General features: G+C 31.9%; 1 protein-coding gene across 1 annotated transcript; it reads right to left on the reverse strand.

The window, feature by feature from the left end:
* Positions 1-17,742: 17,742 nt before the first annotated feature.
* LOC123693316 (lachesin-like) lies at positions 17,743-78,324 on the reverse strand. Its single transcript, XM_045638356.1, has 10 exons — positions 78,048-78,324; positions 41,786-41,883; positions 39,887-40,091; positions 37,815-37,973; positions 30,774-30,902; positions 27,381-27,518; positions 22,914-23,069; positions 22,111-22,200; positions 19,354-19,455; positions 17,743-18,564 (listed from the first exon to the last, which is right to left on the reverse strand). The coding sequence occupies exons 1-10, from the start codon at positions 78,118-78,120 to the stop codon at positions 18,545-18,547; spliced, it is 1,170 nt and encodes a 389-aa protein (XP_045494312.1). The 5' UTR covers positions 78,121-78,324; the 3' UTR covers positions 17,743-18,544.
* Positions 78,325-144,179: the final 65,855 nt, after the last annotated feature.

The raw sequence follows: 144,179 nt of genomic DNA on the forward strand, positions 1-144,179 counted from the left end.
AATCAAACAAACAAACAAACTCTTCAGCTTTATATTATTATAGTATAGATATATTGAAAACTATGTTGGTAGGTACTACAAATTTTACTAACATCGTATCGTTGTATACGTAGTATATTATTATTAGTCTGTGCTAATATTCTCTATTAGTGTATTCGCAATGGGCCGTTTTCTCGCATGCTGAAAGTTAATGGGAAGAGGCAATAATCAAAATTATATTTTTAAAAACGACAAAGTAAAATAATATTAAATAAATAACAAATTAAAAGTAATGAGCAACATTACTGTAACAGTATTATTTAACAGGCTCTACAAAAAACAACTACCTAGGTCCTAGTTGATAAGTTAATTTATTTCAATTATTAATTATATTTTTAAGATAATAATAATTATAATAAGTCAATTATTGTCAATCAACTTCAACTGCAAAAGGGAAAAGTGTCAAACTTACCTAAGTGAAATTAATTTAACGATTGAAGGATTTCTTGATAATTAAAATTAATAATAGGTATCCTAGGCAACTTTTGGTTACTCCTTTGGGATAAAAATTCATTAAATAAATAATAATCTTCTTCATCTGAAATCTTAATGGTTTCAGATCATTTATTTTTTTTAAGCTATTGCATAGCTTCTATCGCGGGCCTTGAGCGCGGGGACTGAATCGAGAAATTTCGTAACGAAAAAACCTCACGCCTCCCACTCCGACGGGTGGAGGTGTGGTTTGAAGGCATAGCATGCAATAGCATTACCGTGGCAGTCCCTGAGTGCCACACGTCGTTTTTTTTTTATAAAACAAACTTATCTTCAGTTATAGATATAAAAATTGATGTCCAAAAAATATTTAATACAAATTATTATTAGCAGTCTACAAGACCACGAACAATATGATTTAATATAATATGTTTGATAATATTTCTGGTTTATTTATTTACACCACTAGCTTACCGCCCGCGGCTTCGCCCGCTTTGTCTAAAGCCTAATAAATTATATTATATACTAAAACCTTCCTCTTGAATCACTCAATCTATTAAAAAAAAACCGCATCAAAATCCGTTGCGTAGTTTTAAGGATTTAAGCATACAAAGGGACATAGGGACAGAGAAAACGACTTTATTTTATACTATACAGTAGTGATGACTTTTTACTTAAAAACTTTACAGTAAATTTGAACATATTAAAAACACCACTCAAGACGTATATCAGTTTGCATGACTATAATTAAAGTCAAAACGTCGGTTAAAATAAACTCTATTCTTTCACACAAAGAGAAATTCACGCTCAATAAATACAGAAGCCCATTTAGAAAATCAAGCCATTTGTATTTATCTCCTAAATTTTATTCCAGCGTAGCACCAACACCAATAAATTAATTCATATGCACAAACGGGGACACTATTCCCTGAAGCACACATTAAACTGACTTTAAAATCTTCCTGAGCGTCATACGTGAGGGTAAATGACGGTCTTTCCGTCCCTTTTGTGATTTGGGAAACGCGCCCCGACCCCGTACCAAGGCATCTTGTCGTTAGCGATCGTATCGCTGTAATTTCATTGTATGTAGAGTCCATTTCATTTGTGGTGCAGATTATTATGCAGGGGGGCATTTTTAAGCGACACACCTAGCTATTTATAAACAGGAGTCAAATCATATTTTTACCCCGATCATGGCAGTGGCATACACACATTTATAATAATTATGGCAAAAAATTGCTGGCAGATTTTTAATAACTGCTGATTATAAAAAAAATAGTTATATATTATTTACCTTGATGATGGCGGCGAAAAATTGGTGGCTTATAATACGTGTGATATTATAGTAATACAGTTATAAATTGTGACAATGATTTCCACAGAGGGTTTGCAAATTTTAAAATTAACAAAAAACATGCCTACGCGGTTGGGCGAACAAGTAGTGAAATAAAACTGTTAGAATTAAACGGAACGACTAACAGAGTAATGTTGTGGTAATGTATAACAAACTATCTATATTTTCACATACTTTTCACCTAACAAGGTATTCTCATTAAATAAAGGTTCTATTCGCACTTAAGTGATGACGAACTAAACGACCTTGACAAATGGTGCTACTTATTTCATTTCCTCGTGTTTCTCGTGTAATTTATATAGTTTAATATCATACTAGATGCCTGCGGGTTTTCCTTAAATCAATGAGAAATACAAATTATTATTTTAAATATAAGTAGCCATGAAAATAAGTTATCTAATTTTTGTAATTTCATGTCTGTTCATACTCGTGAATAATTGGTTTAGCCGTTTTGTAGATAAGCGGAATAATACAAAAAAAAAATACTGACAACAAAGAAAGCAATGTGTAATGATTAATTATTTAAATCTGATTGTTTAATCCACAGTAGACATTACAAAAATTAAAAGAAAAATTTAAAATGTCATCTCCATTATAATATTATATTTCATAAATATTAAGAATTACTAAATGAGATTTGTATTTAAATGATAAATTATTCTTTGATCACAAACAGTTTTTTTTTTTACAATTTTGCACAAAATATTTCGTTTAAAATACCTATAGGGTTACTGAACGATGTTTTAATTAATGTTTAAAGGACATATTAAAATAAGCTTTATGAATATTAAAATTTACAGAATATTATAGTCTAGTATAATATGTTCGTGGTTGTATTGTTACCAGAGATTCAGTGAATAAAACGACTCGATAGAACACAGTGGACTTAAATCTGTAGACATGGACAAAACTCAAACATTTATTTTTATTCTATTAGACTTCTAGAAGCACTTTTAATCGTCATAACATAGTTTTACCATTAACCATCGCTGTGGGAAATGAAATATCACCTTTTTAATGCATTTACGAATGTTAAAATAATCTCTGTTTTGATATAGAATTGTAGATAAGTAATTTTGAATTTGATATGGATTCGTGTAGAAAATTATTTAGTAAAGCAATTGATTTTGCGCAAACTAACAATAAAAGGATCTGTTTTTATAGTGCTTGAATTAAAGTACTTTTACTGATCGATATCATTAATTGTAATGCTTAAATTTGATAACTGTATGATAGTAAATATCTTATTTAAAATAATATTATGCTTAAGCAGTTGATCGATGTTAATTTCATTTCTTATTTCTTTATCCTTAATCTGATGTTAGTAACATATTTTGTAAGCAACTTAAAATATAATTCTATTAAGTTTTTAACTAAAATTATTTTACAAAGTTGGCCAATGAATAGTTTTAAATTATAAATCAAGTTCTCTGATAATAATCATAAATTCTCGATGTTTCACAATAATTTAAACTAACGAAGTCGCGTAAAATTGAGTTTAGTTTATATTACCTTCTACTAATTAACCATTTAATATCTGCAGACTGTCTACTCAAAAGAAAAATCATGCTCATTTTGAAAGATTTTAAAATAAAATAAATTATATTTTTAATTACTTAATATTATGTATATGAAAATCCACTTAGGATCCATTAACTGTCACGACTTTTTTTCTCAAACGAAAGGAAAAAATATCGTTACTAGTGTAAAGCGAAAAAAATATAAAAATAACTCACTAAAAGGTATTCACGAACGGCCCTCTCCCTAATTTAATTCCGAGGCCCATTTAGATAACATTTAAAAATCACGAAAAGATAACATGAAATATATTTCTAAGGGAACATAGAACGTTTCACAATTAAATGTATTTTCGAGAGCTCCGTGATAATCAAAAACAAAGGCACATTTGGAATATTGGGGGCAGAATTAATTTATTTAGAGTTGAGGCCTTGAGCTGAAGTACATTGAAGGCGGGAAACAAAAACTGTCGGTTGCAAAGAGAATGGGGACACTCGTCGTGTAACTGACTACAGGCACGTTTGCTTCAAGTGTGACTTTATTGTTATCTCGACCTTTTCTATTGTTTTCTATGTAACTTTTTGTGTTCGACGCCTAGTAGTGTGTAAACGCCTTTTAGGCTTTATCTCGTATGCAACGTGTGAATAGTTTTAACTGTTTGTTTTAAGTGTACCTAATGATTGAATACTTTCTTAAATCTTAATGTACGCAATAACTATTTTAATTAATGTAAAGAAGCTCTTTAAATGATATATAACACAAGTATTGGCTTTTTGTAAACTTCTCTTTAATTACTTTATATACCTACTAAAGAAAATATTTATTTCATATTCGTTTTACAGAATTTTTACAAAACTGTAACTAAGTCTAAGATTTATGTACGCAAGTATGACAGAGGACAGAGTGGTAGAGTAAAAAATGACCTTTCATAGATACTTATTAAAGTTGTACATTTGTGAATTCATCGATATATTATGTATATTTTATAAGTAGGCATAGCAATTATTTCTTTATCGCTCGTGGGATACAAAAACCATGAACATTTGCAGAAACCTTAGCGTTAGCAAATAGATTGCCAGCTTTACAGGATAGGAAAGGATTGATGATGGGGATAAAGAAAGGATGATTAGGAAGGGTGAACAAAATTATTCGAAACTCTGACTTTTTTTCATTTATTATGTATAATTAAATTAGTTCTCAGAATTTCCAATGTTAGGTGATTAATTTTGGAGACATCAAATCGTATCTAATCAGGCGGTTTTTTCCAATTACAATTCCGTACATTCCAAGAAGGCGATCGCAATCTCGGTCCAAATCTAATTCAATACCGAGGACCGTGCATAATACAGTTCATGGTAAAGTGTAATTCTACTGTAAGGGGACTGTTGATTATTAGATGTCTATGGTTATTTATGCGCAAATAAAGTAATAATAATAATAATAATAAATTCTTTATTTCAGAGTAACAAAGACCCAAAATTAAATAGAAATAACAATTAAAATAATTAAAATACGCAATAAAATTAAATCTAGAAATACAAATTATAAAATTGACATGTCACAAATAATCAGAAGCATACATAAAGTCACAGAAAAATTAAGCAAAAATTAAAATTAGAGTACGCACAAAAATAATTAATCTAAAAATACAAATAGTTATTAGGTATACAATTTAAAAAACTTCACGTCTCACCAACACATTAATAAAATGTTCTAGTATTGGTGAGTCTACTTTTTGTGATAATGTGTTTAGGATTCCGTTGGGACTTGCACGTAACCGCTGGAGTAATGAAGCTGTCTTTTTTCGCAAAATGGCATGAAAATCATTTGCATGAGCCTGCGCAAACATTTCAGACGCTGAACAATGCCTCGGCAAGCCCATCAGCATCCTAAACCCATTATTATATTGCACCCGTAATGCATTCATACTCTTTTTGGAGTACTTGAACCACAGGTTTCCCGTGTAGAAGTTTTGGAATATATATAAATAACATAATATTCTAATTTTACCGGGATGTTTGTTGATTGCATTAGCGTTATCTTTCAATTCTTTTAATAAATCATAATTAATTATTAAGTGAAATATCATTTAGCATTTTTCACACATACTAGGTACATTTTTGTATCTAGTAGCATAACGTCCGATGCTAAATCATGTTAAAAAAAGATGTAATCAGTGTAAGTATATTTTTATATACATGCGAATAATGATCGCACAAACAATATTAATAGAAAGTATTATGCATGTACCAAAAATCGAATCACAAACAAAGACACAAAAACAACTACAGTACGTAAAAATTCAATTTTATTTACATTTATCCAAAATATATTATAAAATTGGAAGCATTCTCGTCTCTCATTCAAGCGGTATCCAGTTGAGACTAAATCATCGATTCGGCCCCTTTATTTACATTAATTATTGGAGAGGACAGTTGACCGACATAGCCGTCTTTCAATAAGTCATTATTTATACTTAAATACTCAATGGAAATAATTCATCTATTTGTATTTCGTTTCAGTGATTTTGTTGAAATGTTGAGCGATATATTTATTTAATAGGTTGTCGTTGAAAATGTTTAACTCCTTTGTGTTTTGTGCTTGGAGATTTATTTTTTTATTATTATTATTATGAGCCATGGCTGTCCCACTGCTGAGCAAAGGCCTCTCTTCCCTCAATCCATTTCTCCCTATTTTGAGCAATTTTGCTCCAATCTGCTAAATGGGAATCAAGCTCGTCCCGCCATCTTGTCCTGGGCCTGCCGCGCAGCCTTTTGTCCTTGTTGGGGATCCACAAAGTGGTAATTTTTGCCCACAACTCCTCCGACATTCGGCAAACATGGCCAGCCCAGTTCCATTTCAGCTCAGCAGCTTTATGAGCAACATCGATTATCTGTGTTTTTGAGCGCAGTATCTCATTTTGGACGCGATCCGTAAGTTTTACGCCCAAAATACTGCGCTCCATCGATCTTTGGCAAACCCCAAGTGCGAACTTTTGGCGATCAGTCAATGACCAAGTCTGTGCACCGTAGGTGAGGATGGGTAAGATGCACATGTCCATGAGTCTTCGCTTTAGTGAAAGAGGCATCTTTCCTTTCATCAGCTCTTTCATCGACCAAAAGCTTCTCCAAGCGTTCTCAATACGTTTACCAATTTTTTTATCCTATCTTGCTTGGAAAGAAACTATTTGGCCAAGATAGGTATACTCATCGACATATGCAACTGACCCACCCTCGAAAATGATGGTGGTTTTGGTGCTATTAGTCATTATCTTTGTTTTGGTCATGTTCATCGTAAGTCCAACCCTAAGGCTTGCATCGCTCAGGTCTTCGAGCATCGTTTGTAACTCTGAGGATGTAGAGGAAAAGAGGACAATATCATCAGCAAAGCGAAGATTTGTTAACCGATGCTCACCAATTTTAAAGCCTCTTTCCTGCCAGCGAGGTACTAAGCTTCTAAATACTTCTTCCAAGGTAGCGTTGAAGAGTTTCGGAGATAACGGGTCGCCTTGTTTAACTCCTTTTTATATTTTGGAAGGATGGGCCGTTGCTATTAATTTTTTAATAGCTGTACTGGTGCGATAGATATTTTGTATGAGTTGGATGTATGTTGGGTCTATATTTTGTTGTTTTAGAGCTGTGAATATGGCGTTATGTTTGAGGCTATCAAAAGCTTTTGAATAATCAACGAAGGCTAAGTAAAGTGGGAGGTTGAATTCATGGCTTTTTTCTATAATTTGATTAAGGGAATGAAGATGGTCAGTTGTAGAGAGACCGCCACGAAATCCTGCTTGTTCAGGAGGCTGTTGCTTATCGAGATCTCGTGTTATGCGACGTTCAATTATTTTTATAAAGGCTTTGTATAGATGCGATATAAGACTTATAGGACGATAGTTCTGAATGTCTGTTCTATTTCCCTTCTTATGGAGTAGGATTATATTAGAACGGCAAAAGTTTTTAGGAAATATACCCGTTTGTAGTATGTTATTAAATAGTTTAGTTATGTAGGGAATAAGTATCGGTTCGCCAATTTTGATGCATTCGGTTGTAATACCATCTTCGCCTGGACTTTTATTGTACTTCATACTCTTTATGGCCATATGAACTTCTTCGATGGTGATTGGATTTACTACTTCTGAAAGTAGATAGTTTGTATCGTTTGAACAACAACATGATTCATCAGAGTACAATTTCTTGTAATATTCGGTACTAACGTGCATAATTTTATCCCGGGCGGTTTGATTTATTCCATTTGCATCCATTAATGCTAAAATTAATGGCTTACTTGGTTGTGTATTTAGCATAGCTTGTTTAAGGGATGTGTTATTCACGAGTGCCTTTTGAACGAAATTCGTGTTATATGCCCGTATATCTTTTCTTATATGTCTCTTTACTTTTTTATCTATTTCTTTATATTCTGTAGTATATGGTGTTATAGTTTGTCTCTTGTCTATTAAATCTAAAGTTGTTTTTGTCAATTTGTTATTTTTGTTTTTTGCGGTTTTTATCTTTCTACTGGCCATATTGATACTATTTATGATGTTTTTGTAGGTGATTTCCGTATCTTCTGTGTCGTTTGTTTCTAATAAGCTAAAATAATTACATAATTCCAAGTTAAACTGTTCTGTATTTGCTATTAAACTATTTTTGTCAATCTTTTTTATCGTAAGTTTCATCCTATTGTATTTAAGAATTTTCATATTGAAGCTAATTGTTGTGCGTACTGCCCGATGATCAGAACTAAATTTTAAGTTATTAAGAATTTCTGTGTTTTTTATGATGTATTTATTTGAAGAAAGACAAAAATCAATTTCATTTTTGTGAATCCATTAGGAGAAAGCCATGTCCATCGGCGATTCAGTTTTTTATAAAAGAAGCTATTCATAATACTTAATTGTTGTCCGAAAGCAAATTGTAATAGACGTTCTCCGCGTTCGTTTCGAATGCCCAACCCATGTGGTCCTAAGATGTTACGATCATCCGTGGAATTTCGAATTCCTAATTTTGCATTAAAATCGCCTAACACTACTGTCCAGGTCCCTCTGTGATCATCGCAAGCCTTATTAAGTAGATCGTAAAAATCTTCAACCTCGTCATTAGAATGCGTAGATGTAGGTGCATATATTTGTGCAATTCTATTAGAGTATCCGATAAATTCTATTATGTTATTTTTCCACTTTTTTGAAACAAAAAAACCAACTCCATATTGACTATTTTGTTCTCCGTTGTGATAAAAAATATTCTTATTTCTTTCAATTGTATGTTCACCTTCTCGTCGCACTTCCGCTAAACCTAAAATATCGCAATTGATGGTTTCTATTGCATTTTCTAATTCAACTAGCCTTTCTTCTGTTCTTAAAGTTCTAACGTTATAAGTCAAAATATTAAGTTTCTGCATATCCTTTTTGCAAGCCTTAGTCGTCGGACAGTTAAGATTACCCACCTGGAGATTCTTACCACTCCTTGGACCGGGGCGTGCCTGCCTACTGTCATCAGCAGTACGCCCACGAGTACCGCCAGGGACTTGGGGCGTTTTTTTAGGTTTACTTGTCATATTTTTTGAATTAAGTATATGTTTATATGAGGGAAGAGGTTCGGACAGATAATAACCCATCACGCTGGTCCAGTGCGTGTTGATGGGTGCGCAATAAGCCTGCTGACTCGGCCTGTGAACCCTACCCTAAAGGCACTCCTCCGCTGCCGCTCTAAGTAAACATCTCGCGCTGATGTCACTTTACCCACTAGACCTTAGCGAGATACTACCTCGCAGCTCTAGTGAGCCTTTACACTTGAAAAGTGTACGACAGTTTAATGTCTTATCGAGGACAATTGGAGATGATTGTCGTTTAATTGATTGGAGATGATTGTCGTTTAATTATATTATCAGCTTTTTAGAATAAATAATGTTGGCTAAACAAATTAATGATAGAATTGTTAGTAGCTCGGCTATAAACATCATCAAGATTTGTAGAAGTATTTTTACTTTATTATATTTACTTGGTATAATGTCTCTTAAAAAAATCAACAGCCTTTTCAAATCGATAGTCTGCTCTGATTTATTACTACATTCTACATTTCTTCTTTGCGACTTGTGCTCTATCCCCTTTATTTTATACAGCTTAGAAATTCCCCAACAACGATTATGTAATATAAATTATAAAATACAAGTAAAGCTTAACAAAAAGCATTCAATCGATCAAGATCTCGATCGAAGTTGCCAGCAGCAAATCGTCTCCGATAAAGTTTTTCCAGCGAAGTTTAGAACATTGTCAATAAAAATAAGTTAACTTCCAGTGTTACATTCGAGCTATATATCATGCTCATACCCTTGAGAGCGTTGCAAGCTTACACGGGGCAATGTAAGTTTTTGTGAGAACTTTTATAATTTTGTAGGTGTTAAGCGTGGAAGTTTTATTTGTTATGTTTCAGGGGTCCGTGCTTTCAATAACAACGTTCTAGTTGTTATCTATCATTAACTGCCCCAGCTTCGACCGTAGTACATAATTATATCGTATAGGTTATGTAGTAATCAGGGATGACATGTAAATGCGACGGTGAATGAATTTTTGAAATTGCTCTATAGTTTCTGAGATAAGTGCGTCCAAACAAACAAACTATTTAGCTTTATACTATTTAATTAGTAAAGATTTCATTTTTGGTAACAACAATATACCTCCTCCTTGTTACACTGGTTAGCGCGTGAACTATAACCGAGGGGTCTTACAAAGCACTTACTTGTTCCGAAAGACAAATCGAGTAGTGAAACAGATTATTTATAACGCATCTGTCCCACACCAAAATAAAATAATAAAAAAAGACGTGTGGCACTCGGGGACTGCCGCGGTAAAGCTATTGCATAGCATGCCTTCAAGCGTGAGGTTTTTTCGTTACGGAATTTCTCGATTCGGTCCCCGCGCTCAAGGCCCGCGATAGAAGCTATGCAATAGCTTAAAAATAGACTATTATCCATATTCATCGCTGACGCTGTCAAACTGCAACGACCTCCGCAGCTATCGATGACTCGGTACCAATCAGGCTCGGTTATTATCCTCTCGGGACCACTTGATGGGATTTTTCCGATGTATGCACAACGCTTAGCCACTATTTTATTGCCGTGGAATGGAAATACATCGATTATTTGATTGGCCTGAATGATTTTTTTTTGCTAGTAAAATAAGTTAAAAAAACATGTTGTATGTGTTGAATATAGAGTTTTTGAAGCTTTTTTTATTTATATTAATATTGGGAATTTTCTAATGATTTTAATAAATTATTATTCAATAATTAAAACACTATATATTCTTCATATCACTAATTCAATTCTAAATTAATGAGAAGCAAGTCATACCACCAAAGGATCAATCATTATTAATGGTAATTGAGTAAATGGTTCCGCATCTTCCGTATCTTGTTACCCAGCACTGATCCCTAATAGGTCATTACTAATTACGCTGCAGTTTTTAATCCACAAAAAGTATTCTTATGAACCAATGAAATAATTCATGCCAATTAAACGAAGATAAACAATTCATTATCTGAAAGTAGGTCACCATTAATAAAAATCACCTTAGGCAACTCTTGCCTGAGGCTTTGTTAAATCACAATTTCGTATAAATTCCAAATTATTCCACGAAACAGTTTTATTAACCCTTAAATTGATTTCGTCCGTTTTAAAGGACATAGTATTTACACACATGCTGGCGCTGTTATGGCAGACCTAAGCTTCGCTAATTGGTATATTGGGAAGGGACTAGCTATGTCCTTCGCGTACATGCAGGTTTTTTTACCAAAACCATGTACAGTCGCGGATGGTGACCATTTGAAAATTGCAAAAAACGGATCTCTTGACTCTTCTGATAAAATTGATAATAACTGTAAGTATTTTGGCTATTTTGCTTATAATGTTATATTATTAGTTAGAATACGATTGTAAGTACAGTATTTTGACATAATTTTTACATATTTTACAATATTTGGTATAAAAATATTAGTTTATATACGATGTCCCATAAAACGGACGTTGACAACTTGGAGTATATACTAGGGTATTCTTCACATGTCCTATGTAACGGACGTTGCCAATAAGGCCCTCCATTTGCAACGGAATCATTTTGATATATTTTTCTCTATTTTTATTATATTTTACAGGAGCATGACTTGGCAATCAATAAAAAATCCCCTAACTACATCTGGCGGAAGTTGAAGAGTCTGGCGTTGAGTTGAGATGTCGATTTCGAAGGAAATGTAGACCTACAGGATATGATAATAGTGTCAATCATTTACCCCCAGCAACATACCTTCGGAATTATACGACATATTGATTTGAGACACAATGAAGACCCAAAAAGTCAGAATTTTTACCACCAACAAAATATTATTGATGCAGAATTACAGCCTAACATGAGGTGCGAGATGAATCTTCCCTACTTCTCAGTAGTTCTTCAGTCACAGCATCATTTTACTTACCAGAAATACCACCCAATGTTTGAAAATTTAAATAATAATACCTTACAAATTAAAAAAAAACTGACAGAAAATGGATATATTATATGCCAAAGAATCCAAAAAAAGCGATTTAAATTTCCTGTTCGTTTTGGTACTTCAGGCATGGTATACCACTCCTTTGCATACGATGAAGCAAACACATTTCAATCTGTACAATATAAGAAATGGGAAGAGGGCTATCTTGGTGTATTAGATGAGTTCGCAGGATATGTAATACTATTTCTATTCTAATTCTTAGCATATTCTTAGGCTGTGATTTTTGGTAGTGTCGTTTTTTAAAATCCATTATTTTTAACGATATCGTTAAAGTTTTAACCAACATTTTAAGACAGATGTTTGAAAAGCTTATTCTAGATCGTCCATAATTATAATTTGATAATAATTTTGAATTACAGAGTTGAAAATGTCCATTGTATTCATGTACCACGGTTGCAGGAATAATGTGCAATGTCCGTTATATGTGACGGTTCGAACATGTACATATAATTGGCAATGTCCGTTTTATGTGACATAGCGAAAACAATAGAAAAAAATTAAAATTTTTAATTTTTTTTTCATTTTCCTCTTTTCTATCCTAATTCCAATACATCCTCCAAATTTGGACATTATAAACACAAGTTATCTAGGGGTGACAATTTAAGGGTTAAGTGTCGATTATTGTATACATTTAAAATATTTTATGAAATGTTCCATGCATTTTTATCTGATTACAACGTCAATGCAAATAAAATTTTACTTTGAATAGCTGTTTAATATTTAACATTTCATTAATGTTCGCTTTTATTTTTTATATAATGAAGGTTTTCAACTTTTCTGATCAATTATAGCGAGGGAAATATTTATTAGTTAGAGAACAAAACAAAACTTTTTTCATTTTGTGTGCTCTAGGTTTTTCTTATAATTTCTTTTTTCGTGAATGTGTTGAGAATAGTAATAGAGAATAGTGTGTATGCTACATGATGTAAAAATAGTTCATAGATACTATAATTAATCACTTTTTTCAATTATTTCAAACCTGTTTATTAGATAATAATTAATCTCGCTAAGGCAATATCTTAAACGTATGCATTTTTTTATAAGTGTATCCAGCGTAGAACGAAACACTCCTTAAGTATAAACTTATGTGATAATAGAGTTGCCATATGTGAACTATTCCAGCGAGGAAACGATTGCCGCAAACATACCTTATATGTATTATCAAATCTTAGACCACAATTTCATAAGTCGCTTAGGTCGTAAAACGGAATACAATATGTATTTAAGCCCTGGAGCTTCATATTATGATGCGGATACGATTTTTTATTTAGATTAGAAAGTCGTGTTGGCTTTAATATTAAATTGAGTCATCTTTTATGGATCGTTAAGCCATTGAATGTATGGGGTCGAAAGGTAGTGGGATAAAAGGGTATATTTAGATAAAAATGATTAAGGAAAATAGGAAGTATACGAACTGGTATACTTTTATAATAACGTAAGAGCGGAGCGTAAGAACATTAAAATAATATTATGATACGTGTATCATACCTTCATATTCTACCTTCTGTTTTCGCTTCATCGTCTATTGAGAATTGCTTGAATTATGAATAATATTAATTTTATGAATAGGTACATTATACAATTTGATTTACAATATTTAGGTTATCATTTGCCAAAGAATCTTTTATAAATTTTTATAAAAGACGTATCAATAGTAAAACTATGAGAAAGTTTGAAACCGTACATTCAGACTTTCTAAAACATAATGAAATTGTTGAAAACGACTGAAAACTGGATGCTGTGCTTCGCAGCAAATGGAATACTTCATAGCATTATAGAGTAAGCCAAATTAACTAGTTTCCCAACTTTCCTGTTATATCGAAACCTTTTGCTAATTTTACATACTTCATTCCTATTATATGCCTTGTGACGGATATGAGAATAGTTGACGAAATTTGCTGCCGAAATATGTTCAAAGTAGTAATAATATGCTCCTGTTTGGTGAATATTTTAATAAATACGTTATCATTACTACTGATGATCAAATGAAACAGTATTTCATTGTAATTTTGTTTTTGCATATGAACAATTGTAATTCTGTACTAACTTTTGTGTGATCTCCCTTTTGCAGAAAATTTTGTTAGTAATAAATCACTTATTGAAGTTTAAACTTTTCCGCCAATTTACTCTGGAATAGACCTAGAGAGCTTTGTTAAAATAGTTTATAACATTGTAATCACTATGCGTTCGTGGCTGGTTGCAATCAGCGCTCGGTAAACGATCTCGAGGTTAAGCAGCTTATAGTGCGGTCAGTGTATTGATGGCTGGTCACTTAGCGGTTTTCTAGAGCGAGGGACAAAAATGGTGTCTCAGGTGTAAAATTCGTATATTCACTTCATGAAACTTCTTTCAGAAACTATTAATGCTTTGCCTTATAACTTTAAAAATATTTTAAAACATTTTAAACTTGTTTGTTTATATTAAAAAATATTCTGTATTTTTATGTTTGCGTATAGCCTTCCTCGACAAATATACTATCTCACATATCTTTTCAATTCAAACGAAAAGAATTTCCATAGAATTAACCGTTCTCTTTCAAACAAACAATCAATAATAAACTTTTATATTAGATTATGATAACATTGATATACAATAAATTATTACGCATGTATCATGACCATCAACCATAGTTTACTACCAGTTTCATAGCTGTATGAAGGCTGTATGTTTACAGTAGCAGTAAACTAAACTAAAAGATAATGCAAAAACACTGGCATCTTAATTTTTCGCAAGCACGCCTCATTAGGACGCAGCTTGTACCTGCTAGATTTATCTCGCAGATGCAATAAATAAGCACCTCCAGACATTAGCCGAAGATAATTCTAGTTTATTGTAATTTTATGCGCAACATTACAGCAAGCGCCCGCAAAATGCAGGCGTGGATTAATTAGTCTAGTGATGTTCCTCCATCGAGGGCCTTTCTTTGGGGCTTCTTAGTGCCTCGTTATGAAGTTCTTTGTCCTTAGAATTCGAAACGTCTTACTAATTAGGTTTAGTGCAAAGCGTGGTATCTTGTTCGCGGCCTGTTTTGTTAACTTGATATTAATTTTGCCACTGTACACGAATTCGATGCTGCGAAAATTATTTTGTAAATTTATTATCTCTGTATCAAAATCGTTTATAATAAAGATCAAATTATCTTGCAAAGAAGTTAATTTACAACTGCTATGTTCTACGAAAATCTATCACAAAAGCGTATCATTAGGCCCCAGACGGTCCAGTATTGAAACCAATTTAGTTTCCAACATCAGATATTGTCTCAAGATGTTGCCTTTTGGTTGCAAATGCTTCATTAGGTCAAGGAAGCGAGCTCGTTCTATAGTTATGGAGCATATTGTTCCTTGTTCCGGACATCACTACGAGACGTTCAACAATCGATGCAAATTGTATCACAGTTCTGAAATTCAATTGTTATCTTAAATACGTCGCTACAGTTTTTATAACACTGATTCAGTGTCCGTTCTGTCGCTTTTAATTTGCTTTTAAATTTTGAATGTTTCTATTTGTAATTAGGAAATGTCTATTATCGACTAAAACGAGAGAAGTTATTTGAAATAATGCAAATTTTATACAACAGCTGGATTTGTGAAAAAGGAAGTATGATGTAAATTTTAAACTAGTTGACGTTGCTCTACCAATGAACAAAATATGTTTTCGTCAGATGAAGTACCCATAATCTCTATAGATCTCTCTATAGAGAAATATTAGAATACTAGCTTTCCACCCGTGGCTTCGCCCACGCAGTCAAAGAAAAACCCGTATAGTTCCCGTTCCCGTGGGATTTCCGGGATAAAACCTATCCTATGTCCCGGGGAAAAATGTCCTTTCTCGGGTATCAAAATATCTCTATACCAAATTTCATGCAAATTGTTTCAGTAGTTAAGGCATGATTGAGTAACAGACAGACAGAGTTACTTTCGCATTTATAATATTAGTAAGTAAGTAAGAATACATATTGTGTATCGTGTAACCATTTTATTGATGTGTGCCGATCAAAAGTGAATGTCGATAAAATTTAGTATTTTACGAAAAGATGGTGCATTTATAAGCCAATAGAAATAAGCATCTAATATTTTATTAACAGTAAGAACTTCTTGAGGTACACTAGAAGCCCTCTGTGATCTAGTTGTAAGTTGAATTTCAAGGAAACGTAGTGTTAACCAGGCTATTATTCCTAGAATTCTCGAAATGAAGGCATAAAATAATATTATAAGAATAGTGAAATTTTAGAAGAAAGTTGGAATTTATTATTTGAGGAAATTTTTCTCATTAAAAAATATCGTTGTAATGTGTAAATTATATTATTCTTAATAGTGGATCAAATTTTACGTCATATAATTTGTAAGTTGGAATATCTTTTTAAAAAATTTTGTGTACCTAGCTAACTAGCTACCTACTTACGACCTAAGAGTGAGTGGTAAATATTTTTATTTGTCTACTTTTACATTAATACACGTTCAAATTGAATATTAATTTATCGGAGAGCTTACGTTTTACCGTCGTTAAAATAACAAAGCGTTTTGCAAAAAGTCATATATGTATTATAATAATAACATTTTAAACGTAACTTCTACTGAGGAGAGTTACATAACCAGCAATTTAATTCAGTTGCCAAAATTCTGCCAGAAAACCTTTCAATAACGATAAAAACCTTACATTATTAAAGTAAAACCACAAAGAAAATATTTTGGAAATCTTTTCGAGCTAGAAGTATCAATATTTTAAGAACACTGTCTTGTAATTTTATGTATTCCGGTCGTATCGGACACGAGTGAAAGAAGAGTCGTGTCTTAGCCTTAGATTCTATGAGACAGTTGTTAGTATTATATTTCTTCTAGGAATATGAGATAGTTGAAAAATAAATTGTCCCGTTTTAGGTATAAAGTATACTTCTTTTTTGTATCTACATAGATTTTAAGTATGAACTGTTTGTGGTACTACGTAGTTTTACATTTTCTTCAGTGATTTTAGAATGCAGAGTTGTGTATAGGTGTATTCATGTCAATATAGAATTTATACGTTACCTACTAATATAATAAAATAAAAGCAGGTGTCACAATCACTTACTAATATGACAATCGCAACCAATAAAGTTAATATGATTTGATTTTGTAAGCAATCAAATATGACATAATATTTCAAACATTTTGCAAATATTACAATACTGTAGCTGATAGTATGCATGAAGGATATAAAATAAAAAAAGTAAATTTTTCAAAACTCTTTATTTTGTACAACATAACAATTAGTACATAGTTATACGCACGTGAGTATAAAATCATAGCCGTAACTAAATTAGCATGAAAATAATTAATACAGTAATCGTATTATGTTTAATTACTATTCGGTGGTACTTATGCCCCTTTTAAATTACAAACAAGCTATAAAATTACAAGCGAAACGAAATGATAATTATTTTTGTATTTATGTTCCCTTTAATTTGTACAAATATTATATTTTTTTAAAGTAAATAACCGTATTCACTTGAATGTATGGGGCTGATGTATCATTTGTTTACTTGAGAATTTTCTTCGAAATAAGGGAACATTATTTACAAGGCTTTTTGAGTCTATATAGTGACAATAACTATGTAGCTTCTCCTGGTTATCATACTTATGATAATAGTATAATAAGTAAGTACATCATACATTCTTTGGTGTAATTTTAAACAAAATTAATTATTACCAGATTCTGTACTTTTTTAGTAGTTAACTCAAACATACTTCATTGTCTAATATTGTAAAATGCAAATATACAATGAAATAAAAATAATATAATATATACGGGAGTTTTGCGGTTTTTTACATAGGCCAATAAAAATACAATATATTATTTTGATATGAATGTTGTGCAAAATTATTTACAGCTTTAGATTATAGTTTATTCTAAATTATATTATTATAGTAATTACGTTACGTTTTATAGTAAGTTTTAAATTAAAACATTGATATAGGTTAAATGAATGTAAAGTATTGAAAATGAATCTGAATCTATTTATTATACACGAGAGCTTAATTATTATCAATGTGTTTATTTAAATTAAGACAACTGAGAGGAAGTATTTATATTTTATAGTTTTTAATGCAGGTGGCCAAATCATCAGACACAAACTTATAGCAAGTAAGTAAAAAGTTTCCTACACTATTAGCTTTTAAAAATCATTAAAATAACTATTCAAACTCAATATGTACTGAAATAAATGAATGTAGCAGATAATAATTTGGCCACCTACTAAATAATAACATAAAAAACAAAAAAGATTCACATAATTATTATGTCCAATATTGTATCATTAACGATTACAATTTATTCATAGTCTTATTCACTTCAGTTCAAATTCACTTCACTAACACAGTTCACTGTATCAACCAGCATGGCCAAGGTTGGCGCAATGGTAGCAATGTCCTTAATATCACCAACCATATTGACGGTAGAAATGGCCAATGTTGATACAAATATTGGCCATACAATTGGCGCAAACGTTGGCCCAACTATTGGCGCAAGTATTATCACATCTCGCTTAGCATCACGCCAACGCGGCGAGCGCGGCGGCTACGATGGCGAGTGTTGGCGCCAAGGCGTGGGCCAGTGCTGGCGCACGGTCGCGCAGTGGCGGCCAGCCGTCCGACCAGGGGGACTCCGCGCGCCCCCCGCTCCCCGGTCACATCGTCGTTATCATTTCTGTAACAAATATTTAGTTTTAGTGAATATAACAAAGAATAAAAACGCCACAGCATTCGGGGACTGCCGCGGTAAAGCTATTGCATGCTATGCTTTCAAGCCACACCTCCGCCCGTCGGAGTGGGGAGCGTGAGGTTTTTTCGTTACGGAATTTCTCGTCGGTCCCCGCGCTCAAGGCCCGCGATAGAAGCTATGCAATAGCTTAAAAATTAAAAAAAAAAAGTTATTATTATTGCTATTTTAATTTACTGGGTTAATGTTAAAAATATCTAAGTGAATACTTTTTGGAAATTACGCTTTCTTATGAAATAGATCAAGTAATTTTTGAGTTAAATGGTAAATCGTAACATACAAACAAATAACATCTCGCTCTATAGATTTAAAACATTTAGCCGAGATCATATAAAAATATTATACTAAGATATGTTTGTACTATGTTTTTACTCAATCTTGAGTAGGTACCCAATAATGAAGTGAGTAGCGAATTCTGAATTTGGTTTCCTCCCTAACTTTATGCTAACATCTATAATTGCAAATTGTTTGAGATTATTATTATACTTCGGTTCAATTCTCAAACTTCGCAGTTACTTTGAGACGCTCGCAATTTGTACACAATATTATATTGAAAATCCAATAGTTTTGAAGAATTTTCATTGTAGATTTTTGTACATAAATGAATTATTCCGAAAAAAAAATAGATTACTACTCTATTATTATTATAACTTAACCTATATACTATATTCTTAATTGCAAACTTAGTTTATTTCATTAATTAAAATAATATATTACCAAGGTTCTGCATTTGGTGTTGGCTGAGCACCACGTATGTGTCCTCTAGCGCGGGGTCCTCGATCACCCCGCGGTGCAGCTCCTCTAAGTGACTGTCGTCATCTGGAACAATATTATTTATATAAGTTCAAACTCAAACATTTATTCTGTTCTTTAAGCACTTTTGAATCGTCATTACATATATTTTACATTTACCACCGATTCGTAAAGCAGTATCTATGGAGAAGAACCGACAAGAAACTCCATAGTTGCTCTTTGCAATCATGTCAATATACAATTTGGTTTACATAATATGTAACTACATAATATATCATAATATGCCAAAAAACTGTCTGAACTGTAAAGTTAATATCTATTGTCCACGTGGTCAAAGTAAATAGAGAGACAGTAGAAGGGCTATTAAAATGTAGAGTGACACAAACATAATGGATCTTAATCTAATGCAAATAACTTCAAAAGTATTAAAAGAGAGCCTTTTTCACTAGCTAACTCCTCAATATGAATCCTACTGAACGTACAGAAACTTTTCACTTAAAAGCTGCGACAGCGTTAAAAAATAAGCCATAAAAACTTTAAGGCTTAGTTAATTAATACTTTTAACTCATATTTTTCATATAATTATGATTTAATATTATTGAATAAGTGTCGTCATAATCATGGTACGATAACGACATTTCAAAAGTTAGAATCCATTGAATTCTTTACGCTACACAGAGTTCAAAATAATATAATACACATTATACAATATAGATATCAAAATAAAAATATGGTTTTTAGATACACATTAATTCTAAACACACACAACTCTTTCTCTGTCAAAAGGGCTGAATCTAAAACGTTGAAAGCGCATAAATATCAAATAGAGAATAAAAGAGAACAGTTTTAGCATAATAAAGTGTTTTATATAACTGTAAAGCATAAAGTATTCACGTATTAAGCAATTAGCGGCACAAAGAAAGCGGACATTCGTATAAAACGTGCATAAATAGTAAACGTGTCACGTTAAATATGGTTCGTGGAACGTGTCTCTCGGATTTTAAATTTATATTTATAAATAAATGTGTGTCGTGCGCTAAATGAAACAAATCGGACGTTTTTACGGCCATGAACTAGAATTAAGTAATGTGCGCGACTCTCGTATGTTTTGACGTTATAAGTTATGATGTAAAACTGCTGAACTAATTGAGATGAAATTTGATAAACATATAGATGAAATATTGGTAAAATACATGAATAACTCCTTTGTTACCCGTCTAATAATATATTTTATTTTCTTCTACTAACAGTTAAGGCAAAAGTCATGTGTAAGATCCCTAGAGGTGAATAGAAATCCCTGACTTGGCGCGAAGCCTGCCTACTTGCAGGATAAAATTGCTTTTTGGGATTAAGCAATTTCATAAATTTATTCTTAAAAATAGATCAGTTATCTTTAACAATTATTCCTTTAATAATCTTCAATTACGTTGTCTTTAGTAACAAGTACGTATGTTTTAAAACATGAATAAATTACCACGATTGAGTAATATAATAAAAAATGGAATTTTGATATTGGTAGCCGAAGAACTGATAGTAAATTGCATTATACAAGTACATAATATCATAGTTAGAATATAGAGATACGTTATAACTCTACTTTCAATAATTAACACATACACAAAATAAACCCGCCCATATTAAATGAAACGCCCGTTTCAAATGTAGAATGTTATACACATTTTAAACTGATTACAAACATTTTAAATCTAGATTTAAGTGATAAAAATTATACTTCATATTTAAATAAACGCTGTCTTAAAATAATAAACATAATATTAATCTAGACTGAGTCTTGAGGGAGTGTCATTGACCTTATAGTATTAAAGTATGACATTATTAGCACTTATTAGCGACCTAATTAATAACTATGTAAGAGTAGCCGAGTGCTCGTAAATGTTTGAGTTTTATGACGTTATCGTGACGTTAAAATTATTTTTAATATTACGAATTACCTAATATATTATAGGTGATAACTAATATTTTTTTAGTATAATTTTGATAATGTTAAAGTACATAAAATTAATTGTGAAAACATTAACTTACGACTTAGTATAATAATTATTAATAAACCAAAAAATAACATAGTTGTAAAATGTGTTAATCCTACCTTAAAACTTATATCTCTATCAATTAGGTAAGCGAGGGCTTATTTCAGTTAATTTAGTGTATTCTAAGCTTTTTTTTTTAAATACTTATATAAAATAATATCTATATTTAAAAATACTTTTCCTATCGTACCTCAAACTTCAATATTATAAAATGTTGCGACACGCTGCGTCAAAAGAAATCGCATTTCCAACTCATGTTAAGTCCCCAACAAATAAGGATTCGCTTATAAAACGCGTGTTTATCGTAAAAAGGTTCACAATTTACGTTTCCAATATGTTAAAATATTTCCTCTTTGGAGAGCCGATACTTGTAAAGCTTTCATCTGGTACTATCTTTAGAATTCAATTGGCTGGGGAGGTTTAATCATTTATGTTATACTGATAAAATAATGTCTCGGCTAAAATTGTTACGGTTCCGCAAAATGATAACTGAGTTCAAATTCATTTTTTAGAACTATACTTGGAATAACCTTTTTTTTTGTAAAATGGTGTCTCTAATCATATTTTTAGCGATGGAATTGAACTTGACATCATCTTCTATTCTAAAATTTTCAGGCATCTAAGAGACTCAATAGCAAACAAATATTCTATACAATTTTTTTTATTTACTCACATGGCAGCACTGTTGTTGTTGTTGGCGGCGGGGTTGTAGTTGTTGTGGTTGTTGTTGTTGTTGTTGTAGTAGTTGTTGTTGTTGTGAGCACTGTGGGTAAAAAATATATATTTAGTAAATAATCAAACTTTTATTTCTTTTGACTTTTAATTTTCCGCCATTTATTGCTCGTACGTCGTAATAAATATCATAAATATCGTCGTCGTAAATATGAAGCACTGACTTCGATTGTATGTTAAAATTTCTATCAATACAATATATCAATATAACTTTCAACCAGGAATTTAAAGGTTACATCTCCCGCGAATTATTATATTCCATTTATATATTTTAAGACTTTAACTTTCTCTATGACAGCTAGCATTGTAACTACCCTGACTGTACAGGAACACGTCCGCGTTCGTCTTTTTTTTAACAAATAGGAACGGAATTGATCAATCTCATCTCCCACAAATTACAATTATACATTATTATCGTATCATATTCGACCGACCGGTTGGCTTGGTTGGTAGTAGCCCTGCCTTCCAAGCCAGAGGTCGTGAGTTCGATTCCCACCCGGGGCAAATATTTGTGTGATGAACATAGATGTTTGCTGTGTCTGGGTGTTAATTATCTATATATATAAGTATTTATTTAAAAATTATATATGTATGTTTATCAGCCATATGGTTTCCATAACACAAGCGAAAGCTTAGTATGGAATCAGATTGTGCCGTGTGTGAAAATTGTCCTGAAATATTTATTATGACTATGACTATCATTATGACAGCTAATGATTACACTGTGACTGTAACTATACTGACTGTGCAAGAAAACTTCAGCATGCGCCTTGCCAGCGCTGTTCTCAGCGTGGCAGCGGTACGCGCCCGCGTCGCCGCGCGCCACGCCGCCGCCGCCCACCGACAGCGACAGCGTGTGCCGGTAGCCGCGGGATGTGCGGCTTATTGTGTACTTTGAACCTGTTGAAACGATTGAATAAGATACAGATTCTTTTCTAACAGTTATATTTTAGGAAGAAGACGAGGATGAGGATGGGAATGAGGACCGTGAGATGCTCGACTTATTGTATTGTAATGTGTACTTCCGACCTGTGTAAAAATTTAATAAGATACACATTATTTTCTAGCAGTAATTTTAGTATGAAGATGAGGATGAGACTGGTAATGAAGATGAGGATGGGATGGAGGAGGTGAATGAGATAGGGAATGACAATTTATTTGTCTGCCAGGCTCAGTATTAGCGTGAAGAGTTGTCATAAATTTGAAATTTACACTTTAAAAAAAATTACAACAGGTTAAAATAGTACGTTGTAAAAGTGTTCGTAAAATGTTTTTACATTTGATTAAAACGTAAACTTTTATATCTTCTTTACTTTTTATCGTTAAAAATAACAGCTTAATCTTAATAAAGTGGAATACGAAGACCTACTAATTTCTAAAAGTTAAAGCCCATATTTTATTTTTAAACCAAATCAGTGCAACAAACGAACTTCACCATTTTCCTTCAAAATTATACTCCTTAAATAATACATAAGTTTGTCTTTAAATCATTCATCTAGTTCGCAGATAGCAGAGTGAGTTAAAACTATCTCCACTGAACTGAGTTGGGATTCTGAAGTTTTATCTTGTTTCACAATTCAGTTATGCTTAATTGTTTTCGGCGTAGTTTTTGTTCCGTGGACTTTATAATTTATGCAATTAACGTGTCCCGTATTCGTTATAGAATTATTACAAATATATTTTGTTAGATGCTTTTTGTTTATAGTTTTATATTATTCTATGACTCCATCTATGAATAAATTATATGTTTAATTGTTTAATTATTATTAATACATTAAATTAATCTCATCAATATAATTCTAATTTCTACCTATAGTACCTAGTTTATAGTTGTAATTTCAATAATTTTTGTTTAAATACCACGAATATTTCCAAAGATTAACGAAAAAGTATAGCGTACCTATATGTATATTATTATGTATTCAGCTCATCTTTTGGAACTTTTAATTTACTTTATTTATTCGTTAATACATTAACCTATTTCCTTCTCATAATTGGATATGTCAAGAACAATATGATTGTGGGAGTAAAAAAAGATTTTACACTTATCTTGCCGTAAAATCTGCTGAACAAAAATATTAACATGAGACGTTAGCAAAATTTAATATTAACGCTACCTAAATAACATTCTCATAAGATAGGACTAATCGTAAACTTTAATATCAGCTGTCATAATTAAAATATTTCATGCTGCGCAGATCTTGTCATGAAAATGCAAGAAGCTATTTAGCGGTTAATGAGTTTTGTGGAAGTTAAAGGGTTATTCTTTAGTTCACTTCAGACCGTCATTATGTTTTCATTTACATGTTCTATAAAGCTCTTCGTCTTGTCCGCAGAGCGCTCACCACTAAATAAATACTGAAGAGATTGTATTCCCTGGATAGAGCGTACGTACGTTGTTTCTAGCAAAATAACGATACCAAATCTATTTTCTATCTTTATACTGAAATATATTGTATGCAATCCACTTTTATGCTATAACAGAGTTAAGTATGTTCATCTTTAAGTTTCAGCTAAGAAATATAAGTGCTTAATACTGTATTTACTGCTATTTTTAACCTTGCACGAGCGTGCGGCACACGTGCTACGCTCGAGCGTAGCACGTGTGCCGTAGACACGAAGCTACGAATACACTTTAAAAAACTATAAATAAAAAATTTAGAAATACGTACATATGAAAATATGGACGGATAAACTATTATGTGTAAGATATTTTGTATTTTGAGTCTATATATTTTTAGATCTTAAAAGTATTTGCATCTACATAAATGTTGTTCATTTTTAACTTCACAAACAAGGCCTTATATTTTATAGGCCGTTTGCAGTCGAGGTCGCGTTACGGTTCATGAACGTATATATTTAGCATTAAATATTAAACGTTGAAGATATTTTGCTTGCAAAGTTTTGTAGATATTTTTAAATTTGTGGGATCTTAGTATTCATAATATGAAGATGTGGTAGAAGTCAGGGCGGATAATTTGTATAGAAATTTTGCAACAAACATTGCTTTAAAACATATAACCAAATACTGTATCGATTGACATGCCAGACAGTAATGCAATTAAAATGAGCTCAAAAACTCTTATTAGTATTTCACATTATCAATTATTATATTATAATCATAATATGATTTTCAAAACAATTTCCAAATACATATAATATTTAAATACCTAATTGAAACATATTGTGATATATTGTTTCACAACTTTTCATGTATCAATGTTTTCTACAAGCTTAAATAAATATATATTCTGTTCGATAGTAAATAATCATGAAGTTTATAATTTATACTTGTTATTTTAGTTGTTATTATTCATAAATCTGTCAACTTTATACAATGTTTCAGCTTGGTTTCAGCACATACCATGTTATGCAAAATTAACAAGTCATAACCAAACAGTGTAAACGTGTTAAAACAAGTAATAAATTTCCGTTCCAGGCCTGCCCCCGGATATTTAGAGGACTATAGTTGAGGCAGTCACAAAGGCTTCACAAATAATAGCTTGTTGGAAACAGTCACAATGTACAGAACGGACGGAATTTTCTAGCTTTGATATCTATGCAATTTGCGTCTGTTTGGTGCAGTTGTTTGAGTATTTTTATATAAATTTGTTTGTAAAAATTCAAGGGTTTTATACGTAATCTAAATAGAATGTAATAGTAAATAATTTTAACTTGATTTGTCTGCGATAACTTCTATAGAAAGAGCGTAGCCTCGTAGATTATGTATTGTAACTTTTAGCCACTATTTTGCATAATATGAGTTTATTTATCGTTAAAAATTGCAAGATTACTGCAGTTCTTTATTAAATGCTACATAACAAACCTGAGACCTAACATTAAAACCAGATTACAATTACAAAGTTAGTCCATTTAGTCCAACAAAATCCACGAAACTCCATACCCAAAGTAACATGTTATCTAAAATTTGGCCACGTTTCAGTGAAAGGCAGTGCATTCGATATTGATATTCAAAACGAGTATATAACGAGGTGGCTAGATATCAATCATCTGTGATTGGCGCGGAGCCAGCTTAGATGACAAATGGACAGAGCCTCGTGACTTTGGTATCTTTTATATTTAAATTATTATTATGAGAGAAAAAAGGGAAAGAATTTATAGTGAAAATAGTTGTTGGCTTACCAGACTCATAATTATTAGCACAAAGGAAGAAGGACTTGGTTTCTAGCTTAGACATTAATATTTTTTAAACAACAACAGCTATAATAAGTTATAAGTTACCTACTAATAACTAACATTTGATTCGTAAAATATGTTTTTGACATACTACCGAAACTTAAGTTTTTCAGGAAAAATCACTCGCGCTTCGCGCTCGTGATTTTTTAGCCTTGACTAAAAACTTGACTCCTTCATTTGTTTGCAACGAACCTATCGGAAAATACCCGATAATTTTGAAGCTCTTGTGGTATTATAAGTGAATAAACCGCGTTAAAAATCTGTTTAAATTAATAAATATTTATTTCTATATTTATGCTTTTATGTCTGGTCTCTACATTTGTACTTTATAATATTTTCAAATTGAGTATTTGAATAAAAATTTTTGTTTGTGCTAAATGGAAAGATTATATATTAGTTTTATACCAAAACTATATTTTTAATTTTTTTTTTCAATAATTCAAAAGGTATTTCAAAATAAAAATTAGTCTTTGAATCCAGTACCGAAAACACACCGACAACTCCCGAAGCGTCACCCGGACGCGTGTGACGTCATAATGTTAGTTTTCACACATTGCAGTTGATACAAAAACGAATACAACTAAAACATTTTGACGTCACATCTATGGTGACCAGTCATGGCGCGTTTATAGTCACGTGATTTTAATTTAAATTTCATCAATTTTTAATTGCTTATAATTAATAGAAACATTTTTTTTGAGTTTTTTTGCATTAAATATCAATATTATTAATAATAAGGTTTTAAAATACATTTAAAAAAATCAATATTTTTTTTTATTCAAATACTCAATTATGTAACGTAGGTAAGTGTTTTCTATATATTTTTTTGTTAAAAATATGTGCGTTTTGATTCACGTAGGTATTATTATAAAATTTAATCTTTTTCATTTTTTACTTTTCCGTTTTTAAAGTCGGTTGTTTTTAACGCAGTTATTTTCATATAATCCACGCTCGAGAAACCTGGAGCTTCAATAATATTATGTAAATATTGTTTATTACAAACAAAACACATACCATTTACCAGCCTCTGTTCTCCATTAAGCACCCAATAGGTGACAGGTATAGGATAGGCCTCCGCAGTGCATTGCAGCGTCACCGACGTCCCTGACAGGGCTCGAATCGCTACTTTGCTCGTCCATACTGAGGGAGCGACTGTGGGAAATAAATATTTATTGATTATTATTAATTCTTAATGAGTAATAATATGGATTTGATATTCTCTAAATTTCTGAATTAGTTATATTAACTATATATTATATTACATAATATACGTTACAAATTTCTGAGAATTGTCGTAAATAGACATTAACTAGTTAACATAGAATTAGCTTCGCTCGCGTTGTCCAAAATCTAATAAATTATATTACACAACCTTCCTTGATAACTACGCTATCCATTTGTGAAAATATAATTAAAATCGGTACTGCAGTTTTTGAGTTTATCGTAAATAGAAAAACAGACATGTAGGATGACTGTTTTCTAATATAATATGTAGTATTGTATTGTAAAGTAGCGATAAAAATGCATGTAAACACAATTTAAAGACTACAACTTTAATAATATATAAAAAATGAAAATATTTATGAAACGATAAAATGTAATTAATATAGTAACAATTAAAATTAACGATAATTTCCAACTAACAGCATTAAATACGATAAACGACGTACATTTAACATCAAAGCTAGTAAACATAAAACCCTGGTTTCGTTTCAATACAGACACATGTAATAAGCTCCAACTTGACCCCAACCTGGCACAAATCTAGATTCGCAAACACTGAGATTATTTTTCAAACAGAGTAATGTGGCTTTATATTACTGCTGTGCTTTATTCCGTTTTTAATTATAATGCCATCACAAATACGAATGAAAGAAGTTTCCTCTCATTAACACGGCTTGAAAAAACTTTGCGGCGAATTATTAATATATTTGGCATTAGATGTTAGATGTCATTTTTCGCTTAATTAATAATTAAGATTCAGGAACTTTTGTATCAATCTTCTAAATTTAGATGAAGGTTATACGAGTTAGTTGGCTCGTGTGACACGTATGAAAAATATTTTATTAGGGAAAATTTTATTTTTTCAAAAATTACCTAGTTACCTAGATACTGTTTGCAATTTTTGCTATCTATATGTGAAATACTCGTAAAAATCAATACCAATCTCATAGAGACCCGCTAGATCAAACAAGAAGACACAGCAACAAATAAATTTATGAAATTATAAAGAAAAGTTGTTAATAATCGACATTTAAAGAAATCTGGATCTGTAACGTTTATAATTTATATTTTTAGATAAAAAAGAGCCCCAATTTTCACATTACAATAATTCAATTAATTAATATATTAATTTAAAACACATTAATTCCATATTCAGAGATTAATATATTGCACGTTTTTCATACCCTTGAAAGCTAGCAATCCCATTGTTGATGAGATGAATTGTATCGGCTGAGATAATTTATATATAATTTTACTATAGATACACAGACAAATTAGCAGATTGAAAACAAAATGTTGTTCATTTTAAAAAGCTCTACACACAATTTCCTGAAAATTTATATGAATGCATCTCAAAAGTATAACGTAACAAAAAACAAAAGAATCATGGAAATAATTGCACAAAAAATACAGAACCGTCCCTTTGAAGACGGTCGAGCAGGCAGACACATGCGAGTTTGATTTTTAACGTCCGAAAACGTTGACAAACATAAATCTTCAGTCGATTTCATAGCGAATAATTGTGAAGAACCGCAGAGATAAGTTTGTCGGACGTACACGTTCCGGGCCGCTGATCCGAACGATTAATGAATGAGTAACTAATGTGGTTAACGAAACATGAAATACGAGGATTAATTAGACCCTTGTCAATTACGTCGGGGATTTACATTTTTATCCGACTGTCGGCGGAGGGTTATTATGACGTTGTGCCGACCTGATGGTTAATATAAACGTAGGGCTTGCCTTTATTAGTTTTTGTGGATACGTATTAGCATTGGAAACGGTTGTGGTTTCTTTCTAATAGTCTGCTTTGTGTCTACGATAGACGTTATGATCCATGTTTACTTTAAGTTACAGGATTTATGTTAATTTAAAATGTGTATTGAGTCCAAAATTTTGTTTAAAAGAGTTGTTAACTAAAGTAAAATTATTGTTTTAGCAGTTTTTTTAAAGACAGAAATATCACACTTTTTATATTATTATGTATCTTTGTAATAGTCACATTATAAAAGTAAACTCTCTTTCATATATGATATAATCACTTATATAATCTTAGCTTGCTCGGTAATAAAATCCGTCGACGCTCTTACGAGAACATTATAGCGTCACAGATCTCAGTGCCTCCATTTAATTAGCTCGTATTGATTTCGCTATGCTATAAACTTTATTGTATGACGTTATTTCTAGGGTTATTTTATTGAATGCGTCATTAAACATAATATATGCGCTAGGTTTTTTCATATACCTACTTAAAGACTTTTATTGTTAAGGGGCTATAAACAACACTTTTATAAGTTAACAAGCGGTCCACCCCGGCTTCACTCGTGGTACATATTTACGTTTTCTCTACAAAAGAACCATTCTCGTACTTCAAGGAATATAATAAAAAAATAATTATCGAAATCGGTCCACCCGTTCACGCGTGATGCCGTGACCAAGGAAAACGGGTTTCATTTTTATATATTATATAGATATAGATAAGCTCTACATATTAAATCTAATCAGATGACTTTGTGTGAAATTTAGAATATATTTCTATTAAATTCTTCTATTACAGTATTCCACAAGGCTTTTCAGTAAGTTGGATTTAAATCTTACATTCCAAACCTAATGATTTCCTTTTTACCCTGCAACCCATGTCAAACCCCTTTCGGTCAAGAAAACACAATTATTTTATTTAAAAGCGTAGATAAGGACTGTCTGTTTACTTTGTGGACTAAAAAAACACGGAATTCCTAAAACGTAGTTGGATCTCGTAGCATTGTAAACATTCATTTTAATAGTTTTACATTAAAATAACAAAGATTGAAACTTTAAATTAAAGCTTGAAATCCATACTAATATTATAAATGCGAAAGCAACTCTGTCTGTCTGTTACTCAATCACGCCTAAACTACTGAACCAACTTTCATGAAATTTGGTATAGAGATATTTTGATACCCGAGAAAGAACATAGGCTTTTTATCCCGGGAAAATGACGCAATCCCGGAAATCCCACGGGAACGGGAACTATGCGGGTTTTACTTTGACTGCGCGGGCGAAGCCGCGGGCGGAAACCTATTATGTAATAAAGCATATGAGACGACTTATGGCCACTTAAAAGAATTACTGATTCTAATGTGTAATTCACACTTTTTGATTGATGGATAAATTATCCACAAATTATAAAATAAACATACTTACATATAACATTTAGTAGTATTCTCTTGCTTACTGACGGCGGGACTCCATTCGTTGCTATACAGAGGTAAGCGCCTGACGTCGTCCGTTCTACGGCAGTTAGATTTAGCCATTCGCCGCTTGATTTTGACACTAGAATAAAGGAAATATTGAGTATTTTGTTTTATTAAAACCCACAAAGTTCACATTCCTATAGGATAAAACTTATCTTATGCCCTTTCTCAAACTGTCTCTGTACCAAATTTAACATAATTTATATTTACAGATAGGTTCAGTAGTTTTTGCTTGAAAGCGTAACAAACTTACATTCACATTTATAATAGTAGGTATTTGTGGTAATTGACAAAAAATATCGTTACGTCAAGTTTGGGAATTTTTAGTATGTGCCTTTCTATTGACGAATAATCTTTAATATAATATATAAATCTCATGTCACAATGTTTGTCCTCAATGGACTCCTAAACCACTTAACCGATTATAATAAAATTCGCACACCATGTGCAGTTCGATCCAACTTGAGAGATAGGATAGGTTAAACATGTAGGTACCACGGGCGAAGCCGGGGCGGACCGCTAGTATATTATATAATTTAGAATGATAAAAGATCGTTACAATATATTATAATTACTTCGAATATAAAATCTCTAAACTCTATAGAACTGTTGACCTTAGAGTGATCAATTAAAAAGTGCACTTATAGATAGGGAGGCGAGGTAGCTAAATGACGTAATTCAACGGCGTCGTCGAGACTTATCAAAATCGAAAGAGAAAATAATTTCGAAAAGAAAAGCTTCTATGGTAAAAACCATTTTAGCGGTGGGTTTGGCGTGTACGGATTTTCAAAAATGTAAAAAAAAACAGTTACTTGGGCATTCTCGAGCGCGTCAGATATTCATACTACGTATGCCCCAAGTCCCTCTGATAACAACGGTATACTAATCTGCCGGTTTGCGTGGTGGGGCTAGGCGTATAAATTCGTCAAAAATGCACAAAAAAAAAATTTACTCGAGCGCGTCAGATTTTCGGAAGGGGTGTTAAGTAGGCCCCAAGGAAGCTACCCTTAAAAAAACTGACGATTACGACATGACGATAAGTTATGATGAATTTTTAAAAATTCAGAAAAAAAGAATCCTTTTGAAATACTCGAGCGCGTCAGATTTTCATAGGGGAGGTTTATCTCGGTATCCTGAAAGCATATTTTCTTAATCTGACAAAAATGTTGGTGGGTTCTTTTAATCTGACCGAAAAAGGTTTGTGGGTTTCTTTTTTTTAATCATCGTTATTTCATATCAATTTTTCTTAACTCCCTCAGTTTTCGAAATATACACAAAAAACCGGGAGTTTGACTTTTTACGATGCTTCAAGTAAAAAAAGTTTTAACTTTGGACAAAAATGAAAAGAGACCTTTTTTTGTAAAATAAAATTACCTTTTTTGTTTATTTAAACTTTTTTTTTTGGAAAAAGTAAAGTTCGCGACTTATATGCTGCAACGCGTTTTTCGGAAGATGAAATGGCTCCTCCAGACTTCCGGTCATGCGGAAACTGGCAGATTTTGTATTTTTAGTAAGTTTTAGATTATATTCTTCAAAATAAAAATAAAAACAATCGCGCTCGAGAATGCCGGATTAACGTTTTTTTTTTACAAGTTCGCGACCCTATAACTCGGCGGCGTCAAGGACTTATGGTCAGATTAGTTAAATTTAGTCTTAAAACACTAAAATCAACCCCCAATATCTTAATCTGACGCGCTCGAGTATTTCAGACTATCGATTTTTTTTTACTAATCCGATCGTCTATCCTAGGCGCGCGTCACTACATATAGAGCTAAATAGTTAACAAGGTTGTTCTATTAGGTCTAAGGTATCTCTCATATCTTAAACTGCCACGCTCGAGTATTACAGAAAATTCCCCTCTTCGCCTCCCTATCTATTAGATTAACTAGAATAACCAATTACATGGCATTTTGACACTCTAATCGGTTATTCTAGATTAGGATAAACGTCGTGGCTTTTTCTTCATACAATTCTATTAATGTGTACATAAAGTTATCCAATACTATAAAATTTGTCGCCGATCGTGAATCCAATTTGTTTTTCAATCATGCTATAAAACTACACAGCAAAATATCATAAAACTTTATAGTAACATAATAAAATACTACATTACAAGCTAACATGTTACTATTACCGAAGCAACATTCCCAAATGGTATCTTAATGTAGGAGCATTATGAGAGAATATTTTCAGAGATGTGACGTCATTTACGTATCTTGTTCAAATGTCTAGGAGATGAATTGCTAAAGCGGGTTTAATATGTACAAAAGGAATAAAGTTTCTTAAAGGATGCACGAGATATGGTGGAATGTTTAAGTAAAGTTCTTATATGGTATACACTCTTTCTATTTTGTATGCATGAGATGATGATCTCATATCTGTCGTGTATTTTAAAAGGTATTTTTGGTTCTACTATATAAAGAGTTATAAGGAGCATTCATGAAAAGTTTTGTTCAATATTTTGTTTTGTAACAATTGTTTATACGTAGTCTTAAATAAATAAGGTGATTGACTATAGGTATAAACAATTGATGAATTGAGTATCGATGGTTCTCGCTTAATTAAATTTTATTTGTCACACACGCATACACGAATCCTCCTTCGTACATATACCTACTTGTTTAAAGTACCTATGGTTGATACCCTAAATACGAGTGTATGTAATAATGTTATGCAAAACATAATTTTCCGGTAATAATGCAGATCGAAACCAACGCTTCCGTTGTTATTATCGAGGTCCAACAAAAACTACAATTTCGTATAACAAACCACTCCAGATGCCTCAACTCTTCAAACACAGACCCGAAAAGAACAAAAAAACCCACGAAAACAATGTAAAAATGCACTATAATTAAATCTTAAAGGTAAACGCAGACGCCTATACAGTATACACAATTTAAAGTACTGCAGCATAAATAAACAAAGGAAAAAGTGTTTTTTGTATACTATTCGACGGCTCGTCTGGTCTAGTGTTTTTCATTCCGCACTCAACAATTCTTGCATTTACATACCAAGAACCTTACTATAGTTTTTTTGCGCTTGAATTGAATCGCTTTGCAAATGGAAGTCTTTATGCGTTTGCGGTTTATGTATTATTTATATTATATGGTAACGTGAAACAATTCGTATATAAATTGCAAAGTTCTCTTTTATTCTTATCGCCAATCGTATGAGCAAGTTGAAATGTCAAAGATCAAATAGCAGAACATACCTAATATGATAGAGCTGAAGTTTTAAAAGACAGTGCTGCATAGCGAAGCATAGAACAACGTCGCAAGAGGTGAATAGTAAATATATGACTAATTAATTAAGGTGGTAAATCGCTAGATGTACGGGATAGGTCCCTACCTATCCCGTACATCTAGCGGAGCAGGACCTATTGAGTAATTACTTACGGGTACTTATTCTTATTTCTAAGTTAAAAGTTAATGATTAGCAAAGGTTGAATCGACCACGTATAATTTGGCCAGTGGTCACCCATCTATTTTATACTAGGAATAAAGACGGTTAAAGATGGTAAGATTTAAATATATCATATTATAGTCACTATTAATATTAATTACCTACTCGACGTGTTCGTAATACTGTGACACATATGGTTTTCAATTACATATTAATGTTAGAATTCCTGAATTAATAATGACGTCATTGTATCAATACAATAAATAGATATCAATTTAAACACATACACCAGCAAGTCCATTTCAAAACGTGTTTAAAGATTGCACATAAATTTTTCGAATTACCTGATGCGCAAACCTTGTTTACGCTTGAAGACTGAACTAAATCAGCTTGATAGGATTACCGATCCAAACATCGTTGCTTTCAGTTCCGAGTGCACGAATTCTAAGAAGATTGAAGCTATCTCAAATCTTTGGTCTTATTTTCCGATTCAAGCGACGCTGACTTGAAGATTGTATGGATCCACTAATGATGACGTATTTTATCCGTTTTCAATTCTGTTTTGTTGTTCGAGTGCGTTAACGTAATTGGTTGAGGAGGTTTTTTATTATTAGCTGAAAATCTTTAATTCGTATCTATACATATAATAAATCTGTAGAAGGGTCAATTCTGTACATTGAAAATATTGAAAAAATAAATAGCAGGGGGTGTTACTGGATCGATACCAAGCCCAAATATGTGAAAATGTGTTAAAAAAATTTTTGTCTGTCTGTCTGTCTGTCTGTCTGTCTGTATGTTCAAGCATCACGTGAAAACTAACGGTTCGATTTCGATGAAACTTGGTATAATTATACCTTATTATCCTGGGCATAAAATAGGATACTTTTTATCCCGGAAAAATACGTAGAAAAAAATAAATCTTAATTTTTCTGCGCGGACGGGGTCGCGGGCGGAAGCTAGTATTATAATACGAAGTGTGCCTAAATTTCAACATTATTATACGATTAGTATGTTTTTAAAATGACAAAATAAATTGTTATACAATTCAAACACAATAAAATACATGACATTCATATATTATAATGCAAGTATCAATCCTTCTTAAATATCTACAATCTACATCGATACAAAAAGCAGCAAAGAATGAAGACATCAAGACACACTCAACTTTCCAAATAAATGTATATATGCACCAAAATTAGCATAGAACTAGCAGTCCCTCTCAGTCGCGGATCTACAAGCCCGGGTTCATTTAGAGCAAATACAGTACAATCAATTTACGCTCTGCTTCAGTTCGCCGTTGTTTGTAGTTTGCGACACTTTTTGTTGCAGTACTAGAGAATCATCGCTGAAATTTATATCACTAGCGCTACTGAAATAGTTTAGGGAAATGAGTTTTGCCAATTGGATTTAGGACCTTTTTTGTCCCTTTGTTTTGTTCGATTCGAAATTTAATATGTATGGCACCTGGATTGTATAATTTAAGTTACATAAATCAGTTGTAAATCTGATAAATTTCATAGTATAGGTATTGGTTATAGCAGACTAATTTAACATGCATCGAACTTGAGTACTCTACTCCTCTACAGAGATGTTCTATAAAGTTACCATTGAAAAATAAATCCATTGAGAACAGAAACGTGAAAGTATCAATAAATTCGAGCGCTTTCGAAGGCTTTTCGGTTATTTTCCGCAAAAAATCACTCGAGGCGAGCCGCAGAAAAAAGTTATACTGCACCTAAGTAAAACAGAACTCACTTGCCATCCAGCATCACATTGTAAAGGATGAAATACGTCCTCATTAAAAAGACCTGATTTTATTCCTGTTTCTGCACCGAATTTATTTTCGCTTTCAGAGCCGAGTTACGAAATATGCTTTCGGATTGTTTACTTTTTCTTTTTACTTTGGTACATTTTGGATGTGGTTTGAATAATATGTAATATTTTGAATGTATTTTTTGCCACATAATACGTAATTTTTAGTAACCCTTAATCAGGTTTCGAGAAATAGAGCAGATAATAAAAAGTAATTACAAAATACGTTTTTGATGTCATTTTATTAACTTTTTAGTAATTAGACGATTTACTTTGTTCACCTGACATATTGTATTCGGTAACATTGTTATCTAAGTAACAATAAAATATAAGTAAATATTTCCTGTAAAAATAACAATAGCTTTGAAAGCTCTTTGATGTTGATATAAAGTCCTCCGGCTAAACAAACCCAGATATAAATAAAATTACTTCACTAAGAGCTTACTTACTCCTATGTGGGTTGTATTTCTTTTATATAATTTAAGCTCCAAAGAGACTTTTCATTTTCTTAATCAAAATATTAAGTGTTCATAAAATTTAAAGAACGTTTCTTAAATAAAAAAATAAATTCTATCTCAAGCTATTATAATTAGGTATTTCTATTGAAATTCACAGACGTTTGATATTTTTAATAAAATAATTATATTTATATAGATATTGATTCTAGATTCTTGATGATGCTCCTGGTAAATGAAGAGGTGTACTTTGTTTACTCTACATAAGTGTTATAGCTAACTTTCCGCCCGCGGCTTTGTTCGAATGCACTTCATGTTTCATCAAGTACATATTGTTTTAACAAAGGTAAGTTTTCTTAAAACGTTTTCCTTTCCTATTCTATCGCTGTTCTAAATTTTATAATGTTTTGTTCCGTGAAACATTTTAACACGATAGTATAACTGACAAAGGTAATGCGTACTTTTTTGGTGACAAATAACGACTTATGAGTATTTATAGTATACTAGCTTTCCACCCGCATCTTCGTCCGCGCAGTCAAAGAAAAACCCGTATAGTTCCTGTTCCCGTGGTATTTCCGGAATATAAGCTATTCTATGTCCAGGGGTAAAAAGTAGCCTATGTCCTTCTCGGGTATCAAAATATCTCTATACCAAATTTCATGCAAATTGGTGCAGTAGTTAAGGCGTGATTGAGTAACAGACAGACAGACAGAGTTACTTTCGCATTTATGAGGTAATATTAGTATGGATGAATAAGCTCTAATAACTTTCCTTGATAAAATGGATGCAAGTGAATTAAGTAATGTATTGACAGCCTTCTTATAAATACCGTACAAGAATATATGGCAGGAAAAATGGCTGGGAAATTAAATTGTTTCATAGCTGTATATTATCCTAGAAACTCGCCCGGCTTCGTTATATTGAGCACGGCAAAAAGTTTCCTATTTTTAGCACAGAAACCGTTTAATAGGATGGAGTATCAAAAATCTAGATAGCCCATATCTTCGCGGTATATTTAATTAAAGATAAACACATGCAAAATTAACTGTGAAAATTACTAAAAAAATCCTTTATATTTCATTGTTATGTTTTCCATTCCCATAATGGCATAAATCATCATGATACATACCTACTAATTACTAAATATATTATTTTTATTGATATTGTTTCATCGTTTGCAATCGGAAAAACATGCGTGTTGTGTGAAATAATGCAATCGTTACTGCCTTTCGCTTGAAATGGATATCAAGCTAAAATACCTACTGCCTTTCATTCACTGATTCTGGAAGCTTTAAGTACTAGAAGCTATAATATATTACCTGATGTTTGATTATTAATCTTGAAGTGTCGGGAATCTTCTCTCCTCCAAGTGATAGTGGGGGGTGGAGTACCAGATGCCACGCAGCGTAGTGCTGCCGCTCCCCCCTCGGGGATCACCAGCTCGCTGCTGCTGGCTTCGTCATCTATGTCTGGGGGCACTGTGGTAAGATAGTGTATGAGATTCTGGTTTTAATAGGGTATGTAGGCAGTAGGATGTGTTGTATGTAAAAGTTAAAGTCGCCTGATGATAAGCGACCTTACGATTCTACAGATGGATTGCCAGCTTTATATTATAAGAAAAAAAATTGTTTTGAGAGGGAAGAAAATTTAAGTATCTTTATATTCCATGAACAGTGGCATTTCGACAATAAATACTATGTTTTTTTTATAATTTATATTCAAAGAGTAAAAGAATATCATAGATACGTAAGCAATATATTTGTAAACTTTACATTCTGAGTATATTGTCTTTAACTTATATCGGATACGATCAACTAAGACATTGTTTTACTTCCCCACGAGAAAATAAACTTTTGTATAGTTACGGTTGTGTGTATTTTCACACGTTATTTATCTGTCCCTGTAGTATAAGTAGAAATATACATTGGTCTGTCTTGTTCAAAGTCCATAGATAAAATTGCGTTATTTATATTTTCTTTGTAGAATTAATAATCGGCGTAATTTTTTCATGTTTCTGTTTTACGAATTCGATTGGTATTATCTTTCTCTGGATAATTAATTCTTAACTAATTAGGAATAATAGTATGTAAAACAATACAATTCATCTGCCTCTCTGACTATAGAGTTTTCATAACTTACCTATACAGATTTATAATATATGTACACAAACAGTGCTTATATTTTTCTTAACTTTGATATTATTGAATAAATATAATGTTGCTTTACTGTTTGTAACTGACCATACCTAACCAAAAGCGATTTTTCTCAATAAAGTATTCAGAATCGATAATGCGTAAACATAATATCAAAGCGCATATTGTTAGACCAAAGTTGCGAACTAACGAGTAATATATTCGGAATTTGAGTTCGAAAGAAAATCTAGAATTCTCTAAGAGCCTAGGTTCAACGAGTTTACTCTAGACTTGCTATTCCTTGAGTAACTTAGGTTTCTAAATGTTTGCGTTACCGTACTGCTCCCGAATTTTAAATATTCTAAAGTTTAACTTGACAATGTTTAGATTTTAGGTAATATATATTAAATTAATAATATATTTTAAATTTTCTTTTCAATTGACGATTTCAATAAAATATTGGAAATTTTTATTCAAATTGATGAATTTTATATGTTCGATATAAAACCTTTTATGTCATAAGAATTTTATATCAAAAAGAGATTAAAATGGTTTTATCTATAACACTAGGATTTTTGTTCGAATGTAAAACGAATTATGTGGGTGGGGTGTATTTTTGTATGATATTTAATAGGTATATCTGTGCTTCATTTGAATTAAATAAATCACAATCGTACATTTTTTTCTTAGTCAGCAACATTTCTGAGCGTACCTACTTGTACGCTCTCAAGTCTCATCGCTTATATTGATAGAAGTATATAAGTCTATATAAACATAAATATTCATTACTAATAGCCTTATGCTACAAACCTTAGTTTCCTTTGCTATTTAGTCATGAGCTCTTATAGATCCAACTCTAACAACTACTAGATAACTTTATTCACAACGTAAAAATCACAAACTCACACATTTACTTATTAATTAATTAGACTTCTTCTAGAAGCACTGTTGAATCATCTTAACATATTAGACTTATCATTTCTATGTCATGATGGTTCCAAAAGCAATACCTACAGAGAAGAGTCGTCAAGAAACTCGGTATTTGCTCTTTTAAAATCTTAATATTAATATTTTTGGTTTGTCAAAAATAAATAAATAAATAATGTCGTCATGCCAATAAATAAATAATGTCATAAGAGTAAAATTTCAAGGCGTCGTAATACCAATATCGTCAAGTCATGAAGTAAGGCGACGATTTTAGTATCTTTTAATTTTGCCAATTAAGTTTCACTTCTTACCTACTCGGCAAAAAAACTTACCTACGACCTGCAGTAGGTGCGTCTGGCTCATCATGGGCTCCGTGTTCACCTGGCACATGTACCGCCCCCCGTCCCCCGGGCTCACGTCCCGCAGGATGAGCGACCACGTGCCGTCCCCGTGTGTCACGCTGACACGGTGGTTCTTCGTGATCACGTGACCCGCTATGGTCAGGATCGTTTGCGTGTCGACGCGCAGCCAGGCCACCTGCGAATGAATTAAAATAAATATCTGTTTATAAACGAGGGAAGATAAATAATTATATGCGTGAGTTTTTGTATGAGCATAATATAAAATCGAGTAATAGAGAATTTAATCCATAGGTATAGAACATTGAATTCAAAACAAATTGTAAAGCTGAACATTGAAACGGTCCGTGAATAGTTAATAGAATAGATTCTTATTAATAACATTTGCTTTCATTTAACTTTTACTAGAAATTCAAAGCGGCATAATCTATACTTAATATTATAAAGCTGAAGAGTTTGTTTGTTTGAACGCGCTAATCTCAAGAACTGCTGGTCCGATTTGAAAAATTCTTTCGGTGTTGGATAGCCCATTTATCATCACGCTGACCAACAGAAGCGGAACCACGCGGGTGAAAAGGCGGGACGCAGCTAGTGATAATATACAAATAGTAAAAGTTTTAGTAGTAGTAAAAATACTTCATATATACCTAATAAAATGACACAAGCAATCAAAACGCAATATCAACGCATGTGTCCATATTCCTAAATGAACAATGACGTAATAAAATCGACATGTGCTCCAAATCCCAAGCGCAATTAAACACAGCGATGTAAACCCTAAGCTTATAAAAACAGATCATTGAAGGAGCCGTACAGAGGTCAATTTCCGTAATAAATTAAGGACCCACTGTTTTGCCTGCAAATGATTAATGCGAAGTTTTTTTCCCTTTCACGGTTTCCACTAATCATGTTTTATTCAGTCACTTCATAGCTGATAAATGCGTTGTCCCCCTCGTCTTTTATGTTGATGAGTTTTTTTTTTTGTCAGTTAATATGGAATTATTGTCCCTTTTGAATTGTGCCAAATTGTGTCCGTCACTTTCCTTTTATTTTAAAGCATTGATCAAGTAATTAGATGTAAGAAATAGTAAAAGTCAGTTAATATAAACAGACCATTTAATAAAGAAAACATCTTAGCACAAGTATCTATATGGATCGTTCATTTACATAACATCCACATAATATTATCACATAAATTCTTAAATACTACCCAAGCTTGCTAAGTGTCAACATCGTGATTATTTACATTAGGTACATATTTAACGCAAGAAATAAAACACGATGAAAATAAAAAAAAAAATTAAATAAAATGTAACGAAATATCTTTAACAGTGATGTTTTCTAGCGATATTACATTATACAGAAAAACAAAAAGCCACGGTATATCGATAAGGAAACCGAGTCAAAACCCATATACGTTACCCTTACTTGTCGTAAAATCTTATCTCTCTAACCCCAATTATTGAGATTGGCGACATATTCGCTTGCAATTCTATTGCTTGTAATATAAAAGTAGGAAAAACTGTAGCAGTTTATAGCAATAAAAAAGGTACGGAAAAATCCTTAAATTATTAAAACGAATATTATGAAATGGATTTAGAGCAATGGATATAATATTTATTTGCGCTTGCCAACGTAATAACATCACGCAATTCTGTTTATTAATTTACTGTTTTTCTTTATGCGTGAACAATATCTAAATGGTTATATAGATTTATAATACTATATCTATCACGTCTTTTTTGCAGTATTGGCTTAAATACTTACAACAATTCCTGTTCAATGAAACACACGTATGCCCGAAAAGTCCCTCTCTGTGACACATATAAAAAACATAAATAAAAGGTTGATAAAAAGATCATAATGTCTTACCTTAAAAGCCTGCAGGTTGTCAACCCGGCACGTTAGGGCTGCGTCCCGGCCTACGGTGACCGTGACGTTTGAACCCGGCCCTACGAACCGCGGAAGGTCTGTAACAAGGATTTATTATAATAACAATGTGTCCTGCCCTTTAGAAGCATTACCCGTGTAAACGAGGTAAAGGTGTGTGTAAATCATATAAAAAGTGCTGAAGCTAAATACTAAATTTACAAATCTATTTAAGTTTTAAGACTTGGGGAAGTCCAAATTTAAAGCACAGTTTATTCATTATACTTATTGTTCAAGCCGAAGTTTTCAACCATTTTAGAGCAGCGAGCGGGTAAACGATAGACAGCTGATAATATTATGTAATACATATTTTAAAACGACTTTAACATTTCTATTTTCTATTTATTTTAATATTAGATATAAATTACGCGAAGTCACTACTGGAAATTATTTGAGTAATTGTATGGATATAATAAAGGTCCTTTAAGTATAAAAGAATAACATGTAAGTTACTGGAAAAATACCTTACTTCAAAATATAAGCCACTCGTTCAAATACAAGTTGATAAATTATAAGAATTCTTAGAGCCGTAGATTCTAGCCTCTTACTGAGTCTGAAATCCCTACTTATAAGGGATTCCTATATTCAGCCACTTTCCTTTTCACACAAAGCGCGATAATATTCTTAGCGTATATAACTCTAACAATCTCTTGCAGGCGCGCAATATCTACACAATTAGCGGTTGGCGCAGTGGTAAGTAACTGCCTACTGAGCCGACGGTCCCGGGTTCGATCCCCGGTCAGGGCAAATATTTGTGTGATGAACTCAATTATTTGTTCTTGGGTCTGGGTGTTATTATCTATATATGTATTTATTAAATATTATATTTATCGTCGCCTAGTACCCACAACACAAGCCTTAATTGAGCTTACTGTGGGACTAGGTCGATTTGTGTAATAATGTCCTATAATATTTATTTATTTATAAAAAAATACAATAGTGGCTCATTATTTAAATATTCATTAGAAGTAGTTAATTAGTAGAAGAAAATATACTAAGTAATTTATTTTTAGTTAAGTAATAAAGTGATTAACCAGCCAACGAAGTATAATATAGACATCCAAAATGTCTAATAAGAGCTGATTCTAACTGAAATACAGCAACAAAAACGAACAGACTCTTCAACTTTTTGCGATGAAGGTTGATGAATGCCTAAACTGTATTTTATTGATTTAATGCGAGTTTAGAAATAAAAGATTTTAACGGATTTTGAACGCGATTTATTTATAATATAAATCGAGTTCATCGCGGTCATGGGGAGACAGTCTCTCTGTGACCAGTAATCGCGCTCGATGCAAAGCCTGCGAGAGAAACATCAGAATAATAATATAATAAATAAATCGCTTTAAAAATCCGTTAAAATCTTAAATTTTTAAACTGTTCTATTCATAAGCACTCAAACAAAATGCAATTAATTAAAATTGTACAGAATAAACGACGCACATTCCATTGCGTCAATAATAATCGTTCAGCATGCAGCATCGCAACCAGTTTTCTATTTATTCACGTCCAAACATAAAATGCAGCGAGTAATAGCCAGACAGAAAGGATTTATGCACTCGTACATGGCATACATCCCGTTCACTGAATTAGAATCGCGAGTGATTAAATAAATAGCTACGAGCCAGAATAAATATCATACTGTTTTTAAGCTTCTGCTATAGTGAATTCTTTGGCTCCTCGCGTAGGCGTTGCATTGTGTTCGGATACGCCTTGTCAAAAGGATTGGGCCATTTGAAAATTCCTTCAATTTCAGTTCAGTTTGCCTTTTTTGTTTGTATAGTTTTGAAAAATATGATCAGATTCAATACGACTCTATATAAAGCTAAAGTTTGTGTATAGTTTCTTAACTTTTCGTCGTCAAATTAAATGCAAATCTATATAAGGGCTTACGCAGTAACCACGGTTTTAAAATAACTTCTAATTGCAAGTAACTTCTAAGTAAATAAATTTAAGGGTAGTTTGTAATTACGCTCATTAAGGGAGGCTTCTTAAAGAATTTAAAATTACAGATTTGGTTTCATGGTTTCTAAAGCTTAAAAAGCTTTCAAATCGGTGATAAATTGTAAAACTGTTATGACAATTCAAATATTCTTCTAAAAGAAGTCAAATTGAATAAATAAATGTTTGAGTTTGAGTTTGAATTTAAAGCGAGGAAATTCCCTGTCACAAGTTGATTATTCGTAATCACATTCGTAATAATAATTATTTAACAATATTTTCTTGACTGAAACGAGTTATTTATACTAAACCTGATAAGAAGTTCCACTTTTCAAGTAGGTCATGACCTTAAAAGTTACGTCTGAAGTTTCATGTGTTTATTTTATTTATATTTGTATCCTTGATTTTTATACTATTTCAGTCTTTTATAACTGCAAGCTACTTAAATAATAATAGGTGGCGTATTTCTATCTCTCTTTATCTTTTACTTTACTCTATCTCATGTGGTATTCTTATGTATAATCTATTTTATTGTAAAGTTTCATACAAATCCATCGAGCAGTTTTTGCGTAAAAGCGTAATAAACAAACATACATTCCCATTTATAACATAAAAGTAGGATTATTAGCTTTTTTCCTTAACAAACAAAATACATCTCCCTACAACCTACACGAGTTACCTTCCGCGGAAGGGTTGTCAATAGTTTCTACTGAGGCCCCTAAGGAGAGATTCCGACGTTTACCTTGTTACACTGTTGGATAAGTTGATCTCTTGAGGTACCACCGCTTACTCACATTGAGCGAAGTTTCTAACGTACATAACGATATATGAAAGTTAATGTGAATTGGAATTATAACATATGTTTATTATATAACGAACCCTATATTTATGTTTACTATCCGTATTGATCTTTTAGTTATATAAGTCATGTTTAAAACATGTTATAGTTTTCGGTTGTATTCAATATCTATCATATTATGTACCTACATATAGGTATTTGCATAAAATGAAACACGAGACCAGTCTCATGATTATATCGTTTTTATTTAACAACGCGTTAATATTCTATTATATTATGTACCATCATGCATAATACTTGAATGTTCAAATTTATAAAAACACCTCATTATATTAATATTATTGACATAGCGGCAAGAATCCATATAATGCGGCATAAAGCTCACCAACCACTAAGTAACACGCTCTAACACAATAATAATAACATATTTCATACATATTATACAAATATCACTACTTAAAATATTCTGCAGCATACACAGCCATAATTTAAAAACATTGTCGTTACATAACTCCGCCATCAAAACGCAAAATTCAATTGCGATAAAATAACTTATTGGATCTAGACAATGTAATATCACATCTGTTTTAGAAGTATATTCTGCAGTATGACCTTAATATTTTATGCAATACGCTTCGTCGTGGAGTTATTATTTAATTTTAGTTCAAGACGTCGACTCACTCGATATCACTAACCCTTGAGATAATGTTGAATTTCTCATCTCTGTATTCATGATCTCAATGTTAGTTCTGTGTGTTCAGTCAGTTTTATCATGCGATAGTTTGATATATAACTCATATTATGTTCTCGCAAATTAGTTTCTTGAATACATTTGAATATGAAATAGCTATAAGAATTTGGTTTATGAACACCTTGTAAAAGAATATGATACTGATTTAGATTTTCTGATTAAACTTCTATCCTATGCATCTTACGTTTAAAATAGATGAATGTTTTTGTGTGTGTAATTTTTTAACGGACAATCAGACACGTCTTTAAATGGAACTGAATTTACTTCTAGCAATGGAAATGAAAGCGACAGAATTAAATAACTGTAACTCATATAAATAGGGAGCTCCAAATTTTATTTTATTTCACCCAAAGCTTTTAGCAATTGAGCAGCGTAATCTTAAAATTAAGCACTTAACGTCTCAGTTTCAATTCATAAAATATATTTTAAACATCTTCAAGATTTTGCCTAAAATTACATTATATTAAAACTCACTACAATTATATAGGCTTGTTTGAAGGCAAAATTCTTCCTTTGCATATTATTTAATACCTCTACGTATAATAACGATTTTAGTAAAATAATACAGACCTTAACCTCTTGTGCTGATGTTTATTGTCTTTCTGTCAATTTCATCTGTGTGTACAATAAAGTGTTTTTATTTATTTATTTATTGTGTGATGATATATATGTTCCACAAATTCTACAAATCCTTACTCGATTTCTGAACACCGAGGGCTAGTTATTATATTCGTTGAAATCAATTGTTCTTATTTCTTTAGGACCTTGATTTAGCTTTTTATGATACAAAAGTACAAAACGTGTTTATTGTACTCCTCATTTCTTCACATATCAGATATAACCCGACACAAAGCATCAAAATTACATTAAATACAAAATCACATTAATACGTATTAGCATTTACATGTAATGAATTCACTTGTATTAGTATTGTTACTTAAGCAAGATTTATAGGCTTAGCAACTTCACCAACTGCCCTTAGATAACCTCTAAACTGCTAAGCCCTTATCTACACGAACTTTGCGAGATTAATAAGTTGAAAAGTCTATTAATATTAAACAGCTTCAACGTGAGTTCGTAATTTGACTGCTTTAAGAGCTTATACGAGTAATTTTATTCTTATGGGTTGAGTCATGCCTGTAATTATTAAGTACCGCCTAGATATGAGTTTTCGTCGGCAAAATATATTAAGGTTTACGATTTAATTTCGTTAATATTAGCTCTTTATTTTCGTTATCGGTAAACAAACGTGTAAATAAACATTTTAATAACAAATTCTTTAGGATAACATTATCGTCCATTTAGGGAGTATTACACATTTAGAAACTGGAAAGTTTTAAATGGATTTTATACTCAATTTATTCATTGCATTATTTTATGCCCACGTTAAAAGTTAAACCATTAAAAAGTGTTAATTTCATAACAAAATATTGCTTCAAAATACGGCTTTGTTAAGCTATTCCTTTTAAATAAGCACATTGCTCATCACGAGAGCATTTCCATAGCATCTATAACCATACTTCAATAAGCTGAGCCACAAGACTACGTCATAATATACTTAGCATGCAATCCACCAGAGAGTGATATATTTCGTTTTAATTCCTCGCTAAATGAATAGCTCTCCGAGGAGCTGCGTTGATTAACGAGCTGCAGTTTTGTTAAGTAATTACGAGCTAAAAGTGCAGTATAACTTCAGGTTACAGTCATCATTTTATTCTTCACCAACTTTCTGCCCGCGGCTTCACCCACGTAGACAAAGAGAAATCCATACAGTTCCTGTTTCTTGGGATTTTTGGGATAAAACTCAATCACAGATACTTATTACTTTGAAACGTGAAGGTATCTTAGCCATCGCTGCTACATGTCAATTACAAAACACAATATAATAAATACTGTTTCAAACCTTCGATAAGTTAATTCATCCGGTATACGTTTAAACCAACGTCCATCCAGCCTTTTTGGAGATAAACATCATATTTGTTATTCCTAATATTATATAAAACGTTCAACCAATCTGCATGAAATAAGCTCATGTAAAATATCTGGTCTCCAGACATGAATACTAAGCATGTGCATTAGTGAGGCTATTACCCTCCCAGCGGACCTCTATCACGAAGTAATCGAGTTGCCGTTAACTGGACCTTACTTAACTATGGAACGTAATAAGTACTGTACTGTTTTTCCAATTTAAGGATTGAATTGAAGATTTGATGTTATGAATGAAGGTGTAAACTGTCATATTATATTGAAACATATTTTATTTATAACTAACTATCTGTGCCCCGCGGTTTCACCCGCATTGCTCCGCTTCTGTTTGTCTTACCGTGATGATATAGTCGTCGATATAGCGTCTTAGCATTCCTCGATAAATGGGCTATCTAAAACCGAAAGAATTTTTCTAATCGGACCAGTAGTTCCTGAGATTACCGCGTTCAAACAAACAAACAAACAAACTCTTCAGCTTTATTATATTAAATATAGATTACCTGATTCATTATGTTAATATGAGGTGTTTCTTAAAATAAGTGTTAATTTAAGGAGAAACAGAGCTCCTCCATAAATAGGACAAAGAAACAAAATGCTAAAATGTTGTACTGTCTTACATTTGTACAGCTTATTATAAACTGAAAGAAAATTGTTCAAAGAATCCTCTACAAAGGAATTTCCTGTATAATAAGATTAAATTATCATTAAAAGAATGGAATTCGAGCCTTTAAAAATAATTAACTGTATTTCCAAAATAAAATTCCAAGTAAATGTACCAATCACAAAAAGACAAAATCAAATTTGAACGAAAGAACTAAACACAAATAGCTGAACTAAAACATCCACACAAAATCCAAAACCAAGGTGCGTAAGAGCCTTAATTAAAAAAGTAATCCTGTATAAATACGCTCGCCCATCTATAATTACAGGCATCAGTCCACAGAATGAGCTCATACATCAGCCTTACCGCTCTCATATATCTACACGAATATTTCATAACTGCCTACAGTTTTGCGTAAATTATGTCGATCGTACATCACCTGTTGGTAATTACGTGGTGTTGTTCGTTTCTAAACGTTACGCCTGTAAATGTTACTCATTTCTCTGTATTGGATTGGACATTTTTGTCTGGATTAACTACGCTTATAATATAAGTAATGTTTTCTTTTCAATCAATATGTCGAATACACGCAGATGTAGTCATTATCTTTCTATACATTTGGAAGACGCTGCTTTGTGGAATTATTGAAAGAAATAATTATCCAATATTTCCGATAGTTAATTCGTTTTAAAAATGATTACTTATAGTCCATTGAATGAGTCCCTCCAAGGGGGGTCTAGAGTGCGTGGGTTAGTAACGTAAGATGTTTCTTCGGAAACATGTCAAGAGTCCCTAGGTAATAAACATACTAAAACCCCGGGACACTAGGAGGAGCCCCGGAGTGGGGGGAGGGGTAACTCAGAAACGGTAGGATATAGGAAAAAATGATTTAGGTACAACTTGTAGATAATTTTATGGCCTTTCAACTTTTCCTTGAAAGTTTTTCTCTAACATGTACCGTTTTTGAGATTTAAGCGAAAAAAGAAAAAAATGGACCTTTTCCCCCCTCCCCCCACTCCGGGGCTCCTCCTAGTGTCCCGGGGTTTTAGTATGTTTATTAGCTAGGGACTCTTGACATGTTTCCGAAGAAACATCTTACGTTACTAACTCACGCACTCTAGAACTTTTTATTCAATGGACTATTAACGGTAGTCTGGAATAGATGATGAGTACTGCTAATTTTACATGTCTTTTCTATTTATAAATTTATTTTCCACTCTCTGTAATTTACGATCTGTTCAATAAAATTATTTACTATTAATTATATTAATTCATATTTAATTAATAGAACTCATAAATTATATGAATAAAGATCAATGTTGTTAGAGTATAAATAGAAACAATCCTTGACCGAATTTCGGCGACGAAGACAGAAACTAGTCAACTGTTGTTAGAGATATTATGACAAATTTACAATTCACAAAGGTTTATGTATCTTATTCTGTTCTCACTTTCATTGTCTGATAAACAGCTTGATATTATATTACTCGATTTAAAATAAAATCATACTTAAAACGGTAAATAAAATTTAAATGCATACGACTCTTCTTCAGAAGTGTAATTCTAAATCTTTATACATACATATGCCTTGAGTGACATCCTTTTTTGGCGCACGCAACCGCACCCTAAATAATTATGTGTTATTACTAGATATTAATTTTAATAATTTATAATTTATTTTGTTTTTGTTGTGCGTGTTGAAATGGTTCTTTGGTTCTTCCTAACTACTACATAAACAATTTCTCGAACATAATCGTATATCATACCAAAATATAACTTGTTTATAACATAACTTGAAGTTACAAGTTAGCAGCCAAGCGATGTTTCTGCACTACTTGTCGCACCAAAGTTAGCACTTTGGAGATTGGTTAAGAGCATATCAGTGTGTCACGTTACATACAGTGAGGTCGATTATTTCCTTTCCGATACACCCTTTTACACAATTTCCTATAAGGTTATAGAGACTACGTTTTATGCTTGTAAAAGCAACTAAATATTAAATATTCGACGTTATGTTTTAGGAGTATATTCAATGTAAGTTCTGTTTATCTTCGATAATTAGAATATCCACTTAGTCTCAAATTTTCTGAGCGATATACAAAAATGATGAGATTTCTTTGGCTGTAGCTATCAAAAGCATTGTTTGCCACATAGAAACAATCAATTTGGCTGAAACCGAATAACATAATATTGCTTATTGCTTTTCACGGTAGCGCCACGTAAGCAGACCTCAAAATTAATAAAGTAAATAAAAACCTTCTCACAAAATAAAATAAGATTGGCTCGTAACCTATAGGTACCTATATTATCTTGTCCTGTATTTATAACGGTAAATACCTTTATACCGTTTGAAATCAGTAACATCTGATACCTTTAATAGAAATTCCCTAAATATTTGGGATCGTCCCAAGACAGGTTTTTTATTAAAGAAAATATCTGATCCGAAAGAATTCTTACCGAGGCTGAAGCAATATCCATGTGCCTTCTGATCAAAGGCCGGTAGTTAGGGATTGGAAATAGTCTACCTCAAGTTATGACAGCGATTAGTACCTATATAAAAAGCTACAATCTAGAAATACCTATAAAACGATCGAACGAAATTATATAAAACTTCTATTAGGTCAAAAAATTCTCGTTATATATCAATACGCTACATATTATTACATCAGAAGTAGTTTTAAGTTAAAAGTAAAACCTGTAGATCAAACCTACAAGACGTAAAAAGTTTGCCTTAGACTAGTGATGCAATCTTCACGCAAAATTTAAATAGTCTTATGAGCGTCTAGCGTCTTTAATTTGGATACCATTATTGAGTTGCGAATAAATGGAAGAGTAAAATTTGATACTATTATACCTACACAATATTATTATAAAAGCAGTTTGCAGAACTCACGACGTTTGAATAAACCTTCCTCGATAGAATTGATAGGTTTTAGCTTACATTTTGGGATTGAAATCCATTCTGTATTAACCTTTTTACCAGACCTTCACAAATTGGATAAATCAAACTTGGAATATTATACTTTGTTTGTATTTTTATCGAAAACAAAAGCTACAAATTGTTTTAACTTTATAATGTCAAGTCAATTATTTTTATCTCTCACTAGCGGTCCGCCCCGGCTTCGCCCGTGGTACATGTTTACGTTTTCTCTACATAAGATCCATCCTCGTACTTCAAGAAATATAATAAAAAAAGAGTTATCGAAATCGGTTCAGCCGTTCTCGAGTTATGCGCTTACCAACACATTTTGCGATTCATTTTATATATATGTTTTTCTAAGAAATATACACTTTATACTTTATACTGTATCGACAGAAAATCATGGTTTACTAAATAATAACATAAGCACACAGTGTCAAAACCTTTAATACCCCGGTCTTAAGAAAACCTAATTGTATTTATCTTTAGATTTTAGTTTGTTTACAAACAAAGTTTATTCTGAGTAGATAAATTTAGATGTCTAGAAAGTTTCCTCATGTATATTTATATTTTAAGAAAAACAATTACACAGTGGCAAATGACAATCCATTTTAATAGTATAGCGAAAGTCTGTCCATATCATCACTTTCACACTCACGTCACATCATCGATTTAAATAAAATTTTGATAAGAAAATAGAAGATTTTAAGAAAAGTTTTAAAGGGTGAAATAGGGCTGATTTCAAGTACAATGAACAACGCGAACGGGGCAAAATTAGTGAATAAGTAGTACTTAATCTTCAAAAGAAGCACGTTAAAATTATTTCAATAATAAGTATCAAATCCTAAGACCTAATCTGAAGTATGTAAAATCTCTCAAAATATTTCACTTTACCCTTAAGTTCTCGAGAAATATGTGCTACAATATTTCAAACGGTCTACACGCAACAATTGATGAATCTGCTGTCAACTGTATCTCAAACACGAAAGAAATATCGTATTTGTACGTTGCATTTCTCGTGATAAATGTAGGTACGGAAATACTTGAGCTTGCGATTTTTGTGGATTTTATGCTAAACTATTGTAATATGGTACTCTAAATAAAACTAATTATTGAATCTTATCATAGCAGTTAGTAGACTGCATATTATTATATAAAATTTATGTATCTATTAGTATACATAGGATGGAATATACATAATATGAACTCCAATTATAGAACACTCAATATCAAATTTATTACGCGGACATATGAAAATATTATTAGATTTTAAATCTTTACACTGAGAATGGGCAAAACGCAGCGCTTTATTTATATTTTCAAATGAATATCGAATATACCATTCATAAAATTGGCGCCAAAAATAAATTTTCAGCCATTCGCATAGTTTTAGTGATCGAGTGTTTAATTGTTCATAAAAACTCACTCATGTTTTCGTAATTGATTTTATTGCATCGAACGAATGATCCATAAAAACGGAATATTGAAGGGCGTTCTATTTTAGCCGAAATTAAAATTCGAGCCGATTGAATGCGGTCGGTCGAAATTTGACCAGCGGGTAAATTAAACAGCTGCTGGGCAATTTGGGTCGAAATCGTGGGATTTGGATTGTATAATAATAACGTTAGAATGGTTTAATGTGCCAGCTGCAAATTTCTTTTTAGATAAGAGATTGACCGGCCAAAAGTTGGTCACAATTTTGGTGTCGATTGAAAGACGCCTTTATTCGTATAATTTTATTCATCAATCATAATAAGAACGATAAATATATTTCTATTCCTATTCGGTAAATTTAGTCATAGAAAATATATAAGACTATTTTATCCTACTAATATTATAAATGCGAAAGTTTGTGAGGATGTGTGTGTGTGTTTGTTACTCTTTCACGCAAATACTACTGAACCAATTACAATGAAATTTAGCACACACAATATAGGGTAACTTGGATTAACACATAGGATAGGTTTTATCCCGGAAATTCCACGGGAACGGGAACTATGCGGGTTTTGCTTTGAAAACGCGGGCGAAGCTACGGGCGGAAATCTAGTCTAGTTATCTATAATAGAAAAAGTACGATAATAAATATATATTTTCAGTTTTACGATTTTATAGAATAAAAGACAAGAACAGTAAAGAAAAACATTCAATTGACAATAAAGTTTTCTGAGTTGAAAAGAAATATCTTTACCTTTTATACCGTTTAATTTTCATTCTGAAAACGTGAATAAAAACCAACCCTATAAAATGGAATTAACAGTAATTTTATTTCTTCTGGTCTTTAACGAGTCTTTCTTATAAATAAGTTGAGAAAACTTATGAATTTCCAAACCATTTCTTTGTGAATTTAATTAAACTACAGATTTCTTTGTTTCATCTTTTTGTTACATTGATTCTGAAAGTAGCTTGCATAATCGTACTATAATGTGAATTAATCTGTTTGTGTGTAGGAAAATAAACATGAATAAAATTGTTTTGAAAAAAAGATGAAAAAAATTAAAAATGTACCTACTTATAAAAATAATTAAGAGATAGTGAACGGGAGCATAATATACTGCATGGAACATTTTTTTTAATTGGTAATAGGGAAGCGCTTGATCACAATCTCGCCTGAAGTTATGCTGAGATGTGGTCTAAGATGGAACGCGCTTCCCTAGAAGAGGTACCTGTTCACTCTACAACATGAACATTTTAACTACGTATACAATTTCAATCACAAAATATCTTACCTTATCATAATATCATCTAGTACTGTTATCTAAAATCAATCTGTACAATTATCTAAAATCACAAAATCATAAAGTGTGATTAATTCATTTTTTTCATTACTCTTAAAACTTGAAATGACTTTAATGTTTAGAATTGTTGATTTAAATTTTAAAATAATGAAATAAAAAAGTCTACCTCTGATATTATTATCTATTGATGCTGATTCGCTCTTATTTAGTGCAATGTTTTTGATTTAACGTGTTTTATTTCATGAGTATTGTTTATGCAATCTAATTTTACTGCTATTGTTAAATAAATACGAGTAGCGCTTTATAAGCTGATTCAGTTTTTATTCATTAATTTTATTCATTCACGTATTATATTAGCAATAAAAAAAGAATATCATAATTAAATGGCACATAGCCAATATTACCTACATTTTCATTACATCCAAAAATAGCGTACACATAATATATTACACAATAAACACATAAAAGGGAACAAACAAAGCCGCGTTTAAAACTCACTAAAAACAACAAAATATAAGCCAAAGTTGAGCAGGAATATTATGATTAAACGCACTTCAAAATAACTCAAACATCAAGACGTCGTACACAAGTGAATCTGAATAATGGCAAAACATCGTATCTCCCCCAAAATCTCATTCTTCCGCGTCATTTCCCTTCTGGGGAGATTAAAGGAAACATTTTGTGGCAACTTACAATGTTGGAGTCCATAAAGAGAGACTACCTTCGCTTTATTATTTACATCGGCGGTGCAACAGCAACAGCAACAGAGTTAAACTTATACCTTGAATACTTTTAAGAAATAAATTTCACGATTGCGAGCAAAATAGCAGGTGCATTTCGTTCCCTTTGTTTTTTCAAGCAAATTTATTAAACATTTTCCGTACGCTATCGCATGAAACATTACTAAATAATACAAATATATAGCTCGTAGCACTCAGAGTAATGAGAACTTTTGGTATAATTTTGAATATTATTATAATATTGTATATAAGTCGCTTTTGAATTGAGATAGACTCACTTGGGTAGAAACAGCCCACACCTACAGAAAATCAACGTTGTATTAATGATTATTTACAAGGAGTAAATGATATACTTCTTCCCTAACAATCCTTATGTCTTGTAAAGGTCACAACCTTTCAAACTTATTGTTATAGCTAAGACAAAGACATACTTATTATACGTCTGCGAGATATCACGTGAAAGGTAACTTAATTAATAATATTTCTTAACGTCAATACCTTAGGTAATGCGATAATTAATATAGTGTCCCTGTAGCGAAACAAAGGTTAGTCCTACTGTTACTAATTCAATGATTTATGAATTCTACACATTTACTCCATAATAACTATTACGTCTTACGCCTACGGAATCCCCCCCTCAGATTTCCTCAATAACCACTCTTATGTAAAATCCGCATTAAAATCCGTAACGTAGTTGTAATCTATACTAATATTATAAAGCTGAAGATTTTGTTTGTTTGAGCACGTAAATCTCAGGAACAATTATTTGAAAAATTATTTCGGTGTTAGGTAGCCTATTTATCGAGGAAGGCTATAGGCAATATGTCATCACGCTAAAACCGACAGGAGCCGAACAATGCGGTTGAAACCGCGGAGCACAGCTAGTCATCTAAATAATGTAGGAACAGATAGACAGCGGGAAGTGACTTTGTTTTATACTAAGTATAAAGTGCCTAAAAGCTATTTTAATATATTTTTGTACATACAGCTATCAGTACACGATACGTAAAATTTAAAAAGCCTGTTTCGTAGGTTAGAATGGCTAGCAATTTGGCGGACAGAAAACGGGCGGGTCGAACGTTTGACGGCGACATATTAGATACGTTATTGTCACGTATACGGCTTTGCTTTTATTGCTATTGTCTTGGGGATATTATCGTGTGATTCGATGGTAGGTGCCTTATTCTGAGTCTTTTGATATATTAGATAGACGGAGCTGTTTGTAATAGCAGGATTATTATAAAAGGGAAACCTATACTCTATCGGTAACAACTAACAACTTTGTTGTCTTCGATGACCAGAGTTATTACAAGGATAAAATAGATTTATTTATTTGAATTTAGATCTTGAAATATTATATATTTGAAATGGAAACCTCAATTTGAATCTGTCACGTCAGTTAAATACGCCTTATTGCGCTGGTATGTTTACGTCAAGTTTCTTGAAGCACGTAAATATGTACGCAGCTTTAACATGAAGATGGTGTGATAAGTTTTGACAGCATTTTTGATAACTTTTTTAGTTTAACTTTTATTTAGCAATGCATCATTTGAAAATATGTATGACTTTCTTTACATAGTTACATGAACAACTTCAATACAAATTAATTAACACATTCACCCCGTAAAACAACTCTATACCCAAACAAAATACTCCCAAATTCCACAAACGCACGTATCATTAACTCAATGCAAAACAAAATTTATTATTCGCGGACCCGAAGCATTCAGAAATATGGTTTTGATAAATAACTCTGCGTTTATTTAGCCACTGACTTCATCTCTGACGATGATGGATGAATGTAGTGACAAGAAAAATAGTGACCATTTAGAGGGTAGGAAATATGTGTATTCGCCGGGAATTATAAGTGCGAAATGTGCTATCATTATATTAATGTTTATATAGCAATGGTGAATGGTTTATTTACAGAAATTGTAATTATTGAAAAGGTAAACGTATTTGAATTATGTTCCTATTATTATGTGCATTGATCTATGAATAAAAAAAAATAGTCGTAGGAATTCATGGTTTATAAATTTCGAATAGTAAAAAAATTGCCTTGTACATAATATAGGTAGGTAATACATGCATTAACTCGAACTGTTCTTTTAAAACACTGATAAATTCACTGATCGTCTATTTAACACTTCATTTTATAACTGATAGATAAGCTTAAGATAATTGGAGTCTGATAACAAATTAAATGTATGCAAGTATCAGTTCATAAAAATACTTCATTTTAAAGCAAGTGTAGTGAATACAAATCGTATACAAACAAAACGATGACTTCATGATATTATCTTTTCATCTATATTATACAAGACTACGTTTAATCCTGCATTCGCAATGAAATGGGAGTTTAGTATAATATTAATTTGCTTATTTGAATTAAACCAACGCTATAACTGCTACCGTGCTCTGATTTGCAATTATTGCAATGTTTGTTGCAGACACAGCCGCGATTCTATTGTTAATACATAATATTATTATGACTTAATAAAATCTGTTTATCTTGATAAAATGCATGGATACACGACGAAGTATAGAGATTACCGAATTACAGAGCTTTATGCATTTAGCCTAAATTATGATTGATTACTCTTTCCTAATATTAATTATCGCCTAAAGTTATAAACAGTTTTTTTAAAGTCAATCAAAGATTTTCAGATACTAAAAATATAATAATAGATACTGTTTTTATCTATTATATAAAATAATGATATTTTAAAAAGGCAATATTAATGTCCATACTTTACCCATGATACTCATTACAGTTTAATGTTTTATTTTCAATTTACCTTACGAAAACTTACAGCAGTAAAAGGACGCCGTTACTACGATCCATTTTATCTCTACTATTTAGTACTTATTTTACTACTACTCTAATGTTTACTGTTTAGTTTATTACGGTTTAAATATCTTAACAACCAGTATCTATATCACATACCAACATCAGACGTCCGACTAAACATCAATTGTGGAATTACTATCATTAATTTGAGACCGTGTGCTCAAAGACATTCGCTATCTGTCTTCGCAACACTACAATGGTTTCCAGTTTCAATCGATAAATAAGCTTTTAGGTTTCCTAGATACATGGTATATAATACAGGTAGCCAAGCGACAATTTAAACATGCAATAGGTATGTATTTTAGAGTGGGATGTGTATGTGTGAAATACAAATAGTTTTACTAGAATACTATTTTAATTTAAACTGATCTTTATGAATCCAAATTAATATATTATCTAGAATGTCCACTCAAAACTCTATAAAATTTATATTTTAATTTTTATTAATAGGTATTATTGGGCAAATGTAACTGTAATATATTTTTTTATTAGTATCTATTGATTTAAAATGGAATTGAAAAAAAAAACAGTCTATAGGTACCTAATCTATGGCATTAATAACTCAGGCCCCTGAACCACAGACACAATAGAAAATCTATTTTATTTATTTTATTTATTTATATACTCTTTATTGCACACACAAAGTTTGACAAAATCAGGATATTATACTAAGCAATTGGGGGCTTTATTGCTTAACAGCAATTTCTTCCAAGCAACCAAAAAATAAAAGCAGAAAGTTAATACAATTACAAAATTGGGAAGATAGTGTACACAGAAACAAAAAAAGAAGACAACATATCAGCGTAATAGGTTAAAAGGAAAAAAGATAACAATAATTACAAAAAAAAAAAACACACATAAATTGAGGCAAAGATAATAAAAACAAAACACACACACACATCCCTCCCATCCCTTACTACTTAAAAAATAAAAATTCAAAGTTATTTTTTAAGTAGTAAGGGATACGGGGATCAAATAGTATCGAGTACAGGAGCGAAAGGACATGGGCCTTACGGCGGTGGCGGATGGGTAACCATTTTAACTGCGACCGAAACGCTGTAACATGGTCATACTTCCTCAACCCAAAAACAAAACGTACAGCAAGGTTCTGCAAGCGCTCCATTTTATCGAGTTGCTCTTGGGTGAGGTTAGAAAAACACACGTCAGCATAATCCAGTATGGGCAGCATTAAGGACGGAGCCATAATCTTGGTGGGAATAGGCAAAAAGTTGCGCAACCTTCTCAGACTAGATGCAGTCCAAAATATTTTTTTGCTGATATTTTTTAGGTGGACAGACCATGACAGAGTCTCATCCATATGTAAACCTAAGTTCTTAACAGATTTCATGTAAGGCACAACAGTGCCATCAATATGGATAGGTGGTAAGGTAGTCCAGTTGATTCTGGCCACCAGACTCTGACTACCGATAATGATGGCTTGTGATTTTAATGGATTTAACTTGAGACCATAACATCCACTCCAATCAGATACCTTACTAAGATTATCATTAATATCATTAATTGCAGTATTAATATCAATTAAAGGCGACTGTGTATATATTTGAAGGTCATCTGCATAAAGATGATACAGGGAAGTTAGATGGGGAGTTAAAAAGTTAATAAATATAGCAAACAAAATTGGAGAGAGCACGCCTCCTTGTGGGACGCCAGCGGATATATTGCGCCAGGTCGAAAAAGAATTGTCAACAAGAACACGTTGCTGAATGCTGACGATCAGCCAAGTAGCTCTGAAACCATCCAAGAACATCGGGAGATAAGTTTATTGACCGAAGCATGCCTAATAATAAGTCAAAATCCACAGTATTGAAGGCATTACTAAAATCTAAGAGCACAAGAACTGTGAGCAACTTGTGGTCCATACCCCAGCGTATATCGTCTGTAATTTTAAGAATCTATTGTGTCTGGGACCGATCGGACCGCTTGGGGCTCAATGGGTCAAGGTTTATTTACCTTTTTAATTACTTTAAAACTGTTAATAACATAAAACTATAAATTGATTCATGTTAGATCACACTAACATAAAACATTGGTTCAAAACGCTCTAATTTCTATAGCTATATGCTCCGCTTAGTTTGGTAGTAAATGAAATTGACTGAAATTTCCGAGAATAGGGTATATAGGGCGCTTCCTGATTATACCTACCACCCCATTATTCGGTTCAAATATGCACTACGAATATCAATTTGACGTAATACTATTTTAACTGGCAGATATAAAGAATAGAGTATGAATAGAATAGTTTTATTAGATAATATTTATCAATAATTTAATGAAGCATTTGAATGCTATAAAACTAAAAATTCGTTATATTATCTTGTTCGACCTCAATAATTAAATAGTAAACAGGTTTTCGTTTATATATTTTATTAGTTAAATTTGAATGAACAATGTCATACAAAAACATTTCAAACAGCGCATCCGTCAATTTCAAATAGATTCAAATCAGTTGAACAGATTAATCGATATAATATAACAATTAATAGCTACACGAAACGCGATAAAACATAGTCGGAGTTACATCAATTGCAGAGCGACGATCATTAATTCAATGCTGAATGCTCAAAGACGAGCTCTACGTACTTATATTGGTTTTCAATTATTTACCTGACGAAGATTTTATTGTAAAGTCCAATAAATTACTGTATTGTTAACTATTGAATACAAACTGGAACGCTGCATAGCGTGTTGGGTAATACGTAGTTAGCTACTAATCTATTTTCTATACCTACGAAATACAGCTTTTTGTGTGAAGTAACATACAGAAACTATTCTCACAAATTTCAGTATAATGATAATTATAGAACTAACACTTAATTTGGACTTGGAAAGGACTTGTACATAGTAATTTATTAGATTTAAGTCAAAGCGGGCGAAACCGCGGGCGGAAAGCTAGTATTATATAAAAAGCAATCCTTATGTCTCAATTTTGCATTATTTATATGTTAATCACTTAATTACGATATATCATTTGTACTATTCCTCATATAACCTACTAGCGGTCCGCCCCGGCTTCGCCCGTGGTACATATTTCACAATAAAAGGTAGCCTATGTTCTTTCACAGGGTCTAAAGAATTTCATCAAAATCGGTCCAGTAGTTTATGCATGAAAACCATACATACATACATACATAATTACAAACCTTTCCTCTTTATAATATTAGTATAGACAACGGGCTATATTTAACTGTAAAAGCTACATTTTATTGCAAAAGCTTGAAAATACTCGTAGGTAATACTTTAAACGAAACAACGTATCAAATAAAGTCGATATTCAATTACAATAAAAACAATAATAGAAAGTGAACAGTTGGTATTTTTCTCTAAATAGAACAAATATTTCATATGGGATTATCATTAAATTTCACAATGATAGCAATTTAATCTGAGCTTAAGCTAACGGCTAGCGTTGGAATTTTGTTATGAATTATATTCTAACCTTTTACCTAATGTGTTGTTTGTTGCTTTACAATTGTAATGTGTTTTAACTGAATATCCAATTTGATGCTTTACATTTAGGGCTAAATTATTATTCATGCGTTTTTATGGTCTAAGATGAGTGGAGATTAATTAACTATCGATTCTAGTGTACATCAAATTTGTTTCATTAATTGAGTAGATATGTAGCCATAATTAACAAAAAAAAAAAAAAAAAAACATACGAATAAGTAAAAATAATAAATATAGAAACTTTCTCTTATCAAAGTAAATATTTGAATATCGACTATCCAAACGACATAATATTAATAAATTCAACACAAATCATTTTTTAATTTTTAACCTAAAACACTCACCTATAAAACGAATTCAACAAAAGCACATTAAACAAAAATTGCTTACAAAGCTGAAAATCGGTTGACCAACAGTCCGAGATCTAATTATTAGGTAACCATTGTGAAGCCAGCACAATGCGAGCATTAGCACTAACAATGGTCTCGGCAAAAAGCCGTCTTTGTGTCTCTGAGTAAGAAATGCGCGTATAATGCGCTTATCGAATCTCTAGCTACCTATATATTTTCTGTTACTTGTCTTTTAATAATCAGGTGAGGTCATTTTGTAAAAGCTTTTGTCATCGGTGTAAGATGTATTTGTAGCATAATATTATTATAACGCTATCTACACTAATATTATAAAGAGGAAAACTTTGTTTGTTTGTTTGTTTGATTGTAATGAATAGGCTCATAAACTACTCGACTGATTTTGATGAAATTTGGCACAGACAATCTTTAGACCCTGAGAAAAAACATAGGCTACCTTTTATTGCGAAATATGTACCACGGGCGAAGCCGGGGCGGACCGCTAGTACTTTATAAAAACCTAACTTACGAAGAATAAGTATATTATAATATGTTCTTAGATAATAATTTAACTAGTAAATGAAATGAGTTAGAGAAGCAAATTAAATATTTGGATTTTACAGAAGTACAAAATAAAATCAAGTAAACAAATTCAACCACATAAAAATACTTATATATATTAAAGTAAAATCAAATTACGTTATTGCCTGAATTTCATTCAGATCTCTCTTTTATACCATTGTTGTATAATACAAACGAATTGTTAATTATTTGTGGTTATTATTTTGTTCATTTAAATTCAAACAATGAAATTTTTATTCACGAAGCAAATAGAATAATGTTGATGAATGGTAAAGCTATTTTGGGATACGATTGGCTTTTGGCAGCAATATACCTAATGTGATTAAAATACTGCAAACTATATTTCCGCCCGCGGCTTCGACCGCGTTTTCAAAGAAAACTAGGCATAGTTCCCGTTCCTGTGGGATTTATACCCTTATAGAAAAAACCGAGATAATAGGTAACCTGTCTTATTCTGGGCTTCAGCTACCTACATACCAAATTTCATTGTAATCGGTTCAGTAGTTTTTACGTGAAACAATCACAAACATTCCATCCATTCATCTATTCATACATCTTCAGAAACTTTGTATTTATAATACCAGTAGGACATTTTGAGATACTAGAAAAAATATTTTTGAATATCGATTTTAACAATTACATTATTTTTTCCTAACTAATGAGCTAAATATACTTACGTTGTAATGTAAATCAGAGGTTAGGATAAAAGCCGAGCCAAGAATAAAAAGTAAAAATTATTCGTCCTTCTCTATCCTAGTCGCGACCTTTAACTTATCAGACTCGCAATTATTTTAACAAGTTCATTTTCACGGTGAAATTAGCTTTGAAGATTAAAAACGTTATCCAATTTAAAAATCATAATAGTTTCTATGGAAACAACCTCGAAACCAACTTGAAACTATCTTTTTTAAAATGCCTAATCCCGTTGCGAATATTATAATCGATTTAGCTCAAACCGCGATATAATTTAAGTATTTGCTCCTTTCAAGAGACCATAAATTTGCTGATCATATCAGAAAATTACCAAAAGACCATTCAAAGAAGCCATTTATTCGTTTTAAAACTGGGATAGAAAAAGTTAATATTGTTACTTCATAAATCAAGGCGTAATGGGCGATATCCACCGCTAAATTAAACCGCTCTTAGTCATAAATCAGAAATGGTAGTTTAAAGAGCACTTATCGTCCAAGATGGACGTTGAAATTATTCATGGAAGAATTTTTAAGACTTAACTTTTGCGATAGTTGTACAAGTGAGACATTATTTTTGATTATATCCTGCAAAGACAGCTCTGTTTAAAACCATAGAATTTTTGTATGTGTTCATAATATTATGTTTATATTAGCTGCCTGTTTTTGCTTAGGCGGTTTCATTAAATCATAAGCTCGCAATGATTGGAACATTATTTTAATATCATTTTTAAAATTAAATACATTAATATCATGAAATAAGTTTTGTTTTTCTAAAATTGTCCAATATTTCTATGATAAATAATTCCTCCCAAAAGGAACGGTTCCCCGCCTATTTCATTATTATAATACCCACGCGAAAATGAGACATCAATCAACATCAAATCACCCTTATACTACCCACCTTAATTACTTCTCTCCTATCCTCCATGATAATAAGAACACAAAGAAAAAGCTTTAAACATATTAACTCTCATAAAAATAAAAATAATATAATAACGTAACATTCCTCATTCTCTACACAATATATTTACTTCCAAAGCAAGCATAAACAAATATGAATGCTAGATGATTTCTAACGTGGATTCAAACAACGTATTAGATGTCTACACGTAAATAAAAAGAAAATCAATTCCCATCATGCTAAGTCTCACGAGAGCTTATTTAAGTATGGGAAATTATTTCTGCTGGCTGTACCTGGGTTTGACAGCCGGTGCAATGTTAGTCGGGTTTATTGGAGTGGAATTATATTACAAATAGATGAGATATCAATGCAAATTGTATTGTAATTGTAGGTTATGCGATTAGATGATTAGGACGTTGGTTAATTCGGTGAAGGAGAAATAAAATTGGTAATATGTTTTTGGTTTTTGATATGAAATCTTACAATAATTAAATAAAAGATGTACTTAGATGTTGCGGGATATTTTTGTTAGTTTTGTGAATGAATGTATGAAATAACTAATTTGTATTATTGTTCGTCAATATTATCGAATCTTTGTTTTCTATGTCGACGGCGCTGGCTCGCGGTAAATCTCTAAAGAGATTATGTTTGCGCCAGTTTAATTTAATTTATAATGAATTGTATTATTGTAGTATGTAAATAAATAAAATATTTGATGTTTTAGTTCTTTTCTTATAACAATTTATGTTAATCGTTTAAAAATGTGATGTTAAATTTAGTAAATCATATAACTACGAAATGAATGTGCTAATATGATACATAGTTACAAAGAACGGGATATATAGAGAACTAGCACAAGTATATAAAAGTATACTAAAATAATATTGGAGACAGTCTCGTTCCATAAACATGACAATGTACAAGGTGCAACAAACAACTGTCTTTGTAAGCTTTAAATGATCTGTAAAACTCGACAATTGTATTCACCTCGAGTTCTTTAAACTTATTTCCAGTTGCAGTTACTGTGAAATTGCTCTACACAATATTCGAACTTCAAACTTTTAAAAATGCTTTCATATTCGAAAGTCTTTCATTTTTGAAAGTCTTTGAATGGAGTTCTTTGATTAAAACGAAAGTGCTTCCATTGGATCCGATTGAATATTCATTCGCATTGAAGATTGGTACGCGGATGTTCATGAAAGACCTCTTGTTTGGGTCGGTTTGATTTGAAGGCGCTGTTCGTAACACAATAATAATATGATAAACCGAACGAACACCGATATTTCACAAGCCTAACGAAGAGGAACAAGAACATTGGATTAACGTTGTTATTAAACTTCCGAGGTTTTAGTGGAATCTGGTTACTACATCGTAGAGCTTTCATATGTATAATTAAGCACGCCGTAAAACAATTTACTGGTTAAGCAACGTAGCGCGCGGTTGATCGCTAGATGGGAGACTGCTTGAGAACGTCCTTGTTTTTGAATTTTATTTATGCTGTAATCAAAAGTAGAACAATTTCCAGGTAATAATATTGTACAAAAGCCGCATTTGTTGTGTTTTTAATTTAATAATTGAACCGTTCAAAATGTCTGTTAAATGTACATAAAAATTACCTATATGATAAAAAAATGTTGAGTGGTTTTATGAAACCACGGTAAAAGTGAAACTGTTCGAACGGTTCCGAACACTGCTTTGTGTAGCGCATGTCGCGTGCCGAGTAGGTATACCTACTCGGCAGCCGCGATACACGCGACATGCGCTACACAGACCAAAAAGTTTGAGACGATGTAATAAAAGTTTCACTTTAAAAATTATATATTCTTACCTACTAATCGACTAATATTGAGTCGTGAATTATTGCAATAAGCGTTTTAATGCAAGTGCCTCTTTTTTCTTTATTAATGATTAATCTCTTTACTACCTTTCATGCATTACATAATTCAAACTATTCAAACGCCATATAAAAATGGCCACCTAGTATGATTCCAGATAATCCTATATTGCACTGCATCTGTTCCAAATCGAATAAAATATCTACTAAATCTTTATTGAAATCACTCATAATATTCTTCAAAAGTCTATCCCAGCTAAGACAAAGGTTTCCATTACACGGATCAGCAGATGGAAAAATAGAATAATATTGATCAATAGAAACATAATATCCGACGGTAAGATAACGTTCTATTGTAACCCGGATTGTATTCTTGCGGCTTATAAAATAACTAGCTTTCCACCCGTGGCTTTGCTCGCGTTATTATTGAAAAACTGCAAAGTCCCCGTCAACATGGTATTTGATAAAACCTATCCTATGTGTTAATCCAAGTTAACCTCAATATGTGTGCTTAGTTTCATTGTATTCGGTTCAGTATTTGCGTGAAAGAGTAACAAACCCACACATACATATCCTCACAAACTTTCGCATTTATAATATTAGTAATAATTAGTATATGATAGGATAGATATTGGAAATCGTACATAAACCAGTGGAACGAATTTTGGGAATAAACCACTTATAATTTAGTCAAAGCGTCAGATCTGTTTAAATCTACGATGATAAAATATTTCGATTGCGTGTTTGTGTTAATTTATTGTAACGTAAAATAGATTTCATTTAATAGAATTATTGTTTCAATAATATTAGGCGTATGGATTTTACTGTATGATCCTAATAAGAATCTGATAATGAGTCTGTCCGTGACCTCGTCAGAGAAAATAATAAATAAATTGCTTTAAACATCCGTCCTGTATAATAGCTATTTTATATAACCTTAAATTAAAGATTCAATATTCGAATATCAGTTTCCTTTTTCATATATTTAAGGAAGCAATAAAAAAACATAATATATCAAATTATAAACAAAACAACCTTTTCTGGAATTTCCTATCAGAAAACCTAAATAAAGGGTTCGAGAGATTTTTTAAACACGCTCAGTAGATACTATAAATATACCTAATATTTTCTAAAGTTAAGTACTAATTATTATAATTTTATCCATAACTTAGCTATTGTATTGATTCAAACTCAAAACTCAAACTCAAAAAGCGCTGGCAATATTTCACCATTTCGCCAAAAATATATCTATATATATATATATATAGGTACGCAAAAAGGTTTTTTATTCTTCGCTGCTCTTAAAAATACTAAAAAATAGCAACGTAATAATATTCTAGTTTTCCACGCAGCAAAATTCATGAATGATACCATTGTGGTGATATTTTTTTAAACTCCAGATACAGGAAAGATTTTTGCCTGTAAAAATATACGAATAAAAACCCACGGTCCGACACCCTGGCTCTTTTTGCGTTCATTCCCGTTTGTTTTTCTAACAACAAAACCTTTGTTATTTTATATTAACTTTTCATTTTGTTATAATTATCAAAAAGTTTTAGAGAGCTACTAGCGGTCCGCCCCGGCTTCGCCCGTGGTACATATTAACGTTTTCTCTACATAAGAACCATCCTCGTACTTCAAGGAATATAATAAAAAAAGAATTATCGAAATCGGTTCAGCCGTTCTCGAGTTATGGAATTACAACGAAAAGTGGCATTGATTTTTATATATTAAGATTATGTACATTATAATATAAATAGAATGTTTTGACTACAACTATATTATTAATTTAAAATATACCTACCTACAGAAAAAAAATGTGTGCGTGTACTAGTGTATACACGTAAGAAGTGAAACTTCTTTATGATCTTATTTTTCAAAAAATAATTATCTATATGCAAGGCGGGGCAATGCATGGCGCCCAACGGAAAAATGTCACGCGTAACGAAAAAATGTTACACTAAATCTTTTTCCAACCCCGATAAAGAAGTTTCACTTTAATAATACGTTCACGATCAGCTCATTTCGCATTTAATAAATTCCTATTAATAAAAAGTATAAGTATAACATTGTTGTTCGCTCAATTTTAAAGGATAGATAATTAGATATACAAATAAGCTAAGTATAATTCAGTATTGTTCTAAATTATGTTACCTCTGCATTTCAGGCATTCGAGCAGAATGTATTCAACAGGAAAATGATTTGATTCATCGAATTGCAAATGCCCGAAATGCCATGAAATATAATTTAATACGCATATAGTGGATATCTGCGTACATAAACATATTAGTTTAACGCGAACGCTAATAAGTAGTATTTCTAAAAAGAATTTAATTTATGTCTATTGGAAATTAGTGTATAAGCTGTGTTTTAATAGGTATGGAAAGCTAAGATTGGCATTAACATAAATATCAAATAAAAGTGGTCCTAGTAATCTTCCTTGAACAACACCGTAATTGATTGAAAGGAGCGACGTGCTAAGTTCGCAAATGAACGCGCTCTTCGAAATAAAAATGTTTAGTAAATCTTTATCGCAGATATAATATATTTCATTGTACCGCTTATTTAAATTACTTATTATTAAATAAATACAATGAAGCTAATGAAGATTTGTGTAGGATTAAAGTCGGTCACTTAATGCAATAGGTATACCTTGATGGATTCTGGATGTCGTTAATACACGATCAAATTAAAGCTAAATTATCCTGATCACATAACTTAAGAATTTGTTGTCTGTTGTTTGTACATAGAAGAATATGAATAATATTGTCTTCTCAAATTGCAAATTCTTATAAATTCAATTGTTTGAAATTTCGAGAATTCCAATATTTCTCGATCTGTATGAAATTATATTTTCCTTTGAAATGACTGTCCGGAAATATCAAATTAACAGAAATCTCATTTTATCTTTTTATGATTAATATTCACTCATTCCAATAAAATAAAAATAAATACGAAAATTTGTGCGTATGTATGAATGTTTGTTAAGATTGCACGAAAAAAATGGAACGGATTCGGATGAAACTTATTTCATCAAATCAGTCTGCTCTTTAAATCAGTCAATAAATATATATTAGGAATGTTGTTATATTCCCAATTCCTAATAAAACGTACCAATAATAAAAACGTACCAAAATACCGTAATAAATAAATCTCCAAAAGTGTGTTCTAGCTAACCTAATTAGTAATAACTTAATAAGCTAGCTCAAGGTCTCAACCCAGCTTTGGTTACGGGTCTAAGATTCATATTAACAATGCCCATTCCCCGGAGGGACTGATATATTCAGCACTATATAATTTTGTAACCTTAATAAATATTGATGTTATAATTACTAAGGAGTCTGCGACGTAGGTTTAGCTTGAGTATCTAACATTTAATTCATACGAAATTTGACCTGAATTATATGAATAATATAATTAAATTATACGTCATGTTAAGTAGTGTTAAGTATATAACATGTAACAAGTAAATTTATATACGATTGTTTGTCTTTGTACAGTTACCTGAGGGCTGAGAGATAATGTAAAGCTATAATAGTAATCAACAATTAAAAATCCTACTTAGGTACCTACATTGTATTTTCAATATTCATCGTACTGTGATCGTTACCATTAGATAAAGGAATAATAATGAATTTTTGAGATTATATTATTATTTTCCTTTATTTAAATCGTCATTAAAATTGACTCTATCTACATAACGATATTTTTATAAAAACGGATCAAGATAAGATTTTTTTTTAACTCAGTCTTATACAAGTAGGTAAGTGCCGATCACACCACCAGGCTTTAATAATAAATCCGTATTCTATACCCTCTTTTATTGAAATAATTTAATATAGGTACTGTATAAGAGCGAGTCAATGAAATGAACAATAATATTCTCAAACATCGTCAGCATTTCAGTGTATTGGCTTTTATTCGCCACGTCAGCAAATACCGGGCTTGTCAGACCCTATTCGGAAATTCTCTTATGACAAATATTTTACACAAAATCTGCTCATGTAAGACAAAGGAATTTTTAAATTATTTGATTGAATCTTTGAGAATGTGTGGAATTTTTTAAATAAAAGTTGTAACGTGTAATAATCTAAATGATTTAGAAATTGATGATTTTTGTACGGATTTTAAACACGATTTAATCATTACGTCATTATGTCTGCAGGTAGGTATGTATCAGTCTCCGTGACCACGCTCGCTGTAAAGTGTTTGAAACGTCGGGAAAATAATACAATGAATAAATTGCATTTAAAATCCGTTAAAAAATCTTTAATTTCTAAATGTATAATACTCGCGTAAAATTAAACACTAGTAAATACTAAATGATTTAGTTTTTAATATTGAAAGAACTTTCAATTCCATAATACAGTTTCCATTACTTAATCACTTTTTTCTTTTATTGCCTAATTAATAATTATTCAGAAGTATGTTTCGATAAAACCTAATCGAAATATATAATATATATTGCATAATATGTTATCAAAACAAAACCACGGTCCAAAAGCATGTACCAAATTGCCAATAAAAGTTTCAAATCCCGGCAAGACGAAAATCTGTACACAGACGCAAATACACGAAAACTTTTATCCCTTTTATTTTTATGTTATTAGAGCGAAATGACAATAGTAATAACTGAATACAAAGCAGTTTGCTCAGTGGTCAAATACGTTTCTGTAATTCGTGGGAACAATCCGCAAACATAACAATCCCTAGGCATTATTCCGAACTTGATTTCGAGGAGCGAGCTCCAAGTTTTCTCAAACAAATGTAGGTTACATTTACAAGCACTTATATTTTATGCAGAATCAGCATTGTGACTGTACCTATGTTATTTCATGTGCTTGATGCTGAATAGTATTACAGGAATTGTAATAATAGAAGTGCTCACCGAATTTTGTTTACTGCAGCTAATCTCAATTGAGACTAGCCTAAGATATTATATTACGGTAAAGATCTATTGTGTTGGATGGATTTCATGTTAAGTGTCATCGGAGATCGAACGGACAACCTCTCGACCTAACCTAACCTAGCTCTAACCTAACCTGAGCTCCTAGCGCTCAAAAGAGCAGTAGATATAGCCTGCAAGAGCGGAGCGACAAAGGTTGGTGTCCTCAGCGACTCCAGATCGGCGCTCCAGGCGGTCACCCTGAGTTCCCCTCATCCTCTGGCGGTGCAAACACGGGCGGCCCTCCGAAAAGCTGCATTGCAGAGGCGGAAGGTCTCCCTGTTTTGGATTAAGGCGCACGCAGGGCTGAAGGGGAACGAACGGGCAGACGAGTTAGCCAAGGGGGCCGCTCTGGGGTTGAGGAGGAAACCGGATTACGATCTGTGTCCTGTTTCATTCGTCAAGCGTATCTTGAGACAAGATACGATCAGCGAATGGGATAGGAGATACGACGTAGGAGGAACGGCCGGAGTCACGAAGCTCTTTTTCCCAAGCGCTGCTGCTGCATACAAGGTAGTCGGGAAATTAGACATCACACACCACACCACACAAGTACTGACTGGTCATGGTGGATTCGCCTTCTATTTGAACAGATTCAAGCTGAAGGAGAATCCGTCATGTCTATGTCAGCCCGGAGTAGAGGAGAGGGTTCCTCACCTGTTACTCGAGTGCCCAATTTTTGCAAGCAATAGATATGCTATTGAGCAAAAATTGGGCATGGCGATGACGGGTGAGAATCTGCCTTCCGCCCTGGGGGACAAGTGTAGGGATGCGTTCTTGCAATATTGTAAGCATATTGTAGTCGTAGTTAACCAAAGAAATAAGTAGTGTGTGATATTAGTTTAACTGTGATATAGGATTAAGTTGAGTGTTTTTGTGCCGTGTTTTTATTAAATTTTTACTTAATAATTTTGTATATTTTATATTGTAATTTAATTTAAGCTCTTATAATTTTAATTGTACTTATTTATATTTATATTATGTGAGTAACCAGTATGTTAATATTTCTAAAAATTGAAAAAAAAAAAAAAAAAGCAAGAAATGTCTCTGGACTATAATCCAGAGGTGGCGCGAACACCCTGTGATGACGGGTGCCTTTAAAAAAAAAAAAAAAAAAGACCTAACCTAACCCGTATACCGATTGTTAATTATTAATATTTTAGAGTCAATAGATAAATTTGCAATTAAGCATAAACATCTGATCAATTCAAATATATTTAATGCATTTAAAATGTATTTATCGATCTAAAATATTTACTCAGATGTCATAGTAATTAGTATTATAAGTAAAATTTTGAAATAAATATGAGAGAAAAGTTATAAAGAAGATCGACTAAAGTTTCGGGCTTTCAAGTAAAGTTAAAATATAGAAGCAATCAAAAATCTCATTCGATTCGCCACCCTCCTTAATTGCAAGTCAATATCTGCAAACTTAATTCAAAAGCCACGATTAAATTGAGTTAATAAATATAATATAAATGCTCTTTTGAAGCAATACCAAACAAATTAAATTACCAGAATTTTTCATTAATACTATACATTATAATCTTCATCATAGTATTATTATTAACTAGCTGCCCCGGCAAACGTTGCTCTGCCTTGTTCTTATATCACTTAAGGAAAGAAAAATAAAATATTATGTTATCCGATTCTCTACTCTATATGCATACAAAATTTCATGAGATTCAGTAAAGCCGTTTCGCCTTCATCCGCATCTTCAAACACCGCGATACGAGAATTTTATATATGTACTAATTATTATAGTCATTGTTTGACTGGATATTAAAAACAGGCACAGAAGTTGCTATGGCTGTAAATAAAATAATCTGCTAAATAAATATAAATGTCGGATAACTTATATAACTCTCCATAATTAATTATAATTAGGTGAAATAATATTAAATACTGACTCAGTGTGCACACCGTGCGCGGTCGATGGTAGTACCGAAACTATCCCATCGAGCTAACGACTCAAGGAATATAAAACATAGCATGGCCCGTAACTCCATGAATTCCATATAAATTCAATATCGACATTATAGTGTACACCATAGAGTACATTCTAATAGGAAGGTATAGCCACATAACAACTACGTTGTTGTAATTCTCTCACATAAGTATTCGTATTTGCGCACTCTTATAACTCCTCTATTACCACATAAGCTCAATTTGCTATTTGTATTTTTCCACCACACGCATATTCACACGATTTCAACCATAACCCATTACAAGAACCAGGAAGGGTCCACAGTTCAACCAGCATAAGTTGATGGATGGTTGATATAATATAGTATAGGCTCTTCGTTACACCGTAGGCGGCCCAGAAAGCCTTACGTGTTAAGGGTCTAATCAATTTTCGTAGATTATAATGTCAGCTCATTAACGTAGGAATGTATAGTTATAGCACAGAATACATAATAGTAGCTAAACGCTTGGCCCCGACCTATGAATTGTACAGGTAATAAACATATTTATTTATTAAGAAAAATCTAAACCACTTTCAAATTGTGTGTAAAATTTTAATAAAATCAAATTTTAATTGAAAAAAGAATCATTAAAATCGGTTCACTTAGTCGAAAGTTATGAGACAACAATCCAAAAAAAATACAGTCAAAACTTATTCCTTTTTTGAATTCAGTTGAAAATACCTAAAAACCAGAAGACAGATCGATCAATGATTGACGGGTATCAATTTTGAGGCAAGATTGATGTTTTGTGTGCAAACCAAGAAGCTTATATCTAATACACTGGAGATTGCACTATGACCATTGACTTGTCACAAGAAAATATAACCTTGAATGACGTCAGTGTTGTTTTTTGTCTCTTTCTGTGGGTGACCACACTGGTTTGTATATTCAGGATTTTTCGAAATAGAAAAAACTAAAAATCATGGTCTATAAATAATAAGGACATATATTTTTAACAGTATTAATTATATTATAATATTACTGGCCATACTTTATAGGTACATACAATTTTAATTGGTATAGAATGATAATTTTAAATAACTCTTGGCTACAAAGCCTGGATATGAACCGATATATAGCATTAACATCCTTTGTAAATAGAGGAAAGTTGTGTTTTGCATCAGATGCTGTTTACCAAATTGTAAGCTACTCAGATCTTCTTTTTAAACGCGTTGCTTCGACGGGTCAATTTCAAGCCAAAATCGTCAAAGAAAAACTGTTTATAATAAACGCCTTGCACAAATTTCAGCTAACTTTACAAAGTTTATTTTTCAAAAGGTATTTTTTTCTGGGTCGTAATCCTCAGTAATTTTACCCTTGATGGGCACATATTTTACTTTTTATTTTACTTTTTGGAAAGCTGAAATACCTAAAACAAAAAATATGAGGTAAGTTAAAAAAGTATAAATTTCAATGTAAAAACGAACAATCTTATATCTACATGTGAGTGCAATACCGATGTCGAGTGTTGTTTCATTACTAGTAAAAATCTTGAAAATGGTGTTCTAAATTTCATCATAATATTGTTATTACTTATTACAATATATTCTCTTCACTATCCATAAAAACTCGTCATCATGGTTACCTTACTTGTTAATTTTGTTTATTGAAAACTTGTTGAAAAATGATAAAGTATTAGGAAAATAACAAATTTAACATGACTGCTTTCTAAAATGATGCAAAATTTTACAATTTTTGCCATTGAAATGATTCTAAACAGGTAAATGCAGGAGTATTGAGGAATATTGTAAATAACGTAAATATACACTTGCCTGTGAAATTCTATGCCAGAATTTGGTGTCCAAACACTTCTGCAATTTTTCACAATGCAATACATTATTTATATTCGGAAAATATTTATTAAATACGCAACAATATTAACTTAAATATTCGAAGCGACGCAATTTTTTTGACACTTATGCCATATTGTCAAAGTGAGAGTTGCTACAATTTTATTATGGTAACTACCCATAATCAGGGAGTATCGCTTTTTAATAATTGGTCCAGATACTTATTTTATTTAGCATAAATAATAATTGTCTCATCCAACAATGCTTCTGAATGACGTTGTTGGCAATTTATCAACAAACTCATGTACAAAAACTAATCTTTTGCACAGAATATTACGGCATACATAGTAGCCTTGGGAAAACTTCGTATTAACAGTGGCAATACCAAGTTAGGTGTGAAAGTGATAAAACACAACAATTTTCTTGTTACACGTCAAATGTTCATACCGAAATCTCCAGTGTATAAGATATAAGCTTCTTGGTGCAAACACATATCGGAGAGATAGAATTTGGAGAAAACAAAACCTATCTACGAGTCTTTAATAAACTTCATACGATTTATTTCGTATAGTTATTCTTATATGAAATTTAAAATAAATTTTACTTATTTTTATAAAAATATAAACATTGATCGCTTTGATCTATTTGATTTTTCAAATCATTACATAGTATAAAACAAAGTCGCTTTCTCTGTCCCTATGTAGGTATGCTTAATGTTTAAAACTAAGCAACGAATTTTGATGCGATTTTTTAATATAACAGCTTATTAGGTTTAACCTCCTGAGACCCAGGATTTTTTTCTCTTTCTTTTGTAATAAAAATTAGCTGTATCTGTTCTAATGCAATTATAGATATTCAAAAAAATGGTAAAAAAAATCTTTCGTGGAAAACTTGGATTTTCTTTATGTCATGTATATATTACAGGGGGTCCCAGTTCCAAGTGTAATAAGTTTATGAAAATGAAGAAAAACTACATGTTTTTTTAGTTATTATATATTTTTAAACTTGAATCTAAATAGTTATTATTCTATCCATTGTTCTGTGTCTATTTTTTGTACCTTGGTTCATAGATAGGTATTTTTAAGGGTGAGAAACGACCAGTTCATGTATTTTGCACCGGCGTGGTGGTGTATTTATATTGTCACGTCCACCCCTAGGTCTTATTTCTAATCCATCCTCTCGGTCAGCCTCCCCATAAGCTTGGTCCACGTCATGTGCGTCCCCGAGATGGTCTGCCAACAACTGAACATGACATACATAGTGACGATTCTGTTCTGAAATGACTCATACTCATTGGACGAATGGAAGAAGAACCATGTTCTGGTATTTGGGCGGCTTCATCGGTATCATTTGGGGTATTACCTTCATCTCAAACATTTATTTATTCAATTAGACTTCTTCTAAAAGCAATTTTGAATCGTCACAACAGTATTAACATTTACCACCGATTCGGAAAGCAGTATCTATGGAGAAGAACCGGCAAGAAACTCCATAGGTCCATCATATAGGTCAATATTTGACTCATCCAGGTGTTGGTAGATCTCAGTATCTTATAATCCTTGGAAATTATAATAAAATCTGTAACATAAACTAAAGAATGTCATATAGGTAATACATGGGGCTCTAGTAACCAATACCAATTTGGCAAGAATTGAGACCAAATGTCTTACCAGTATGACATAAAAGAAAACATTAATATTTTTCACAAGTTTTAGATTTATCTTACAAAATAACTATTGCAGTTGCAGAAATAATATCTATTATCATTAGATATACAAAGATATACTGCAATATACGAATGGTTCCACTAGAAATATAAGATTACTGACCACGTGTTTGCCGTCGCACAGCCACCGTCAACTTCGAAATGAGAATACTTCAAATCACTGTCACTTATAAAACCAAAAACCGTTTAGTATAGTGGATGACATACCACTACATCGATTTGAGGTATTATTCGCGCATATACGCAAAAGATGGCGTTGAAATATTTTTTTATTGTTTATGTAATATATATATGACCGCAGGCCCCAGGAGGTTAAGACAAAGCGGACGAAGCCGCGGGTGGAAAACTAGTAATTATTTAGCATAATAATTAAGCTAAAAGACGTAATTATTATTTATAAGTTGTATCTTTTGGTCAGCTTATTAATTAGGTAATTATATATTTATCACGTGTATAATAAATTTGTAACGTTCTAATAATATTACAGTTGAGATAACTTAATAAGGTATGTCTGAAATAACTTTTTGTTATTTCATTATTATCATCTAATTTACATTATAATATACATAGCTATCAAGGAATATACTCTTTAAAAATGGCCCTAACTTTTTCGTTTTCATTTTATAAGAGAAGGCAAATAAAGAAACAAATCTTCTGAAAATAAGTGCAAATAACTGCGAAAAATAAAAAAGCGATTGGTAACGCTGCGCCAGTATAACATTATCTACGCCTAAATCTGTTAAGGAACATGTTTCTAATAGATGTTTGATGCCAGCCAGTAATATTTTAATGTAGGTATATGTGTAATGTGTAGCGTTTCCAAGAAATTTAATCTCATAAGGAATATTTTTCCTATAGATCAACCGTCATAATCTACAGCCGTCCCTGTCCTCACAGAACTTTCAATATCTCTGGAAAAATAACCAATACATTTCTATGAATGTTAGGAAGGGTTCCGATGAAATTTGACCCCCACCCTATATGCCCTACGGTACCTTACAAGTAGGGCAAAGTTATCGAACAAAACTTGTAGGAATTGTCCCATCGCGATCCGAATGTCTTAGGGTCCGTAATATTATTGCGTTATGCGTAAGATGTGACATTGTATTATATTTTACTGAAGCCAAAGTGTTTTTTATGAGTTATGTGATAGCGATATCTCGTATTGATTTATTGCTTTTATTATGATCTTACGTTTCATATGAAAGATATTGCATATTTGCCTATTGTGCGAAATGGTATGAAAATTCTTCTTTTTATTGTTATTAAATGCCTCTCTTTGTGTGCTAGTAAAAGACTCATTCACTGGATATAAGGATTTCTCATTGAAAAAAATAAAAGTATTGTTTGTACTTAAATGAATAAATGCCGTATTTATAACGCATATATAAAGCACCTAGCGTAACTTCTACAACTACTAGGTATTCTATCAAATACAATTATTAATATATAATATTATGTAAATGTACACTTTATGTTGAATTGTAGAAGGATATTGATACTGTAATATTACGTCTTTTAAATACATAGTTTTTACCTCATTAACGAATCCATGAAAAAATATTATTAATCCAGCATCGTTAAAACTATTTATTTCGTATTTTGTTTCATACATTGAATAATATTGTATATAAAACCTTACAGTTTACACTGAAACCTTTTATGACAACCAATAGATATACTTAGATTTATCTAAGCTTTAAATATCATAGGTATAATATTTTTAGCTTTGTTTTCAAATTATTTATTATAGGTCTACCAGAATCTGATGGCATATTTATATTTAAGAAATAAAAGATTTTCATGTGGCAACTTATTTGACAACTATCAAATTGGTTGTCAAATTATTTGTCTTTTTTGCAATAATTGATGAATAATTTTTAGGATTTTGCCTAAAAATTCTTCGTAAATGTCGAAAAAACCGCTCCGATCACAAGCAAGAGGTGTTGTTTATAATGTGTATAGAAAAACATTCGATGAAGAAGGGTCAAACACATCACAATTTTCAATTTTGAAGATTTTATTGGTAAATTGGACTTACCCGTTTTGATACTTTAAATTAAAAAAGATTATAAGTAATATTTAGGTGACTATAATATTGTTTGTTGATTAGAATATAATTTTATGAAACTTATTAAAGGAGTTTCCAATACGGCTATTCGTCAAGTCCAAGCTGTCCAAGTCAATTTTTTTATGTGTCTATAAGTAATAATTTTTTTATGCTTTCGAAAATAAACATAGTTTTATTTTATTTTTATTTTATTTTATTAAAAATTATAAGCAGTTTTGATCTACATTAACATTATATCGATATTTTCACATGGCATACTGGTAATGAATATACAAATATAGGTATGTGTAAATAATAATATGTATTACCTGTATAAAAGTAATAATATGTATAATTGTATATTATACATGTAAGTATGTACCTATATAATAGTAAGCGGATATCTCATTATTAAGTACAGTATTGTCCACTTATGTAATGTGACTAATGATATTGAGGACAAAATAAAAAATAAGCAGTATCAAGATCGTTCAGTCCATTTTCCCCAGGGTTGCACACTCAAAATTTTGATTTCCCTAATTGCCATCAGATTCTGGTTTACCTATAGTGAAAACTTACCAACAGAATCCGTACACCGGAACAACACTGAAACTCCAAGCAAAAGAACCAACGCTGAACGCGACCACATCATCACAAGTTTTAAATCACAAGAAACTAAAAATAAGTCACAATCAGTCTGGAAAAATCATTCAACACGAAGCGTATTCATAGAAAGCGGCCATATTTTTTTTCAATCCGAAAAGAAGCACGCAATTCGTATTTCGAATTTCGAACAGCGATGTTTTTTTTTGAAAAGCGCGGGAGTAATGGCCTTGCGCGGCGTTCCATTCGCAACTGTACGCGCTAACTTTCGGGACAAGGAGCGAAATGACCGCGCATGCGCGAACGAGCTCCTTCAAACTTATAATATGCGAGGAATCTTTTCATTGCCTCAACGGTTCCTAGTTGAATTATAGCTAGTCTTTTGACAATTTAAATTGAGCCAGTTTGACTGGAGGACATGTTTGGTATGAAAAATATTTAAACGTTCCATGTATTTGATTCCCTTTCATGCATTTATGTTTAGATTATATTGCTTCGCGACTCGTTTCAATGATACGAAACGTAAAATTTCAAATGCATAGCTTGAGGTCAATGATATTTAAATCGTGAGTGGATTCATTTAAATAGATGAAGTTGAATGATATAAAAAAACACAATTGTATGTGCAACTTTTTAGTGAAGGAGTAAAATTCTCTTGGTGTTTTATTTTTCGGACGAATATAATTTAGTGTTTGAACCTAAAAAAAAAACTTTATCTAAATTGAAATCATTGACTTCGTAGGTATAACACGACGTTGTGGCATAAATATTTCTTATAGGTAAAAACTATAGGTACCTACTAAAATCGACTAAGCTAGAAAGTCTTAAAAATGAAATATTTTTTGTAACCAGATTAATACGAAGCTATCGTCTAATCTGTCTATTCATTATTAATGTAATTAATATCTATAACAATTAAAGTAACATTGAATTGCGAAGATAATGAAATAAGCTCGACGGACCTATAGAAAAGTTCTTATAATTCAGACTCAATTATTTATTCATTCAACTATTCGTTCAAAAGCATTTATTATATGACAATAAGGTTAATTTAAGTGTCCATATTTCTGGTCTTTTATTCGTTTAATATTAAATTAATTAATTAATTTTTATTAATAATTTATCAGCGCGGTTCCGTCTGAATTTCCGCGAAATTAAATCTCAAAATAACATATGTAAATGGGATAAAAGCTATGAGCTTTCTACAATAATCAAGCTTAATTTTGAACATTCAAAGTCGATATGATTGTTCATCCATTACTTAAAATAAACTTATAAACAATTCTTAAGTGTTCGTTATAATATTAACATATATTTGACACTAGTGTGTAGATACATCCTATATTTCGTGCCATTTTCTGTTTATAGCTGACCATTTATAAATATTATTCTTATTCAAGTACTAGCTGTGCCCGCGACTTCGTCCGCGTGGAATAGCGACTGCATAGTAGTTACTACTTTACATACAAATATTTAGTAAACACGTACTACCATAAACAATTCATAGAATTGTCAATAGAATTTATTACTAATCTAAGCTAAAAAACTTACGTACTTTCCGGAAATCCGGGGCATTTTCCGGGGATATCCGGAAAATGCCTGTAAAATATCTGGAAAATCCCCCGGAAAATGTGTGAAAATGTCCGGGAAATACCCGGAAAATATCCGGAAAATGCGTGAAAATGTTCGGGAAAAGCGTGGAAAATGCCTGAAAAATCTCCGGAAAATGCCAGGGACATGTCTGGAAAATATCCGGAAAAAGCGTGGAAAATGCCTGGAAAATCCCCGGAAAATGCCTGAGAGATGCCCAGAAAATGCCCGGAAAATATTCAAAAAATGAGTGAAAATGTCCGTAAAAGGCGTGGAAAATGCCTGGAAATTCCCGGAAAATGTCAGGAAAATGTCTGGAAAATGCCTGGAAAATGCCTGGAAAATCCCCGGAAAATGCGTGCAAAATGTCCAGAAAAAGCGTGGAAAATGCCTAGAAAATCTCCGGAAAATGTCAGGGAAATGTTTAGAAAATGCCTGGAAAATGCCTGGAAAATATCTAAAAAATATCCGGAAAATGCGTGAAATGGTCCGGAAAAGACGTGGAAAATGGCTGGAAAATCCCCGGAAAATTCGTGAGGAATTGCCCGGAAATGCCCGGAAAATATCCGGAAAATGCGTGAAAATGTCCGGAAAAAGCGTGGAAAATGCCACTTCAAATTTGCGAAGTAATTAAAGCAGACAACCAAAAAAAGAAAAAGAAAGCTAAAATCTTTCATATTAAATGTATATGGGATATTCATATTTCATATTATGTACTTAATGTATGGGAGGGTTTAAAGATATTTTTTTTATATTTCTCGATTTATTTAAAAAAATGATTACGGCCAATAATAGGTTTAGTACTTTCGATATCAGTTTAAAGTTTTTTGTTATCTGTAATACTTACAAAAAAAAATCGCCTGTGCACACTGAACGATTACACCTTGTACATGAATGCCTTAGCAAATGTTCGCCGTGATTATTTAAATGATCATAATTTTTTTTATTAATGAACCAATTGACATGAATTAAACACTAAATGAAAAAAAAAATTAACTACAGTTTTGGGTTCGGGATCAATTTAATAATTACACCTGCTAATATTTTTTTACATATTTTCATTGTATAAAATCGTAACATATAATTTCCTTTATGTATTGTTCTATTAACACATAGATAATATCTTCCCAAGGTACTAAATTTTAATAAAAAAGTTGTTTTTGTTATTTATATCTAAAAAAGAGTATAATTATATTAGACAGAAATAAACATAAAATTTTTATAAGTTTTATGGAAGCTGAATGTAATGCAAATGGGCAAATATAAAAGTAAAATTAGGTATTTAAAATAAATAAATGAAACAACTACCAATTACAGAAAAACTTCTTTTTCGGTTGAAAATTGATGGATCATGAGTATAATTCTTTATCTCTTACCTTGCGCAGTCTGGAAGAGATCGCTAGTAAGCAATAAGACCGCCTTATGTACATACCGTGTTAATCCATTTGGTATGATTGTAAATATTTTACTTGGTGTGGTACGTATATTACCACACCAATTGATAAATAATATGTACTCTGATCCCAGTACGATCTGTACCGCGATAGCCATAACGATAATAAAACAATCAGATGACAGTAAAGCACGATTAAAAATCATACTTGTACAGTAGTTGTGAGTGCAATATTTACGTTTCAAAATAACATTTTTTTTGGTACTAAAACGTAGGTAGATTCTCACGCACGCACGCTGATACGTGGTTGGCTGCCCCTTTTCTCATTCCCGAAAAATATCCTCTAAAATTACCCAAGATTCTTCCAATGATTGTACCATACGTTGGAAATTAACTTTAGTCAACAATTGACCACGCGCCAGGATACTTATTTCTACTACATCCTCATGCAAATCGTTAATTTTTATGAACATTGAATCTGTAAATAAAAAAAATTAAAAGATTACTTTACCTAATTTTATTAAAAAGCTACTAACAAATGAAATTCTATCAAGAACTAAAGTGACCTTCTTTGGGCGTTTAATATAGTCTTGTAAAAGTAAAAAATAAAAATAAAATTTCATCATTTTCTTATTTTGTCGTACCTTCAATTCTAATTAAAAACATGAGTCTAACTATATAATTAATTAATAAAGAATAAATATAAAAGCTACAACATACCTTTTGTGGGAACGCAAGAAGGATTTTTTAAAATGTCACAATTAACTGTTAATAGTGTCTTGTTTGACATCAAATAATAAACATCTACCCTCACTTGTAAAATTTTATTTAGTATATATTCACATAAAATATAAGCACCTGAAGTGGACTCTGGGAAGACATGGGTTAAAAAGTTAAATAAATAAGTACAATTAAAAACCCCACCAACATCAGATTATTTAATTTTTAATTATAAATTTGCAAGAAGCGTTAAACATGTAAATTGATTTGATTTTAATGAAGTCTCACAGATGGCGCTGTTTCAAATTTGTCTTTATACTACTAAGATTCATTAAACTTTTTCTCTGCCAAAATTACGTAAATGACGTAGTTTTTATAGTGTAAAGCTAGATAATAGCGTGGCTTACCCAAAAACAACATTTAAACATGAGTCTTTAGATTGTACGCTGTGTAATACACGGAATACGTTAGAAAAATAAAGGTTCACAGCTCCTCCCCCGGAGGTGATAGCATGATAATGTGTATATAAAAGCCTCACCCGACCTGTTAGTAATATTCATGCAAAATTTAAAGTCAATCTATGCGGTACTTTTCGAGATTAGCTCGGACAAATATACAGACAAACAGACAAACAGACAAACCGACAAACAGACAAACAGACAAAAATTCTAAAAACTATGTTTTTGGCTTCTATATCGATTATAGATCGTGGATTATGTATTCTTTTAAAAAAATATTCAATGTACAGTTTTGACTTTCCTACGATTTTATTATATGTATAGATTCTGCAAACGATCAAAATGTAGGACACCGATTAACAACAACAGCAATTGTTAATTATTTAACTGAAAGCCAAATAAAACTGGTACATAAGTCACGGCTTCAGTTAATTTAACATTAAAGGGTTTAAATTAGCACCTAGCGCTGTAAAAGCCGTTAATTTAGCAATATTACGCCGTGAACATAATTGCAGTCGTGTTTCACCTTGCACTGAATAAAACCTCGTGTGTAATTAAAATGTTTTGAATTATTGAGTTCAAACTGTAATTGTTGTAAATTTTGTTGTATAGTAGGTATTTAATTTATTGTAGAAAAACCCGCAGTAAATAAGCAGCACGAACATAGTCTTTTGTCACTTTAGTAACGCACTACCTTGCCGCACGCATTACCCGCGTTTTCAGCCGTGGACAAATGCCGATACTACATTTCCAATTTTAACTCATTAAAGTTTCGACTTTGATTAAAGAGTAGGTATGTTTTACATTCAGTCTTCATCTATACCTATTCAAAATTTCATCATCGGTGCTGTAGTTTAGCCAAAAAGCGTACCTAATAGCTGATAACAGACATACATTTTTTCGCATTTATTAGGCGCAATGAACATTTGATTCATACATAATATAGAGACGATATTACTTTAGTATATTTAACTCGCACACAGGAGCATATTAGATTAGAAGCAATGAAACGCTATGCCAAGTTAATTGAAACAAATGAATAGCGTAGGTTTTCTATTAAATTCCTAGAAATCGCGCATTATAAATACAGTATGTGACCGTTAAGAGGCACGTAGTACTGTTATAATTATATTATGTGGTATCGTGAAGAGGTATTTAAATATTAAATAGTACACTAAATTAATAACAGCTGTTAGAATGTGATTATTCGAAACTATCGTAATTTATCGTAATTAAATTATAATTTGTATCATTTATTAATTATTTCTTGGCTATTTCTATTCATTGGATACAATTTAGTCTGTGTATTGTAAAAATGTAAACCTGTTAAAGTACGGTGTTTTTGATCTCCCATTCTGCTAGTAAATAAAATTAAGGATGGGTTACTATATGGTTTAGACATAAACACGCAATAATTTATGCTAAGTTTTATTTGATTTATATCTTAATAAAATTATACCAGGTACAAAAATAGTATTTGCAAGTTATAAGAATCAATTTTCCATGGTAACACAAACTAAGTTTAACTAAAATAGTGATGTTATCTAACAGTAGTTTATACTGGCCACGATTATTGGTATCTGTAGCAAATAGAGTTTCGGCGTAACGATTTTCAAAGTAACAAACATTTAGTACGCCTTTCGTGTCGCATGACATCCAAACTTCTACAATAATTGGCAGAAATTCTGCATATTCCTGCATGCTTTTTGAAATTACCTCTTCACTTAACCTAATATCGAAACTGAATGTACGCAATCGAACACATACGTACACAAACTTTCGAAAAATCCAATTAAAATCAAACGGTAATTAGTCAAACAGATTTTCGCCTCACTAAACGATACACTCAGGATCGGAAAAGGGAAATGCAGGGAGCATAACTAAAGCAGAATTTAGCTGTATTTGCTGGAAGCCGCGATACCGCTTGATTGATGATGTTTAGCTTGGCTGACGCAGCTAATGTGTGTGTTGAGCGCCAACCCTTCACGTCACTATGGTCCCTATTCAATTGTTATAAGGGCGAAAATGTCGGTACATGCGCTATATGAAATTTGTATTGCAATCGTCCTGAATGTCTGGATAGATTACGATTCCATCGTCTGTGCCACATTATAAAGCGGTCTATTTCAGTGTAATGAACATTAAGATAATTTCATTTGATCGAGATTTGGCTGGAGATATTAATTATGGTATTAATATTACTGCAGAAGCTTTTGATTTTTACGAGCCGTAAATAATTGTAAAATTAACATTTAAGTTTCACGTATCATGATCATAAGCAAACTTGGTCTATAGAAAGGAAACAGGTATAGATACTACAAACACAACTTAACTTAACAATTTAACAAATTCTATTATAACAGTATAACTCATCCAATATACATGTATATAATAAAATGATCAGACAAACTCACTGATATTTGCTAAATACTGAAAACCTAAGCTAAAAACACATATACAAGGCTCCGGTAACCGAATTTATCATACCCACCGTCACGCGTAAAAATACCACTTAAAGCGAATGTGAAAATCACGTTCGCCTGATCGAACCATAGGTACCATAACATAGCATCCTAAAACTCCTATAGATTTTCCATTCTTCTAATAAATCTTTAATTCACCAAAGTGAAGTCCCGTGTGCCGTGTAGGCGGTCTCATCATATATTTCTCTGATCGATTTTCTTTGAGTATGCGATCAGCAGTACCCTATAACAGGACCTTTCATATTAGTCTCCACCAAGGGACGTACCCTTGTAACGCCTACGTTCTATCATGTTCCAAAGGGACTAGTTTCCACATATTATCATTATTTAAATCTCACGTTTTTATTGCATTGTGATAAGTAAAAAGCTCTTGTTTTAGTTTGCTACTAGATTTTTATAGGTTCTTCGTCTTGCATACAATTTATTTAAATAATCATAGGTTAATTAATCTAGGAGAAGTTATAATGACGTTTTATACAAAACTATACTCAACAATATAGGCATGAGGTGTAATAAAATCTTTAGAGAAATATATTTACTATCCTAATATTTAACGTGCTTTTACAAACATAGCGGTTGTTGTAATGGGATATTGCAAAATAAAATATATATGAACTCGAGAAGTAAGGATTATAATTCCTCACAACAATCTCATCAAGACCTCGGACTTCGAATCGATAAGTTCGTGGTTCGAGACCAGGCGAGCGCGCAGGAAATAAATTGATTTTTCAATTTATCTGCGCATGTTGTAACATCACCACTGCTCAAACGGTGAAGGAAAACATCGTGAGGAAACCGACATGTCGAAGAATTAAAGAGTTCGACGACATCTGTCATCCGCCAACCCGCACTTGGCCAGCGTGGTGGATTATGGCCTGTACCCTCATAGGAGGCCCGTGTCCCAGCAGTGGGAACGTATATGGGCTGATGATGATGATGATGATGATGATCTCATCAAGCGTCGCATCAGATCACACACGTCATTTTCCTTCAAAACTGGTCACACTATCACGTAACCAAGTACCTTTAGATAAAAGAAACACAAACAGTAGCGAGCAAGTAAACATGCTAAAACCAGCTTTAACACGACAATTCAGTGCTCAAATGTTCAGTATTTTATACGCCAAGTGTTGCCAGACCAGTAAACAGGGTTGTTTAGGCGATATGTTGTTGTTCTATTGACCTTTTTGTTAGCAATAAAACCTTAAATGCTTTGTAATTTTATTTCGGGATTTTCTTTTCATTTGGTGCAATTGGTACATTGTAAAGTCATACTTGGTTACTATTTTTTACTAAACACGTACAAGGCTACTTGCGCTTTTTTTATAAAACTATCAGCGCAAAACTTCATCCATATCTGTTTAATCGTTCTAGCTCAGCGTGATTATCTCATAAACATTTTTTGATAAGTTTGTGTAGAGTTTTTAGCTTCATATATGAAGCGGGAAATTTTTAATTTATAAAACAATAATAACAAGCTTTCCGGATTATGATTTAATATAATTCAATCTTACTACAAGTATTTCTTAAAGCTAATAATACTTATGTTTCACAGGAACCAATACACTCACTTTGAAGTTCACGAGGCTTCTCCAATAACATGGTTGGCTAAAATTCGTAGAATGTATCATTTCTCAATCAATTAGCCAAGTAGTATGATGTTTATTTTATATGATACTAGCTTTCCACCCGTGACTTCGCCTGATTTGTCTAAAACCTAATTAATTATATATGAAAAACTTCCTATTGAATCACTCTATCTATTAAAAAAAACATCATCAAAATCCGTTGCGTATTTTTAAAGATTTAAGCATTCATAGGGACATATGGACACAGAAAGCTACTTTGTTTTATACTATATAGTTATTATACATTAAAATACCACTAATAAAAATAGTGAGTTTTCTTAAATAATTTAGGGTATTTATTTAAGTACAACAAAAATGTATATAATATAAGTTGTTCGGTGAAGTGACATTTTTGTACATGTAACATAATAATTATTTGCAAATGGTGGTAAACAAACATTCAGAATTATTGTAATTATTTCTGCGACTTGCTTGCTGATGTGTTATAACAATAATGTCATATCACGAAAAAATTTTTATAGATCAATATTTTCTTCGTAAGAATCAGAAATAATATTATGTGGTTGTATTTTTTCTTTGTATATTTTATTCATCCTTATTATTCCATGTGTAATATATTTCGTGGGGTTCCCTTTTCTTTTCTTGGAAAAATAATATAAAGTCCGCGAACTTAACAACCTATTGTTTTAAAAGGTGAATAAATAAAACCAATTTTACTCGTGCAAAGGTTTTATTTCCTTTTTTATTTTTCTAATCCGTTCTTTCTTTATAAGTAATCATAAAATGTTACTGACACTGATGTTTTTATCTTATTATAATTACGATAAACTTTTTTTATATTAAAATTTTATGCAATAAATACATTAATTAAATCCATTTTCACTTCCTTATGTTTCGAGAGAAACCTCTACCCTTTAAACATAATATTAATATTATAATATGGAAACACCACATGGTGTATACCACACTTTAATTTTATTAGTCTTAGTACATGCTTTGCTATCCTAACCATAAAACAATTTTATTCATGTTTTCCCTTACATTTACATTATTTTTTTATTATTATTCAGCCATGGCTGACCCACTGCTGGGCAAAGGCCTCTCTTCCCTTCGTCCACGTCTTATTATTTGTTCATTCATCTCTTCCTGTTATATAAACACGCATTAGTGGTAAAAAATAATGACATTTCCAGACGCATTTAAACCAACCAAACAAAACACAAAGGATTTGACAAAGTGGTTATTACGGTCTTAATAACCCTTCTTATAAGCACTCAAGGGGTTTGTATTGTTGAATGCACCCAGACATGCAAGTATCAAAGCAAAACAAACTAATTAGCTTTATTAAGGAATAAAATCAAAGCTAATATTTGAGGAACCTTAGCGTGATTAATGGAATGTTTTGAAAGCGTAGATGTTAGTGTTTACTCTGGCTTAAGGGCATTTGGGTTCGATTACTAATGTAGAAGTATTCCTGAACTATTCTATAGTTTCTGATTGATAACATAATGCTTTTTTTAGTAGTATTGAATTACAAATAATATTTATTCTTTAAGTTTATTCATAATTCATTCTTGGTGTCAATTATAGCCTTGTTGTCGTCTTATTTAAATATAATTTCTGGAATCTGATAACGTGAAAAAACAATTCCAGGAAAAAAATTCTATCAAATCCAGGAAGTGTTCCTTATAAATTAAATTAAGGAGAATAGTGTTTATTATAGTATAAATATACGTTATTACTTATACTAAGAAAAATAATAAAATATTTTATTCCTTTGTCGTGGCGATCACAAACCGAGCTCTTCAGTTCCTGAAAGTAGGCCTTGTGTTATATTTTACTAGGAATTTCCAATTGTAATGGAATTGGGATTTTTCCAAGATAATGGCAGTAAGACCTGGTTACTATATAATATTATGCTTCTTTTTAACATTTCTGAGAACAACCTTGCGTTATTGTTATGAGGAATAATATACACATTACAGATATGAATTAAATTTTTTACCTTATATTTTCATTCCAAATTAAAGAGGAAGTCTAAAAAAATAATTGAGTATACAGACTATAATTAAATTTTGTTTGTTTCAGAATTAAAATCAAATACCTACGTGCGCGTGAGATTGCTGCCGATGCAACTGATCACTCCATCTGTCTTATCACATTATAGCTGCCAATCGACTTTAGGATTAATAGCATAGGTACTAAATAAACTTTAATTTGCACCCACACATTTGATTACGTGGTTCTTAGTATCAATGTTAAGATTAATCTACAACTTCATATGGGGGCTGTGTACTTATGTAGTATAGAGGTACTTTCAAATTTATATTTTTGTCTACTGTATTTCCATTTCGTATTAGTTATTATATATCGTATTTTTGTCTGTTATGTTGCTAAATAAATGCGTCGCTACATTTCAGGTCTACGTACAGGTCTACGAGCTACGCGCTACGAGATGAGCTACAAAAACGACTAAGCAGTATTTTTCCATTCCCTTAGGTATAGGTTAATTTATCAGCAACTTCTAAATTGACTACTTACTTTCAAATTCTGTTCATATGCGTGATACTGTTGAGGGCAATGATAAAACATTAACAAAGAATGGCTTCCATTTTATATTCTTTTCTCAAAAGAAAATATCATCTTAAGCACGTATACGATTATCTTTATATACAGCCTTTATTTCTCACTACGAAATACAATAAAATGTACTCCACCGTATATATAACCATAAAAAATATATAGTGCATTGTTCGAGAGACGTGTACTTTACGCATATTTTACTTTCTCTCGCAGTATTTTTTACAATAAAAAGTTATAGCTACAAAGTGGTTGTGTTGTCTCTCCGGGTGCGTTATTGTATTGCGTGAAAATTTATTACGTCACCGTTCTGTACTGGGAAACCTCTAATCAGAAATCCTATTAATATTTTCCCCGAATAACGTATTAAAATGCGTAACATCCATTACGCACTGTGAACGTAAGTTGATCAAACTTATCCACATAAAACGCGCGATGTATGTTGTTTGGTGTGTGATGTCGTGTTGAAGCGTCGTGTAGTAGGAATGTCAGTACGGTAGAATTACTATTCGGACTTTTATTATCGCGATTATGATTGCGACCGTGATGGAGTGCTGAACTACAAGCACGGCTGGATGAGTTTGTTTCCACAAAATTTTGTTTTATTTTCACTGCGTTGAAATATATGAACCATGTGCAATGCGCCAAAAATACAGTATGTTCGATGTTGAACAAATATTTATCTATGTCTAAATTCTTGATATAAAATAATTTCCATCGAATATTGCTTGGTAATAAATTGTTTCTGTCATTTTGTAACAAAATTTTGAAAAAACATTTTTAGCTAATTTTTTGTGGATAATAACAATTGTAAGCATGTAGCTTTCGTTACATTTAATGTACGTATTACTTTAACTACTTTTATATTATTAGGAAATAAAATGTAGAAATATTTAATGAATGTAATTCGTAAACGAATAAATGAAATTATAATATTACGATTAAACTAATATTATACTTTATTTTATAAAATAATATTAATATGCTTAATATAATTTCCAGACAGAAAATAAAATACAAATGTCTAAATGGAACAATTAATAATTATAAGACTTGATTCAATTTAAAAGTTAATTCGTTCGTAGATTTGATAAACGTAATAAACAGAAGCATCTAAATAATACATATCTAACATTGAAATTAATTTCACGTCTAAAGAAATATTTGTAAGCGAAAATAAATATACAAAACATAATTATAATCTATATTAATATTATAAAGCTGAAGAGTTTGTTTGTTTGTTTGTTTGAACGCGCTAATCTCAGGAGCTACTGGTCCAATTTGAAATTCTTTCGGTGTTGGAAAGCCCATTTATCATATAAAATATATGATACATATTATATTATCATCACGCTAAGATCAACAGGAGCGGAGCAATGCTGCCTGATATAAATAAAGAAATAAAAAATAAATAAAATAAAAATGCGGATGAAACTGCGGGAAACAGCTAGTTCTTGGATATACAATTTGAAACAGATTTTCCGTCCATTTAACTTGTTTACGAGACCCACGCACATTAGTAATTACATAATTGACTTTGCTTAGAACTAATAAGAAAATTAAGCTTAACTGAAGGTAACAAAGGAACTTTACATTCTAGTTTTACAGTGAATTATCTTAGATTAATGTATAATGTGCTTATTTAATGTTAAGTATATTTGACTGTTTTCAACTGTGTTCCAGAATACCTAAGTTATTAGGTTACCTTGATGTTTATGTGTGGGAAATGTGATGTTGCTGTGTCTTAAGTTGAAGTTTAATTAAGTTAGATTTATATTAGTTTCACCATGGTTTTAACCGATGTTTATTTTGCGCGTATATGTAGTAGCTACAAACGAAAGCCTTATAGGATAAGAATTCCAGAAACACGGCCATTATTAAAACTCTAGATTGAATTGGATTTGAAGGATTTAAATGTTTGATTCGTTTCAGAAAAATTTTCTTCGTTTGTATTTTGTTTTTACAAAATATAAATTTTTTATTGCCAGCTGAAGAAAAAGTTTAAAATTTAATAATTTTCAAAATACACACACAACCGTGTTGAAATGTTGTTAGTCTTAACTCAAGTAGAAACAACAAGATAAGTAACAACTGCTTTGTTTGCTTTTCACACTCCATAAAGTGTTCGATATGTCGAGTTTATCAATATAATTCTACGTCTTATTAAGTACAACGACGGATTACTCGAATAGTTACCTAATCCTCCACTGAATAGAGTCTTAAATTATTTGCCAAATACGTAATAGCAACATTCCATCAAACAACAGAGGATCCTGAATAAATAATAACTTAATAAGTTTACAGTCCAATATTAAATAATCCAAGATCCAAGCGCTGTTTAAACATTGAGAGGAAACCTTATAAATTAGTTTACTTTGCTATAATTTCGACTCATTTTGGACGTTAATTCGCATAAAGGAGATATTTCATTTTCGGCTTATGTACATTTCACGGAACCGATGATTGTGACGTTGTTTTTTTTTTTATTTTTTTAGACTGAAATATTGAAGAATACTTGTAATGTCTTTGTATTTCCTTGTATTTTATGTTTCTTTATAATATATTTAATTCAAATCTAATGAATATTTTGGTAATCGGCTTTTTTTTCAAAAACATTGTCTTTTCATGTCTTCATTCAAAATTGATTTTTATCTCGTAAATTTCGGAATACCGACACTCTTTTTAAATAAATTGATGTCCTATAATATAGTATTATTCCTTTGTTATTATTTATTTTAATTGTCTATCTGCAAATAGTTGATCACAAGTGACCCTATACTAGTTACTTAAATAAAAAAGTTAATTGAATATGCAAGACGGCTATAATTCAATAACAAACATTTATAAGATAGTAATGAATCTAGTTACCTCATAAAAAGTTGTAATAAAGTGAACTTGCTCTCACAAGAGTAGAGGATTTGCAGGCAGTTTCTTGATTGAATAAATACTAACAAGATGTTATCATAGCTATTCATATATTTTTATAGATATAAGAAATCTATATGCAACAAACGTATTTATAGTAAAGTATTAACGCGTTAAATTTGTTCTAATTAGGGTAGATAATTAAGAACTACTCTTTTCGACTTTCGGTAGAGAAATGAGTCATTGTTAATATTAAGAATAAAAAGATTTAAATGCATCTACCTACCTAAACCCACAAGAGTACATAAGTAACCGCTAAAAATACTACTATCACTTGTTCTAAATTAATAATTTGTCATAGTCATGCTAAAATCGACCCTTTCTTCGTTGTTCTACAAAACTTGCAACGCAACTCATCAAACCCGGCTTATTTCTACCAAAATTTACTCCATAATTCCCCAACAAAAATGTACTAAAAAACAAGTTGAGCGAGTTAATCATTTCGGAATCGCTTCAACTCAAAGTCCGGACACTAAAGAGCTCCAACATCTTGGCGTCTAAGAACTTCCCGGACGAGCCACCGCAACGCTATAAAAATTGTTAACTACAATTTGCTCTAATCTTATTGACGTCAGAAGGTGACCACGATTTGTGAAAATGCCGGACGATTATTTTTGACGGAATAGCGAAACAATTTTCGATTAACATATTCAGAATTGGAACCGAATTCTAAGTATTATGAACAATAGGCTCAAGTAAGACTATGTTTACGTAATTGAAATATCGATTCCAACAATCAGTTTCATTATATTCAAGAATCAATTGCTTGAACAATACTTTGTAATAAATCGCTCTTTAATTTTTAAAACAATCATTGTTCTATTGTTAACAATAACAGTATCGAGTAATTTCTTGTGTGTGTATAAAAATAATATACCTTGCAAAAATCCTTAAAATTTCTTTATTTGGTCACCAACTACATCAAATAATAAACACACCACAAACTGTTTATTAAAATAATCGTGTCAACTTCAACCCTTCCACCATCAAAAAGTTTTGTCCGACATAAAAATGAATCATAGTCACCCGGCCATGTGCAAAGTGTCCAGTAATGTTTAAGTAGTGGAACAGGGATTAATTTAGCCGCAACACTGTGGTCACAGCATTGTTTTGAACATAAACTTGTATTTACTCGCTCTAAATATAACCAAATGGTTTGTCTATATATCTATTGGCTATAGCACAGCTATAGTATGTGTATGTGCAATTTTTCTTTAAATTGATTTATATACTTATGATTAACATAAAACCTAAATTTTGCCTTTTACATCAATATGTAATTGATCTAGACTAAATTCTGACCAAAATGATCAATCAACTTGACCCAAAACATGAGAAAACCTCACTCAAACAAACTTCGGATTAATATAACAAGGATTGAATGTTTATTACAAATAAAGAGTCAATTCACCATCGTAATAATAAGCCTTATTATATTATACTTAAGATTATATAAGAGTGCTTCAAATAGAAATGAACAATACAAATTATTATAAAGGAGGCCTTATCAAAGAGTACTTAAGCCCATTACACACAAGTGGGACTTCGTAAATTGTCTTTGTTTGCGTTTCTATCCTGGCTTTATATTTAATTAATATCGTTAGTTATTATAGACCATTGTTTTAAGTGTTTACGGTTAAGGAACAACCGTTGTTGTTAACATAATTTATACACGAATTGCAATCTTTTAAAACGCTGGATCGATTTAGAGGGACTCATATAGGATTATAGTATCCATTATTGATTTAGTTTATTATTTTGGAAAAATCAGAATTTTGCATAATATGCTTATTGCTTATGTAATAACGTATTGACGTATATGAAATCATGACTTTGGTGATAGAGTACTCATACTTTTTCCGAGCTTAAACCAATATGTAATTATGTCTTGATTTTTTCTTAGCGACTATAATTAAAATGAAAATACAAAAAAGATTTTAACCTTGTCTTAAACGAGGCCGTAACATCTAATATATAAAAATCAATATTATATAAAATCGGATCCTTCGTTTATGAATATTAATTCTTCCATAGTCTATACTTACTTCAATGCCGAAAATTATCATTTTCATAACATTAATCAGCATTGGCGTCTGTATGAGGCACTTGCATAAATTTGCCTAATTTCAATAAATTCCTTCATTAATAATTATTGGCATTTGATAATTTAGCAAGATGTTTTGCTTCGTTGACAGTAATTTGAGTTGACGTCATTTTTTTACAAGAGAGGCGCGTTGGTTCGGAAAATTTAGGATTTATCGGAAATTTTATTAGCATGTTTAATTATCAGATATTGAACAATTAGGTTACACGTGTTAGGATTCAGTGATTTAATAATAGGTATGTGACGATAAAATACAATTAGAATGTTATTAGTTATTTAATATTCACTAATGAATAACACTTAAAAGTTAATAAAACATACTGATATCCTAAAGTCTTCTATCTTCCAAAATATAACTACATGGTAAACAAAGTACAACTTACCAAAATAAATTAAATACCATTTTTACCTACGAAAATATTAAATACAAGCATAGCTACAAAACGACATGGGTATTCCTGAGTAGTCTTTTTGTCTCTTAAAGAAAGTCAGTCAGAGAAAAAGATAAAAAAAATTATGTATGCTATGAAAGGTAACTTAACTTAAAAATCAACTTGCTATATAAAGGTTGTAAATAAGACGTTATTTAATCTGTAGTTACTTACCTTGAATAATTCTAGAGTTTATCGTAAATAAGATTTAGAGTTATAATCTTGAAAGCTATTGTTGATTTTAGAACCCTTCGAAGTGTGAATCAACTCTACGCTTCGAATCATAAAATAATTTGTAAAGCGTAACATTGTAATTCAAATTTTATTAGGAACTTGTAGCTGTATATTAAATAAGTGAGCAGTCTTCCAGTTATGTTAAACCAAATGATTTATATTTGATACTAGCTGCTCCGCGCGGTTTCACCCCCGTGGCTCCCCTCCTGTTGGTCGTAGCGTGATGATATTATAGCCTATAGCTTTCCTCGATAAATGAGCTATCTAACACCGAAAGAATTTTTCAAATCGGACTAGTAGTTTCCGAGATTAGCGCTATAGTATAGTATATATTAGTATAGATACATGAAGAATAATATTATAAGGTATCATATTAGAAGTAGAGTTGATAAAATATTTATTATTTTGCTATCTATCAGTGTTTTGTTTAGTACACATAGAACAGAGTACAACTATTTTGGCGGCCTTATCACTTAATAGTGATCTCTTCCAGGCAACCACGGTAAAAGGTAAACAAGCAACATAATCACAATTTTATAATTGTTCCTTTGAAAGAAGTAACTATGCCTACTAAAATGTAACCGAACGAACTGTTTTTGCACACTCAAAATAACATTTTCAACCCTCAAAGATAGGGGCTTTAGCCAGTAAAACCTAGCAATAGATTAATAATCCTTTAAAACCAAACACCAGCACAGCATAAGCTAAAAGCTAACCCGGTTAACTTTAAACAAAAATCTTTGTGCGTCGAAAAAATTGCCGGTTTTCAGCACTTTCCCATACAATACACGTCGAAAGTATTCAGGGATATATTTTACAATTTTTCGGTTGAAAACCTGTCTGAGAGCTGAGCTCCAGTGTTCAATTGAACGAAATGTCGCTTTTGCACCAATTTACAATTTATTTACAATTGTACTCGCGTAATGCAAAAACAATTGTGTACAGCGGCTTTGTTATTTATTTTGTCACACTCGAATACCTTCTGAATTTAATTGTCTTTTGTGATTTACGGCGCTCGATTTAAGATGGCTTTAAATTTTTAATGTGTGTCCAAAAAGGGTAAATGAATAGGTTCGAATGAATGACATGGACATTGAGTAGATTTTTGTCGTCATCGTATTGAAGTTTATCAAAAATATTTGACGAAATATTATAATGTACGTATTAAATTTGTAATAAATAATTCTACTTCCTTGTATCATTATAGATAGCCATCTCTAAAATACAATATATTAATCATACAACAATATAATTTACTACTCTACAACTTTAAAATACCACCCAATTTTTCACCCCAACCCCACATTGACCGCTCTATTAACCCATTAAGTCCGAGTGGTTAATGTCCGTAATATTGGCACTTGATAACAACAATTGGGCGGCAGTTAACACATACAAATTGTGTTTGAGAGTTTGTACGCCCATTTCACGCCGGTGTTCCCGTTACGGGTTGCGCATTTGGTATTAAATATTAATTAAGGATTTATTTTAATAAGGTGATAGTCAATTTGTGATTGAGTTATTATTATTTTGGATGGTGGGACTGTTATTAATTAGATATTTATTTCTAGAGAATATATAACGTAAAAGTATATTTTTTGCTAAATCTTCAGTCTTGTTCAAAATGATGGCCTTGATTTATTTATGTTCTACCAACCAGTAAATAAATAAAGCCAGCGATTAATACTCCACTTAAGCTGCAATATGGTATCATCACCGGAAGTGGTCTGCCATCAGGCCGCAGGTCACGTACCGCCATGTCAACGTGTCTGCGTCGCGCGAGCAACTTTTAGCGGCGCGACGTGCCACACGTTTTGTTTTTGTTCCATATCGACAGTTCAATTGATAACAGACTTTTACAGGTCACAGGTAGAGTCGCAATTTATTTCATACAAACTTATCGACACGGCTTAGATTGAGCCGAGATAAAAAATAAGCTTGCATTGCTTTGAAAATAATGTGGCTTATTGCTTGTGAAAGAACTTTGAAATCGGTTCAGTAGTTTTGAAATAAATTGTTATAATAAATACAAACAAACATTCAGATGTTTGCTCTTGGTAATTTTATAGCATAGCATAGCATAGGTTTATCATTAGGGTACCTAATCTGAAAAAATGTCTTTCCTGCTGACGAGCTTTGATTACTTTAAAAGAGGCAGAAAACAGTGTAAGTGTAATTTTAGAAGCCTATATCACACAGGTGTCCAATCCTGCGTTCGTTAACAAGCGAACTCATTTCTTAGCTGTCTCTCTGTTCATTTTATTTTACGCAAAAAGGAATCAATCTTTTTTGATAGATGGTTTTTTTTAGATTATAATCCACCTGGAGCCTATCCTAGAGTTTATCTTTCGTAACGAAGAGAATGAAATATTGTTTTAAAATATAATTTACTAGCTTTCCACCCGCGGCTTCGCCTGCTTTGTCTAAAACCTAATAAATTATATACTGAAACCTTTCTCTTAAATCAATCTATCTATTAAAAAAAACCGCATCAAAATCCGTTGCGTAGTTTTAAAGATTTAAGCATACAAAGGGACATAGGGACAGAGAAAGCGACTTTGTTTTATACTATGTAGTGATATAAATTCCAATAAAACACCACTTCAATATTAAATATTCCCAGTTCAAAAGCCATCCTATCATATTCTAAATGTGTATTATAAAAGTTATTAAGCATACAACGATATTACGTATCGTGGAGCGAAATTATCTCACGTATTATCTTTTATGGGAACAGTTACGGGAAATACAAGGAAGCGTATTAGACTGGGATTATGATATTTTAAAGTTATTAGAATGAGATAAAAATAATTTCCTCGTTTGGATTTCAAACGCGTGTGTTGTTTAGAAGGCCTTTGTCCGTTAACAAGGTTAGATACGAAAGCCTGACTTTGAAGAAATACGCTTGGAGCGGATATGAAATATTTTCCGTGTTTTAAGTGTTATTATAATTGTGGCTGTTCGCAAAATAGCTTAAAAAGAATGCATCAACCAGTGTTCGTAGTTACGTAAGTAATTAATATGAATGCGTAAATTTTTGTACAATAAAATAATACATTTCTGTATTATTGATAGGTACTAAATAACCAAATTATGAAATTCCAGCATTAAATTTGAAATTTCCATGAAATTATTAATACACATTGAAGTCATAATATTATCATGTACCTATTAATAATTGATTTATATTAAGGCTGATTCTAAATGCGACTTTTACTATTGAATTATATTAGTCAAAGACAGGCAAAACTTCAAATATGCTGGCGTGAAACTATAATTTCGTTCAAACATTTTAATTTCAATTTAGTAATGTATGAACGTTTTTTTTTATGTAGATTTATGAAATCTACATAAAAAAACTTCTACGTGATTCCTAACAAAACAATTGTAACAGTTAAATTTTTCAGTAATATTAATATCTATACCACGATAATACTTATACTTTTGGCCACGGTTCAACGCACATTTTATAAAATCGAGCCTCTTAGCTGTTCTTAGAGTTTATAAATACTGAACGAACGCACTTATTTTCTAAGTTCACTAAGTAGAGATTTTTAAGTTCGCCCGAGCCTGGCTTTAAATATTCATCGACTCTGAGCAGTAGTGTTTTGTTATTGAAATTAACTTCGTTTAAAATTCATGCACGCAAATTGGATGTTTCTTTAGCAAACTGAAAGCAAACATCTATGCGGGTTTATTTTTGAGAGTTCGACAAATTATTTATAAGACACTATTTTAGACTAGATTGAGTTCATTGTGATTGTGTTCTGATTAAGAAGTCTATTTTATGAATGTTATTAGAAAAATATATGAGTAAGTAAAAAATAGAAAACTTAATTAAACATTGTCAGTGTAGTAATTAGAAACGTTGGCATGTTGGCCATGCCTCCACGTAGCTCTGCCAAACTACAGAAGTTTTTTTTTCAACAAAAATACACAATTTTTATTTAAGCTCATCTAACACAATATAGTCACAATTGTATAGCGTAATCCAATCGTCAGCTTCAATAGGCAGTGAATTACAAAATGTCGTCTTAATCCAGAATAATTAAATAGACGGATGTTTATTCGGGACTCGAGTATTTTTCCATTGAAACTGGCTGTACAAAGCCGCCCCGGATAAGCAAATTGAATTAGATACAATGTATTCTATTTCTAAGTAAAAATTGCGTCACGGATCCTATTTAGAGCGCTGAATGCGGTACGGAGACGGTATTTGCTAAAATTAACTCTAACTTTACATGTTCATACGAATTTGTTGTGCCACACGCAGTATTCTGTTCTGTAGATATCAGTGTTCGAATATCACGACTATTCTCAAATCAGTCACCATTCAAACACGACGCAAAAATATCGCATGCGTTATTTGCATACAAACTCCGCTCACCCGATCTTGACACCACTTTTATATCCCAAAAGTTCGCCATGAATTCATATCTAGGCAGATTTGAACCGCCTCGTGTAATTTATGTATTAAAATATCCTCATATTACAAACATTCTGGGAAATTTCTTGGACGCGAGGAAAATTCGATTCAGCCTGCAGCAGTGATCTATGTCCTTTCTCTGAGCGAATTAAAATGGTTGTCATGACTTATGGCGTTATAATGCGCTGGCTGTCTTCTTACATAACGGTTTTATGGCCGTTTTTATATTAAATCAGGCTACACAGTGCACTGGCGAAGCATTTGGCTGTGGAGCTTTGATGTGAATGAATAAAGTGTGGTATAAAAAGGTTTTATAGGCAATTAAGTACTGCAATGACGGGTTTAATACAACGAGAATTTTGAAATGTGTATCATGCGCTTAAAATTGTATATGTATATTACATTTTTACTTTCAAGCAGAAAATGTATCAATGTGATATTAAGTAAGGCAAAATACATTACAACAGCGTCTCAAAATTCCCTTATTACAAGCCAAGTGGTCACTATTATTTTAATTTATATTAGTTAAGAATTGTAGAACCTACAGTAATATTATTACGTAAACCTAGCAGATTGTGTAAAGTGTCGGAAGGGAGCTAAATTATTTCAGAACTTGTCCTTATCCGTGACTTCGTTTCTTACATAAATCTGCTATTTAATCCAGCCCTGTCGCAAAGTCCATTTTTATTTGACGTCTCCTACTCATAAACTTCTTCTTCTGAGATTAGGAATAGGTACTATCATTTTCGCTAATAGTTCTGAAGTTTGGTACAGTCAAATTAAATTCTAATATATTGTACTAAAACCTTCCTCTTGAATCACTCTAACTATTGAAGAGAGACTGCACCGAGGTCCGTTGCTTGGTTTTGGGGACTTAGGCATACTGAGAAAGTGACTTTGTTTTGTACTATGTAGACTTTGTTTTATACTATGTGATACTATGTAGACTTTGTTTTATACTTTGTAGACTTTGTTTTATACTATGTAATATGTATGTATTTAAAACGGTTTGCAATATTAGTAATAGGAGCGCATCGCCAACAAACAACAAACTGCTCTACAGTTTGGCGAAAATTTGTAAAAGCAAAGATTTTTATATCAACAAATAAAAAAAAATAAAAAAAAACAAACAAATAGGTATATGAACGATTTAAATCTTGTAATAACAGACGGAAAGCTAGAAAAGTCGAAATAAGAGAGTAAATCATATTTATTGGTTTGTTACTTCATGTTAAAATTATTATCATTTGGTTTTACCATAAACTAATTTTCTTTTGTCATCTAATAAATGTATGAAACAAGTCAATGCTGCAGAATCTAGATTCTATTATCTCCACCATAGTTATACATCACTTCTCAACTCGAAATAGTAAAACTTAAAATTAACATGTTCAACAATCAACACTCTGCAGCAATATATGAGAGAATAAACAAAGGCCATTTTTGCGTGAACAAAGCAACCACATTGTGGGAAAGTATTTTTTCTAGTGTCATAGAGGAAAATAAATCCGGTCGTTTATCATTCTTGCCTGGAGTTAACAACCCGGAATGAAAACAGAACAAAAAACACGAAAGTGCCTTGAATTATATCACCTGTTGTCTTGAGATGCAAATTGTTTTAAGGCCACGGAATTTTTTGATTTAAGAGCTTTTATTAAATGTAATTTGCGGAGCTAATTTCGTAAATCTTAGGGTTTGCGTAGATTACAGATATTTTTTTTGTCGTGTGTGTTATAAAATCAATAATTTGTTTGAAATTATATTATGACCTTGGATTATAAGCTGTAATATTGTATTTTTTACTTAGCGTCTCTGAAGCTGTTATCGGGAAATTGTCTTTTGTTGGATCGTAAAAAATAAGTACCAAATCGTAGACAAGTTTAAGATTATTGATATTATAAATCGTCGTGTTTTATAATATTATTTTTTCATATAATATAGAGGAAAGAATACTACATGTATTCTATATCTTCAATTATATCTCATGATATTGAAGAGTCTATTTTGCTCTATATACATTTTATTTTTTTATTCAATGACGTCATCCCTTTAGTGTAACCAGCAGATTAAATTAATATTATGTTGCCTTCCACGATTTTTCTATATCGTCTGAATATTTTATTTAAAGCTCCGTATTTATGTGGTATAAATACGAAATTTCGCAGTTCTAAATTAAACATTAATACTAGTTCCAAGTGTCAAATTAAATATTTCAAAACTCAAAAGAGACATGAAACTTAATATAAATTAACACTTAAATTTGTAATTAAAGGAGAATGCCCATGAAAGTATGGACCACAGTATAGTGTTGCGTCAATGCCGGAGTGGTTTTGGAGGGTTCTTCGATATTCAAAAGATTTTTACCAATTGATTTTTTTGTGATAAAAACAGGAGTTTTCAAGATATTGAGAAAAATGTGAAATAACCTCAAAACTTAAATAACCCCGATTTAGTTAGGTTTATCTGTGATTTAGGTAGTATTTTATCGTCCGAAGATTATTTTTCGTTCAACATATTTAATCTATGCGTAGAGCTTATGCTTTCAGACAGACTGTAGGTAGGCACCAGAAATCTTCCGTGACGGATTTCAAGAAAACCTAAATATATATTTTAAAAATGCCAATAGAGTTTTTATTCGGTTTACATGTTGTTGTTGTTGTTGTTGTTTGAATCATTTTTTCACTACATATTCGAAGAAAGAAACAAATAAGAAATAACTGGTTACCTACCAGGCTATGTCATAATAATATTTTTTTATATAAGTATATTTATATTATTTTACTTCACTATCTATGTTAAAACAACCTACAGTGTATAAACAATACCTTATAAAGTGATTTTAGGTTAAATTGATTTTTTTGTAATTCAATGAAAACATTAATCGACATTAATACATTTAGCTATTTACCATAGTTACCGCTTGTTAGTTGGTTACCGTGGTAACCGGTAATGGATACTAAATCTATGGTAACGGATCTAAACAATTACATGTCTTATTAGATTTTACAAAACATTCCCTGATCAAAATATATTTTCCGATAGTAAGAAGGCCTCTAAATTGCCGAGATTTTTTTTAAATGGTATTTGTTATCTTGATGCATGAGAAAAAACCTGTACCAAAAATGTGAACGGTAATGGACACTAAATCTATAATAACGGATCTAAACAATTAGGTACATGTCTTATTAGATTTTAAAAAACATTCCCTGTTCAAAAAATATTTTCCGATGGTAAGAAGGCCTCTAAATTGCCGAGATTTTTTTTAATAGTATTGTTGTCTTGATGCATGAGAAAAACCAGTACCAAAAATGGGCATTCTCCTTTAGTGTAGGTTTCAAGGAGCGATCAAACTTGAAGAAGTGGAGTAAAGATAAACAATTAATTAGAGAGGACTCAAGTAGCTGGGTAAATAAATTGGAGCCAGTGTGCCCCGTACCTTATTCACTTGACGAAACAGCTAAGTGTATCTCGTTCTTTATTCCGACTGTTGTTGAATCTTTTTATGTTTATTTTAGGGTCACGGTACAGAGTTATTTTATTTTTATTTTTTTATTTTCTTTATTTAAGGATCACAAAAGGTCGTTACATGTGTACTTAGGCTAAATACAGTTTTTTTATATACAAGTTGGCGTATGCACTACCGGTTATATGTGACCACAGCTTACACACAAGCGTTAACATAAATTTATGAAATTAATACAAAGTGATAACAAATATTAAAACAGCTTAATCATGCATATAAATATACCTGCGCCAAGTGACTGGAATTATGCTGTTTTAAGAATTTAATTAGGACAAAAAAAGTTTTATAATCTTGTTCTTCATTACAGGCCATTTATCAGAAAAAATATCAATATCCACTAAATTTAACAACGAGTTATAATGTCTTAAAGTTCTTGTAATAGGTGAATTATATTTAGTATTTGTTTTACATGAGGGTAGAAAAAATAATTTATAAGAGCTAGGACGCTTCTGTCTACAAGGCACAGATATATTTATATGGTTAAGAAGTTCTGGACAATCAACTTTACCATTTAATATTTTATGCAAAAATGCCATATCTAAAAGTTTGCGTCTGTTATCTAGGGAGCATAATTTAAAAAACTTTAATCTTTCGGAATAAGAAGAAAGCTGTAGGTTGTGATGATAAGAAAGTAGGGACAAAAATCTTTTCTGAATCCGTTCGACTCTGTTCCTGTGCACGTCATAGAAAGGAGACCATACTTGAGAACAATATTCTACAATATTGCGACATAAACACAAATATAAAATTATTTTAGTTCTATAATTTTTAAATTGTTTTGTATTACGTATTATAAAACCTATTAATTTGGAGACTTTAGTTAAAATTGCGTCGATGTGTGGATAAAATGTTAGCTTTTTATCAATAATAACGCCTAAGTCTCGTATCGAGTCGACCTGTACCAAAGATTTATTATCAATTACATAAGTTACTGGAATCAGATTTTTATTTCGTGTAAAAGAAATGTGATAGCATTTCTGAATATTTAAAGACATGTCATTCTCTTGGCACCAATTAAATAGTCTATTAAGGTCTTCTTGTATAAGAAATTGATCGTAAGTACTAGCAACAGGTCGCATTATTTTGAGATCGTCTGCGTAAAGATAGGGAGTTGTATTTTGGAAGCAGTTTATTATGTCGTTCACAAAAACTAGAAATAAAAGCGGTCCCAAGTGTGACCCCTGGGGAACACCCGACATCACGTCAAAACACTTAGATTGATAACCATTCACGACAACATATGATTTACGGAAACTCAAATATGACCTGAACCAATTCAACAAAGATCCAGTGACGCCATTTTCATTTAGCTTTAGCAAAAGCATTTCGTGATTGACTTTATCGAAAGCTTTGCTAAAGTCAGTATAAATGACGTCAACTTGAACACGATTGTCAACATAACCTATAATATTTTCTACAAATGAGATTAAGTTACTAGAAGTAGATCTATTAGAGATAAAGCCATGTTGACTACAAGAAATTATTGATTTGAAATGGTTGCTAATAAACGGATAAACTATTGATTCGAAAATTTTTGGAAAAATTGATAGGACTGAGATTGGTCTGTAGTTTTTAATATTTGATCTGAAACTATCTTTAAAGATTGGAACTATTTTTGCTTCTTTCCAATAGTCAGGGAATAGACCAGTTCGTAATGATTCATTAAAGATAGTAACTAAGGGTGGAGTGAGCATTTTATAACATTCTTTTATAAATATGGGAGGGATTTCATCAGGTCCCGGCCCTTTATTTCTATCCAAAGACTTAAGTTTATTTGAGACCATTAATTGATTTATTTCTATTTGATTAAAAGATATTGCAGGTGTGGTAGTTGATTTTATAGAATTTATAATTAAATTTTCATTTGTGTTTTGTACGGCACGGGGTAAAGAATAATTAGATGAAAAGTATTCAGCAAAGCTATTGCAAATATCATCAAAATTGTTACAAACTTTGTCTTCAAATATCATATAACTGGGTATAGCATTTTTTGATTCTCTTTTATTGTTCAAGTATGACCAGAAAAATTTAGGATTGCTTGCGATACTTTCTTCTATTTTAAAACAATAATTATTGTAACATACGTGTAATAATTTATCACATCGCTTGGTTAAAAGGTCTAAAGTTAATTTGTCCATGGGGTTTCTATATTTTTTATAGCGCAATCTAAGTTTATGTTTCTCTTTTAGTCGTTTTATTAAGTTATGTGTGAACCATAATGGATATTTCGCAGGAACAGCTTTTGTGAGAGGTACATTTTTATGTATTATATTTCGTAGACAGTTATAGAAGCTAGTAACCATATCATTTACATCAGTGCAATTTTTAAAAATCTCATCCCAATTTATATCTCCTAAATCTTTGTTTATATTTACATAGTCAGCTTTAAAGAAATTTAATTTTGACTTTCTCTGAGTGACAAGACATTTTTCAAAATTTAATGTTAGTTCAAATTTTAGAGCAGGATGATAGACGTCAAGAACGGAAAGAGAGATGTCGCTCTTATCTACAAGGACATCAATATGTGACGCTAGGACTAAATCCAATAAATTCGATTTATTATTTAATACTCTGTTGTATTGTGATAAATTATTAAAAGCCATAAACTGTGACATTATATCTCTTACACTACATGAAGATGTGTCAAGAACAGAGCAAACGTTATCAGCATTAGGCACCCAGTGTAAACTGGGCAGATTAAAATCTCCCACAACAACAGTGTACATATACTTAGACAGAAATAGACTAGCAGACTCAGTGAAATGTTCCAATGTTTGAGCGCTAACAGGTGGCGGAATATAAACTATACAGATACATAAATCAATAAACTCTTTACCATCTTTGAAACGCACAATAACCCACATTACCCACACCAGTATTAATATTATTACATATTTGATATGAAAAGAGATCTTTATTAACAGCTATCATGACACCACCGCCTGTTTTTTTTGACAGAGGCTTTGAAATATCCCTATCTCGTCTATATACAATGTAACGATTATCAAACAATTCTTTATCCATAACATTATCTTGAAGCCAGGTTTCAGTGATAAATAATACATCAAAGTTATGAAGCAATACATTACAGAAAAACTCATTTGTCTTGGTATTAAGACCGCGACAATTTTGGTAAAAGCAATTTAGTTTAGAGAATTTAAGTGAAACCAAAAATATATATAAATCTGTTAATCTACATAATTAAATCTATTTGATCTTATTTAGGGTATCATAGTCCTTAATATGAATAGCATCAGTGTCTTCTGACTTTCTCATGAAGATTCTACCATCACGGATCCAAACAAACTTATAACCAACTTCTTTTTTTTTTAGGCGTGCGGCTCTATGTAGTTCCTTATTCCTGGGAGAGAGATGTTCACTAATAAATACATTCTTTTTTTCGCCGGCTATCCCCAAGTGACTTGAGTTTAGTTTGTTTGTGGGGTTGGCTTTATTATATCTGATTGCAGCCGCTAGTATCCCATCTCTAACTACTGGACTACGTAACTTAATTACTATTGATCTAGGGCGAGGGCTGGTCGTATTTATTTTCGCGGTCCTGGTGCACAATTGTATATCGTTTTCATGCAAATCAAAGGACACTGTTTTCGCTAATTGCAATGTTAAGGTTTTTAAATTTTCAGAACGATGCTCCGGTACACATTGCAGTTCGATATTACTAGCTCTGACTTGTTGTTCCATTTGACATAATCTGTTAATTAAATCTTTATTTTCTAATTTAATTGCGTCCAGCTCCTTTTGAAAAAATGAGATTTCACTGAATTTGCTTTCAACCTCTTTTTTAACACTCTCATATTGCGAATTTATAAACTCCAATGAGTCCCTAAATGCGTTAATTTCTGTCTTTATTAAAGTCAGTTCAGGGTTGATATAATCTTTAATATGTGCTACAAAGTCCACGGAGAGAAATGCTTGAAACTCCTCTTTAATAATTTGTCGTATGTCCTCTTTTGTTAAGCAAGAATGTCCGATATCTGCCTGACTTATGGAAGACGAAGGACTGTCGTCACCGCGGCGAGTGCGTTGCGGGATCCACTGTGTTAGTGTATCTTTTTTTTCACCTGCAGGGCGTACCGGTGTGTTACTATTATCCCCTTTAGCTTGTTTACTAGTGCAAGAAGGGCAAGTCCATAAAAAGTCCTTGCGTTTTTTTTTGTGACGAACATTTGCACACAAATTGTGACAAAAAAGCTTGCAAATCGAACACGTAATATAATCCTCGCCATCGATCCGATTCAGACATCCAAGACAAATTTGCGGCATATTTATAATAAACCAACTTGCAAATGTTTATAATTACGATATTAAGTCAACAAGTTAGTAAACAGATGTTCAAGGTCGCGCGGTCACTTGTAGTTGCACTGTAGGTACGATATTGTCACAGCGGCCGCGGCGATGTATAATGCCACAAATTGTTTTTCACTAAAATTCACACAGTTTTGTTTCGCTCATGCAATTCTTCATACACATAAACGTTGAAAACGATTAGGCCAACGATATTAGTAAGTAAACTTTCAACTTTCTCAACTAATCACTTAATTTATCAATTTAAAACACGGAGGCTAAAGTAATGCGTAACGCTTAGTCGCAAGCGCGCGAACGTTTATGAGTTATAATAATAATATGTAATGACTGCCTTTGATGTTAGGTGAAAAGCTTTTTCTTTGTTTTAACTAATTTTTCCTGTGCTGTAAAATATCCGTTTACAAGACGCGTCTTCTAAATTAATTATTTCCATCTAATGTACCTTATATTCAAAGTATATTTTTACCCATATTGATTTTCTATATTCCTTCTACTCATTGTTATTATTCATAACTTAATTTATTAATATAAAAAAAATTGTAAAAGGTTGCTCTTTTTAACTTTTATTACTAACATTTTCTGTATAATTTCAAAGGAATAATAATACATAAATTGATATCAAAAAATGTCTACGCAAAACCCTGAAAAACCTAGAAACGACAACGATAAAGTTTACATAAAAAGCAATCTTTTGAACTCAATAATATTTACTATATCAATTTAAAATCATAATTTGCCAATCTAGATTTTCCAAAATATTTATTTATTCATCTCATCTGAGTTCATAGCCCGGACGTCAAGCCTACTCGAATGTCAAAGAACACCGTCTTACAATTAATTGAATTGCCTCAATTCGAATGAAAGTAGCATTGAATTCTTTGACTTCCCAAATGCCATTCAGGCTCAAATTTCGGAGGAGCACAAAAAATAGGTCGTCATGTTTATAGCTCATTCAAATAATTTAATTCATGACAATTTGGGTATAGCGCGGGCGTCTCCATTGCAATTCGTTTTTGGCTCAAAAACGGGTAAATGGAGTTGATACAGTGCTTGGCAGGCTCACGGATATACGAGAAAAAGAATACTGCTGTGGTGCAGGCCAGCCGACAAACATTGAGGGACAAGGGACGGGATCACGCGGACAAAAGTCGATATAGTTTTGTTTCAAATATTTTGTAGTGTTTATTCAAATGCAATGTAATTAATGTATAATAATGATTAGATTAAGGAAAGACATAAAAATAGATATTATATGGATACGAAAAAATATCATAGGCTGTGTGTGCGAAAATCAAAATATTAAAAGTTGATATAAGTAAGTATAAGTAGATAATATTATAATTATTGCTGCAAGATATAGTAACTATATTAAAAAAGTGACTTATTTCTGTATCTGTTTAATATAAATATAATGAAAAGATTTAAAAGATAATTTTTAAAAATATTGTTAATACTTTTTTGGATGAAGAAATATGAATTTGTTCTAAAAATATTGCTTACAGCAAACATGTAGTAGGTACCTACCTACTCTAGTAAATACTGCCGCTCCATAGTGAAAATCGCTTCATCTCCCAACTTAACCGCGCATAAAATAGCAGTTCTAAACTGCAGCGTTTGGCACAACCGCTGTACGTAAAAAGTATCGCTGAATATGGAATACATTTTATTTACTGGGTATATAACGATCCGAGATAGAACACAATCCGTTCGCTGTCCCTTTGAGCAGATTAGCCGGGCTTCTCGGTCGATTTTGTGAATGCAGACAGGCTGCGCTCGTTATACGAGACCTCTAAAAACGTTGGTTTTAAATCTATGTATGTAAAACTTGACTGGATCAAGGCACGAGCGAAACTGTGAAGTCGAAATGTTTTCCGATACGTGCACGGTATAGCATATTTTTATAACGTTGTAGTGTCACGTATCATTTTTTTTTTATTTGTAGTGATTCAAATACGACTAGCCTATTACATTACATTACATTTTCTTCTAGGAACGAAATATTTTCACGCGTTTAAGAGTAACTCTCATCTCAGTTTTTTTTTTCAAAATTTGATTAATATATAAGGTCATCCATCCATAAATGAATTTGGTACAGGCTATAAAAGCATACATAAGTGGAAAAAAAGAGTTGCTAACGTCATTGTTTCCACAAAATATATCAACGCTGTTAAATTATGTGAAAAGAATAATTAGGCGTTACTTTTCTTACCAAGAAAAATAATTTCTTCAGCCACAAGGAGATTCTTAAAATAACTAATTCAAAAGAGCTTGAAAATCCACGAGATTAAAAATAATATGAAATTTCCACGTGACTTACAGCCAAAGTAACACGTATAACATAACAAACTTCAGAAATTCATACAGTACCTACGAGTAATGAAAACGTTTTTAAATAACCACACAAGTATCGCTATAATTATCTTAATTTTCCACGCAATTCGCAACTTTATCGCCATAGATATAAGATTGAAATTAGTATCCGTTTATGGTTAGATGGAAAAACTTCTTTCCATTAGCTGTAAGAGTCTTGACCTCCGGTCTAGGGTTTAATTTTCCTGACACGACTAAAGTTCTAAATTATCATACAAACGTTTTTAATTTCACATTAAACTGTTAAAGTTAATTAAGCTACTTAGGAATTCTTGGCTTTTAGGAAGTCATTTCGGTTGTTAAAATGGTTTTTAAGTTAGTGTAATGTTGTTTTGGTCTTTTTTCCCATTGTGGCATGTTTTAATTTGGTTACTTTGTAGTATCTCTTTAATTTTTAGAATCTTGCAATTTTTACATGTCATTAACATCTATAAGGCATAATAAATTAATAGTAGTAGGTATGTCATTGCGAGCTTTTAATAAATTTTGAAGCGATCTCAGTTTAAATGTACAAATAGGTATGTACTTGCTATTCGTACCGATAAACTTTATATCCACAGTTTTGAATATACCCTTAGTTTTATGGCGATGTAGGTTATATACTCGTACGTTCAGTTTATTTATTTATTCATAATTTTTTTCAAACAAACATATGAGCCAAATTCGATCTCTAACGAAACCTTCTATAGGTACATACACAGTACAAGTATTCTCATTGTTCAACGAATACTTGTTTATCTTATGTTTCTGACAAGTGAAATATCAAGCCAGTATTGGCACAGACATTCGTTTCAGCGACACCTCTGCAATACCCTCTCAGTTCATTTGCGAAGCTAATCGACGAGAAACAGAGATATCTCAGTACACTACTTTCTTAGCACTGCTTTTTATATTGAGCGATATTTCGGTATTCATTTTTTCTAATATGTTCTAGAATTTGGAATATTTTTACTGGATACGTTTCTGTAGCAGTAGGGATTAAAGTACTGCTACTTCTGCGTATTGAACAGGTTTATAGTGTCTTTAACTTGAATCTGCACTTATCAAAGATAGTTCTAACGTTAACATTAGTCAAAGTAGTAGAATGAATGATTAATAATAACTTATAAATAATCCTATAAAATGTGCTTTGAGGTCAACTGCAGTAAGTTCCAAGAATCTTATCCTTCATCTTTAATATACAATCTGCTTAACTTCTTATACTATGGAAATCCTCTTTGACATTCTGCATCGTAAAAGTAATCCAAGTAAACTACTAAGAATTATTCGCAAAAGGAAAATGCAAGAAATGCTTTCAATTTGAAGTTAGTAGCCAAATGTACGACTAGTGAGCACGGAACCCATTAAGATACGTTTAACGGCAGGAATAATTAATGAACCCTAATAAAAACGTTGTCAAAATTCATTGAATAAGTTTCTTGGAGAGAAATTTTACTTCTTCTTTTGATTGTAGAGTAAAAACATGACTTTAACGCGGGGTTTTCGATAACCGAGTTGTGGATGTTATTGGATTCTGTGTTATTTCTGAGTAAAAAACAGATGAACAAAAATTTAAATTAACACCTATATGGCACTCTAGCGCCATGATAATCATAGATGTAAAATTAGGTATTTAGTTGAGTATTTTTGATATGAATAAGAACTGATTAAGAGTCGCTTTAGTCGTAATAATATAGAATAAGATGATACTATAATTCTATTTATATATTAATTTCAATATTAGTAGGAACATTTTTCGTCATTTTCGTTACTGTATAAAAATACACTTTGAATATAATAATATTTTTCAAAAACAAAAATTACTATTCCAAACAAGAATTCTTCGTAAAGTATTGAATTAATGTCAGAACAATATTTGTTATTTCCTCAAAAATTCTCCCGGGAATTGTCGGGAATTTGACAAAACGTTTTTTGATAAAACTATCTCAAACAAATTATCACATAAATAACACCAATACATGATTTATGAATTTATTCGTTATATTATTATAATTTCAGTATTATGCCCAAAATGCTACAGAAATAGAAATATAGGTAATAACGTATAAGTTTACCTATGAACATAAATGATAACAAAAACAACAACGAGTCTGCGATAAATGTAGCTAAAATAAATTTATAGTAGACCATAGGGGTCACTTTTAGCACAATCACAGAATAAGTACTTTATAGTTGCTGACGCTAGCACAGTTTTACATACTTTCCTAAGCACGAGGATATTTCAAAAGGTATATATCAACAAATACAAGCTTACTTTGCCACGATACAGACAATTAATTAGCTTCTAAGGCTCATAATTATGCAGTTAATTAAATGAAAACTCTAGCAAAATTAAGTAAATTATGTTAAACGCACTATAGTCAGACTGATCGTTATATACCTGATAAGAGCATAAAAAAGATCCTAAAAGCCGAGACGAAATTCAGTTTCTTTTGGGAGGCATTAAACTGGTAGCGTCGTGACAATAAACTTTTTACAGCTAAATAAAATACAATGTTTTTGGTGCGTAAGTACTGGAGGCCTAGTTGACACGAATTTATTCATAGATAAATGTTTATAGTGCTTGTCTTGTGTGATCTATAGGTAATTTGTCTTTTTATTAACATATAAATGTATATGATTATTATATTTTGTTAACTTGATATTATGTCTATTAGTACCTACCTATTTAACGTTACAAAGATGGAGAAAAACGACTTATATATCTCAAAATATGTACATAGTCTAAAAATATATTTTTAAATGAATTGTATGTGGGTTGCTCCCACGCGCTATGACGTCATATATATACGAGCAATTGCGTTCCTTTTTTTTGTGGAACTTAAAGGAAAAATAAAATAATGGGGGAAAAAAATACATGTGGTTTTCATAATGTCACCTAATCAATTAAAATAAATCACTATTAATAATAATTAATTATAGTTTTAGTCATTAGTATTTGACCATAATATTTCATGCTAGGTTCTACATATTTTTAAAACTGCATATATTGCAAACAACAACTTTAACAGAATTTTAAAACATTATTGTTACAGCGTAAGGTACTAAAAAAACGTAACAAAATACCGCAGCTAATAGATAGTAAGGTAAGTTATTGTGCACTGGGCGAAGGTTATCAGCTCTGAAGTGTTTTCATATTTTCCGCAATAACTCCATAAATTATGAACGGCTTAAGGACTCCTTTGGGCGTGATGTATTTTACTTTCTTTTTTCTATTCTGCCTTCCATCTTTTATCACTTGAAAACTTTTATGTTCAATATTCTCTAGTTGTTTCGTGTTTGTCTTAATGTATACTAATATTATAAATCTGAAGAGTTTGTTTGTTTGTTGGAACGTGCTAAGCTCAGAAACTACTGGTCCGATTTGAACAATTATTTCGGTGTAAGATTTATCGAGAAAACATTTATCGAGAAAAGCTATCATTACGCTAAGACCAACAGGACCGGATCCACGCGCGTGAAACCGCGAAGCGCAGCTATTTGTAATTGGCTATTCAGAATAATATAATACTCCTCCTGTCCTAATTATTTTATGTATGAAATTTGAAAATATAAATCTGCTGAAAAAATATTGAATAAGATGTTTACTCATAAATACAATAGAGTAGCCTATGATCAAAAGAAAATTTTCTTCAATGTTTTTCCATAACTTTTTAAGAGATAAGTTACAGAGACTTTCAGAATAATATTATTGTGTCAAATACTCTGAATTGTTGTTTCCTAAAGTAATGGAAAATAATAATATGTGCATTTGTTATGTGTGTTTGTTAATTGTGCGTTTTGCTATCTTTCCTCATAGTGTAAAAACAAAAAAAAAATTTATACAATTCAAACCGAAGATGAGTTCAACTGAAGACCAATACATTCAATTTTTTTAAATATCTCTTTAAAAACATAAACGATCTCTTTAAAAACATAACTGCCGAATCCAAACATCCACGTAGACACTTAACCTGTGGAACAAAATCAGAGTCGAGATAAACGCGCGACGTGCTGAGCGGGGCGTCTGGCGCGTGATCAATGCTCGCACCTGTGACTGATCGATGCGACGCCACTATGCGACTGTTGTCTTGGGATAGATAAGCGAGTAAATACAATCCATACTAATATTATAATGCTGAAGAGTATTTTTGTTTGTTTGAACGCGCTAATCTCGAGAATTACTGGTCCGATTTGAAAAATTCTTCCGGTGTTAGATAGCCCATTCATCTAGGAAGGCTATGGCTATATATCATCTCGCTAAGACTAACAGGAGCAGAGCACTGCGGGTAAAACCGCGGAGCACAGCTAGTACAATATAATACAATGACCTTTATTTAATACACACATACAGAAGAAAAGAAAAAAAATTAGAAATACATAATAACATGTTAAATAGGCCTTATCGCTTATAAGCGATCTCCGCCAGGCAACATTTGAATAGTGAATACCACAGTGAATACTGTATTTAATAAGTAATTTCTAGAAAAAGTGAGCTTTGAAAAGGTTGAGCTTTGTTAACAGTATCACTAAGACAGCGAACAGAGAACGCGATTTTAACTCTAATAAATTAAATTAATAGAAATAAATTAAATTCTTTCTAATATAATATACCTAAGTATATTTTATCGAAATCTCAAATTAGGATTAGCTATTCCTAATGTTTCAAGGTACAATATTGATGATTTATTTTTATATGACAGCTGGCGCGTCCTACTCGCTCTCATTTTCTGTTTAAGTTTTGAAATTATCCCTAATATTGAGCACTTAATGAACATCGTAACTATTTGTCGATGTTTGTCCAATTTTTCTTAACCCCTAATAAGGATATCCGTTCACAAAACCCATCGAGTTCCCGTAGTAGTTAGTCAGATTATCGTCAGGTCTTGGATCGCTGCAAGTATCTATAGCTTGTCCCGCGTCACTGCCTCGCTGCCTCATTTATCTGCGTTAGCATCTCCATTCGATTTTATCAGAAAAGATTTACAACCTTTGCTGTTTATTTTTTTAAGAATTCTGCCTTTATCCGTAGAGCCTTGCTGGGATTACCATTTAGACGACTTTTGAGCTTTAAATTATGAGTTTAGATCGGCTTTCAGGTTTTACACGGCTTAATTGCGAGCCAAGTTGACGGGGAAGGTTATTTATTAGCTTGGGAATGTTGAGGCTTGACTTATTCTTAGAAATAGCGATCGTTAAAAATATCATACTTTAGAATGTCGTTAAGTTAAATTGAGTTATCGATTTCGGAAAAAAGTTGTTCAAATTGCAGACGTGATTTAATTAAGAGTGTATGTTTATCGATATTATTTAGTTATGCATAAAATGAAATAGGAGAACGTATTGCCGCTAATTGTATAATATTAATTGTGCAATATAAATGTTAAATAAACTACTTTTGCATTATTTTCCAAGAGCAGTTAATGTTGTAGAAAATAGTAAACTAAAAGGAACCCTAAAACGCTCGTGCCTTTCTTAAAATGTCTTGAACGTGTTAATGATGTTATGGCATCAATGGATATGAAAGGATGTTTGTGAAGCCGGGATACAACAGTGGCGCCCTGACAGAGTGCAATTATAAGGTCACGGTTTTGGTGAGAAGCGAAAAAGATTTTTATTTAGGACGAAATAAAACTTAAACTCATTTGTCAGTTTCATTTTTAATTGGTATAAAATAATTATTATATAACACTAATTGATTAATCTCTTAATGTCGTTGACACTATTGTTTCTACAATAAGTAAGTTTCAACAGGTGCTCTAGCTTTGTATGTAGGTTATATTTTTAAAACGAAATCTCTCCAAATTAGTGTATTCCACGGTTAAATGCTGATTACTATAATTTTTTTTTTAATTAAAAAGTGTCGGTTTCTTTTTACGTCCAAGTACGTTCTACAAATATAACTAAACCATGACTTTTCCTTATAACACTAGATTTCAACGAAATTTCTACTATCTCAGTAACAATTTTGTAATTGAGGTTGTGAAATAAAGAAATTTTTATTTTATTTATTTATTTTATTTTAATTTTATAATAATTATTCGCTATCTCATGCCACTTATCCATACCGTGCTCATTACTATGTCACAAGACAAGAAACTCAGGTTTCTCCACTTGAAGAAGGAGACATATCGCCTTACAATATGTATATTGTTATTTGTTAAAAGACTGTCATTACGTTGGAATTGTCGAATAATAGCAGTTTTTAACGCGTATTTTTAGAACAATGTTTTTTTACAGTATAATAGTGGAGCGCTTGGCCACGATCTCGCCTGATGGTAAGCTGAGATGTAGCCTAAGATGGAGCGCGCTGCCCTAGAATGTACCTGTTCACTCTCCTCTTGAAGACCTCCATATTGTACTCATCGGGGAACACAGACTCAGGAAGCATGTTCCAGTCCCTCGCGGATGTGTAATTGGAACAAGGAATACGAAATAGAATTTACGAACAAGAATAGAATAAAAGTGGAGCAGATGCTTATTGAAATGTAACAATATTATGTTATATAGTAATTATAATACATCTTAAATACATAACTTTTTGTCTGTTTTTCATTTGTTATTGTTCGTCTCGTTGCTCTTACACAAGAAAATTATAATTTTCCGCGCAAATACGAATACGAAACAACAGCTATTGATAATATAATTATGACGGCATATACCTACAAGTTATTTTTTCCCAGACCATTATCTTGAAGGTTTCTCTAATCGGATGAGGACATATAATAGGTTCGTGGTTTCGCCCCTTCTCGTAATATCTTTAGTTGTAAGCCTACAAGGGGATGAGCTTCCTATGTTTTATTGTGATAATAATATCTCTAATAATACTGTAAATTATTAATATAAATCTAAGCTATTTTATACGTAACTTGTGAATATTTTTATTGTCTAGTTATCAAACACGAATAATGAAATATGTAGGTACATAATTTTCGATGTCATGTACATAAGTAATTGGTCAAATGTAGGTAGGTATAACTACAATTCTAACAAATAAATGATTCATTTGATTTGATTTGAAAAACTAATAATATTATATACTTGTTGTACCGATTGTTAAAACAGTGTATGAAATATGTACGCAAAAACGTGTCAAATATGTACGCAAAAATTTAACCGCTTGTCACTACATAAATAATATTATTTATTTTGCTGTTTAATTTTCTTCACTCATTATTATCATGCATATGATTAGTACAATTTAATTTAAGAAAAAAAAAATGTATTTATGAAGCAAAATATAAATAAAGATCAGGCCATTTTCCGCGTTCAAAAACCCTCAAGGAAAGAACATCAAATGAATAATTTATTTATGTAAGCAACCAACGTTATTTCTCTCAATTTTCTCATTTCATACCTGTTTATCTATACATATAATAAAATCGTAGGAAAGTCAAAACTGTACATTGAATATTTTTTTTAAAGAATACCTGGGCCGTGATCTATAATCGATATAGAAGCCAAAAACATAGTTTTTAGAATTTTTGTCTGTTTGTCTGTTTGTCTGTTTGTCTGTTTGTCTGTATGTTTGTCTGAGCTAATCTCGAAAAGTACTGCATAGATTGACTTCAAATTTTGCATGAATATTACTAACAGGTCGGGTGAGGCTATAGGCTACATATTATCAAGCTATCACCTACGGGGGAGGAGCTGTGAACCTTTATTTTTCTTACGTATTCCGTGTATTACGACAGCGTACAATCTAAAGACTCATGTTTAAATGTTGGTTTCGAGTAAGCCATGCTATTATCTAGCTTTACAAAATAAAAACTATGTCATTTACGTAATTTGGGCAGAGAAACAGTTTAATGAATTTAGTAGTATAAAGACAAATTAGAAACAGCGCCATCTATTAAATGTTATAAAAATCAAATCAATTTACACGTTAACTATTGGAAATTAATAATCAAATGACGCATATATAAATGTTGTTTGACAATATCTATATTGACACTATAAAAATTATGCCATTTAAGTAACTTGGGAAGAGAAACATAGCTTAAAGAATGTAAGTTGTATAATGTTAATTTTGTAACAGCGCCATCTATGAGATTTCGTAAAAATCAAATCAATTTACATGTTAGCACTACTGAACACAATGTTAAAAATTAATAATTTAAATATAATTATGTTATTTATTTATTTAACTCTTTAACCCATATCTTCCGTTCCCTATAAGATATATTTCGTGTAAATAATAAACTACATTTTTTTAAAGTGAGGGTAGATGTTTATTATTTTAAGTAAAAATAGACACCATTATCTACAGTTAATCTAATGATTGTGTTCCAAAGAGTATACTAATATATTGTTGTGTTCATTAGTTACAATTTTAAAAATCTTCGTGTTTTATAAATTTACTAGCTTACCGCCCGCGGCTTCGTCCGCTTTGTCTAAAACCTAATAAATTATGTACTACAACCTTCCTCTTGAATCAGTCTATCTATTAAAAAAACCGCATCAAAATCTGTTGCGAAGTTTTAAAGATTTAAGCATACAAAGGGACATAGGGACACAGAAAGCGACTTTTTTCATACTATGTAGTGATATTTATAAAGCAATTGAATGCCATAAAACCAAAAATATCAAATGCAATCTTCGTGTTTTGTGAATTTTCACCATCATGCGTTCCCACAAAAGGTAAGTTGTTACTTACAGGTATTTATTGAAATGAAATGAAATGAAATGAATGATTCTTTTATTATTTTGAGGTGCATTGGGAACAGAAGTTTTTGATAAAATTTTATTTGTAAGTAGCTTTTTTTATAGATTTACAGTTAACTTTTGATTTTTTTATTTACAGATTCAATGCTAATAAAATTATATCGCCTTTGGAAGACGATTTCTGCTGATATTTTTACTACACCACTTGAAAATTGATGATTTGATGATAAAGACAGTAGCAGCGAGGATTAAGTGGAAATTAGTAATCATCCGCTTCGTCAATTTTTGACTGAAGTTAATGTCCAACGTCCAATGGTTCAATCATTGGAAGTATCTCGGGAAATTTTGGAGGATATTTTTCAGGAAGGAGAGGAGGGGCAGCCAACCACATATCAAACTACTACGTTTTAGTACCGAAAAAAATTTTATTGCCAAATGAAACGTAAATTTTGCACTCACAACTTTACAAGTAATGTTTTTATTTTGACTTTGCGGTTATCTGATTATAATATTTATCGTTATGGCTATCGACGTACCGACCGTACTGGGATCAGAGTAGGTACATGATATACAGTTCATCATCCAGGATTGCTTAGACCATTTTCACACTGAAAAAGATGTTTTCTTTGAATCGTAGTTGCTTCATTTATTTATTTTTAATCATTTTACATAATATGTTTTATATTTTATAAAGATATCATTTTCATTATTTAAGTAGATAAAATAAATTATGTAACGGTTTTATAAGAAAACACATTATATTTGTTAGGCGACGGTGATTTCTTCCAGGCAAAAGATATTCATCAGCTCAATAAAATTGAACAGTATGTTGTTAGTTATTCTTTAGATTCACAATTGTAATGAGCATTTCCGCATGCAAGTTGTATCGTAGTTTAGATATATCATAGTTTTTACATATTAAAGTTCCAACAAAACCCTCAAATTTTTTAGTAGAGTTGAGCAAGATAATTTGAAAAATGTGCCGTGTTAAGTTTTATAGAAAAGGTTAGTTCGTTGGTAATTATTATTTCTTCTTCATTTACATGTTGTTAGTAAAAATAAACTTTAACTAACAGTCAAAGTAGTCAAAGTATATTTTAACTAATACTACTTAATAATATCTATTATACTTATGTTCAGTATTTATCTGTATTATTATTGCTTGACAATTAATATATTTTCATGTCGTATACCAAATTATAAACATAAGTTTAATATGTAATTAGCTGGATTTATTTTTACTTACACACTCACAGACTTATGTTTTATGTTAAATGTTAAAAGAGTGTTAATATGTAGTGTAAATCATAATACATTTTTTCACAATTAAAAATAATCCTTTTTTCTGATGGTGTTGGCATTGAATTAAACCGCGCTGTCGTTTCGTTCACAAAAAGTGATGTTATGAGGAGCATATTCGGTCCTCATATCATAAAAAATCTGTGCGAAAACAATAAACACGTGTGAGGCCCTCACGGCAGATCGGGGCGGTCTGACGCGAAGTGGGGACAGCGTTGTCACTGTATCGCTCTAGCCACGCTGGTCAACAGACTTATTCGTTAGTTCAGTTTTGTATTAAGACCGCTGTGACATCCAACCCGTGAGACAACCAAACCCGGTCTCCCCTACTATCCCGTGAGACCGAACCTTCACTGAGAGGGTATGACGTCACACAGCTGATCGCAAACGGCATATTGTATTATCCCGTGAGAGTTGAGACCGAAACCCTCACTGAGAGGGAATTTCGTCTCACTACTGATCACGACATTTTATCTCGAGAATCTGAAACTTTACTCAATATGAAGACCGTTTGACAAATGATAGGGTGCATCATAATAAGATGAACATGAGCATAAGCAATGACTAGAGTAGGGACGCGAATATTACAATTATATAAGACAAGAACGATTAATAAGTTTGTTTAATGAAAGATTAAGAATTTAGTAGTGCGTTTCAAATGATCCTTTGGTGCTCAATAATTATCAGAAGATCCGTTCATGCTTACTTTTAAGATACAAGGTCAAGTTTACTATTTGATAGGATCCCTTTTGCCTGAAGGCCAACCTAAGTTTGTTTAAATATATTTTGTATTCGACTACAACGAATAGTGGAATATAAGAAATCAATATTTCTCAAATTTAAAACTGAACTCATTTCACAATTTTAGAACAGGTTAATTCGTATGTATGCAGTTTTAAATCGACATTAGAAGCTTTTCCTCAAGATGGTGATATCGGCACTCAGGAACTCCCTGGACGTGTTATAACGCCCAGGCCACAGTATTACAATTTTTCCTACAGTAGGGCGACGAATGTATTTTCGCATAGCAACGGAGGGGAACTCGCGGGGGGTCAAGTGACGCGGGCCACGTACCACAAACATGCTTAGTTTGTGGTATCGAGCGCGAAAGATAGTCATCGTGTTTTTAGTAAAGTTACTATGTAAACTAACGTAATTTAATACTTAGGTACATATTCTATAATGGTGTGCTCAAACTGTTAATCTACATTTAATTTAGATTATTATTTGATACTAAGTAATGTAGAATTTAAACCACATTCATGTTTTCTTCAGATTTTAAGATTTTCTTATCAGAGTGTTCAATTTTAATGTAGTTAAATTTTATAAGAGACAATAATTAAGAAAATTTTAAAATAAAGTGTCACGTATTTTTTTTAAACGACGAATGACGAAAAACGACCTAATCGCGGACGAAGTCGCGGGCAACAGCTAGTATTCTTATAAAAATACACAAAGAATGTGAAAATACTGCTTTTGTATAAAAGCAACATAATTTCACATTCGCCTATGTGGTGTGGTACTCGAATAATGATACTAAAATGAAAGTTCCTCAAAATGTTTCATATTGGAAAAAAAAAGATTTTTGAAAATTTAAATATGCATTTAAACTTTTATATTCACATATATAACTTTATATTAAATATGTTATGATTATAATTACCAATTATTTAATCACATTTTTCAGAATACACTTTTCACGAAACTTACCTGTACTACCTACGTAGTTTTAGCGCACATTTGCGTTTTTCTACTAGCTATCGGAGTCATACGGTTCATAAAAAATAAGCACGTCTCTCACAGGATTTAACAATTTTATTATCTTATCACTTTTTGCAATTTGTATAAAACTTACAACGTTTTTACTTGTTGTTTTATCTTTAAATTATCGATTTATAGCCACACTTCGCACATAACAAACTTAAATAAAGCTCAAGTTAAAGTTTTATAATTTCTCGTATTTCAGTATTACGTTATAAAGTTATTAAAGAAACATTGAAAACATCAGCAGTTAGAAACTTTTCAGCTTCCTACTCCCATTCCACATCACTATTGCTGAATAACTAACGCAATTTGCTTTCCTTTAAAAAACCTTCAAGAAAATATCATTTTCATATTTCTGATCTTGCTTTACTGAGCTATAAAATATTTATAGTAAATAAAATATTTACGTCTGTAGCTACAGAACTGCAAAGCAATATTCCCGCGCAATATTCATTTCAGATGAAACACGAAGTAATGTAATTGCTTCACTATTTACTGATGGATGTTAGAATGTAATTTTGTTTTTGCCTCACAAAGGATGCGTCTTTGAACTTTTTAATGGCGATGAGACTGCATGTGAAGGCAGACTGCGCGTGGACCTTTGAAAATTCATAATCAACTTATAATAATGTTATATCTATTATTTTAGATTTGAAAATTATTTTTAACTAGATTTTCGCCCGCGGCTTCGCCCACGTTTGCAAAGGAAAACCCGCATAGTTCCCGTTCCCGTGGGATTTCCGGGATAAAAACTATCCTATCTGTTAATCCAAGTTACCCTCTATATGTGTGCAAAATTTCATTGTAATCGGTTCAGTAGTTTTTACGTGAAAGAGTAACAAACATCCATACATCCATACAAACTTTCGCATTTATAATATTAGTAGGATGGATGAAACATGTTTAATATGGCACATAATTTAATAAATTAAGTACACATAATTTGTGACTTTATAGCATTTTTTTTGTAATTGAGTGTTTGATAATATACGGTACTGCAGGATGTCGAAGCGTATTTCAGCAGACTCTAGGCTTATTAATAAGCCTTATCTATTTTATTGATTCAATATTATAATAATAATTAAAAAAGTAGCTATATATTTTTAAAACACATGCTTCTTATTCTCACTGATATAGATGCCATCATAATATTATAATATTTGTTTAAAACCCTGATAAAAATATATGCAATAACACTTATAATATAAATTATACTACTTTTTTATTTATAAAGTTGTTATAACTGATATTGAAGCAAAGTTATTTCGCCGAGCGAATATATTTATTTACTTGTACATAATATTATGAGCATAAAGTCATATTATAGCCAGTTTTATCAAGGATAGTTCTCTTCACATAATAATATATTATTATACAATAATAGTGTTTGTAAACATAGCTACAATATATTTTAACCCTCTTAGCGGATGGGTCGGAAATCCGATACCGGGGAATTTAGACGAGGCATCGACAGCACCCCAGATATTCTGCTGGGCTCATTGTAAGTACCCGACGACAGAAGGAGGGCTATGTTTCTCAAGGCGGTATATTTTCTTTACCGAGATACGTTACACACAAACACATTCCCAGTTGAGGTGAAAACGTCGTAATATCTAACAATTTATTTTTAATTCGTTTATTGTAGAATAACGCCAGGACGTACTGATTTTGTAAAAAAAAATGCATAAGCTAACGACATAATTAAAATAATTTCGTGAAGTTCTTTAAAAAACAAAATAATCAAATGTTTTATATATTTATTAAGGTAAATTATAATTATAGCCAGATATGAATTTTAAATTATCATATGAATGTACGAGGAGACTATATCATTATGAAGTCTCATAACGTAGTCTAAAATATATTATCTAAGCAACCCAGAGTAACCGCGAATTTAACTATAAAATGTAAACACATGCATAATATATGAAATTAAATGAAACACAATAAAAAAAATACACAAACATACTCATATAATATTAACATAGTTCAGTAATTTTACACATTACTTAAGTATTTAAAATGGGTTTTGATACATTTATTTATTTTACTAAAATTTGTGTTAAACTAATAAATGAAAATTTACCTGATATGTTAATTAGAAGAGAGTCGTTATAAAAGAAGTAGAAACATTTTCATGGATCTAATTAACAATAATTAAATAAAGACCTAACTAATTATTTTTTTCAAATATAAATTAAGTCCGTTGTTCATGGTCGTTATAAGGCTCGTTCGCACAGGCGCTTTCCATGACGTCCACGTGTAAAACACGGAAAAATGCTTCACGAGGATCCGCGCTCTGAGAACTTACCAGTTCGTGAATACATAAATTTCTTTGCAATCTAATAACATTGCGGTCATAAGCGGTCATTAATTTGCTATCTTTCTCTTCTATTTTTACACCAAATTAAGCAACAAAACCGCCGCCATTTTTGACAAACTTCTATCAAAACTATGAATAGACTAGGAAAAAGGTGTCTACAATCTGAATAGATCCGCTCAATACAAGCCAGACGTAAAACGAAAGTGCACTGCAAACAAAAGTAATGAAATAGCGAAGGCTGGGTCTTTTATAATTCCTTTCATCGGGCTCGGAGTGCAGTTCAAAGCGCATTTAGCGATGACGTAATGCGTGTGTAAGGATAATAATAACATTGAGAGCAGTTGGCGAGCGGACTTGATGTGTGCTGGGATAGGTTATAAGCGAATAGCGTATTTATATGGTATCGCAGCGTTTGTTATTGTAAGACAACATTAGCTAAGAAAACGATGCCGATTAACAAAGAGCCCAAACTCGATTGAAGAAGCTAATTGATTGTGAGATAGCGTCACAAAACTCGTCGTCTGTATGTTTATTGTGCCTAATATCATTTCTTTTGTATCTGATAATATTTTATTGAGGTAAGTTCGAAAACTGACAATCAACACAAGGACTTTAATGTACATAATTATGGCATGCGTGATGCCTCATTCTCGTCATCAAAAAAAATGCTACCAAAGTAAAAAGAGATTCTTATACTTTGAAATAAATGTAATCTTATAATAGCTCTTCACTCAAAACTTACACCACCCGACTTAAACGAGTGGGCACCCCATAAAATATAACAGCAGCAAAAACCCTCATCCAAGCAGCCATTTCATGATAATTGTTATGGAACATATGAAATTTGCCCTGGTTCCTTTTTGTCGGCCATTTTTCTGACAAACGTGATTATAGATGATATTATGAATGTGAAGCGTCAACGTTGTGATCGTAATGTATTTAAATGATGGGCCCTTCGCAATGGGCAGCCCTGGGCGAGTAGAGGCAATTACGCTAGTAAAGAGGTCATTTTAGGTGTCTATCTATAATCGCCTTAATGGCCAAAAACATCAACGATAACGAATTTGTTGGGCCAACGCTGCCCATTGTGTAAAGGGCCCATGAAGTTGCTTGTACTAGTTGCATTTATTTATACTGTTTTATCAATTACAAAATATTATATACTTTTAATATTAGTTTATTAAGATAAATGTATAACTCAGAATTATTATAAAAACTTCATAACACATTTTTCAATTAAATTAAATTTTTGGCAGTTCTATACAGAGTTTTTGAACATAATTTCTTAATTCTTACCACATTCGTCAAAACCTCAGTTCGTAAAGTGCTCAAAATGGTACACATGTAGGGAAATAGTACATTACAGGCATTCCGCTGAAATATCTCCACTTGAGAAAACTCACGAGCACATTGGAAGCGTAATTTTTAAAGAATTCGCGAAAGATCTGAACGTGGTTGCCGACATGTAAAGGAGTTCCGAGCTTTGTTACGTTTTAAGGTTAGCCGTGGTATAATTCTAAATTGAATTTTTGCTGGTTTTCCATTATGTTTCGTAAAATCACTTGCTTTATAGATAGAAGGAAATTATATATATTATATTGTATCTGGTCGACTTATTTTTCTCATTATTTTATTTAAATTCTATCCACAAATTGGGGGTTTTATAATTGATGATAATTTTTATATGTTTTTTTTTTCGTACTAACTATCAAACCGGCGAAATTAACAATAGCTGAATATATTTTAAAGAATAAATATTACGATGAAATCTTTTCCTTTATTAAAGTGCACAAAACCTCCTTGGTACAGTTTGGTACAAAATGTGACTATACGTATCACATTTTTACGGAAAATAAACTGCAAAAAGAGGTAAATTTGTATGCGATCGTGATCATAGCCTCAAGCGAAGAGCTAGTAAATACACAAATATACAGTATGAGATATCTTTTCTGTTATAAATTGAGAAAATAACATTTAATACAGACATTCTGACCTACAGTTTATTGATGTTAAAGCGATTCCATTTACATCTTTAGCATAACGAGAATTCCGTTTGCTTTTAATTTTCATTCATATTTATACCTTCATTTACAAGTATGAATTATATCTTGAATGCTATAAATGTTATAAAATTTTTGAACATTAGCTTAGGATAACGATTCCTAAAATGTAGGTTTCATAAAAATATTAGTTTTCCACTTCTCTGTATGTTATTTATGTTACCTATATATCTATTCATTCTTTTGTTATGATTTATTCGTAGAGATGAATGCCTATATTCAAAGAAAATATGGAATTAAATGGAGCCACGAAATTGTCTCTATATCTATTGGAAATATTGGGATACACGGGATTTAAAAAATGTTCAATTCCTTATAATAGATATTATATTTTTTTTTTATCAACTTATCTTGTGCTTGTTATTCGCATAAACTGGAGTCGTATTATGAATTTATTATAATAGTGTGAAGGAGACTCAAAATTTACCTCTATGAAAGAACAAATGAGTTTATTTTTAAACATTTCTTTGTTATCGATACGAATGAAACAAACCTGGATCCCATATTGTAAAGTAATATTAGAATGCCGACGCTCTAAGCATGTAAACCTTTGGAACAATATTTACGGTGCTATGCTAAATCCATTATAAACAAGCAACCTATATGCATAATAATATTATTGATATTACCATAGATTGTAGCCCGTAGGTATAAGCATGTAGGATTGTGGGACATATAATATGACAACATTGTCTTTGATCTTATTTTATACTAGCTGCTCTTCGCGGTTTCACCCGCATGGCTGCGCTCCTGTTGGTCTTAGCGTAATGATATATAGCCTATAGGCTTCCTCGATAAATGGGCTATCTAACACCGAAAGAATTTTGCAAATCGGACCAGTAGTTGCTGCGATTAGCGTGTTAAAACAAACAAACAAACTCTTCAGCTTTATAATATTAGTATAGATGCATCCTAAAACATGGAATCCTATCACAACGCGGGTCAGTTGCTCCAACAAATCAATGCATTATGTACCCACTTCATTATTGGTTCGCTCCTGAGCGTTAATCCGGCGATTTCCAACTAAAATTGGACTGCATTTTGTGGATATCGGAGCGGTTGCGGCGGGATTGCTCTCGACGCTCCACCTACTTTATGTAAATCCCAACCACGACTTCATCCTGTATTGAAAAATATCATGGACACTGTATTTATTTTTGATAAGTTTAAATCTACTTAAAATGAGCTGTACGCACGAATAAGCCACAACTCATGCAATTTATTGTGGTCGGTAAATTGTGGGTGTATTTAAAGTTTTCTCTTTGTTAATTTTATGAATCACCAATGAAATCCATTGGCATCTGTATTTTAAAGCGTATTGAGTTTATTTAAGTATGTGTTTACGAATTTCATAAATTTTATGAAAGGTAATACGAGGAATGGTTATTAATATTAATATAGTATACAGTAAAAACAGTATAGTATACAATAAGAGCTTGATTACTCATCATCAAGTTAGAGAACAATCTAGAGAATAAATATTGTTATCAACTTTTCTCGAGACTTGAGATGGCATTATTTTTATCTAACGAAGTTTACTTGGACAATGACATATCTAGCCAAGAGGCTCTAAATTTTGTAGGCATAACTCTGTATGTATAAAAGTTTATTTCATATCTACGAAACTTATCGAAAACTCATTAAATTATACCAAATCCCTACAGACATTCCTTCCGCCAATATATCAAATTGTCGAACCAAAATCAAAGTGTTATTAACAATTCAATTGAACAATCATAACTGAAAGTGGTTCACGAATATAATTAACTGTAAGTTAATAGCGCTTCAACAAAGTGGAGTAATTACAATAACAACGGGTAATGTGTTGCGAAATTGTCGTATGAATTGTAAATTGATTGCTGTTTATGTTCAGAGAATACAGTTTTGCTATCTGGTTTCTAGAACATTCTTTGATTAGAATGTGCTTCGCTAATCGATACAAAATCATTCTTTAGAAAGGTTTTTTTTAAGAGTCATACAGAAATTTCATCAAAAGGACAAAATACACATAGTGGCCAGCAGTGAACTTCCAGAATTTAGAAAAACGACGTGTGGCACTCGCGGGACTGCCGCGGTAAAGCTATTGCATGCTATGCCTTCAAGCCACACCTCCGCCCATCGGAGTGGGGAGCGTGAGGTTTTTTCGTTACGGAATTTCTTGATTCAGTCCCCGCGCTCAAAGCCCGCGATAGAAGCTATGCAATAGCTTTATAAAATGTTTAGTACAACAGACACGGAATTACAAATTATCTAAAAAATAAGAACGTCATAAAATGTTCACAAGAATGTTATATAAAACATAATTTGAATGAATAAAATATATAACGCTATCTGAAAACCTAGTTAAATCAACTTGGTTCCGACGTAAATCTGAGCTCGAGCTTTCTGGAAATGCCTCGAAAACCGCGGGAACTCAACAGTTTTGAATGTGTAATTTGCACTTGTATTAAATGAATTGACATTAATTCTGTTTCTTACAGAATATCCGCCTTTAACTGCGACGCGAGTTCTTATTTTAACTTAAACTTTACTTCGTTCCTCTTTACATAATAATATGTTGTAATAATTATACTTGCAATAAAAAATGTGTGTGTGCCGATCAGACGTGTCAGAAGTGAAACTTCATTGGCAAGATTATTCCAAAATCGTCGCCTTACTCTATGACGTGACGCGACCTTGAAATTCAAACACACACAGATTGATCTTCTATATTCGTTCAAAATAATCCAATAAATTTTTACAATTTTCGTGCTTTTTACTCAAACCAATATATTTATTTAATGATTCTCAAGATAATAATATTATGATCGTATCCCTTTCACGACTACTAAGAATTCTTTTTGAAAAACTCTTTGCAGAGATAATTTAATATTTACCTATGTACTTGGTAACGAAAATATTGATCCTATTTGTATCAGTTACTTGGAATTAAGAGCCTTAATTCCAAGCCTTAATGCCAATATTTTTATGTGAAAGTTTTAGTTATGGTAGACTTTAACTGTTAATATTGTACACAATTAATAAATAAATTTAATAAAATAATTAATATTTCTTTATCACAAACATTATTACAAATTACATTCGTTCTCATATGTTAATAATTAATAATAACGGTAGCTCTTATACTTCCATGGATAAATCTCAAACTGTTCTAAATGTAATAATTTTAAATGTCAATACTTATACAGCCAGGGTAAAAAATACACCTTTTTCCCCAAAATCAATCGCACTAAGGTTTGTAACAATTAATTATTGTTTGTTTTGTTAACAATGACGTACAACCAATATAGAAATAAGTTTTCTTGGCATAATATTATCCCCACAAAGAACATACTACATAAATATGGTACATAATACATAATATAATACGCAAGTACACAGTTCTACCTTCACGTCTCTTATATTGTGATGAAGTAATAATAAGCCGCAACTTCGCACCCGAAACTTTGCCAAAGTTTTATATCCCTTTTACGTGCATAGTGTTTATTACGTTTGTGATCAGAATTAATCAGTTTCGGGTCAGCCTTTACGTAGAATAACCGTTTAATTTGATTATGCTTTTATTAAGTTAGTTATCGAGTTTTCATTATATTAACGGCAGTAATTAATAATATGATGTGGTATAAATGAGCTATACAGTTGTTACAAGCGAAACGCAAATAAATAATTGAAAATAATTAAAAATTAAGAGAAATATAAAACAATAACTGGTGTAAAAGTGCCTAGACATAGCTATAAATATAGGTAATACATAAACCCTTATAATGGCTTGTTAAAATGATTATAATTATATAACGAGTCAGCTCAGCTTCAATGTTGGATAACTATTAGCTCAAACGTATTTCCCCAGTCGCCTATAACTGCAATACTGTTTATTGCTGAAATACGTATCCAGGTTATGTTTAGACTAATAGAAATTCATCTTCACAACGTTCGTAAGCTACTATTTCATATTTTGATCTGTGACTTAATAGACCTATGTTTTCATTAAATGTTAATGATAAAAATATGATGAAGTATGGAATATTTTCTTATTGTCTTTTTTGAATACTATGTGAATAAAATAATATTATGAAGTCTTTAGTGGTTAGCATGTTCGATTACAAATCGCTAGTAGGTTTATTCCTGCTTTAGATTATATTAGATTTGAGCCCGCGGCTTCGCCCGCGTTTTCAAAGAAAAATCCGTAAAGTTCCCGTTCCGGATTTCCGGGATAAAACCTATCCTATGTGTTAATCCAAGTTACCCTCTATATGTGTGCTAAATTTAATTGTAATCGGTTCAGTAGAATTTGCGTGAAAGAGTAACAAACACACACATACATCCTCACAAACTTTCCCATTTATAATATTAGTAGAATTCATTTTCAGAAGCAGCTTTGTACTAAAATATGCGTATGAACTAATGACTTATAGATGATTTAATTTATGTAAATAAATAATATACCAACCCAATGTACAGCTATCAGATAAAAATAGCAAACTTACAAAAATACACAATGTAAATATTTCGTCCTCCATAACTAAATTATTTCACAACTCAACACAAGGTCCATTGTCTAATATCATCATCTCGTATGTAACTACCTCATTACCCATTCAAACTTTAATACAGGTTGATGTATTTACCTTCAAGTATGTCGTAGATTTATTCCATCCTACATGACCAATATGCAAATGGTAGATCAATTGACGTGTGCACACCATGTGGGCACGTTGCTTCGATTAATTAATCGCTTGAAATACATGCTTCGTGTATATAGCTTTATATTTAAAGGAAAGTACACTGGAATGGGGATCTTGTGATATGTTTGAGCGTGGAGTTGTTTAAACATGGTTTGGTTATGATAGATGAATTAAAATGTAAAATTGAAATTATTAACAACACAGTTTAAGCCGGGATTTCTAGTCTGTAGATTACTACTGCTGTCCGGATTTCTAAATAGGTTTTCCAATGGTTTGCCACATGGTTGGAAATGTTTTATATGTATGTTGACGTGTAATTTCGAATTTTAATCATGTAAAGACAATTCTTAAGTTTTTCAAAAAGAAGTCTTAATGATCATCTAGACTTTTTTGAAATAATATTATATTAATGTTTTAATTGCTATCGAATTGCTTGACGACGCGGTTGGCGCAGTGGTAAAGTAACTGCCTACGGAGCCGACGGTACCGGGTTCGATCCCCGGTCAGGGCAAATATTTGTGTGATGAACTCAATTATTTGTTCTTGGGTCTGGGTGTTATTATCTATATATGTATTTATTAAATATTATATTTATCGTCGCCTAGTACCCACAACACAAGCCTTTTGAGCTTACTGTGGGACTAGGTCGATTTGTGTAATAATGTCCTATAATATTTATTTATTTATTATTTATTATTATAGATAAATGTTTAAGCTTGATACCGATGCACAAATTAATTAATAAATCCTATTTATTTGTGGTTTTCTTGATAAATTATTAATTAATATTACATACATACCTTACCTACTATTCTTTCATTCTAAGGAGCATACAACTATCATACTTTATACTTTACCGAGAAATCTACCATTATTTGTTCAAGGAACGAAGAAGCATTTCACATTAAAAGATCTCATTACCGACTCATGCTTCCTCTAATCTATTTACTGTCTGATCCTTGCCAGCTCAGAAAACAGATTTGTTGACATTTTCTTGCCAATCACACACTTTATATACTGTAAATGTTATCAAGTATTCATTTTATTTTATACATTTTATCCGAAAAGATATTAACATCTTAATAGCAAGAGAGAAAGCCCTATCAAATAACTTTTAAATGGTTTTTATGCTCTCTATGAGTTGGATATAAAATTATTGATTTTAATAAAAAAAAACTATTCATTTTTATATTGTGCGTTATAAAAGTCAAAATGATAAAAAATAATTTTAATGCACACAAAGCACCAACTTCGTGTTTAAAACATATAAATTCGAAACGTCTTAATCCAAGAACCTATATTATACTACTTTAATTGCATTAAGTACTTAAATATCGCATGTTAATCTTTCTAGGGCGAGAAATATAAATCAAATTATTACGTGTTTTAATAATTGCACGCGACACTTATATTATTTTATAGTTTGTGATAAGGGAAATAAACCGCACGCATTGTATAATCATACTAATACTTCCTTGCTGATTCTTATTCTTATTTCATAAGCAATTAAATGCAGTGAGGTTTGGTAGAATACAAAAATCAAACACTTGAATCGAAACATATACTGTGTATTATCATGGTATTATATAATATATTATTATAGTGAAAGTAGCACTATAACGTGAAAATAACATTTACGTTGCGTACCTTTTTAGTTTTTTATCTAAAATATTCGATGGAAACCTTTTAACAAATGTTAAAACCATTTAGTTATTTGCTCTCTACCAAATTAAAATATCCTGCCACTGACTTTAAAATATAGTTGATCATTTCTGTATATTTTCTAAAAACTTTTTATAAAAATAAAGCAAGGGCATTAGGCATACGTCATGATATTACATGATTCCGTTTAAGGATAAAAGCAACTGGATTGTAATTATTCCCGACATATGCAAATATATTTGATAAAAATATATAGGTAACCTTCCATTTTTGAGACCAAATGAAATAGACGTTTTTATTTGCAGCATCTGTGTGTATTAAACATAATATGCATTGTGCAAACTGTGTTAGTTTTCAGCTATAATATTAAAAATTGACTATTATTTTATAGGCTGTTTATCTAAACAACTATTCAATTATCATAACATATTTTAAAGTCTTTAGTCAGTTTTTCTAAATCATCAAGAGAAATAATTTATACTCCACAACCATTTCATATTATAAAACAATGTTGCAAATTACGTTATACCCAAATCGTGTTTTAAACAAACATGAGCATATATTGTTTATTCATTGATTGGACTAAATAATGCAAACAAAGGACACAGTGCATGTAAAGCAGTATACAGTATACAGTACATCACTGCCGAAGCTAGTTTAGAGTTTAGCCGAATGCTAACAGTAATCTGTTTCGATAGTACTGGACATTGACAGGGTTGCTATTTTCAACGCAAAGCAGAATTTATTCATTTGCTCGAAAATTTTGCAAAATTACACAATAGCAACACAGATAATATAAGAGATAATTCATCATGCCAACTGCTGAAAATACGTGAAGACAGTTTTTGTTAAAATGAAATATGGACTAAGGTTATGTAGAATCTTGGATCTTGGTCTGCCTGTGACTGCGCTCGCTGTTAAATTTTAAACATCGTGGCAGATCGTTTTATAAATCGCGTTTTAGATGCATTCGAAAGTCTTTAAAAAAATAAATTGTTTTAATGGTAGAAGTCAAACCCGTACTTTTTCGACCTGTCAGTATGCCACCAATTCGTACGCTGCAGCTGGTTACTAATACAACCTAACAGTAAAATATCAAGTACATTTTGAAGACTTCTTAAGTATCAGAGTCGTGTATAATAACATTATAATAAACTTTCATAGGAACAATAAAACACAGCATATTTCATTGTTAATGCCTGCATTAAGGTCATAACTTTTAGACTAAATATTAAAGATTAAATTTTACGAGGTTTTTATTCAAGGTCCCTTCTTTGTGAGCGGTAACGTGGATGTTTCCAGCATTTGTTTTAATTCATTTTATCGCAGATGGCTTTTATTGTTTAAGATGAAATACAGCTGAGTAAATATTTTTGTATGAGATGAGTTTAATAAAAAGGAAAGCTTAGCTGAAGATAACATTGTTTTTAGTGTAAATATACAGTTAAATATTATAATTAGGGTTTCATTTTGGCTATAGAGTAATTTTATAAGAGGCATTCATATTATGTTCACAAATTAAAGTGGACATTTCTTTTTGGTATCAAAGTATAATAGAGATTTTTGTAAGGTATTGAATATACAATCGATCCATCAAATTATACAATTTTGATAATAATAATAGACGGGCATTTCTCCGCAACTCGACGTCAAGCGCCTATTTTGCGTGAGAGAGGGAGGTGGGGGAAACCAGCTAAAACTGAAACCACCCGAGCTCCTCCATGAAGCCAAGCAGCTTGTGAGGGCTGCCAAAGGCTTCGGGGAGGGACCCAGGAGACCCCAGGTATCTTGCCCTGTACTCCGCAACCCCCTTACATTCCATGATGACGTGGGCTGGCTGATACAATTTTGATATTTTTAAACAAAACAAAGCTTGAGTGGAACTTCTGATTGGAATACCGAATACTTCAACAATACTTGCGAAATATCTAATATAAAAATTATTATACAATATAACTAAAAAATTAAACCCTTTAATGAATAAGTAACTGATACTCAATCGGATTGAAATATTCCATCATGATTTCCAAGAATAAACTGTTAAATAAAAATATTATTGTACCTCTCTCGTTAAAGACTATTTGCGGTATAAATTACAAACAGTTACTAATCATATTTTCTTGGAAGCACAAAATGTTTAAATTCTTACAGTACTGAGGTCTATACAATGCTATATTTTGTTTAATTATTCGTAGAAACAAGGGACAAATCTTATATTATAAACGTTTGGGGCTCTAAATACTGTATTTAGTTCGTAATTCCGATCATCAAAACGGTGTAACAGCTATATGACTAGCCATGCTGTCGACTTAGACTTTGAATCCCTGCGGTATAAAAGTTAGTGTTAATTAAATCAAACTGTTGACACTTGAAAATTTACTTTATACGAGTATAAATTATGGCAAGCTGAATTATTATTATTAATTTGAATATAATTGGCCACACATGTTTTCTTAAAATAATTGTAGTAAGTAGCAGGCACTTTATTTATATTGGATGTTCATCTTCGTATAAATGCAAGACAATTTTATCATTTTTCCAAATTCTGTGAACTTCTAGTAACATGGTGTTAATGAAATAATATGTACTAGCTGTGCCCCGTGGGTTTCACAGCATTGCTCCGCTCATATTGGTTTTAACGTCATGATAATGTTAAATAGCCTTCCTCGATAAATGGACTCGTCTTTCCTGAGATAAACACGTTCAAGCAAACAGACAAACTCTTCAGCTTTGCAATAATAGAGTTTACAAGACAACCTTGGAAAAGGGTATCCGAAAATTTTATTTTTATATAAGCAAAGTGCACTTTGAAAATAAGACCCTTAACTTAGTATGCGCCACGAAAAACGTCTTGTATGGCGAGCGGAGTGGGGACGCTCAGCAAGTTTATTACCACAACGTACGTACAACTTTGGAATTATGTGCTGAGAATGTACTAGGAATTTACTTGTGCTCGACTACGGCTTCTTTATTATTCAATAAGTAAAGATAAATAAGATTACAGTATATTTATGTGTTAACTGGTTTCTAAGTTATAAGAATAAGTGATAAGTTCAATAACTTTTTAAATTGGTTTATAATTATTTTAAGGTTAATTTTTTAGGTTTATAATTAACAATATTTATATTTATCCTCACATAAAATGGTTGTATTAAGTTCGTTTGACGAAATTAATACTTAAACGTACTATATTTGAGAGGTAATATAGTTTTGATTATTTTAGAACATTTTCATCGGCTGATAAAAAAATGCTCGTAAAAAATTCCATCACAAAACAGTTCACGAAACAAATTATGTTCACCATTACATACTATTTACTTCTACATAGTACCTATAATATTCCTAACCCAAGAAAATGTTAGCTTGATTAGGCGACAACACATAACCCGATTACGTTCTTCCGAAAATCGCTTAATGCCGATAATAATCGAGCCAATAATTTTATTAGAGCCTCCATTACCGTAAAGTGCGATATACAAGTAAGTAGTATTAACGATCGATAGATATTAGGAAACGGTGTTTATCCTACTTTCCATTTCACTGCCTAAAATAATATACCCCTGAAAAGAAACGACGGCTCGATAGCAAGCTATTTTGATAATCTTTATTGCAAATTAGGTACATTAATGTTAAGATAAAAGGGATGCTATTACCGTTAATATTTATAATATCTATAAAGGGGTGATTAAAGTATTTTTGATGACTTTCGAGATTTTGTTTAAGGAGCCTCTCTTAATGGGATTAAGGCTGAGAAAATTTAGTACTTTTACGGGAGGATTATAAGAAATTGTAAATTATATTAATTAAATGTGTTTTATTAAGGTAAATGTGTTTTATTAAGGTAAATTTAATTAAGGTTCAAAATATCAAATGCACAAGTATAGAGCAACAAAGCATTTTACTATTACTCTTCAATTAAAAAATTTGTTTATTCAACTAACTACCTTTGAACATTATTTATCACTTTTCTCTATTCTTTGTCTATTACTCTATCACGCGGAAACTGATGTACCTACCGATTTTTACGAAATTTGGCACACACATAAAATTGTATTAACACAGAATAGTTTTTATCCCAATAAAATGTTCCTCAGGGAACAAGGTGGGTAAAACCACGGGGCACAGCTTCATAAATACCCAGTAAATGTTGCTCTTCACTCATAAACACATTCTAGTTTTTAATATAAAGATAACGAGTGTAGCAATTAAGCGTGTTTGAAGCTTGCAATTAATTACGATTAGAGATGCAGCCACATGATAAATGCTGCACCTGCGCAAACGATTCCCAACTTTAAACAGTTCCCGTCTCATTAGCGAACCAAACTTTACTAATAACAAATCATTCTTGCGTTTACAATTGTGTTTAAGTCTTTAATGAATCTGTGTGTTTCGCTTTAATGGGTAAACCTCATTTGAATGAATTTTGTAAATAGGTAGAGAAGGTTCAAATATTGGCCTATTTTTGCATACAATATACACATTTTAAAATACTTTTGTTCTTTCATTTGAATAGTACATGTAAAGTTTTACCTGTCGTCGCGTCAACTGGTCGCACGGTATATGCACGAAGAATGTTTGACGTGTCGAAAAAATTTGTACAGAAGTGATAATATTATGTTATGATATTATCTTGGATCTTGGATATTATTATCCAGATTGATAACTACTTAATTTTCAAGTCGGATCCGAGTAAACAACAGCTGCTAATGGTACTTTCTATTAAGAGTAACTTCTATCCTTCACCGTTCATTCATCATTGCATATTATAGAGTAAGCATTTAACGTACTTTAATGTAGAGTGTTGACATTAATATTAATTTATATATTGTTTGACTTTAAGGAAACTCGTTTTAATTCAACTCGATTTACTCACTGAGGCAAAATAAACAAACCGTTTCTACGAAATTTACTGCAGAATAATCTTAAAGGTCCGATTAGATTTCTGTTAAATGAAGGTTTTTTTTTTAGAAAAATATAAAAGTAGATTAGCCCTATATATAACTCTAAAGACGTATTTAATGCTATTTTCTTGTACACAATTTTATAACAGTTGTCGAAAGCAATTTTTCTGCGAACCGTAACATCAAACTCAAAGGCTCTATTGAATTATTCCCTCGCACTCCATACACAAAATTTGATGAAACAAAAGTGGAATGGAGTAGCCTGCAATACGTACTGAATATAAAACACTTGATAGTGCAGCGGCGTATGAGAACCTATACACTGTACAGTGTACAGTACCGACCAATTTTATTGAATTTCAGCGCGTAATACCTCTCCGGGATCCATTACTTTTTACCTTTTATCCGTAGAGCTGTAACAAGCTCTAAAATGCCTAGTCGAGTACACGCTTTGTTTGACAAATAACAATGGACGGACACTCTATGGTTTTTTGTTGTGATCGAAAGGAATATCTGATATAGAGAGCTATTTGTAATGGTAAAATGTATTTTATTTTATGTATTTATTGCTTAATTTTTACATGAAATACTTAATTTTGTTATTTAGATTTATCTTTTTGCCTACTTGTCTACTATTTAGTAAATAAAAGAGACTGTGCTTCTTTACTTTCATAAAAAAATATAACTAGGCAGCTTTCAATTTTATTTCCAGATTTTTAGATTTAATAAATATCAATAATAATTAATTTACAATACAACTTTTACTTTTGCATTATACTCTTTCACACTTACTTCACTTATTTATTGCATTTAAAGCAACAAGATAAAGGACTTTAAAAGTAGATTAACAATGCGATCTTCACGTTATCAACGGTACAGTGAGTTAGGTCAAAGGAATCTACCTAATTAAAAATGATAGACTCTGCGTCTATCATTTTGTAAGAATACGTTGCCCGCGACTTCGTCCGCGATTATGTTGTTTTTCGTCATTCGTCGTTTAAAAAAAATATGCGACACTTTATATTTGAATGTTTTTAATTGTCTCTTATAAACACTTACTCCATATAATTTTTACCGTTTTTCCGTAACGAAAGCATTATTAGAACAATAATGGAGTTACAATTTTTTCCAAGAACTCATTTGAAAATAAATAGGTACGATATTTTAATGGTGCTACAAATAGAACAATTTTTAAGTTCATTTTTCCCATATTCTCAAAATAACCCAGAAACTATAAACATGTACCATATTTTTTATGTATAACTAACTTTAAAGTAAAATTATTACCAATAACATTTTAGAACAATCTGCAGAAATAATAAGGATTTAAGAAAAATACAACTGACGAGGGATTTTAAACATGTCTGACACATAAATTGGATTTTGTGTTAAATATCCATCAGCAAGTTTTGGAAATTTCACTTTCCTTAACTTTCCTAATTACTTTCAACTTTTTACGATTTCGCGAAATTAAAATAAGCCAGTAAATTCAGAGGAACATATTTTTGACCACTGCTATGGTTATTTTCCATTAATGTAGTAGGTATTAGTTATTTAACATTTAAATAAATATTTCTTGCAAAATATATTGCACAGTGATTTAGTCGTTAATATTCCATTTTTATTATGTTCCATGTTATTAATACACATTACAATAATTATTGAAGTGAAACTTCTTTATCGGGGTTGCAAAAAAATTTAATGTAACATTTTTTCGTTACGCGTGACATTTTTTCGTTACGCGCCATCTTTTTCTTATCTTAACCACGCGTGATTTGACGTATTTCTGTAAAGTTGAATATAGTAAATTATTTTTTGAAAAATAAGGTCATAAAGAAGTTTCACTTCTTACGTGTGTACACTAGTACACGCACACATTTTTTTTAATAAAATAATTCATACTTAATAATATTATAAATGTGAAAGTAACTCTGTCTGTCTGTCTGTTACTCAATCACGCCTAAACTATTAAACCAATTTTCGTGAAATTTGGTATGGAGATATTTTCATACCCGAAAAATGACATAGGCTACTTTTTATCCCGGGAAATTACGCAATCCCGGAAATCCCACGGGAACGGGAACTATGCGGGTTTTTCTTTGACAGCGCGGGCGAAACCGCGGACGGAAACCTAGTAATTATATAAACCAGAAATGCAACAGTGAAATAAACCGCAGCATTATTAACTAACACTAAACATAATTAGAATGAAATAATTCAAATCCTATCGTTTCCCAACTACAATAACCAAAGTCATTTACTGAAATCCAATCAGGCCGCGGTTCAGTTTCCAATTAATCAAAACAAATAAGAGTAGGTAATGCAAAATGAAACTCTGCAATACACTGTATTAGAAATAACCTCAAATGGACGTTATTTCATTTCGTAAGACACTTAAAGATAAACCTATCGTATTACACATCAGAAGATGTGAATAAATACATCTTAGAAATTAAAGACTTTTTAACGGATTTTAAACGCGATTTATTCATTATATTATTTTCCCGACGTTTCACGTAAAATCAAACACTAGAAAATATAACTAAAATAAGTTTGGAACGTGTACTGAACAGCCGGCTCCTGGCACACCTAGAAGCGAACGACCTCCTCAGTGACCGACAGTATGGGTTCCGCCGAAACCGGTCCACTGGGGATCTTCTAGCGTACGCCACCTACATCTGGAGCGAGGCCATCGAGAATCATGGTGAAGCACTTGCTGTCTCCCTTGATATCTCGAAGGCCTTTGATAGGGTCTGGCATGATAGTCTTATTGGCAAGCTTTCATCCTACGGTCTGCCTGCTGGTCTCTGTGCCTGGATCTCAGATTTCCTGAGAGACCGGTCGCTTCGGGTAGTCGTCGACGGCTGCTCGTCCGACCAAATGGCTATTAATGCCGGGGTCCCTCAGGGATCAGTTCTCTCCGCAACACTCTTCCTGCTACATATCAACGATCTGCTGAAACCCGGTATCTATGGGTACGCAGACGATAGCACTGTTGTGGAGAGATATGTATCCAATGCGCGAACCAGTACGGCACAAATTCAGTCTCTACGAGAGGCGATGGTCGATCGCATGAACTTGTCCTTACAGGCGGTCTCCGATTGGGGCGATGCCAATCTGGTCAAGTTCAATGCGTCTAAGACCCAGGCGTGTCTATTCTCCGCTAAACGGAGTCCATTCCATCTGACTCCGACTTTCCAAGGTGTGTCCGTGCCGATAACTAACCACCTCGAGCTTCTTGGTATCACCTTAACGCCTACTCTGAACTTTGGTTCCTTCATAGAATCAAAAGCCCAAGTTGCCTCAAAAAAGCTTGGAATTCTGGCGAAGGTGAGACAGTATTTCAGCCCGGGACAGTTGCTCAATCTTTATCAGGCACAAGTCCGATCGTGTATGGAATACTGCTCTCACCTCTGGGATGGTTCCGCCAAGTACCAGCTGGAGGCGCTTGAGGCGATAGAGAGGCGTGCCAAGAGGCTCATTAACGACGATGATCTTGTAGGCAGAAAACTCCAGAGCCTCGGTCACCGCCGTAGAGTGGCTAGCTTATCGGTCTTCTATCGGATACACTTTGGTGAGTGCGCTGCGGAACTGCACGATCTTGTTCCGCCATCCCCGTTCTTCCATCGATCGTCGAGGCGCACAGATTCTAGGCATCGCCATATGGTGGACGTTCCATGTACCCGGACTAAGCGGTTCGATTCCACATTCTTTATCCGAACCGCAAGGGACTGGAACATGCTTCCTGAATCTGTGTTCCCCGACGAGTACAATATGGGGGTCTTCAAGCGTAGAGTGAACAGGTACCTTCTAGGGAAGCGCGTACCATCTTAGACCACATCTCAGCTTAACATCAGGCGAGATTGTGGTCAAGCTCTTCCCTATCGTCAATAAAAAAAAAAAAAAAAAAAAAAAAAAAGTTTACATTAAACAAAACACAAAGAAAATTTTTTCATTGGCATATTAATAATCATTCTAGTTTATAAAAATCGTATCTTAGACGACTCTCTATCTACAATAAAATTATTTTATAAACAGAACTCCAATTGGAAAACGTTGTGCCTAGCACTTATGGGTATGAAAAATAGATGTTGTCCAATTCTCAGAGTAGGTACAAACACCGCGAAACGAGAATTGTATATAGGTAATAAAAGATTTATGTTAAAAAAATATTTCAAATTTTGTTAAAACATCTGTTTTCTTATTGTCAATAAAGGCGTGCATTACAAGATAAGCTAGAAATAATTAATTATCATGATGAGCTAACTCGCATGAGACGCTAAGCCCCGTACGAGAACAACAAGCCAATTTGTATTCGCTTTTGAGAATATTAATCATGCTTCCTGATTAGCTGAATTTATTGATAAATAAATAACAGGAGCTCTGCGTAATGTTGCAATAAGCTTAAATTTAATAAAAGATTTCTTTCGGGTCATATAATATCGGCATTAGATAAGCTAAAACAAAATCTAAATATATTTGGTTTAAAACTTGTTTCTATGTCTTAAAAATGGTGTTGTATAAGCACATTGAAATTCAAAAAAAACACGATTTAAGGTTTAATATTACTTTTAATTACAATCCAGATTTAAAGCACTCCTCTCTCTTCTCAGAAATTTCTATATTTTACATGACAACAGACTCAAGTATAATAAATTAAGAGATGCCTCATGTCGAAATTAGCTCGAAAACCCACCCCTAGTACTTAAAAACAAGCAAGTCATTTCTTGAGGTTTCCTTCTTTCTCCGCAAATTAGCAAAGCAATCAATATTTGTATAGAGGCTGGCGTGTAGCCAATATCCAACTTTGGCTCGTCGATGTTTTGGCTTCACGTAGTCCAAGTTTTAAGTACTTGAGCTGATCTTGGCCGGTCCATCCATCTATATTGTCTCTGAGTATCACTATGCAGCTTCATGCATTCAAACATGCTGTAAGACATACATTTAATATAGGGGAAATTTGTCGATAAAGTTTTTGTATAAAACTGGTTCCGCTTGCAAAAAGTTTCTCACCATTCTTATGCATATTGAAAGTAGAAGAACACAGAATCGACAAACACGTCATAATAAGCGGACGTCGTACAAAGCATTTTATAGAAAATAAACAATATCCTGTTTTTTAGAATGTATATTTTATTTCAATACAGAGAAAAAATAACTACACATAGAGACAAAAAAAGGCGTGAGCGCCGTACATCGTCGGATATCACATAATTCTCCCAAACACTGTCAAAAGTGTTAGAAATCATTTCAGTCACTATGTATACTCCCATTTTTGGTATTTTAGTACCCAACAAAAACATAACTAAAACAGTTAACACACCATTATATTGAGCAAGCAAATCAAAGCGCATCCACCCGGGACACCTTCGTTTCCAATTTGAAGAGCAAGATATTCAAAGGTGAAGTTTCCGAGGTTAAACCAGCCGTCGACAAACTTGCTGGGATCGTGCCAGCACACAGCTCGCGAAATTGAAAATTTTAAAACACCCTCCACTTAATGATTTCGCGAATATTATAACGGTTATGTCTTTGTCGTCTTTTGGGAATAAACGAGGTAGGTTTTTGTAGTATTAGGTACGTTATTGAGTATTTAACTGAAGATTGTTTTAAATGAAAATTTAATTCAAACATAATATCTGGATTTATTTAGTCGACTATAATCTTGAGTGATTTATTTGTAACTGCATTCTGTAAGGCAATATAAATTTCATATTATGTATGTACACGTATGATAGACACAAGCTTATTCTAACTAACATTAAATCTAAAAAATACAAAATAATCATATTGCAGGATGAACATGAAGCACACTTAACACAAAAAACATACTTTATGCTCAAAGTATACAGTTCAAGTTTAAACTATTCCAAAACTAACTAGATTATTACTGGAATAATAAATGATGTATCCTAGACACACCTAAAGTTACCAAGTATTGCAGAAACGTGGAACGTTAATAAACGTCTTCTAACATTGGAACTTTTGTTAAATTAACATGGAAAATAGGAAACTTTTGTACCAATCATACAATGTTTGAATATTTCGCAGTACTGCGAAGTAGCCGTAGTAGTTTGTGTGTTACTTTGACATTAGTATACTTACATAAATCTCTACATATTTTTTTGGTTGGTTAATTTGGTTTTATGAATTTTATCTACATAAAAGGTAAAAGAGCGAATTGCTTATAATAGTATATTCACAACAATCAAGGATGCTGGATCAGCTACTTAAAATATGCTTTTTGAAATACATTTAAATAACTGCAAGTTCTCGTCGACATGGTCCGTACTAAAGATTAAAAATATCACAACTTTCATTTAATAAAATTAATTATCGATGAAGCAATAAAAACGTGAACAGAGTACCAAATCCCTTCATTGCATTAAAATTTAAAACCTTCCAATTTCCTATGAGAAGAAGTTTTTAATAGTGTTGAGGGAAGTCGCAAAGTTCGGTTAATTACAGTCTTCGCCAACTAATTTGTACGGCTTTTGAGCTCGCACTAATTAATTTTACGAAGAAAAATATTTGCCTTGATTAATCTTTTGTTTGAAAGTTGGGATTTTTATGGATTTCAGCTATTTTTTATTGTCACCGTCTTAGATCTTTTTGGCGTGAAATATCCATTTAAATCACGGGATAAGTTTAGCGAACTTTTTCTTGTAAATCTTATTACAATATTTTTTGTAAAGACTTCACCATTTAAGTATCATAAGAGTATATTGTTATTTAATAGGTACAATTTAAATATTATTTGTGGTGTTGTGAATGAAAACATAAGTACTTAATCTTATATAAACATTTACCGAACAATTACAACGTTAAATTTGGAGATAACATCAAAATTGAATCGAATAATTTCGTTATATTTTTACATCATCCCAAACCAAAACAGACAGAGGTCAACTGCCAACTAGATGAAGGTAAACACAAGATAAACGAAAATAAATGGTTCGTTAAAGCACAATACAGCTAGTTAGAGGGTATTTATTCAGCGATGGATCATCGAGGGGCAGGTAATAACAACTCACTGTGTGGATTAATTCCGAAACTTAGTGGAACGTCTATCTTTTCCCAACGTTAAGACGATCAGGATTAGCTGTGGTACAAGGTGATGAATTATTTAATGTTTTTATTTTAGTTATGAATACACATTGACTAAGTGTATCAGACCATTATAATATAATCAGGATTAAAAAACGACGTGTGGCACTCGGGGACTGTCGCGGTAAAGCTATTGCAAGCTATGCCTTCAAGCCACACCTCCGTGCCTGTCGGAGTGGGGAGCGTGAGGTTTTTTCGTTACGGAATTTCTAATTTCGGTCCCCGCGCTCAAGGCCCGCGATAGAAGCTATGCAATAGCTTCAAATTAAAAAAGACAGGTAATAAATGGTAGTTATAACCATGGTCTGACGATATTATAGTATTGTTATGTGGGATACTTGAATACAATAAAAAGCCTCTAAAGCCTTGTTTCCACTTGAGCATGCTCAGGCGAATGAGCGGCTCATTTGGCCGAGCCGCTCAAGTGGAGATGCCTGAGCACGCGCGGCCCGAGCATGCTCAGGCGTCTCCACTTGAGCAGCTCGGCCAAATGAGCCGCTCATTCGCCTGAG

This window comes from Colias croceus, chromosome 7 (assembly GCF_905220415.1).
Source record: "Colias croceus chromosome 7, ilColCroc2.1".
Taxonomy (NCBI): Eukaryota; Metazoa; Arthropoda; class Insecta; order Lepidoptera; family Pieridae; genus Colias; species Colias croceus.

What these genes read in the sequence shown, in the direction of transcription:
- LOC123693316 (XM_045638356.1), bottom strand. Translation starts at nt 78,120, where the DNA reads ATGATGTGGTCGCGTTCAGCGTTGGTTCTTTTGCTTGGAGTTTCAGTG. An exon ending in CCGGTGTACGGATTCTGTTG is followed by an intron (nt 41,884 to 78,047) that starts GTAAGTTTTCAC and finishes TCCTTGTTACAG; the next exon opens with ACCTTCCGCGGTTCGTAGGG. An exon ending in GCACCTACTGCAGGTCGTAG is followed by an intron (nt 37,974 to 39,886) that starts GTAAGTTTTTTT and finishes ATCTTACCACAG; the next exon opens with TGCCCCCAGACATAGATGAC.